General features: G+C 43.6%; 1 protein-coding gene and 1 long non-coding RNA gene across 2 annotated transcripts; one reads left to right on the forward strand and one right to left on the reverse strand.

Moving 5' to 3' along the window:
- Positions 1–26,438: 26,438 nt before the first annotated feature.
- LOC121855299 (nucleosome-remodeling factor subunit BPTF-like) lies at positions 26,439–77,407 on the reverse strand. The gene is made up of 9 exons (XM_042350178.1): positions 77,272–77,407; positions 76,030–76,991; positions 59,269–59,404; positions 58,498–58,619; positions 56,855–57,058; positions 56,017–56,189; positions 41,592–41,711; positions 29,611–29,721; positions 26,439–28,908 (listed from the first exon to the last, which is right to left on the reverse strand). Exons 1-9 carry the CDS (start codon positions 77,405–77,407, stop codon positions 28,815–28,817), a joined length of 2,058 nt encoding a protein of 685 aa, XP_042206112.1. The 3' UTR covers positions 26,439–28,814.
- On the forward strand, positions 49,908–50,281 carry LOC121855300. The gene is made up of 3 exons (XR_006086768.1): positions 49,908–50,023; positions 50,055–50,149; positions 50,181–50,281. It is a non-coding gene; the product is annotated as an uncharacterized LOC121855300 (long non-coding RNA).
- Positions 77,408–144,179: the final 66,772 nt, after the last annotated feature.

Genomic DNA, 144,179 nt, shown 5'->3' on the forward strand with positions numbered 1-144,179 from the left:
AAGTTAGGATAATATAATTGACATTGCTGGATTCCTTGTAAGACCAGGAATATTTTGAATACAAATGTCATATATTTTTCACAAAAGATAACATATTTACTCAGAATAAACTTTACATCCAAAATTTGTATGTCTACATTGTACAGTCTCACCCAAAGGTTCGTTAACTCTCCCAGCCAGATATTGCTGCACTGCCTGCTTCAGATGTATGAACTTGAGTGTTACTTCGAAGCTTTAGATTCATTCGTATCGGTTTCGTGTTCTGGTTGGTACGGTCCATACGGAGACAGTTTCAAACATCTGAAGCAGGCAGTGCAGCAATAGCTGATCAGCGTTGCCGAATCGTAGTCTTCTAGTGACCTTTAGCAAGTAACGTGGCTTTTTAGTTGCCAGTTAGTCACCACAAGGCCACGTTCTAGACACATTCTACGCCCATTCTTCATAAATTCTACAAAAATCAAAATCAGCTTTATTCTACATTGAAATTTTAATAAATATTATTGTACTATATTTATATGGCTGTTTTATTTAATACCTTACATTGTTACATATTCATACATGTGCCACGCCATCGAAGAATAAAATGTTATATATTAAATAAATGTATAATTGTCATAGCATTCACTTATGTGCATCAGAAATTCAGAATCAGTAAAATATCTACCACGACATTGCGAAGGCCTAATCAGAAAATATTTATACACACTTCTCCCATAGTGCCAAAAGGAAATATGAACTTAAACTTGCCCAAACTTTTCTGGACCTTAAGCTACACAAAATCTTACATGCTTGTGCCACTCGATGGCTGTCGTTGCACGCAGCACTTGAGCGTGTGCTTGAACAGCGGGAGGCTTTAAAATTATAAAGTAGTCCTACCGTCTCTTACGGGTGTTATTAAAAAGAAAACGTTCCCACTTCCTGTGTATCATTCTTCGTATTTGTTCCCTAAACGCTCATTAAATAGTTAGTGTGGCTTTGGCGGCATCGCTGTAGCTGACTGGGAAAGTTAACGAACCTTTGGGTGAGTCTGTACCAAGGTAAAAAGATATACCTTGGGCTTTACTACCAAGATCCAAGTAACGCTCGAGGTATCTACACTATCAAGTGCAAATACTTACTGCCTAAATTAAATTGTAAATGTCCGTAATTATTCCATTACATAATTTACTTCGGCAACAGCAGCAAGTAAGCAGTGGTGACGAAACCTTCCACGCTTCCAGACAAAACTTCTACTGAACAAAGTTTAACAAAAGAACCTGCCCGATAACCCCCAGTAACATTGACAATTATCACACTGGAAATAATATGCTTAACTAATACTTTGTGTTGTCCGCGGTAAATGTCCATTGTTAGTATGTATATATGTATTATTTCTACTCAATAAATTAATATAAAATCAAGGTTCCAGTACAGGTGGACAAGTACCCCGCTCTGCAACAACGATGTTCAGGAAACAATGAACCGTTACTAATTCTAGGATTTTATTTAATATTTATATATCCACTTTGGTTAATAGCCATCTTAATCGCAATATTATCTGTCAATGCCACGGCATCCACAACTCCTGTACACACGGCGGAGTGCTACACTACCGCCGCCACACAGTACAACAACACAATTTGTTATCACCTTACCTTCACTCAACTGCTAATAACCACAAACACGAGGTACTCCACAAACAGCGAACGTAAAACATGGAAATAGCCATCAAATACTGCATCACCACACATGTTGCTCGCACCATTACCGTGCCTTAATGATCACTGGGGTCGGCGACTCTGTTAGTACCCAGTGTTGCCAACTCGGAGTTTCACATGTCGCTAGGCTGGTACCTAAAAGTAGCTAAATGTCGCTAAATCTTCCATGGAAAGTCGCTAGCTATTATTCCCCCCTTCAGTAATTTGATGCAAATAATATTTTCATAATGCCGACTATAATGGACGGAGTATAAATAAAATGCATTATGTAAAAATAAAAATATTATTTTTTTTAAAGTTTAATGTGCACACTTACCTATTATTCAATAGTAATTGCATCCCAGTCCTCTTGGTAGTGTGAACAACTGTAGAGCTGGAAGCATGTGAAGTGCTTGGTTCAGGTTCTCTTGTAACTGTATGCCTCCACAGTCCCTATCTTTCTTAAAATATCACTAGGAAGTTCATAACTTGCACAACAGGTGTTCTGTCTTTTTAACCCATACTTTATTGTAAGAATTGCCTTTAATGTCGATAGTTTCATTTTGTTGCGCAATTTTGATTTCACAAAGTTCATATTACTAAATGTGCGCTCTACATCTGCGTTTGAATGCGGAAGAGATAAGGCAGCGAGTGCAATTTCAGCCAGATCATGGTAAGGGTTTTCACCTGTCGCATCTCTGTAATTTGCCACTTCTGACCACAATTTTAGGGTGTTAGATGCATGGACGGGCTGACATCAAGTGATCAGGAAATAGACCTGTCCCTCCTTCTGTACCACGACCCGTTCAAATGTATTAAACTTTTCTTATTATTTATTGTCCCTGTAACCCCGTTGCTATATATTATGGCTCGATATTAGGAAAACTGAGTTTTCATGGACAGTCCAAAAGTATCCAGAAAGTCGCTAGATTTTTGTGGATATCTCGCTCTAAAATGTCGCTAGAAAAAAACAAAAAGCTCTAGATCTAGCTACAAAGTCGCTAAGTTGGCAACTCTGCTAGTACCGACACTGCTGAACCCGAGGTGCTTCGATTCCACAATTTATTGGTTCGCTTTACTGATTCATGTGAAAATAACCGACTGGATGGCGGAAAGAACACCATACACGATTGGCCGTCATCTATAATCCCATTCATTTTCTTAAATCACTTCTAGCCATCATTAGCTAAAATAAAACTGATAACTATTAACGAAAATTAATCCTGAGATTCAAAGCTTCGTCAACGACCACGCTCTCACGTCACTAAACTGGTCCACATTCCACAACCAAACAAGCAGTTAATTTGACATATTCAAAATCCATAAGTGAAATATAGTTATATACGATATCTGTATTTCTTAAAACATTACAGGTACAGGGGAACAAAGATCCTAGGGCCGGATACTCAAAAGTATTTACAATATTGTATCTCAGACCAGTATTTTTTTTATTTATTGGGCACTCCCCTACAGTACATCCTTGTGTAAGGTGAAGTGCAGAAGTGTTTACAGCGCCCAACAGGGAAGCATGCTAAGTTCATGCTTGCCTTTATGTCTCATGAGTTAAGGGCGTAGAAGCCTGAAGAGTCAATGGTTTATGTCATCAAGTTATTGGAAGCTCCAACAACTTGTCCCTGAATACGAATTCGCAACTTTCGACTTACAACAGGTACCTACTTTACTGCTAGGTGAACAGGGACTAATGGGGGCTAGGAAGTGTGTCCAAACAACTTCCACCGGCCCGGGAATCGAACCCGTGACATCTCGCAGGCAAGAACGTACCGCTTCTACCACCGGTCCCCCCTCAGACCAGTTAACTCATGAGTCGATCCTCGAGGTTGCAAGTCCTCACTATGCTCTATCGAGGACTCCCTTTACCTCATATTTGACCGAATTACATTGGCTTCCATTATGGCTAGGATAGAGTTCAAACTGTCTAATGACTTTAAAGACATTAATGTTTGGTGAGCCTAAGTATTTAGCCAACCTACTAATTCCACTGACTACACATTATGAAATGATATTGTGAAGTGGTGATGATCCTACACGCCTAGGGGACCTAACCCAACCTTCCTAACCCTAACCTAACTTAACTAACCTACCTAACATAATCTAGATTAGTACAAATAGCATGGCTAAGGGTTTACATACATTGTGTAACGCTCACATGCATGACCTAATCAATTAACTGAGCTCTCATTAGTTCTCATTAAATACACACAAAATACTCTGAAGTAAAAATCGTGTTTCAAATTTCTTAGGTGTCAGCTTTCAAATGGTTTGAGAAGACATTAGACACGTCTTAGTGTCAATTGTAACATGTCAGAATATTCAATGTATTCATGACAGTCTTTGATATTCACAGGTTACCTAACTGTACACAGCAAAGGCAGGGAGGATAATGTGTGACGGACCCAAAACACTCGGGCCTCGTTTTACTAGTTGAGAAATCTGCTAACTTTACACTTTTACTTTTTACTTTTACTTTTATCCTCTTCGCCACTGATCGGCTTGTTAGCCGCTTGGGCGATCGGTCACGTCTCTTTTCCTTTATATTCTTCACCAAAAGGTCGGCTCGCTAGCCGCCCGGGCGATCGGTCACGTCTCTGTCACGCACTGTTGGCAAATACCGGGCATGCACCAGCTCCTGAATGTACCTGAACCCGCTCCAGTGTTGGTCAAGTCTTCTCTTGAAAGAGCTCACACTCGGTGCCGTCACAACACTCTCTGGTAGATTGTTCCAAGAGTTTACAACCCTCACTCCGAAAAAGTTTGCCCTCACGGTTTTCCGGATTTGCGGCTTCTTCAATCTTGAGCTGTGACCCCTTGTGGGGCGAGCGTCCGCCAGCTCCAAGTAAGGACACTCAACTGAGTAGTGCCCCCTGAGATGCTTATAAACCTCAACTAGGTCCCCCCTTGCCCGTCTGTAGTATAAGCTAGGCAAGTTCAGGCGCTCCAATCTCTCAGGGTAGCTGAGATGCCGAAGTGCAGGCACCAGTTTGGTGGCCCTCCTTTGAACATTTTCAACCAACTGACAGTCCCTAGCATATCTCGGGGACCAGATGGGGTGACAGTACTCCAGATGGGGAAGCACTTCACTCCTGAAGATCGTCACGAGGGACGGACCGTCTAGATATCTGAACGACCTTCTTATAAGACCCAATAATTTATTTGCCTGATTTACCTTCTTCTCACAATGGCCCGAGAACTTCAGCTCATTGTCAACATACACACCTAGGTCCTTCTCACACACAGTCTCAACTAGTACATTTTCTTCATCCCGTTGGGACATATGGTACGCCTCCTTACCGTTGGTACGCCCCAGGTGCATCCTCTTACACTTCGTGACATTGAATCTCAGCAGCCATTCCTTCGACCATTCCTGGAGCCCACAGAGGTCCTTCTGCAGCTCTTCACAGTCCGCTTGGTTCTTAATTTCCCGAAATAACTTGGCGTCATCGGCAAACATTTGTATGGAAGAGTGTACAACGTCAGGCATATCATTTATGAAACAAACAAACAACAGCGGGCCTAATACACTACCCTGTGGTACCCCACTTGTTACAGGTACAGATGACGATTTCGTGCCATTAATCACCACACATTGCTTGCGGTCATGTAGAAAGTCTTCTATCCACGCTAGGACATTTCCCCAAATTCCGTACCCTTCCAGTTTGATTTTCAGCCTTTCGTGGGGTACACTGTCGAAAGCCTTGGCAAAATCTAGGTAAATATTGTCGATATTACCACCCCGTTCTAGAATATGGGTCCAAATATCCAATACCTTGAGCAATTGTGTCAAGCATTCAACATATACTCTAATAGTCTTGAATACGTGAGTTATCTGCAGGCATATACATCATAATACTTTGTATGCAGGTTTTTTAATAATTCAATATGTAGCTAACCTAACCTAACTATGATGTCTTATTCGTTTTCTCTAACCTGAGTCTTGGAGAACGTGCTTACAAGACTTGCAAAAACAGGATGTTTTATGAACGATGGAGCATAATATTATATAATGTTTACATTTATCAGCTTACTTGCCATTTGGGCAGTTGATGTATCCAGGAGGAAACCGGGGACTGGAGTAATGTTAAATTTCTACCCCTGTCAAATATCTACCCCCTTTTCCCAACAATATCAGTAAAATGGAGCAAAATGAAAGTGACAGCATGCTACATGTATTTATAGTCAACCAGTAATAACTAAAATCACCTACCACCACTTGTAAGTCAATATTTTGGACAGAGTTGGGTCTTGTGTCATCTGTTTAGAACAGATGTTTTCAGGTTTTGCACATGGCCACACATGCGCAGTATAGCAGCAGCCTTGGGAGAATTTTTTGAGGTATAAATTTTACATATCACTGGGAAACCTATTGTGTTTGGTAGGGTCACACTGAATGATACCCTTCTGACGTGTGTCTAGGTCAAGATTCGACCCCTTAACATATTGATGAGAGTTACGCACATTACCTCTGTACCACCAACACCCAAAAAGAGTGTGGACATTAATAGAATATAGGTATTAATGTGACCATGACACTTACAGGGTAGTGTTGTGATTGGCTGAGCAGCCACCGCCAGTAGTTGTTAAATGTGTTGGGATTGGTCGACAGACTATGAGGTAGATCATCAACTGTAATGTCATTGACAGTGTCGTATTTTGTGGCCAAGATGTAACAACCGTATCGGTTGTGACAACCATATCATATGATAACTTTCTTTAGGTGTCTGCAGAACCATCATCGTAGGCCACAGCTTCCTTAGTCTCACATCACACTTACAACCACCCTGCAGGTCATAACTTTATACCAGCTTGCAGTATCCTGCTCTTGGGGTATTAAGGTGGATTATACTGTAATTTACTGGTTTGAATACAGATGTCTGTCTTTTTTTTGTACAATTATACTGTATGTATATCTCTGGTTTGGGCCAGGGTGACTAGGACCTGACCTAACCTTTCTTAAACATGGCCACAGCAAAACATCCGATCACCATGATCACCATCTGCACCTGTACCAGTGTTTGTCAAGGATGGCAGATTGTTCAAGAGTTCTTATGAAATTATAAATAAGCATGAACAACAGAATGTGGAAAACATATAATACACACTTACCATTAAACATCTCTGGTGGATTTATCCTCTGTGTTTGCTTTGCAAAAAAAAATTTTCATATGAAGTTATAGACAAGCATGCATAATAGCAGAATATGGGGAAAAAATCTTTACTTACCATACAGCTCGTCTGGTGAATGATTTTCTCCATAAGCAATTCCATTACCTGCATAACTACAGGCAATGAAGGTCATTTATGGTAAATGTCTCGGTGGAAAATGAGTGTCGTATTGAAGCTGACAGCAGTCACCTATATCAACGTCACTTGACGTGGGCCTCAGTTTAAGGAACACAGCGTTTTATTGTCTTCACTCACAGTGATTGTGTGTAGGTACAATGGACCTTTGTTTTTAGGTACTGTTTTATGTAAGGTTGAGTTAGGTTAGATTGGCAATCAAACTGAATTGATAACACAATACATTAATTGTGTTGAAGGGAAAACTTATGAAGATTTTATAAGTATTTTTAAACATGTTGCTGCTGAGAGATTAAGTACCATAATCATGGACGGATAATGGCAAGGTAACGTCTGGATAATGGACAGAAACATGCAAATATTACGGGAATATGACTAACATGTCCCAACGTGATGTTGAAACATCATCAACTGAAACCAAATATGAAAAACACGTGGATGTTTATGTTGATGATGGATTATTGTGAGAAGGTGAGTCTTGCAAACAAACTACAGTTGTAAGACTTGTACAAAGATCTTACACGTGCTAAGATAGTTCCTCCCTCATAAGGCCCTCTATCATTGTGTTTGGTCTACAAGATATGCTAAAGACTGCCAGTTGATTGAGAACATCCAAAGTAGGGGCACCAAACTGGTGCCTACACTTGAGGAATAATTTAATATACATTTTTAAGCTCCTCAAAGAACATTATTTAGTCAAGTGTTCATATCTGGAGGTAGTGCATGCCTATCCTCCTAGAGGTCACATAAAGTTAAAAACAAAACAAAAAATCAATACAAGTAAAGAAAACTGTCAAAGCAAACCTGGTTGGAGTGAGGGCTGGGAACTTGAAATAACTTGCCAGAGAACGTTGTAACGGCACCAAGTGGGAGTTCACTGAAGACCAACACTGGCACATGTTCAGGTACACTGAAGAGCCTATACATGCTCAGTACGGTATTTGCCAGCTATATGTAACAGAGAAATGACTGACTGCCTGACCGGCTAACAAGTTGACTGGCATGTGAGAAGGGTGTTATTCAGAGTGCTCCGGATTCCTCTTGTACCAACACTGGAAAATAAAGTTCATAACAAAGAACAGACTAACTATTCAGACAGCTTGTGAACTGATACGTGGTGAAATAATAAATTGTACTGTATTAAAAATATCAAAGTATAACTGGTACAGTCATTGCTTTGGTGTTTTGATGTTTGTTAAATAATCTAAATAATCGTGACCCTGTTGTGGGTGGCTGTTGAACTAATAGTGGCACTAACATTTACTTGGCACTGTGCCTTAGTATCAGGGTGAACTAATAGTGGCACTAACATTTACTTGGCACTGTGCCTTAACTTCAGGATGCAGTAACTCAGTTTAGTATAACTTCATTTTAAATGTGGCCTTAGGTTACTGAGAGGATGTATCCCAGTTGCCTTGGTGGTCACTGGCCAGAGTGTAATTTCATGAGTTACCAAACCATATGTTGCAGTCTTCAGGATCATTAAAGAAATCAGTGCATTACTTGAGCAATTTATTTCAGCCCAAGAGATGTTGCCATACAAGAATCTAAGTTCACTGGGAAGTGTTGAGGACAGACATACACACTGATCATAAGCATAAAGATACAAGCAAACAAGAGTAAGAGGGTAAAAAATAACTATAATGGCACAGTTAATGTTGCAAAGAAATTGTTATTAATTTTAGTAATTCTCAAATATCACATCTTTTAAGTCAAAACAAAACTACAGTAATATATATATATATATATATATATATATATATATATATATATATATATATATATATATATATATATATATATATATATATATATATATATATATATATATATATATATATATATATATACTGTACTGTATATATATGTACACAATGGACACAACCAATTACAGTCTTAATTGTTGAAAGTGTAAAATAATAAGAGTAAGCCGTAAATATGTGCATTTATCCATACTATTTATAACTATGTTAATACTGGTAAATCATCTGATATAATACTACAAATAGCAGTTCTCATATCTGTCTTACTTTCTCTTTTAACTCTCCATACAATGACAGTTTTACACAATACAGTCAATTTAGAATGAGTGTTACATGTAAGGTAATAATACGCAGCCCAGTAATAAATGAATAAGAATAACCTGATTTTAATTTCAGATACATAATGTTATTAATCACTGGTAGAGTATCAGTGAAAAGTGAATGAAATGAACTTGTTACAAAAATACTGATGAACCTAATGCCCAGAATATTTAGCACTAGTTAAAATGACTTACCGGGGTACTATGAAGACAACCCTGCAAAAGTCTTATCTCGGCAGAATTTAATTATTACAGTACTGTACTGTATGTCCATGAGTTTCTTAACACATACATTTATAAAAGAAACAAAATAATAATTGCTGTCAGACACTGCCAAGTAACTGTCAAATCTAAACTTGTTATTATGAGGGTTGCTTTCTTAAAACACTCAACAGACACACTCACATCAATCACTAATTAATCATTGTTCATAAGAGTTTAAAATTATAAAGCTATGGACCTCCTAACCAGATTTATATTATTCATATTAATTAAAAGTGCTACCTTATCTAATTTGAATCCATGATATTTCTATATACTCTACAAAAATTTCAAAGTCATCTTTTTTATGTACAACATACTACTGTATCCCCTTTTGGCACACATATGTTATACAAGAAAAACCATTACTGTATACAAGTAAAGTTAGGACTGTCACCACCAGAACGTACTGTACCACACAAGCCAACAACTCACTACTACTGTGTACTCTTAAGAGCCATTTTGATATCACTAGCCAAATACTTGATGAAAGTAAACTAAAAATAGAGGTTACTGTACTTACTCTAGCATTAGCTAAACAAGTAGTGTACCATGAAGGCCACCAATCAAATTACTATGGTAATGATTGTTATTGAGATACAGGAAGCTTTTACCTAAAGTAAGCCCTTTAAAGGTGATGAAGGTATTTAATACTACACGATACAAGTCTAAAGAACACACACATACTAATTAAAAATTATAAATTGTACAACTTTTCATGTATCCTCTTAAATATGGCTATCAATACTGTATGTATAGTACAGTAATACAGATATATTCATCTTCTGTAATAACATACATCTCTCTTAAGTCACCAAAAACTATTTAATCTGTATAGTTTCTTGTCATATTCACCAAGAATTTATTTTCAAAGATCACACTTGTGATCATACCTTATGGAATAAATGGTTTAGAAATTAATCTGAAAAATGGAGGACTGATTCTGAAATCCTCTCTAGCTAATCCCTCACCAAGCAGTAGCTGTCAATGTTGTTGACACAGCAGACTATCCTCTTCCCGGAGCTAAACTTAAGAATGCTCATCCCTTACCATCACAACTATCTCCCTTAAAGAATGTAGGTCTATATCTCCCTTAAAGAGTGTAGGTCTATATCTCCCTTAAAGAGAGTAGGTCTATAAGTCGTCTGTGTCTACTCAGTAAATACATTGTGCCACCTATGGCCATCACCTGGAGTTCAGAGTACATGTGTTATTTTGGATTAAATTTCCATACTGACTGACTAAATACTGTACAACCTCAGGTGTGTCTGAGCAGCCTGGCTACAGGTTTACCTGGAAAACAAGAGTTCCAGGATCAATCTTTCATTTCCAATATTATGCTCTACCAGGCAGCTCCTGCTAACAACAGATATTAGGAAGAGGTGGTACTAGTAATACCCCCAGGAACTAGGCAAACTTGAACCTACCGGTAATAGGAGAATTCCCAGGTGCACAAGGAAAGGTGGGGCCTGTAGTCCTTAACCTGAACTATATAGTTCTTCAGCACTATCATGGAACTTCAAAGGATATAAGAGCCATCAGTATCCAGAGCCCTAAGGATAATGAATGTGTTAATGCACCTACTCAGAATATTAACTATACAGTAAAACAAATCCCACCCAATCTATTCACTTTCAATCCACAATTTGTAAAACTACAGTCCTTTGAATGGTGGTACAAATTAATGTGCACAACCCATACCTGCCATGTTATGATGCACTGGATAATACCTAAAACTACTGTCAAGAAACAGTAGTTTAAAAAAAATTATGGGGAAATTACAACATGAATACGGTAAACAGAAACATATTCAAGCTTTAGTATACTTTTTTATGTTGTAAACAGTGAACAAACCCTGAGGCTTCCAGAATAAAAGTTTAACCAAAGTTTAAACTTCAAACCAGTGCACTCATCATTTGCCTAATCTTTCTGTAACACTGGTATTATACAACACTAATTTTCAACAAGTCTGCAATGTTTGTCACAAATATTTACAGAATTAGGAAGGACACACATTACGATGTAATTTCCAGGGTACTGTATCATTAAAACACAAGATTCCATGGGGATGAATGGCTACCAATGTTGCTAGCAATCACTCTTGGTTGGAGACAGGAAGGAACTCCTTGATCAAAATTCCCACATCTCAGGAAAATGACTCTAGTCAGCTAAATCTGACAGTTTGTAAGTTCCTGAACCAAGATGTAAATATCTCCCAAAGGACAACCTAATTAGAGGAAGATACCTGAAGTATCTTTTTCATGTCAAGAAAACATTCTATGCCTGATATTATCATGTCCAATCTCCATCTTACACCAAGGAAACAAGACATCTGAGTAAGACCTGACCTGCTTTACAGCTTTGGCACAGTGATGTATGTAACTCTATCACCATAGGGTAACTCACAGGTGCAAGATTGCCATCACAGTGGATATGCCAGGATACAAAATAGTAAGCTTTAATGAGCAAACTCATCATAATGTACATACTTAATAAATGCAGCTTTGTAACCTGCTAAATTAATGTCATCCTCCTGGATGTGAGAATGACATGGAGACCCCAGACTCATCAAAGGAGACATACTGTACAATTGAAGGAGCAACTGACTCAGAGGAAACAGTAGGAAGATCTAAAGATTACTCCTGCCAAAAGTGCACCCACAGAGCAAACCTAACCTATCTTTGCCATTAAAAAATCACAAAAAATACATTAAATGTGGCTCAAGTTGCTGACTGATTTAGACAACCCCCAGTGATGAAACCAGTCCACTTATCAACAGGCTGACCTTGTTTTGGAGGAGTTGACTGGATGTAAACAACATTACAAAACTATGTCAGCAGACTAACTACGCCCTTAAAGCATCACCAGGAAAACCACGACACTCAATTCATCATTAGTAGACAGAACTTTCAGAGAAGACCTAGAAGACCTGATCTTTTGGTGGGGGTTTAATCCAAAATCGGGGACTGACTCTGAAATTGATGGCATCTGCAGCTGACACAGAGTATGTACTGTACTGGGTAGGTAGACATGAGTGACTTAATACACCTTCCTCTTAGTTTGTAACCATCCTTTTGAGGGAGAAACTAACAACTGGGAGAGACGAGTAGTTGTAAGATCATCATCATCCAGCTGCCAAACTGGGAATAGTCTACTGTCTGACATCCCCTAAAATGCCAATAATGACTACAGCATTAACAAGAGCCATTTGGCAGCAGGGCATCAAGCTAGAGAAGTGTATCTGTATCCCAATTTTATTATTTGTATATTTCAAGTTGTAAACTATAATTGGTTAAAGATGTAGTATAACAATATCCAGCCTATAAATATTTACATCTTATACGTACAGTACTAAGACTTCAGGAGTGTTACAAGTCACACCTTTAAACTTTCCCTAGTTATATTTTCTTATCAGTTTCATAAAAAAAATACAGTACAGTACAGTACAGTAGTTAACAGAAACTTACATTATTAATACCTTAATTCCCTTATAAACATTGCTATCCCTCAAATTACAATCATATATTATTAAAATAAACAAACACATCAATTTCACAATGACATTTTAACAATACAATAAATCTGTACAACCAAGAGTACTGTTGTTAGTGACCAAACACACGAGTCATCCAGTTGTGTTCACCAGAGACGTATAAATGTTTGTCAGATATTAAAATACTTCATCACTGGTGGAAGCAATGTTGGATACCTGTTCCACAAACTGTCTAAATATCTTAAATAAAATAAAAATTTATAGGCAACAAAGCATACAATGAAAGCTACACTTAGTTAGGTCACCACAAGGCAGACTTCATAATAATTCTAATCTATAAATAAAAAAATCTGAACCTGTCTAACAATCATCTATGTAAGCTTTATAAGCTTATAAAAAATAACAAACTGTTTACCAAATGAGAGGACATGTAAATGTTAGTGGTGGTGTAAAAGACTAGCAGTGTTTACTTGTGGTTAACACACATGGTATGTAACATCTCACAGTACTGTACTTATTAAAGCAATGTGCTCTCTATCTTTAGCACAGTTTGGGCAAACTTTTGAAGAAGTGATTTTAAATCATGTGCAACCTTATCACATGGGCCACACTAATCCCCAGACCTGAAACCGGACCCTAATTTTTATACAAAAACTGCAGGTTTGGTTAGTTAAGTTAGGGTGTGTTCAGGTTAAGTGAGTCATGTCTAGGTCCAGGGATCAGTGAGTCCCATCATACAGTTCTTAAGCAAAATTAAAGCTTTTCCATTATTTTAGAAGAAATTAGCATCTACATTAATCTTGTGTGTTGGGGGAAAGATATTGGTTAGGAGTAAGTTTAGCCACACATATGGACTTGAAAGGTTTGTTTCATCAAATGTCTTACACCTACAAATTTTAACCTTGAAAATATTGCTATCCTGGAGCCACATCATGCTGGCTTACCACCTAAACCTTTATATTAATTATTGATTTATGGAAGGACATGGATGGAGCGTTAAAACTGACTACAACTGCCAATGGTGCGCCTTTTTTAAACAGGAAGGAACACAAACACGCTATTCTTTACTCATCCTCAACACACCCATTAGCATATGGCCGTGGCTGTGGCCTTGGGTTCAGTTCTCAATTTAACATTGCTAAGAGCTGGCTATGCATAACCTGTTTACAAAATTACCACTAATGACAGCAGACACAAGCCAACGTAACCTATTAAACAATCTCAAGTTAAGTTTGGCTTGTATACTCAAGTTGAACATGGCAGCACAATGTTTATTTACTACTGTATGATCAAATCAACCTTGTGTATGTTAAGGCTAATAATTTTGTACACAGACTCTGGTATATCTTCCTCTCTAGCAAGAATAAACAGAGCCACGCCTTATTCTATAACCACTCCTACACAAAATCCATTCCAAGTATTTATGGATCTTTAAAAAAGGATTCACTATAAATATGATGTATTGCAGAATCTTTCTAATAAAAATTGATGCATTAATATTGTTTCTGTGATGTATATCCAGCAGAGGGTATTCCTATGAATGTAGTTATTTACCTGATTGGAAATTGGATGTCCTGTAATTTTATCCTTCACTACTGTACTTAGTTTTTTCTTTAATGTATAAATGTATCTGTCTTTAAACAAAGTGTTAATTTATAAGTTACATTTTCTAGACAGTATCCCATACTGCACAAAAACAAAAATATTAAAACAAAATTTGTTATAAGACAAAACAAATCTAATTTGATTTTCTCACTCAGAGAGTCAACAAAATTTTCCTTATATTACTGAGAAGAATCTTTGGCAGTACAAACACAATTAGTCTTGTAACTCTTTGATGTCATGAGGTGAGAGGAACTCCAACCATTCCTATACAAACTTCAGAGCAACAACTCTTGAACTTTAGCAGATCTAGAGATTTTCCACGGGAGGGACCAACACTGCGTAGGTTTACTGACCTTAAGAATAATTTCAAAACCTATTACCTCAATCACTTCATCAGTGGTCTTATGGATTGTTATCAGTCAATTTTAAACTTAAATTGTTTTCCATCAATTAAGAGAGTTACAAGTACAACTGATGGAAGAGTTCTTGCCATTAGAGGGGGAGGGAAATCAGTTGTCCTCCTAAATGGATCTGCTAGTGTTCTATAGTTTCAACTGATACATGCAAAGGATATCAAACCTTTAGTAGAATGAAAGTAAAATACATAACTTTTCACATATAACTTCAAAATATCAATATTAAAAAATTCACATACATATTAATTTATAGAAGTGAAAGACTGGCAGGAACATATACTGTATTACCAACATAGATTGTGAAGAGGAAAATGTCAAGAAGGCTGGGGGGGGGAAGGAGAAGGCAGTACAGTACACAGAAGGACAGACATCCAGGAAGCAGCAGTGAATTTGCATGACTGGAAGGTGTTCAGTAGTTTTTAGGGTGTACTTGCTGGTGGTAAGTAAGGCTGGGGTGATACATGTAGTGGCTGGCCTCACTGTGTTGGGGTGATACATGTAGTGACTGGCCTCACTGTGGTGGGGTGATACATGTAGTGGCTGGCCTCACTATACTGGTGATGTGTGGAAGACAGGTAACACTACAGAAGAACTCAAATTAAAGTGACCATCTTGGAAATGAGAAAAATAAGAACAATGGATCTTACTGAAGGTCTGTTTATCCCACATGTTAAAGGTGAGGTGTGAATTGTTTATGTTTATTCTCTGTATTTTATGTCAATTCCACTTGAAGCACATAAAGATTATTCAAAATAAAATAAAGGAAAAACTGAAAGACTGGTATTGTACTCAATATATGTCATGTGTAATGCAGTTCACCTACATTACATTCCATATATAAAATGGGTTGGATAAAAGGTTACTGACTTATGAATGATTAATATATTTCAATATGAAAGACGACCATTTATTAATGCAAATGACTAGGATAACAACTGCAACATTAACAACTTTGTGGACAAGGTTTTGGCATGTTTGTTGGCACTTTATGCTGGTGAGCAAACAATAAAAATAATTCCAAAAAACATGACAAATGAATTTACAAATCTTCTCCGATAATTACAACACAACGGGTGATTCTAAAATATTATGTACAGGTTCAGTACATACAGTATATTAGTGGTACATCTTTAGTCAGAACCTTCTACACCTTGGCACCTTCAGTGGCTGGAATGGAGAAAACCTGACTTACTTTTTCCAAGTCATTTAAACCCCAGACATGATCAACTGGCAAATGGCCAACACCTGAACCCCTGTCAAGTTGAGATCACTTCAGTAGTGCACTGCCTCTGTCAACACCGGAGTCCTAAGGTGAAATGTGTGTTATTTATGTTGACTTTAGATCTGTTGTATGCCTAAACCCATTTATAATTATGTAATAATTCATAAAAAGATAGTTTTGGGAACATAATACAGTAACAAAAGTTGTTTAACATATAAAATACATACCCTGGCCCCTACCCTATACTATACTTGCACCATTAATAAGGATGACAATTTTGTTCCTGAGACTTTCCTTGAAACATTACATTTTAAGGTTAATGTCTTTGTTTTTTATAAAATTATTTATAATCCCCTGCGAGGAGCCACTATAAGAAGGATCAAGAAAATATAGATATTGAGAAAACAAGGTTTAAGTTCCCATAATTTTTACTTCTCAATACTATCATTTACCCCCACTTCACCTGCAAAGGTGTTTATTGTACAATATTTTAATATATATTGAAGAACAGTTTAAATTAGTACTGTAATACAGCACAGTATATACCCTGAAACAATTAATATATATTTTTTACTTTCTTGTAATTATAAAAGACAGTACTGTACTGTATCTAATAATGATGAGAGGATTCTTGATTCCATCTGAAAGATTAACACATGATTATATTGATTTTTGGCATGGGGTTGTAAGGGTAGTGCCCTTTGTACCCCAGTCTGGGTGCTGAGATAATTAGTCCTAGCAAGAGAGGTGTTACTGCCTTATGTCCCTTAAGCTTTCACTGGATGTCTGATGATGTATGTAAGATCAAGGCTGATTACCTTAAGACAAAGAGAACTATTAAGTCAATGAAGTTATGTGTATCAATAAAGAAAATTTTCAAGTAAATTTGGGTCAAGTTAGAATGTGTTAAGAGTTATTGTGCAGAAACCCAAATGTTAAATGACAGAGAGAAAGTGCAACAACAATAAAATAAGCATCACAAAGTAGACAAATAAATTCATATATTTCTTTAAGTAAACTGGCCAGAAATTATTCTCAATATCTTACACAAGTGGAATGAAAACAAATTAACAAGAATGTGAATACTGTCAAGAATGGCGATGTTTGAATGAAATTTTACTTAGTCACAGATTGTACAATTCTCTCAAGTTAATGTGTCATACAGTGGTCAATACCATCCTGTTTGGCCCCTACAACCTACCCCAAGGTTTGTGGAGGCGGTTCCGTTACAGTCAACAATATATTTACGAGGACTTTCAAGACACGCTGTATATACTGTATCATTATAAAACGCTATAAAAAATGAAAGCCATGTTTCTGTTTGAGGTAGTAATGATATGTACTTCAACTTTTTCTTATGTCTGGGTAAACTTTGGTTAAATAAATGAGGACAAATTGTGCATGAACCATCACAAAGATAAACCTATTATGATTTTCAAGCTACTGCATGTTGCTCACAAACCTTACTCTTATCTGTATACAAATCACAAATATTCACAGAATGAAATTATTACCAAGTCATATAACCACATCCAAGAGGCTATCTTATACAGTACCATTAAAATTTGGGGTTTTCTAACTTATACCTGGACATACGGGGCTTTTTTTTGCATTCATCACTCCACTTGACCTCTATTCAACACTCCTTTTGACTTCCACTCATCACACCACTTGGTCTTCATTCACCACTCCACTTGGCCTCCATTCACCACTCCACTTGAACTCCACTCATCACTCCACTTGAACTCCACTCATCACTCCACTTGGCCGTCATTCACCACTCCACTTGGCCGTCATTCACCACTCCACTTGGCCGTCATTCACCACTCCACTTGGCCGCCATTCACCACTCCACTATTGTACCACATATCTCACGCCTTGATTATTGCTTTAAAACTAACACATCTTTTCAATAGGCAAGTTTTATTATACCATCAATTTATCAACCATTTAAAATCCACTCAGCTTATTCATATATTATTGGTCAATCTAGTTACTTCACACACATGCCTAATCAGACTTTCTCAATTTATACTCCCCTTGTTCACTTTAGTTCTTTACATTTTTTTTTATTCTTGTAGGACATATTTCACTTATTTTTTTTACATAATACCTCTCACCACAGAGCTTTTATAACAATAGGGGTTATATCAGGGGTAGTGTAGTGTGTAATAACATTTTTGGAGCCCGTGTTTATGTATGTTTCTGTACAGTGTTACGAAGTGGTCTCTAATATGGATATGAGCTTATGAATCAGTGTTCATGATAACTATGAACCTTTGACCTTAAATATACTACACAAAATTTTATGTGTTGGGGAGTTTTGTATCTTCCAAAGGCTTATGAATTTTTGTACCCATGGACACTCGATAAACGATTCCTTTGAACACACACGCAGCACACACACACACACAGGTTGCAAAAGCAGCATTGTATAAACTTTCAACCTTAGATACAACCCCTTTAAAAATCTGTTTGCATGTCTTTCCACCAAACTATTGTACATTCTCAGAGATTAAAGTTCAGATTCCCTTCCTCCTTAATATTATTTACCAAGAGGCAAACTTTAAAAAATCAGATCATTGATATTAGGAGCTTCAGTGACCGTACACAAACACGTCCAGAAAGTGGTAACGAACCATAACTATCGATATAGACAAAATCTGTCTCTCCCATGCGTAGTGTATAAGGACAGTATGACACGAGACGGAGTGGCACTTTAAACCATTATCTTTCCTCCAACTTGCATAAGCTATGACCAGGGTGGCTTTATAGTTCTGATATTAGTAGAAGTCTATTGACTAAAAGTATTCCTATGAAGATACACATGATGACAAAAAGTATGCTTATATAGATACACATTTCATAACAAATATTTATCACATCATTACTTTTCACTGTACAACATTTGACAAGAATCTTTCTCATAGTTTTTATTTTTCAAAAACATGTCACCAAAATATAGCTGTTTGCTGATATTCTCCTTAACCTTTGTTAAAATATCAATCAATAAAGTTCTCTCAATATGGATTCTAATCATTACAAAATATATCACTCTACTCATATACATGAATTTATCTTATATGTATAAGTATGAACTATAACTTTGGTATAACATCCTGCCTGTTGTAATTACATTATTTCTCTTAATTAAGACTTGCAAAAGTGTGGTCAAAAATGAGGATTTTATCCTTTAAAAGTTCAGTATCCTTAACAGATCCTCCTGTAAACTTGGGTAGGAAGGCCCTGGGATACACGAAGCTAGTCATCGACCTGCCATACACTGTGATCAATGACGCTGTACACTTTTCCACCCGGGCTGATATATAACTATGACATATTCTAAATTATATACAAAAGACAAGCAAAGAGAACTAATGTACACAAGTCTGATATTAAATCTAAATTAACAGTCTTTTATAAGATAAAGTATTAACAATAACGTTTCACACAAATAGCCAAATGCTCTTTTAATGCATGAAATTATGGCTAAAACATGATCTGTAAAATTTGGTAAACACAAAGTGGGGCATAAGAAAGTCATCACAATCATGATATTTCCAGTTTATAGAACTCTCTTTATTTGATAAACCTATTTTGTGGCTATAGTGGGATGTAGATGGGGAATCTCCTTTCCACATATCCCTTGGCAAAACTGGCAGGCACTGGAGTTGTCCTTGAAAAATATCATTTTTAGTTCCTAGTAATCTTCCTGATTTTGAGTCATGCCTGTGGCAGCCATCAGCATGCAGGGAATTGAGACGCCTGTGTTGCCAACACCTAAAACTGTTGTGAGAGCTTCCTCCAGCATGGCTGTCTAGGGAGCATCTCTGAAAATGGCCATCAAAGGAACAGTCTACTATATTACCTTCTATAGAATGTCCTCTAACATTTCTTTCTAAAGAACATTTTCCACCAGCTGAAGAACTTACTCTACCATTTCTATCTATCAAATGCTCTTCAAGATCACTATCTAGGGGATATTCTACAAAATTATGAAATGTATAGTGAGACCACTTTCCAACACTACCATCTACAGAATGCCTTCTAATGCCACTAACTTGGATACATTCTCTAATTTTGTCTACAGAATGTTTTCCAACACTACTAACTGGGGAAAGTTCTCTAGCTCTACTGGTCAATGAACATTTCTTAATACTTTTACCAAGAAAATGTTCTCTAGCTTTACAAAGATGAAATTCTCTTTTTAAAAGACTGCAGCTGTGACAGGATGATGGAAGACCTTCAAACGACATTCTACATAAAGGACTCATTTTAATACTATCTTTACTGAACAAAAGATCTTCCTTAACAGGTGTACTAGGAGACTGTTCTCTCTCACTAGTCTGATCTGGTGGTAAGAAAGAACAAGAACTTGAACTGCCATCATGTCGTTCTCTTGTGAGTTTCAAGTGGTACGCTGCCCCAAACTCAGCACCATCTACACTGGATCCACAGTAACATTCATGGACGCCCCAGGCCGAGCAAGTTCTTCTTGGGGCTAGTTCCTGAACCTGTCTCATCATCACCAAAGAGCCGGCGGAAACTGCAATCAAGAGAATTTTGTATCACCATCCAATCATAATCTAAGTACGTCATTCAACTGCAAAACAGTAAACCATTATGAAGATTCTTTTTTCTTTACGAAGGTTCTTTCTTAAACCTTGTCTTGCCATCTATACTTCCAAGATGTGCCACGACCTCATGCATATTTACTGTATAATCAAGGAGTAAATATGGGGTTATATCCTGATAGCCCATTGTGTGGTGAAGACAAGAGACCAACACTTACAGCTCATCTTCCCCAAAGAGAGCTCGACTCACCACAAACATTGACATCAACCAAATGTTGTTAATTCATTTACTCTCTAGTCATTTCTGGCTTCTGAAGATAATATTACTGTAGGATATTGTCATTTTTATTTGCAAATAAGCGTGGTATGCTTTGCGAATATCGAATACGGGTCTTAAAATACAATTTGCAGATAAGCGGGGTTGTGAATTTCAGGGCTGCAAATAGCGAAGTATAGTGTTCCTGTATACACATGAATATTTATACTGAATACCTGTAGCACAGTACATGTATGTACAGAGAAAACTATAAATACCACTGTAGTGCTTTAGTGTGCTAGTTTACCAGTGCTGATCCAGACAGCTCAGCTCGAGCACACTCCTTCCTGCACAGCTATTGACTTTTGACCATAAGGATACACACTACTTCAGATGCACTTTCCTCACCCAAACATAAACTCTTCCCAGGATTCCGTGGCCATAATTCCAGCACCAGAGTTGCCGACATCCTTAAGACTCCAGTACTGGCTCCCCAACTTGCCATGATTCAAAGTGGTGCCTCGCTGACATCCCACAACTCCAGCACTCCCTCCAACACTCCACAACTACTACACTATTACTATTTGTAACTTAAAAATAAACTCTTGAATGAGTTGGTTCATTCGTTTTTACTCCTTGAGTTTCACATTTGTGTGTACCTGCTGTGCAAGTGCCTTTATCTAGACTCTAGAGAGATAGTAGACTGAAAACAGAGGATGTCAGACTTTCAGCTAAGGCAACAGCACAGCTACCCTTCCTAAGGCAAGGGGTTATGTTCCTATACACACCATAGAGTATAAATCAACTGAGCTTGTGGTCAAGATGGGTCGCATATTGTTCCCAAGAATGCTACTATAAAATTCACATATAACCCAAAATAATCATTATTTTTACTTCATCTGTTAACTAAACTTTCCTTGAAAAATGTGAGGAGCAGTGTTGAAATGTATTAAAAAAAAAGAAACAATTAAGGAATGACTTACTAACCTGTTGGAGTGTATGGAAAGTGTGTGCCACAAAATCTACATACCAAGCGTGGACTAAGCAGGAAGTTAAACACCAGGATGGCGTCCATATGAAACGAAAACTTCTTGTTATGTTCATTTTCAACACAAAAGATCTTGTTATTCTTTATATTTCAATTATAATTTCCTTGTCAAATAATGCACAGTAACAAATGAAACAAGAGTGCAGAATGTTTTAGAGAACAATAGTCTGTACACTCATCACCTTCACTATTCTAGAACTACTGTAGGTGTTTGAATGCAGTTACCCGAGTCACTCTTCACTACACAGATCTATATTAGCTCTTCATCTCATTGTAATCTTATAAATCATGCTTATCTATGAAGCCATTAAGCAATCCCACTCTCGGTCACAGGTCTCACTCACTGTACCAACCTTACTACCCGCCAACCTCCGAGAACATCCCAAGGAAGCCATTAGCTAAATCACTGCCATTTCCCAGGGGCATATTTTTTTTTATCACACTAAACACTAATATCTCTATTAGCTGGAATCCCTCTTAGCCAGAACTCTCCAGCTCAAGATTGAAGAAGCCACAAGTCCAGAAAACTGTGAGGGCAAACTTTTTCGGAGTGAGGGTTGTAAACTCTTGGAACAATCTACCAGAAAGTGTTGTGACGGCACCGAGTGTGAGCTCTTTCAAGACAAGACCTGACCAACACTGGAGCGGGTTCAGGTACATTCAGGAGCCGGTGCATGCCCAGTACTTGCCAACAGTGAGTAACAGAGACGTGACCAATCGCCCAAGCGGCTAACGAGCCGACCAGTGGTGAAAAATTATCTTAATTCCGGGTTTGAGAACGATTTTCCAAGGTTGAAAATCAGGCGCATTTTCTGGAATGTTCTGAGAAAAATTACGTTAACTCTCTCCAAAAAAATTTCCCAGGTCTAGGAACAAAATCCGAGAATGAGAAAAGGAAAATTTTCTGAAAATTTTGAGAAAAAATTCAGGAAAATCTCTCCAAAATTTTCTCCAGGCTCTGGGAACAAATTCCAAGGATGGAATAATGCATCATTCTGCAAAATTCCATTGTATATGAAATCTCAAACAAGTAGTGACACCTGGAAATGGAATGGAAGAAGGGAGGTGTACAGTACAAGCCAATGTGTAAATAAGTTTTAAAAAATTTACAAAATATTTGGTCATTCTGATATATAAATTTCAGCTTCCTAGCTAATAATATGCTTGAGGTATCACCCGAGCAAACAAACAACCAACCAGCCGTCATGACAAACAAACTGAATAACCAATGAGTACAGTACAGTACAGTACTCCTCTTGAGAATCTCACAACAGAAGAAATTAAAATGCAATTCTTGTTTAGTTCCACACTGTACCGAGCTCCCAAAGGATAACTACTTGGTAATATGGTAACTTAAAGGGAGAGACGGCTTGAGATATTTGCTGGCGAGTATACAGGAGACTGATCCATTTGTTTGTTTCTTGATGATGGCCATAATAATGTTGAGTCAGGATGAACCTCCATGATCCAGTAGACCTTAGCATCCTAGAGGGAGGAGGGAGTGATATCGAGTTACTTGATCCTGACTTATGAAATTCCCATCCATTATCACTGTTCTCATTAACACACTCACTGCTTGTTTCACTTGGTGGAGGAGCGAGAGGTGAGTAAATCATGGTGGCTTAAATGACCTTTATGTGTTGTAATTCCAGATTCAGTTCTCTTGTGTTTGACTGTCGGAGAGATTTATTGCTCTTACTTAGGTTCTCGGACCAAAGGTTTCCATATGAAAATGTATTGCCAAATAAGTAATTCCATGATTCAGTGATATGGTTGGGACTATTTCCTGCTACACCAATCATATTCTGATGATCTTGTAAAGTCAGTGAGATTTTTACTGATCACAGAAGAATGTTTAACTTCCATTAGGGGTCCAATCCAGTTTAACTGATGTTCACGCTGATGTAATTTCAGTTAGCTTTTAAGTGTCCAGAAGGAACACAACAAGGACAGGTTGATTCATTGGCTTCATCCTTCGTCAATTTATGCACAGGTTCAGGGAGATTCACTCAAAGGTTCTGTCTCTCCTCCTCACTACGTCACTGTCAAAACTTTTCTGGGGAGTTTTGTATTGTAGATGGTGAAGGCCAAATGTGGATTCTTGTCCTGGATAGATTAGGGGTGTCTAATAGTCCCTTTCTGGAAAATCACTTCACAAACAGCCTCAAGCTATATTCACTATTAAATATACCTTCCCTTAAATTTAAAAAAATTCCACAAACACTATGATCAATATGGTTGAAAAGGCAACAGCTTGAGTGCAATGGGCACTGTGTGTGATTATTAAAAGTACATTGAGAGAGTTAACCCACAACCCAACACTCTGTACACCTTAATCTGTTGCCTCTTCTGACAACATAACAGAGACAGACCTCCACACAAATCCAAATCATTTGTATAGTCAAGCAACTCAAATGAATCACTAATAAGAAAGGGAGATGCAGTGAAGCGTAGACATTAATTCAAAGTGAACAAAGTCAATGAGAATAATTAATTAATGGGGATGTCCCTTTTATTCCTCCGAGTGTATTAATTACCTCCGGGTGAGTACCTGGGGGTAATGGGACCATAGTATGGCTACGGTAACATTGAACAACTCCGCCCAAAATCCCCCAGCTGGACCCCATAAGGATTCCCTGATGTCCTGTTAATGAGCACAAAACACACAATAAACTCTTTACCTACAGTACTGTGTGTGTGTGTGTGGGTCAATTACCCCAATCTAGAAATTTAACTTAACTGCTGAACTATGCAATGTTTGTGTCACTCAGAATGCAACCAACACAAGGGACAATCCTCGAACTAAGTCATTAGTTGATGTAAACACCTCCAAAACCCCTAACAACATAATCCTTTCTAAATTAATACCCATAGACTGTGTAACTAAACCCAAAACACACTTCACTGCAGAATTATATTGGAGGCAGCACTTATCTTCCATCGAGGTGAGAAAAAGCGGCGAGTGACTGGAAACTAGTGTGGGTGATCCTGGTGTGCTGAGTTGTGGCTGATGTATGATGACCACGGAACAATCATGTCAGAGCAGCAATTAGGCTTTCCAGCTTCACGTGCTGACTGAGGCTTACGTTTACAGTATTGAAGGATTTACTAATTTGGGAAAACTTTTTGAACGAGTTACTGTAATCGTTTTAGACATCTTAATCTAGCATCAGTCACACGTAATATCGATTCTCGAGATCTGGGTTTTCCGCCGTATAGACTATAGTGAATAATTGAATAATACTAGCGGGAAGCAGCGGATAGTGAAGTTTACTATCTGGTGCATCCCTAAATACAAGTCACCCAAAATGTGCACAAGCTATAAATATTAATATAGTCAAAATTAATATTTTTGTTTAATACAACACTTCAGAGAAATGAAGGTGTCTCAACACAAACATCCTCCTACAGCACGATTATTGCCTTCTTTAAAAAGTCATGTTAAACAAAGACAAACTAAACAAAAATCAATTTAATGTAGAAATACAGTACTGTACATACGAGATGTGATCCTGACTGAAATTTTTTTTTAGACAAACTTCAGAAATTTGTTTTATGCTATAAACTAGATACTCAAACATTACAGGAACTATCTTATGGTAGTTCTTTGAAAAAATTCTTCTAGAAAAAATGCAAGAAAAATTGCTTTTAAATACAAAAATAATAATAAATGTTAGTTAACACACACCAGTGAACAATACTTTTAGTGCTACACAATATATAAACACATGGTATTTTGTAAAATAATTCAGTTGAAATACAATTAATACCCAGTCATGGTATATGCACAGAAGGATGCTACCATGAGGCAACACACACACAGCTGCTAGGAAGAATACCCTGTGCTATTTGTTATTAAACTGCACTAAATGTAAAATTGTTGTGACAACTGATGGCACTGATCAAGAATGAGTTATAATATAAAACTGACAAAAAACTATTCAAGGATCACTGTATAGTACTGTGCTGTAGTCTGTAGTGTAAGTCATTATTCTATATTTGGCATCACCGTTTGTAATCTCTGATTATTAATATCTCCTCAAGCATGATTTGTATTAAACAAAATTATTAATATATTGTACAAATTCATATCTTTGCTTAATACAAACACACAACATACACACACATGCATACAGTGTGTTTGTATATTACCTGGTAAGCAAAATTATTAATTTGTATGGCACCATTACCAGTAAGCTTTGTTTACTCTACGACGGCCTTTAGTTTCTGGCGAGTCATCACTCACACAACTTTAGTTTACCAGCCCACATTAGCAAGCCATAAGATGTAGTAACTCTAGCCTGGTAAGAGCTCTTGTTTGTATCTGATAGTAAGCCACACCTCCAAATTTGTCTTTTTTTTGTGTAAATAAGTGTGGCCTATATGCATCAACATATGGTACTGTACAATGGATGTATTATGTAGTACACTATTCACTGTGCTACAGGCAGAGTGAGGTGGAGCAAGAGGCATGCACTGATACTGAGGTGGTGTGAGCAGTGCTTTATTTAATAGCAGTGATGTAAGTACAGCTTAAGTTGCCCACAGTGGAGAAAAACTTGATTGTTCACCTATTCTGACTGTCCCATTATAGCAACATTTCAAATTTCTCCTGTAATGGGATTCTAGACTGTATTCAACTGTCACAATATTACAAAATTCTAAATTAAACAATGCAAAAAAATGATGGTTAGGATTTCAGTGTTTCGTTGTAGAACCTGTACAGTATTAGTAAAGTATTGGTATCTATTTCTCGTTAGTTTAATACCTGTTCAATGATCACAAATGCTGAAACATAAACTGTTAACTGGTGTAAAACTGCTTCAAATTCTCTTAAGATCACATCACATTATAGTTTTCTAAATCTTACTTGAGTGAAATAAATTATAAAGGATTGTATAGGTTAGTTTGTTTATAGGTGCCCAGCAGACCATACCAATAGTCACTCACTGATTTGCTAACTCACTCACTCACTGACAGACAAGAATTTACTTCAATACTGACCCAACTTTTGGGTAACTCTTACTTGATCCTCACAAAGATGCAAGAGATCAGAACATCAATTTCTTAATATGATTATACCATTACCATTAGGTTTACAAGATGATTAATCATAAACTGCCATAAATAGATGAAGTAAGCAGATGAGTCACAGGGATCTATCTTAGTCATCATAACAGAGTAGAAAATATTGTGCAAGCATCATCATTCTCATAGAACAGCATTAACGTGACACAGTGGTTAGTCCAACTGCATGGTGTCATGTCCTTAATACTGTATAGTTGAGGTTTTGAATGACATCATCAATGTTTGCTATGTCTATTTGTTGCAGGTGAAATGGGCCTCAGTCCTCATAGGCTTTAATAAATGAGCCTAACCTGAGCTCCAATCCTAATTATTGAATTAAGTTAGATTGCAACCTCTTAGGACTGGGCCCCATTAAGCAGTCATCTGCCTCTGGGATTGTTAGTAAAGTTAGTACAGTATCTACTAGGGTTAGTAAGTTGAAAACAATCAAACACAATTACATATTTTATGTTGAATGTCAAAGAGCATAGCTTGAAGTCTGTTACAGCTAATACTGACAAACATTTATAGCACAAGAACACTGTTTTAGAATTGATATACTAAATATACAGTAAACCCTCAATCTCCATAGGGGTAACATCTCCTGAACACTTATGAGGACATGAATAAGGAATCTGCTAAAATAATGGAGTATATTTTAGGCCCCAAATTTTTGCTGTCAGTCAGCTATACTGTATTCAACAACAATAAAAACTAATGACCTCGTTATACTAAGGTCATTGAACTTGTGGATTATGCCAGATGTATAAGAAGGTTGGTATAGGGGGCAAAAAACTCTTCCTCATCACTGGGTAATACAATCTGGTTCACAAACAGGAAAGGAAGCCACAATTAAGTTTAGTTTGTGCTCGTTGTCTTTACGTTGTTTTGTATACTACCGGTAAGCCTTTGTTGTACTGTCACTCGCATCTTCCTGTGTTTGTGCTGTTATATCACTGACCCTGTACTGTGGTGGATTCTACAAGAGGATATACTGTACATATGATAAAGGTACTGTAGTGTAAAGAGCCAAGTGTTGAGAAATGGGGGACAGTATCTCTCTCCTACACACAGTCAACACTCTCAGCTGAACCCTCACATCTGCTACAGTCATCTACCAACCGTCCTCTGGTCCCAGGGACAGCCTCACTGGCATGTCCTTTGTTGCTTAAGATGATTTTCATTATTTTTTCTACATATTATTCTACTTTATGTTACAGTAGACTTAATTATAAGCTTATTAATTCTATATTCATCTGTGTTTTTCTTTGTAGTACAGAAAACTTGCCCAAAGAAATTATATCATTACTTCACTTTTTTTGGTCACAGTTCTTGTATCATCTGTGGTATAGTGAAGGGTGGAGTAAACATGTTAATTACAGTTTACGTTGGTCTGTCATCGTACAGTATATTAAAAGAACAAATTTGTAATCTGTGGAAATGGAGGGTTTACTGCACTTCCCTTATGTGAGATATTAACCTTTGTTTCTTGTGTTTAAAATAATGTATATATTAAAAAATTATTATAGTTATTTGCTTTTAGTCATGACAAGAGTCACCAATAAGCACAATACCCACAACAAACATGATTCAATAACAATAATTCTGAATGATTGGATATTAAATAAAGTTATTTTTTTAAACTGGCCAATAATTCTTAAAAGAGCTCAGAAACTTCTTAGACAAAACTATAAATAATCCATCTGTATCTTAATGTCTTATATTTGACACAAATTTCTTATTTCATAGATATAAATAATTTGTTGTTAGTGCAAGAGCATGAGGCCTACCCCAGCCTCAGGAGGTACTCTGGCCCTCCTGAACACCAGCAAGCAGCTTGTCTTCTACGCCACCTATCAAGCGACTCTTTATAGTGTTCAAGTATCCAAAGCTGAAACCAATCAGGAGGTTAAGTTAATAAAGTATAATAATGATACAGTATAGCGCTGGAGACACAAAGACCATCTATTCAAGAGTAAAATCCTATTACAGAAAGCTACCAGGGAACATTAGTGAAGGTTCAAGTTCTCTCAGTATATAATTCTGAGATGCACGCAGATGTAGTGTTCTTCCCCTGGGGCTTGGAAGCTACATCACTGGAGCATTTACACCAGATGACACACATACCAACCTAACCTTTCCTAGCAATCACTTATGATCCTTAGGTAAAGTAAGGTTAAGGTTTGTTTGTGTGTCATATTTTTCAGCGGTGTTATAGTACTGGAGAGTCCCAGACCCAAGGACAGAACACTACAGAATGCATGTCTGAAAATATACAGGTAGAATATATTCTTCACCACTAGATGAAACTAAAGGCAATGAAATATATACTGAATAACCATGGTTTGATTTTCCTTCATCTAGTAATAATTTCAGCTTCTCTTCACAAAAAATAAAATAATCACAATTAAGAGTATAATCAATTTGGTATTCATATGATAAATGTTCAAATATACACCATGGTCTTTAAATCTATACATGTTCAATTGCCTGAGAAGTAAACTACCAGGGTAAATATATATATCATCTAAGTCTTAAGAGTGACAGGTAATATGAAGATAATAAATATAAAGGGAAAAAAAATGATACTCACAATTTCCTAATGCCAGACTCTCCCCTCTTCCACGGTGCATCATCAGGTTCATATGGCATGGGGCCTTGGACTGGTGGCTCCTCCTCCTCCTCCTCCTCCTCCCCAGCGTCCCTGTAACACCACACATTATTACCTTACTTGTCACAGCCTTAACTCCTTACCCCTGTAGTCCTGTACTTCATAACACACACCAGAAATTTGATGAATACACTGTACACTTTTTCCTTTTCTGCAAGTTAACTTTTACAGAATAATATTACTGTACTTGTGTTCAATTTAAGTAATAATGGTCTAAAAAGTAAGAATATTCAGTAGCCCCGAGCTATATACAGTAAGAGTAGGACTGAGAACGTGACGGATTCTTTACTATGAATGTAAACTACAACCTAAAATAAAGAATACCCAATAATTATTTTCTTTGATGTTCGCATCTTAATCACCCAAAAAAAAAATTCACTCAGTAACTTAACATAGATGTTCATATTGAAAACACTGTAGCTCACCATTTCACTCTGATATAGAGTAAGATAAATATAATAAAAAATTATCTTGGATGTCTTGGACTCTCAAGTAGCAAGGGTGTAATTGATTTAATTTAGAAGAGGTCACCGAGTGTGTGTGTGTGTACTGTACACTCCACTGACCTGCTGAGAAGTACTGGGTGATGTGGAAGATGGTGCAAGTTGCTTGTAATTGTTAACAATGATAAGACAATACTGTGTGGTGTTAACACTCAGTAATTGTGGTGGTCTTTAATCAAGAGTATTGCAAGATCTGTTGGTACAGTACTGAGTGGCATGATAGGCCCAGGTGGCTAGAATCCTGTTCACACAGCTGATTCCCAGATGTCCACATGGGGGCTCATTCTCATTGTTGATTCGCTGAGATATGCAGGGAAGCTCTTTCTTATCATTGATTGGCTGGCTTACCACTCCTGATGAGTGTGCATAAATTGTCATGTTTGGACAATGGTTTTAGAGCCAAAGAGCAGAAACATAAAACTGTACTGTACTACTGCAGAGTTTGGATAGCATGAAAGTTCAATTTTGTTTGTCAAATGGATTGTTTACATGTTAAAACATACTGGTACACCTATACTGTACAGGTTCCCATGACACACACAGGTATGCTTAATAACTCTCCTCCTCATCACCTTCCTGATCAACTCCCTCAGATACTGTCTTCAAAGCCAAAAACGATGAATATGGTTTCCTTTTTTTATGCAATGTATTTTTCTGTGAATACTATACAGTACTGTATATTCACTTTAAATACTAATTCTATACATTCGCCATCTTTTTACAACCTCCCATTTCCACATATATTTTGTAGTTTAATAATAGTTCTAAATATGAATTACCACAATGTATACAATAAACTTAACAGGTTACTCATCAACAGTTCTTGTACTCTCCCTTACTACTGTATTGTACCTTCCCTTGACGTATTATTATCACCTTTGAACACTCCCCTCATACTCTTCCTGTTATCTGAACAATGTAATGAAGCTGATTAAGACTTTTTATTTATAATCTCCCCAAATTTTAATTTTTCTCACTAAATAGCATCCATTAATTGAACTTTCCCTGATTTTAATTGGCTTACAGATGCTTTTCTCTCCTACCTTGATTATTTCTCCTGTTTTTATCTCTTTCTTGGATAAATATTGCTGTACTTAAATATTCCCCCATGCTTTCTTCATTCATTCATTCCCCTGTGTAACACCACCCCCTGTGTAGCACCACCCCCTGTGTAACACCACCCCCTGTGTAGGACCCCCCTCCCCCCCGTGTAGCACCACACCCCATGTAGCACCACCCCACGTGTAGTAACCCCCTTGTGTGTTGAAAATTTTTCACCATATGTAAGTTGTGTTCAAGATAATACAAGTCATTGTTTCTTGTTCAGCTAACCCTGTTATTGTTCCATGTTCACTATATAACTATAAACTATTGATAAACCAGAGTGTTGTGACCATCTCAACACAGTACAGTATGTCCTGTACAGGGCAGGTGCGCTAGAGCTTATATAAGGTAAACACTAATATTCCCTTTAGCACATATATATAAAAAAAAGGAGAGGTTGATTAACTGTGTTGTTTGGTGATGGCTGGACACTGGGAGGTGTTGGCCCTCAAAACCAACTTGAGATGTTTAGCAATTGTAAACAATGTTGTTTTATGGTACAAACACAATTGTCTCTACAGTAACATGTGTGTGACTGCATAACAGTAGACAAAACCTCTCACTCATGTGTTCTGGTTATGTAATTAGGGCGAGTGATTTTTTTAACTCTTAATAAAGAGAGACTGTATCTTTCAGGGATAACTGGACCTCTGATAAGAACACTGCACAACATGTTCAGAAAAGGTAATACTGAATACAGAAATACTTTTGGTGAATTTGTAAGGAGAAGTAAGTGTTTCATTCATGAAGAAAAACTCATTCCCAAACAGAAAGCTTCTGAAATTTCATTCGTAGTACAGTAAACCTACAGCTAGTAGGAATGAGGGGGAAGGCCATTCCAGAAATATAATTGTTCCCAAACTGCTGAAGGCTCTCACTGAGACTTGTTGACTGATGTAAGGCTACTCATCTCACTTATGTTCCATGCACAAGTACAGTGTAACTACCCTGTGCCCCTTTTCTCAAAGATGTAATTATTATATCAGTAAATCAAATCCATTATATTAACGTTATTTTTACCCCCCTCCCAGGCTGGAGTAAGTGGAATGGTAATCAATCATAACCCTCTCTATTATGGGGGTCAGGCTGTCATCTAAAGCTGTGTAACTATTCTTCACTGTAAATGAAAGCTTCCTCTGACATTCCTAGATGTCTGGCCAAGCATGCAGCAGTGCTTGTAAGCTTCCTGTCATGCTCAGGAATGTTTTCAGCCATTTCTTGCTAGTATCACTTTAATACCACACTCTCCAGCACAAGATATGCTTTCCTATTCATACATGCTTTCTAGAAGAGAACACCTCAGTATCCTCATGACTAATAAATTACTTCAACTTTACTTAATACTGTCAAAAGTTCTTCACCAAACCATGTTCCTGTTGGGGCATCTTTGTTTTTACTCTATGCTCGGGTGTGTCTACCATTATCGGCTATTTTAAGATGCTGAGATGCACAGAACCATAAATGAAAGCCAATGCTAAATTACTTTAAGTATTATGGGACTACAAACAAACAAATATAGAGTATACAGAGTGGCTAAGCACAGATGACACAAGGAAAAGGTGAGAACAGGAAGGATGCACATTAGGGCCTGGATGTGAGGGAAGAGGTAGGTGGCAACCCTGCATTGTGTGCTACAGTATATTAAATCACCATTTAGCCACCATGATGATATCACATACAACTTACATATTGGATATTTTACAAAATATTTCAATCAACCGTATGTCGATGTCCAGTAATATCTCTGTTAGCCGGAATCCCTCAAACCCAGAACTCTCCGATAGGCAGAATTGAAATTTTCTCGGAAAACCGTTCCCAAAGCCGTAATTTTCCGGAAAATTCCGACTTTGGGAACTATTTTCCGAGGGGCACATTTTCTGGAAAATTACAAAAAAATTTTCACAGTCCACAGAAAATTCCGGGGATGGGGGATTTTTAATCCGGGTTTGAGACGAAAATCAGGGGCATTTTCTGGAAATTCCGAGAAAATTTTTCAGGTACCTTCACAATTCTCTGGGGCACCTAAAGCTAAAAAGGCACGAAAAACAATCGCAATGGATGTGAAATTAAATGTGATCACCCGCCTTCAGAGAGGAGAGCGTGTGTCGGAGGTTGGCCGCGTGCTTGGTTTAAGTGAGAGCACTGTTCGTACCATACAAGACAATGCTGAGAAGATAAAGAACAGTGCTCTATCAGGGACATCTACAAGTGCAACAAAAACCTCTTATGCTCAGAGCTCTATAATGGAGCACATGGAAAGGATGCCGAGTACGTGGATTGAAGATCAAAATCAGCGCAACGTACCAGTCAGCATGTTCCTAGCCCAGACAAAAGCGCGTGCAATCTATGAAGAGCTACAGAAGGATGAAGAAGGCCCAGTGAAACCATTCAGTGCTAGTTCTGGTTGGTTCGCTAACTTCAGGCGAAGATACGGGTATCACAACATCAAGATGAGTGGGGAGGCTGCATCTGCCGATGCCGTGGCTGCCGAGGAATTCATCTGAACTCTGAAGGGTATTATTGTGGAGAGAAGCTACTCTGCAAAGCAGATTTTCAATCTGGATGAAACTTCTCTATTTTGGAAAAGAATGCCAGCACTAACGTATATCTCTTGCAAGGAAAAATCAGCACCAGGCTCCAAGGCCGCTGAGGATCGTTATACCGTATTGTTAGGAGGTAATGCTGAAGGTGACTGCAAATTAAAACCAGTGATGGTGTACCAACCAACGTGCTCTCAAGGGTTATTCTAAACATCTCTTACCAGTACACTACTTTTCAAATAACAAGGGGTGGATTACTGGTAGTCTTTTCTGTGACTATGTTGTGTCAAAGCTGAAAGATGAGTTACATGAATATTGTGAAAGTGAGAATCTTTCTTTTAAAATATTAATGTTAGTGGATAACGCCCCCGGACATCCACCCTCAATTTAAGATCTTTGTGAAAACATTCAAGTTGTCTATCTTCCACCGAATACGACATCCCTCATTCAGCCTATGGATCAAGGAGTGATTAGTACGTCTAAGGCTTATTATCTCAACAAAACATTTGATGCTGTAGTGAAGGCTACTGATGATGGAAAAATGACTGTTAAAGAATTCTGGAAATCTTTTAACATTAGAGACTCTATAATGTTTGTTGGTGAGGCATGGGACAAAGTTAGTTGTTCATGTATGAATGGAGTTTAGAAAAAACTGTGTCTGCATCTTGTGAATGACTTTAGAGTTTTTAGTGTTGAAAGTGATCTGTGTAAAACCAGAGAAAACATTGTGAGTTTGGTAAAGATAGTAGGTCTTGAAGAGGTGGAGTTAGAAGACATGCAGGAGTTATTAGACTCTTGTAAAGAAGAACTTTCGCCCCAAGATTTGCTTCACTTAGAAAAAGAGCGCGAAGATTAGGAAGCAGGGAAGAAAGGGGAGCCCGAGGTTGTTCGAACTCTGACAGCAAAGCGGTTGACAGAGACACTCACTTTAATTGAGCGTGGTTTGGCTATTATAGACGAAGACGATATAAATAGTGATCGTAGTTCAAAAGTGAGTAGAAATGTACTTTTGGCTATGCAGTGCTACAAAGAAATCCTGAGAGAAAAGAAAATGAAAACTACCCAAAAGACATTGTTCTCATATTTCAAGAAATCTGACAGCAACGCATCTCAGCCATCAACAGCTGACATCTCCAAACCACAGCCTGCCTCAACCACCGACTCGCCCGTACCCTCGCCTCCGCCTCAGTAGCCTCCCTTACGCCACCTTTGTCAAGCAGAAGTCGCCAGTCGTCAATGTAAGTGTTATTTAAGATGTATTTACTATTGTTTTTCCTTTATTAACTGTTTTCTTCTTTATGAATGAGTAAGGTAAAAGAATATTTATTGTGAGTTACCCTGTACGATATATGATGGTTCCCCTAACCTTTACCATTTACTTGGTGATTTTCAAGAACGTAACCACCGCGTAAAACGAGAGGTGGGTGTAATTGTTCCGGCTAACGGAGATATCACAGTATATTACCCATTACATATTCTCCCCATTATTTGACTATATTCCCCTATTGTTTATCAGTGTATAACCTGTTAAAGATTATATTCTATTACTTCTCATATTGATTAAGTAAACAAGACCCTGTAACAACTATTCTAAGAATAGAATGTAAACAACATATAACAACTAGGTGAAAAACAATAATTGCCAAAGTTATAAACACCAACTAAGAACTCTAAGCATGAAAAGTTTAATGATGAAGAATGAACAGGAGTAAACCAAGATGCATACTGACAACTTGTAAAGGAGACAACTGTGAGGACTGACTCATGTAACCTAACAAGGGATCTGCCCCAGTCACCAGTGGCTCTAATGCTTCATAAAATACCACAAGGTTGTATCTGAAGTTCGACTCTTGCTCTTAATCAAACCAATTAAACAGCATTTTCACTGTACGGTACCATATAGGTCAGTGTCCCTGCCTCTGAAGTGCAGCCCCCTGACCAAGGTACAGTAGCTCTGCAGGGGGGTTCTGTATGTGGAGATCTCACAAATCACTCATAGACCATAAAAAAAAAAAATAAGCTGGAACAGTCAAAAGAAAGAACATGTCTCTGGACCTCATAAAGATAAGAAGGAATATAATCTTTAATAGATTATGTACTAAAAATTAATATGTGAGTATAATCAAAAACAAAACAATGGGCAGAGTACAATCTGTAATGGGTAATAAATACACTAGCTGAAACATAACTTTTTTTCAACCATATTAACTAAACTTTGTCTATATTGTAAGTAAAGAAAAATATTGAAATTTCTGGAGGAGAGTAATCAAGTCATGGAAATGAGTGATGGAAAGAAAAAAAACATGAAAACATTAACAACACATCAAGCGATTTTTTCCTGCTATATTAGGGCAGCTCTATTACCACCAGGGCAGCTCTATTTAGGGCAGCTCTATTACCACCAGGGCAGCTCTATTACTAGGGCAGCTCTATTAGGGCAGCTCTATTACCACCAGGGCAGCTCTATTACCACTAGGGCAGCTCTATTACCACCAGGGCAGCTCACCACAGGGCAGCTCTATTACCAGTAGGGCAGCTCTATTACCACCAGGGCAGCTCTATTACCACCAGGGCAGCTCTATTACCACTAGGGCAGCTCTATTACCACCAGGGCAGCTCTATTACCACTAGGGCAGCTCTATTACCACTAGGGCAGCTCTATTACCACCAGGGCAGCTCTATTACCACCAGGGCAGCTCTATTACCACCAGGGCAGCTCTATTACCACCAGGGCAGCTCTATTACCACCAGAGGAGCTCTATTACCACTAATATACTTCTTAAACGTCCTTCCCAATTCACTCTTAATACAGTACATCCTTCACCCTATCCTTCCACCTGTGTCTTGGTATTCCCCTCTCCCTCCTAACACTCACCTCTACATTATAAAGTCACTTCCCATCCCTTCAATATTTCCATACCATCTTAACATACTACACTGACCAGCTCTGTCCGATGATACTGTACTTTCAATTCCACATCTAATTTATGTACAGTATTCCATTCACCTGGTAAAATTCTTAAGCATATCATTTATTTTACTTCTAGTCTGCTTCTTGCCATTATATCCAGAGTCCATGTTTACAGTAGAGTTATGTCACCTCATCCTTACCCCAATACACTCCTAACTTCACCTCCTATGACAGTTCTCCTTCTCCATACACTTCTCAATGAACCTGGTGTTTTCTTTACCTCTGTTACTTGGATTCGAATTCATCATTCATTGCTCCATTGACTGACACTATGTTCTAAATATTACTGTGAAGCCATATGGTATTAAGTACAGTACCTTGGATTATTAGCTGTGGATAATATACTTTATAACTTTATAAAATGATATAAAATGGATGAGTAATTCTAACCAGGTGGCTCTCATGAATGTGGTAACCATCTTGGGAGCCCCACACGGTAATCTGCCCCCATTCAGTAACTGGGTGTTGATCTTGGAATTGGTTTTCCCTCCTCATTACAAGTACATTATCTCATTTAATAAAGGTAAACTGGAAGCAAACATTGCACTCTAAAAGCAGGATGTCTAATTAAAGCTGTGTTTACCTAGCCAATAGACATATGTACTGTGTGCCATAACCTCACATAATGAATCCAAAGGAAGGGTTCAGCATTTAACAAAACATTCACTCTAATATTCAATGTTCCACCAATTTGTATTGTGTTTGAACGGGAGAACTTTGATGCAACTTTTAACTGTCTCTGAATATTTTCTACTCGGGATACGACCTGAAAGAAATCAGTATTTTAAGACAGGGTCCAAGGTGTTGGTGGTAATGCATCCATCTCTGCTACTCTGTCCTGGGTTTAATCCTTGGCCCTGGTCAGATGTGAGAAGGGCATTATCCAGTGCAACACTACCAAACATCATGTGATTTCTTTGGGTTCTCTGGTTTCCTCCTCTCCTAACAAAGAACAGACTAACCACCTGTATGGTTAATAAACTGATAGGTGGTGAAATGATAAATAATAATAAATAGAAGGAAACATTACAAAGAGCATAATATTCCTATCCCTGCTGTATAAAGAAGGAAAGAAGAACCAAGAGTTACTTTGGGTTAATGAAGAGACTTTGATGACTGGGAGATTACTTTCCCCCTCTGCCTCTAGAAGACGAACTTGGTCTTCAATCCATCATTTACACGGAAGATAATTGCAACAGGGAGGGATGAACAATCACATAATTGGCCAACAACTGTCAAATGGGAGGGGAGGGGTGGGGTGTGGGGGGGGGGGAAGTTACTGTCCTGTACCCCTCAGGATGGTTAGCACAATAATAGAGTTTAGCTAATCAAGGTTCCAACTGTATAACATCATCACCTCATGGAACTCACTGTATCTGTACTTTACACCAACATCTACATCAGCATTAACATTTCTCCTTAAAACTTATGAACCCAAATCTGATAAAAAGGTCTTAATGCAAAAGTACTCCATGATCTTGAAGCGCCTGCGATCATATTTACTGTACTGTTACTGACAAAGCCAATTGACATAATGGCCACCCAAACTAGAGGAGGCTATGATAAGGGAAGGAGTGAATAATATGCTATAAAAAACAAGAGAACCATCAAGATTAAATAAATAAACAGCCAACAAAGAGATGGGTGTGACACAGGATTATGTAATTTATTGATAAAAAATGAAGATGCAATACATGACACAGAAAGAAATATAAACGTTATTGTAACACGGGTGAATCGGAGACATATTTTGAGGTGTTCTGATGGACGAGGAACAACATAAAACAAGGAATTTTTTACGGCAGGTAAAAGCGAATGACGAACAACGAACAATGGCACAGTATGTCACACTAGATTTAAGACACTCTGCACCACAACCTTCATTTATCATATATGTCAAAAGAATTTGTGTATTTTTTATATTAACAAGGTAATTAGCGGTGCAAGGTAATCACAAGGTATAACATGACCACTTATGCCCATGAAAACAAGATAGGAACTCAGAGGCATTAAACAGACCCAATCAGAATAAGTCATATTTAAGGGTGCTGCAAATGGTAGGAATTCTGACAAATAACGGCATTACTGTATATTCAAGAAGGCAACATCTTGCTGCCTACTGGTACTGAGTATTCTTCCTCTCCATCCTCATAAAAATTGTAACAAGTCACAACCATGCTAATAATAATTCACATGAAATGTAGCCTTGAAGACAGAGTGAGCATCAAGTAGTTTACAGGTAATTGTCTTTCTTAGTTTTCACCACAGTAGTTGTAGTCTAGTGAATGAAATGACTTTGTTTACATATTTAAAGGCCTTAACTTGATGAAGCACAAAATGACATGTAACCAATTTCATCATTACACAGCTCACCTCAGTCTTGTGACTTGCTGGGAGGGTTTGGCGCGCGCACGCACGCACGTACGCACGCACGCACGCACACACAAAATGATTTTCAAGGATCCAAAAAGGATCCTGACTGCAATTTTTGTGTCCTGAAGATGTCCCAGCTGAAAATTTTTAGCGCCTCAAAAATAAGTACGGGAGGAAACCATATTACTGTACCTGGTGAAAACCTGCGATGTTTGGCCGGGCCACACTGGATAACACCCTTTTATAATCTATTCCAGGGCTGGGATTGAACCCAAGACACATGTGCATTACCACTGTTGAAATATCATAGGAAAAGAAAAAACCCTCATTAACTACAGCACTGTACTGAGTGAGTTAAGTGAGGCTTTCTGTCATGTGTGGAGCAAAACTTCACTTTAACCATTGAAGAAACTTAAGTCTGAGAAAAAAAAAATTCAGGTAGTCCAATACAAAACGGATGTGAACCAGGTGTTAACGTGGTGAAAAGAGATGTTGAGAAGGTACGGTATATCAAAAGACAAGTGCCACAACTCACACACACAGTTTGCCCGCAAAGGACTTGACCTTTGACCACTAAATCAATGACTTTATATGTATACCCACTGGAAAGTCTCAATAAGAATTTGTTAAAAGAATAATATGTAAAGCTAAAGTTATTGACCAGAAATCAAATGTCAGCATACAGTAGTCTGAGAGTTTACTGACAAACCAAGTGGCAGTAAAGTAGAGATACGAGACTTAAAAGTGAGCAATGTAACGAGATATACTGAAAGTATTCTGATCATTAATAAACTGAATTATTCCATGCACACCTCACTCGGAAGCTGCTTTTTACACACAATTAACCAAAGCCTCAGAGAATCATAATATAATACAGATATGGTATTTTATCACCTGCCTATAATTAGTCTTAAATATAACTTTTATCTGGTTTATTTTCTGAACAGTTTATATATTAAAGGAGGGAACATTAAGAAACATAAATAATACCAATAGGTGTGATACATACCTCATGAACAAAGCCTGAACACAGAAGCAACAAGAAGGGCCATACTCCACCATTAGTACGTAAGCTATACTGATGCCGGCAGTAATTGGGAATTATTGCATATATAAGAATTAAATAAAATAAATTCTGTAATACTAAAAATTAACATTCTAGAACACTATATCATGCAGATGTAGCAGTAGATAGATACAATGGTTATAGACCAACATGCTTCTTACCTTACAAGACTTCATCATTTCAGGCTCCTCTAGTTTGCTTGGCCCAGACATGCACATTAATCTTCAAGCTACATATGCCTATGACAATTCACTCAAAACTGCCAACAGCCGCTCAATAAGGTGCTGTGAGGATGTAGTCATGGTACAGTGCAACAAGTCTTCATTAACCCAACATAATTTAATATTTTACTAACTTCCTTTTCATAAAGTTACTATCACCAAAAAAGTATAAAAAATAATAATCAATCAACTATCACTGTCTACAATACTGGCACAATAATTTCAACTTGTGCCATGCCAGGTATTTTTCGGTCATCAAAATGCTGGTTCATTACAAGGTAACATCCACATTACTTTGTTTATGACCACATGTTATCAGTAACCCCAGGCTGAGAAACCACACACTTAATACTGTACTGACGAGTCTTGGAATTACGGTACATGTCAGAATCAGGAGAATTCAGTGGACTCATGTACAGCCCGTCCCAAAACAAACATATCTGATCCCAAATAAAATTATATAAACAAATAAATAAATTAAAACAAGAGGGCAAATTAATCCCCAGATGCAGAACTAGTACTGGAGAAAAGTGTTCACACAAAAACCATGAATTAGGTTTTGTTAGGTGAGGGGAGGTTAGGTGAGGGGGAGGTTAGGTGAGGGACAGGTTAGTTTAGGGGGAGGTTAGGTGAGGGAGAGGTTAGTTGAGGGAGAGGTTAGTTGAGGGACAGGTTAGTTGAGGGACAGGTTAGTTGAGGGACAGGTTAGGTGAGGGACAGGTTAGTTGAGGGAGAGGTTAGTTGAGGGACAGGTTAGTTGAGGGACAGGTTAGGTGAGGGACAGGTTAGTTGAGGGGGAGGTTAGGTGAGGGACAGGTTAGTTGTGGGAGAGGTTAGTTGAGGGGTGGGTTAAGTCAGGTTCCACAACTAGGTCTGAGTCCAAGCATTAGTTAGTCTCTAGGTAAGGGCAAGGTTCATCAAACTTACCGGTACCCTTTAATTTAATTTTCTATTGTTTCTATAAGCCATTATAAGCACTCCAGTGATATGTTAGTTGTAGTCAAATTAATTATAAGCTTTTAAACAATATTATTGTAATTTCAGTGTTAAAAATATATATATATATGATATAAAGTTTGTAAAGAGTGCTTGTAATGTTAAAAAGTAAGAAAATTATGTGCTTACTGTATTTCGGTGGAAAGTGAGTCGGAGAGAGAGAGGGGGGGTGTGAGGGGGTCTGTAGGAGGCTGGAGCCCCCCCTCTGCTTCCGCCATCTCTACCGGGGGGCAGATTATGTGGCTGCGCCTGACAAGACAAGCAACACACACCTCACTAGTGGCACGTCACACTCACCACACCTCCACACCACTGCTTCTAGGTACTGTATACTGTACACCACACACACTTCTCCCTACATCAAGGCTCTAAGTAACAACCTCATACAACATCGTCTACCAAGTGGATACAATGTTAACAAAGGTCACCATTTTACACAGAGTAGCAGTGTAATGATAAGAGGGTTTTATAAATAACGCTACTGTGCTCAATATCATAACAGAAATTGCCGCATAAAGCAACTACAGTAAATATTAATAACTGACCAACCTGTCCGGGCCTTACTGGACAAGGGTTTAAAAGAAAAACTCCGAATGTTCCATCTTCCACTGTAAAAAGTATATAAAAGTTCTCTCTCTCTCTCTCTCTCAAAATAAAAAAAGTGAATTGAAGAAAATCTTATCTAGACTACGACTTATCTTGTTTAAAAATATTAACACCAATATTTCTTGGCAAGCATAACACATCAAATCGCTCCCACTAATAACAAAATGCTAGCTAATATCTATAATACAGTACACATTAACCCACTGGATGTTTTATATAAATATGCTCATCATGCGGGGGATTAAACATAAATGAAACTTCTGCTTCCACTAAAAGCAAGAGTTACAATGTAGAGTCACCCACAAAAGTCCAGATGCCTCTCCTCCTGAACCACAAACCCAAGATTCAGACTTGTGAACCCCAAGCATTTATGGACAGAATAATGTATGTGTCTAATGCCTCAGGTTCACGAGTCTGACTGTCGGGGCTCAAGGTTCAGTAGGAGAGGTGACAGGACTTTTGTGGGCAACTGTACAGTGTACCTTTTCATCACAGAGCACATTACTACCCCACAGTCTGGCCTCTAAATAGAAATACAACTTTTCCACAACAAAACTCAAGAGAATAAATTATACACCATCAGCCCAAATGTGTTGTGACAGCTTCTGGCTCTTCCTCCATAACATGTTATACAGAGATAATATTGACTCACCTCCCACACAAAATCCCCTCCCAGCACTCTCTCACATCACCCTGTGTTTAGTGGCCCAGTTTTCTTGTACAGGAGGTCCCTGACTTACGAACGAACGCCGATACAAACAAGGTTAAACTCAAAATTTACAGCATTTTATTTACCTGAAGACTTATTTCATATTTTCATTTACTGTATTTTGTCCTATTTTTATTTATATTTTTTCTTAAATTAAGTGATTTTAAATGTATATCAGGACATAGGCTATGATATAGTGGGATTTTAAACAATGTTTTGCAAGTACGGTATGCATATAGCATGTGTTACGACTTACGTACAAATCTGACTTGAGAACATTCTCAGGAATGGAACCGGTTTGTTACCCGGGGACCCCCTGTACTTGCTATGATATAATTTATACTGTAAAAACTCAGTTACAGTTACAGTACTGTGCTTCATGTAATGCACTTTACTTACGCAAGCCCATTTGGATAACAACATTTTACCCACAGACAAAGTATCGGCTTTAACATCCAAAGTTGCAGCTATAAACACTGCAGAAACAGAACATAAAAGTTTCACTATGAGTAAGAATACTTCTTTGTAAATTTCCCACAATAGAACAATATTTCTTGTTTTTAGTTCCATGAAGGAGTTACAGTACAGTACTTTGATTTATTACTAAAATCACAAACAAGGACAAGTTATCATCTTCTGTAATAATAAAGAAGGAACTTGATGCACATCTGGAGAAAGTCAATAGAGGCCATCAAGTAAGATCAATGGCAGCTCACACCAGGATCACTAGATGCAGCCTTATGCAAAAATTACACATAAAAGGTGGAATAAGGTACTGAGAGAGTTGGGTCACAGATACCAGTGCTAAGGTTAGCTTCCCAGCCCTAACCTTAAAGGGGCTAGAAATATGTAAATACTGGTAACCCAACAATCATTACAAACCAGAGATAAAGGTAACTGTATATTCTTACCTTAATAACTCCAGAAACTATGACAAACTTAACTACCTCTTACAGTTTCATAAGACACTTAGCTTATCTGGAGAGATGAAAGCTGGAATGATAATACTGTACATGCTCCCCACTGAGATCAGCTAGAGACTGAGGGATTGAAAAAAAAAATCAAAATGCTGGCCCATCAGTTGCAGTGTGTTATTCTACATTGGTTGACAAAGCTTCCACAATACCTCTTTCTCCACATGGGGAACCTTTGCCTCCAATCTCCTTTAGATGGGTGATACTTACAACAGGACTGGATGCCCAACTGTAAGATCAATCCCCTGCTGTACAAGGACTTGCGTCTACTCTCCCAGACCCAAGTCTGGTCAGTGCTATTACAAGAGCCATTTAAAGGAGGTTGTCAGGTAAGAAAGAAGCTATCTTTTGTGCTGTTCCCCATAATTTGTTGGATGTCAACCCCAGGTGCAAAGAGTTAGCTCAGGGCAGGTCCCTGACACTGATCAGTACACAAGACGGCAGAATAAAAGCCTGATCAACCCCCACCTTACTACAAGGGTTGAGATCCTAATGCTTATTAGATATGAAACCCTCAACTAAATCATTCATCCTGTTACCACCAATACTCAGAAATCAAATGAAAAACATAGTAAACAATACAAGGGTTTGTCCAATATTAAAAATACTTGATGCTTAGAGTAAAGAGTACAGTACAGTACAGTACAGTACAGTACAGTACAGTACAGTACAGTACAGTACAGTACAGTGCAGTGCAGTATATGCTATCTTAGTTAATTTGTTCTACATCAAACAAGTTTCCCTGATGTGTTAAATATAAATTATCTGTCAATGTAATGGTCAACCTTGTCTTCTCTGTATCAACTTGGTAAACACAATCAACTCCTCTATGAAGCGAACTGTACACTCGTCAGGAAGCCATCACTACAGCCACACAAGTTAACTTCAGTACAAAATTAATCATACTGAAAAAGAAATTACTAATAAATATGAACTAATAAAAAATCCATCTCCTATATGTAACTGGATTTGTTTTAGGTAATAAAAATTGGCCTCATCCAGTAATGTGGAAGCCTTAGGAACATTTATAGAGGTATGGCAAAGGACAACATCCAGTGATTAACTTGAGGTCATGTAGTAAGTGAAACTATTAGATGAAAATAATGTTGAAATGACTAACCTAAGTTCAAAGATATACAGGAACATGTCATTACAAAGCACTACCAGACTGCACTCTCTACACCATGAGTATTAAAAGTAGGAAGCTAAATGTTGATTTATTTTTTTTCCCTTTGAACTACTGAGTAAATTAATTCTTAAACATGCCATTTCCTCTTTGCATATTCACATTAGCTCTAAAAATATACAAACTAAAATCATGCCATAATTTCAATACAGCTGCTAGAAATTTTGACCAACTTATATACAATTTGTTTAACAGACATCCAGAATGTTTTATTTAGTTAATCTGGATATATCTGTCATGCAAACACTCCTTGCTAGAGAGTGTAAGACTATAAAATGCAAGAAAAACACGTTGCATTTATCTGAGATCCATCCAGAAGTACAGCAACACCCTTGAACACTAATGCTGGTGAGGTACTGTAACTAGAAAGAATCAGATTTACAATAAGGAGGATCATGAAGTTGTTCTTGATCTTGGCCTTTATAATGGGGCCGCAGAAGGCTTACAAGAGTAAACAAACGCATACTGTACCGATGGATCACAGAAAATAAAACATGCATCTGAGGACAGACTCCAGCGGTCTGTTGCCTTTACATGCATATTACATGCTGAATTATTTCATGAAATTTTTGAGATGTCTCTTCTTCACTGCATCAAGGTAGTGTGTCATGAATTTGGTTTTCAAATTTAAAATATTACTAATAAAATGTATAAATATTACCTGAATAAGTAGAAACAAGTGTAGAGAGAGAGTGGCCCTAACAACACACCCACTACACATTACTACAAGCCAATAATGGTATGGTACACCTCCTCTGCTTCTTCCAGAAATACAAGCATACACTTAGGCTGAAAATATATATACAGTATACTGTATGTATGTAGTGTGTATGTATGTATGTATGTATGTATGTATGTATGTATGTATGTATGTATGTATGTATGTATGCATGTATGTATGTATGTATGTATGTATGTATGTATATATGTATGCATGCATGTATGTATGTACCTTGTACTGTATGTATGTATGCAGGCATCCTGTGGCGTAATGGTCTGCATACTCGCCTCCCAAGCGAGCAGACCCGGGTTCGATCCTCGGGCAGGGTGAAACTATGGGCAAGTTTCTTATTGCCATTTGCCTCTGTCTACCCAGCAGTAATTGGGGACCTGGATGTTAATCGATTTGCGGATCGTGTTCCGGGGTAATGGTTAGCCAGTGCAGTTGACGAGTTGTCCGGTCTTCTTGGACTATTCCTTGACACTGGGTCATGCAACTCGTCAACTCAGGGTGTGGTTGTTGTGTTGGTGACAGCTTCTACACCTTAAACAAATTCACGCCTGGGTGACCCTTGTGCCGGCCATCCTCATTACATGAGGTTCAACCATTATGTATGTATGTATGTGTATCATAAAGGACTTGGATATATTTCCGATTGGTGTCATAGTACAGTATAACAATAGTTTAAAAGGTTGCTTGCTGTAGTCGAGACTGAACACAACAGTTGATGAAAAATGCCAAGATTATGTACACAAAACATCAAACTATAAATGCAATGTAGTCCATATAATGTTAACAGAATTACCCAATACAGTACAGTACAGTACAGTACAGTACAGTACAGTACAGTACAGTATACAGTAGTACAGTATAGTATAGTTCAGTACAGTACAGTACAGTATAGTACAGTACAGTACAGTATAGTATAGTACAGTATAGTATAGTATACAGTAGTACAGTATAGTATAGTTCAGTACAGTACAGTACAGTACAGTACAGTACAGTACAGTACAGTACAGTACAGTACAGTACAGTACAGTATAGTATACAGTAGTACAGTATAGTATAGTTCAGTACAGTACAGTACAGTACAGTACAGTACAGTACAGTACAGTACAGTACAGTACAGTACAGTACAGTATAGTATAGTATAGTATAGTATAGCATAGCATAATATAGTACAGTACAGTACAGTACAGTACAGTACAGTACAGTACAGTACAGTACAGTACAGTACAGTACAGCACAGTGTAGTATAGCACAGTACAGTGCAGCACAGCACAGCACAGTACAGTACAGTACAGCACAGTACAGTGCAGTACAGCACAGTACAGTGCAGTACAGCACAGTACAGCACAGTACATTGCAGTACAGCAAAGCACTGCACAGTACAGTACAGCACAGTACAGCACAGCACAGTACAGTACAGTACAGTACAGTACAGTACAGTACAGTACAGTACAGTGCAGCACAGTACAGTGCAGTGCAGTGCAGTGCAGTGCAGTGCAGTGCAGTGCAGTACAGTACAGTACAGTACAGCACAGCACAGTACAGTACAGCACAGTACAGCACAATACATTGCAGCACAGTACAGTACAGTACAGTACAGCACAGTACAGTACAGCACAGCACAGTACAGTACAGCACAGTACAGTGCATCAACACACACCAATCAAGAACCCCATCCTAGTACTATGTTGACACGCACGCACGCACGCACGCACGCACGCACGCACGCACACACACACACACACACACACTGCACCTGGACAAGACTTGATAATTAATATACTGTACTGTACTACTCTAACCAAATTAATCAACCAAATAACTACTGTACTTATGATTATTAATTACAGGAAACTTTACCATTAATTTTCCCATTCTTGTCAATGTTTTCTTTAAGTGTTAATAGTTTTGATAAATTGATTACACCAGTTACAAGATCCACACTGACTGACACTCTTAAGGTACTGAACTGTTAATCTGATTACATGTTAACAACAAATTTGTCATTGGCCAAAGAGAGCCCGATGTCTTGGAAGTACTTGTATATAGTACTAAACTAATCCTCAAGTGAAGTAAATGAGTAAATCCTAATATTTAAGTGAAGTATATGAGTAAATCCTAATATTTAAGTGAAGTAAATCATAATATTGTTACGTGAAAGAAGTCATGATAATTATGTGAAGTAACTCCTAATAGTTAAATAAATCATGATAGCTAAGTGAAGTAAATCCTAATATAATGTACTCAAGTTAAGTAGACCCTGGATGCTGTACAACTCCAACCAAGAAAGACAATGGTTGGAGGATGACAACTTGTTTACCCTGCACACCTCAACTCACTCTTGGTAAGTACAGTATTCATCACTGCCTAAACTTAAACTACTTCCATGCAACAAATACATATACTTGTATACTGTATACATATATTTACACACACACACACACATATATATATATATATATATATATATATATATATATATATATATATATATATATATATATATATATATATATATATATATATATATATATATATATATATATATATATATATATATATAGCATAAATTAATTAGTAAATATATCAAAGCACATCAGGATACTCACCATAGGAAGATTGAAGAGGAAAAAAAACGTATTTTCTAACTAATACAAAATAACACAGAATAGTACAATTAAAGTGATCTCATTATTCCTTGTTTTCCATATTATAAACACTGCAATAATAGGTACTGTACTTTATATGGACACTATAGTGTTTCACTGTGTGGTTGTCACTGATGGTTGTGTTTACAGAACCTGCTGGGTGATACTGTGGTCTCTTGGCTGTAGGACTACGGACTTGCCTAACTCTTTCCAATGTACCGAATATTTTTTCCTGTGTTAGCTCCCTTAAAAGATGATCACCGTGGAATTAACTATTTTTACCATCCTAATCAAAGTTATCAACCCGTCGGAAAATTTTAAATCACATAAAATCAGTCGACAAGTAAGACTGAATATTGTACTTCGTGTCTCGAGTTACACTGGACTGGACTGATAAATTTACTTATGCTACAATAACAATGGAGAGAGAGATTTTCACTTGTGGGGTAAACCTAACCATGATCAATCAAAAATAGTATTAATTACAGTAAACCTTAATATCACAATTATGTACCATTTGTTATATGGACTATAACACACAGGCAAAAACTGAGAACAAATGATATGAATAATCCAGACTGTTTGTGCACTGATTTTCATGATTTTTTAATTTAGCAACAGTTCAGAATAAGAATATTAATGCATGGTGATAACCTTCGATAAAAATTCAAATACTAGGGATGGTGGTAGAGGCATAACTGGCCTTTATACAAGACATTCATTCTGTGATAATTCTTGTACTGTATCAACATTCTGAAAGTGCAGCAGCTATAAGACTAATTACATTATAAATCAAAACTTAAATGACTTCAACTAACAAATAAAAGAACTTTACCAAACTCAGACAAACATTAACAGTGTATCGTTAAAAATGACCCTCTACAGTACGGGGGAAGGGGGACGACGGGGACAGAACTACAGGAAACCTACCATACATATTTCCCCTTATCTCAAACAAGAGCTGGGACCCGGGGAGACGTGTTGTGATACTGAACCTCCTAAAGTCACTACACTACACACCTAGCTCTACACTACCTTGTGATGGTCTTATAAAACTGATTCGAGCTTTGTCTAGGTAATAGGAATGGATATTGAACCTTTTCCTATGATCTATGGTTTATATAGTTGATACATGTAAGAGTAGGTGATACATGTAAGAGTAGGTGATACATGTAAGAGTAGGTGATACATGTAAGAGTAGGTGATACGTGTAAGAGTAGGTGATACATGTAAGAGTAGGTGATACATGTAAGAGTAGGTGATACATGTATGAGTGTGATAGTAAGTGAGGTGATACATGTAAGAGTAGGTGATACATGTAAGAGTAGGTGATACATGTAAGAGTAGGTGATACATGCAAGAGTAGGTGATACATGTATGAGTGAGTGATACGTGTAAGATGAGGTGATACATGTAAGAGTAGGTGATACATGTAAGAGTAGGTGATACATGTAAGAGTAGGTGATACATGTAAGAGTAGGTGACACATGTAAGAGTAGGTGATACATGTAAGAGTAGGTGACACATGTAAGAGTAGGTGACACATGTAAGAGTAGGTGACACATGTAAGAGTAGGTGATACATGTAAGAGTAGGTGATACATGTAAGAGTAGGTGATACATGTAAGAGTAGGTGATACATGTAAGAGTAGGTGATACATGTAAGAGTAGGTGATACATGTAAGAGTAGGTGATACGTGTAAGAGTAGGTGTAAGAGTAGGTGATACATGTAAGAGTAGGTGATACATGTAAGAGTAGGTGATACATGTAAGAGTAGGTGATACATGTAAGAGTAGGTGATACATGTAAGAGTAGGTGATACATGTAAGAGTAGGTGATACGTAAGAGTAGGTGTGTAAGAGTAGGTGATACATGTAAGAGTAGGTGATACATGTAAGAGTAGGTGATACATGTAAGAGTAGGTGATACATGTAAGAGTAGGTGATACATGTAAGAGTAGGTGATACGTGTAAGAGTAGGTGATACATGTAAGAGTAGGTGATACATGTAAGAGTAGGTGATACATGTAAGAGTAGGTGATACATGTAAGAGTAGGTGATACATGTAAGAGTAGGTGATACATGTAAGAGTAGGTGATACATGTAAGAGTAGGTGACACATGTAAGAGTAGGTGACACATGTAAGAGTAGGTGATACATGTAAGAGTAGGTGATACATGTAAGAGTAGGTGATACGTGTAAGAGTAGGTGATACATGTAAGAGCAGCTGATACATGTAAGATTGGTTGATACTGTATGAGTGATTGATACATGTAAGAGCAAGTGATACATGTATGAGTGGTTGATACATGTATGGGCAGCTGATCCATGAAAGATTGACTGATACATATAAAAGCAGCTGATACATGCAAGATCAACTAATACATCTACAATCATGAAACAAATAAACTGATACATGTAAATGTTGGTCCATAACCTAACCTACTACTGTACTATAATTAAAACAAATAAATATCCTCATTAAAATCTTCATTAACTCAAGTCTTTTAAATAACTACCTGTACTGTATAATAACTACCTGTACTGTATAATAACTACCTGTACTGTATAATAACTACCTGTACTGTATAATAACTACCTGTACTGTATAATACCTGTACTGTATAATAACTACCTGTACTGTACAGTAATACCTCGGTTTACGCGTTTCCACATCTACGCGGTCCCCGCCAGAACCGGAATGCCCAATTTACGCGGTGCATCTACTCATATACGCGGGTGAAGTATAATTTTTTTATTTAGCTCATAAAATTCATACAAATTACCTGGCCAGAATATAATTTACATTGCTGGAATTCTTACAATATGATGATCATTTTAAATATAAACATCATGGATTTTGCATTAGACATACAAATTTTAGATCTAATGTAAGAATTTTGTTTACACAGAGCAAATGTGTTATCTTTTGTGCAATATATATGACGTGTATATTCAAAATATTCCTGGTCTTGCAAGGAATCCAGCAATGTCAATTATATTATCCTAACTTTAGTCGTAGGTATTAGTTATTACTATACCGTAAAATCTGGTGTTTTCACCCAAACATTTCTCAGAGAGGGAGAAGCCAGTGAGCATGGGAAGAAGGGGGGGAGTTGAGTCCATTATTTGAATGGACATTAACCTGGCGACTGTATTTCTCTTAAACATTAATTGTGTGTGCATACCATCATAAAATTAAGATGTTATTTTTACTACAACATAGGTATTGTGTCGGAAAAAGTGGAGTTGGGGGGTCGGGCCAGTCTCTATCTCAATTAATCCCATATGTTCTGTTATTCCATTTACGCGTTTCTCGTTTTACGCGGACCTCCGCATGTTCAATTGACCGCGTAAATCGGGGTATTACTGTATAATATAACTACCTGTACTGTATAATTACTTTAAACTACAGGTACAGGATATCTTACAAATACTCCAGAGTACAACACATGACCAGGTACTGTACTAATGATACATAAATACTGTACCATACTAATGATACATAAATACTGTACTGTACTAATGATACATAAATACTGTACCATACTAATGATACATAAATACTGTACTGTACTAATGATACATAAATACTGTACTGTACTAATGATACATAAATACTGTACTGTACTAATGATACATAAATACTGTACTGTACTAATGATACAAAAATACTGTACCAGAGGTTAACGTCTTTACGGGGATTCTTGCAGGATACAGGTAATCAATGCACAGTGCTAAGGAGATTGATAGCTGATACACGTATGAGTGGATGATACATGTATGAGTGGATGATACATGTATGAGTGGATGATACATGTATGAGTGGCTGATACATGTGAGTGGCTGATACATGTATGAGTGGCTGATACATGTAAGTGGATGATACATGTTATGAGTGGCTGATATATGTATGAGTGGCTGATACATGTAAGTGGCTGATACATGTTATGAGTGGCTGATACATGTTATGAGTGGCTGATACATGTTATGAGTGGCTGATACATGTAAGTGGGTGATACATGTAAGTGGGTGATACATGTAAGTGGGTGATACATACGAGGATAGGAGGGGAAACAAACTACACAACAATCCATGCTTTGTATTGTATCACACAGACAATATGGCAACTACTATCATGGTCACCAGCCCCCAGGAACACAACTTCAGGTGGCTCTCCTCCAACAATCTTAATGACTAATATTAAAATTGATAAAAAAAACTATAAAAATCTATAGTCAATTTTGTAAAGACCTTGTGTGACAATGGCAACACGTTCAGTCAACTAGTTCTTAGCTGACACAGAGAGGTATTAACACTTGGAAAATTTGAATATACCTGTATAAAAATTTATCTTAGTAACAATTTCATCAGTGGAATAGTTTATTAGTTAATTATTTTATGTGGTAATGAATTGTATAAAGTCTTTAGGGGAGGTTTTGACTTTATATTAATGTAGTTGATGATGAAATTTTTTTCTACTTATGTCAACAAGGTCTTAACTACCTCAAACAGAACTACAACAATTTAACTCCGTCCCAGCTGCCACCTAGTTCAAGCTGGATTTAGAAACCTGTTTTTTTCTCCAATAATAAGAATTGATTAATACTCAAAACACAAAATATGTAAAATTGCTATTTCAAGCTTTTGGGAATCACAGTTTCTTCAACCAAACTTGAACAACACCCAAAGTGACCTTACATGGGGGGCAGTGAGCCATCTTTTAGAACTGTCCAATTCTGAAGTTTGGAATCTGCAGTATGAATCTCTTAAAAATCTACCCAAGACAGTATTCCTTTATGATGTAAACACGATTAGTTTACTGTATGTAGCACCCACAGAATCACACCAAACATAGCGTATAGAGTTCTATAATATGGCAAGAAGCTGACAAGTATCAGCAATCCCCAATGTAATGAGTCTTAACATGTGGCAGAGTAGCACTTGGTAGGTCAGCTAAGGATGGAACAGGAATTTCACAATCAAAATTGGTATCAAGAGAAAACAGCTGGATGGTGGCGTGAGGCTGAGGGAGGTATGTAGCACACAGCTATTATTGTTAAACCTAATTTAGAGTAATTGAGCAAGAAAGCCTGAATTTCATTCTAATTATAGTCTATTTAAATGAGGTCTCTTTCTTGAGTTTGAGCTTGTCCCGGGCAGTATTTTCCTGATCAAGAGACGCCCCCCCGCCCCCCCTAGAAAGTCAACCCAGTCAATGTGTGAAAAAGTGCCAGTTTATCTGAGGAGGTGAACTGTAGACCTTCAGTCAGTGTCTCAATGGCATAAACAATTCCCTCAGCACAACCCTCGAAACTAGACCCATTAGAGAAATGGTTGATCACCCAGACCAAGACCATAGTCTATACGGTTCATCAACTGTGTATGAAGAGCTCATGTGTGAAGTTTGGTTGCAACATGTGGAGACCACTTGTCTAAAGCCAAACAGTTGGATGGACAGCAACAGTTAACTTGTCCTCCTAAACATTTTAATATGAGAGATGAAAAGCCCATTATAAATATATGTCCTGCACCTATGTATATAATTATCTATGATCCCACTTCAATATATTTTTCTTATTTTGCTACTACAGGGTACAGGAGGACATTTCTTGCAAGGTCAATTACCGGTACAGTAGTCACTTTCCAGAATTGATAATTTAGCCTACGAATAATTCCACTTGGGTGAAGATTCAGATTAATTGGCATTGTCAATCAACATGAAACAGTGCAAAATCACCCTGGAGATTAAGAACTCACTTTTTATACTATGTTTACTATTTAAAGATATGAGGAAGTATTCACAGAACATTCTTACTTGAAACTTAGGACCTTCCCTGGACCTCTCTATACCTTCTTCACTATCATATCATATTCCCCCTTCTCTGGTGTTTGTGTGTCCCACGATCCATCCCATACAAGAGGACAGGAGTAAATAGGACAGATAAATAGACTGACAAAATTAATAAAAATGCACAAAGACCTATGTTGATCAGAGGAACTGGAAAACTTTGTCAGTATAAGATGTACTGACATGCCCGAGTTATTAATTTGTATAATAGGCCAATATTAAGTTAACACTTAATGTCCTACTTTAGGAAACTGGACGATCAACTACAGTACTGCTATTACAGCATTATATCATACATATTGCACTTGGTTAACTCTAATTATTGTCATTTCCATTCTTAAACTTAGCCAGATAAATGACTAATGTAAAGCATAATAACTGATGAGCATCGACAAACTTTTAATCACTCTACTTGATGAAGCAAGCCAGACTACCAAACTATGCCACTAATGCTGGAAGTCTCATATTAAAGATAAAGGCAAGAGTCCCAGAGCTTCACACTACAGTGCAATGACGAGGAAGGTCATAAGAATCACCTGTGAGTGACCCATCTCTAACAGTACAGTACTGTTGTGTACAAACTTATCTAAGAAAGGTTGGATCCTTTATCTCGCACTGGTAAATATCCCGTGTAACACTACACTTCAAGGGCAAATATTACGACTAACTGAGCTAACAGGATTTGGAACATTTTTTACAGAGAAGCATAATACTGTATATACACTCTATATACATTACCAATAGGTAAAGCCCTTCTGCAACTACAGTATACTTTATGGACGAACTGGAGCAAAAATGTGCAACACATTTTCTTGGCCAAATATATTATACCTACATAAATTATTGCAAGACCTCTTTTGTGATATTAGCATTAAGCTTATAGGAGTTTCAAGCTTTCAAGGCAACAATTAAAATACCTGAGAGGTAAAAACATATAACAGTTGTGGCTGCAGCAATGGAAAATTTTTCCAATTTTTTATTCAACCCAAAAATGTAAATGCTACGAGACACGGCTCTTGCTTACCCCTGGTACAGTGCCTCCCCCGGCCCCACTTAGCCACACGTGACCACTAGTTTATGTGAGTAATAAAAACGGACGGGTTTTGTCAATAAGTGTTAAACTATATTGACTTAGACTAGTATTAGCATCTTGTTAATTTATATTTAAATACAATAATATATAATAGATAAAAGTCATTAAAACATAAAAATAGAGCATCCACATATTACAATAACAACAATGATTGGCACTTAATATAGGAGGTCTCCCCTTAATTGTACAGTAAGGCACTATGAAAATGAGCTGCTCGAGCTTTATCACATCCTCGGTATACAACCTACAGTAACAATGTGGCACAACGAAATGTTTATTAATATGCGTTAGCCTCGCAGCATCTAAGCCTGGTCCCCAAATTTTTTGCATCTAGCTCAGGTATATGAGACAACGCAAGATAAACCTGGACCATGGTTAAAACATCACTTTAAGATATAAAACTATAATTTTTCATGAGACTTTGTAGTACAAAAGGTTCATTGACAAAATTGGGTTTTGTTTTTAATTTTTTATCCAAGTGGTGTTTTTGTTTTTTTTCATTGGTCCTTCAGACTTACTGGTTCCCTTCAGTAGTCTTGGAAGCAGTTCTAATCTATAATTCTAAGAAATTCAGCTAATAATTTTCCCAGAAGGCAAGCGCTACTCATCCTGGTCCATCCTAAATGCACTCTTATGGCTTATGGGTCACTGCCAGGCATGCAAGGATCAGCCGGGCAACAAATAGGGTCAGCTGAATCAGAGTCACTATGGCACACACGTTGCATGCAGAATGAAAAAGACTTTCGCGCACTACGTACTGTCGCTCGTCCTTGGGCCTGTACATTTCCAGTTCATCTTCCAGATCAGACACACGGGCTTTGAGTTCGTTGCGTTCGTAGAGGATCTCTTTGAGCTCGGTCATTGTGAAGCGAGGTCGATTTGGGTCATCGCGATCAAACACCAACTTGTTTGTTAAGTCCGGACTATCACTCTGAAAAGTTATGATAAAAAAGTTTATTAACATGCAATACATGACTTCCTTATTATTGTACTTATAAGCTAACAATGAATTATATATAACACAATTTTAGAAGAATACAGTACTGTATCTTAAGTAACATCTCCAACAACATGCTCAATATATTTTGCCCTTACAAGAGAGGAGGGATTTGTAATTTGTAGAAGACAGGGTCCACTGCAAAAAAACAATAATGAAGTTATGGTCCCTTTCATTTAAACTCATATACTGTACAGTATTACCAATGGTAGATAAGAAGGTTTTTGAATAGGGGAGGGGGGGGGGGACAGTAGTGGTTCTCAACCACCTACATAAACCTCAATCTGAAATAAGGAAACAGTATTGGTATTTTCCCTTCGGCCATGAGTGGTTAAAAGAGATGGGAGCTGAAGTCCCTTCAATCCCCACTGTACAGTATATTACAATGAACATCACATTTGAAAAATATTTGAATTTAACACTGACTGAACTACCTACCTACTTTAACTTGAAAATATTACAGAGAAACTTGTTAGTATGGCATTTCACATTTAGAAAACATGAGATATCAAACAGGATCAAAAGCTTACCTTTCACATTTGAACAACATAAGACACACATACAATGCTCATCAGTATCGAGGGTGTGCCAATACTCACACTGGAACAAGCTAGATCCTCATTTTCCTTTTGTGCTAATCCCAGCCGCTGCCTCAACACAGTCACTGTTCGGGTTTCTTCCTGCAGGGCCGCCTGGAGTTCTGCCCTCTCGTCAATCAGTGATCGCATCTGTGAGGCGTTGGTCCGTTGCCTCCGACGTAACTCCCGATTGACATGGTTCACCTTTTCTAACTGAGACCTTAACTGAAAGTATATAAAAGGGAAAATATTTTTAGAGCTTCTGGTAGTTTTGTTTAGTCATGGAGGAAACAAAGAATAGGTGTAGATATGTAAAGGAAGTACATATGAACTGTATAGAGAGAGAGGAGATTAAGTAAGAATGAAGAGACAAGAAAAATGGGAAACAGGGAAAGGCAAGATGAGGAATGGAAGCTGTACTAACATGAAACTATGGTAATGCATCATGTTGGCAAAGCTTCCATCTAGTGCTGGCTGTAGGGTAGTGAACACCATGAGGTTTATGTAATGATTAATGCCAACACTTTTAATCAACCTCACTTACACATGATATTTTTAATTGAAACATTTAGCTAAAATCTGGAAGAAACATCATGAGCAAGAAATATACCATACTGTACTGTAGTGTATTACACCTGTAACTATCACCAAATCCTGACATCATACAGGCATCCATCAATTTACAAATATTCAATCAAAAATAAAAAAAATAAATAAAATAAATAAATTACCAAGATGCAACTTTTGAAATTTTATATTTACTTTACATTTTTTTCAGGAAAGGATCCCTTTTGTAAATCAAGGGATGCCTGTATTGTACTGTACAGTCAGCAAACAAACGTTCTGCACCTGTAGGTCTGGTGGCCTCTGCAACGATCACTGATTGAGGCCATATTAATTTGGTATGGTTGGTATTTCTGGTTGTGTGATGCATTGTATAACCAGTATGATGTATTTTTTATATCACATTTAGTTAATACAGAGAAATTAACAGGAATCACCCGCGTAAATGAGTGTCATATTGTATAACACCATAAAGGTGCAGAAAATTTTGTTGTTGACTGTACTATACCATACTGTACTGTACTGTACCATACTGTACTGTACCATACTGTACCATACTGTACTGTACTATACTGTACTGTACCATACTGTACTGTACTGTACCATACTGTACTGTACTGTACCATATTGTACTGTACTGTACCATACTGTACTGTACCATACTGTACTGTACTGTACCATACTGTACTGTACCATACTGTACTATACTATACTGTACTGTACCATACTGTACTGTACCATACTGTATCATACTGTACTGTACCATACTGTACTGTACTGTACCATACTGTACTGTACTATACTGTACTGTACTATACTGTACTGTACTGTACCATACTGTACTGTACTGTACCATTCTGTATCATACTGCACTGTACCATACTGTACTGTACTGTACCATACTGTACTGCACTGTACCATACTGTACTGTACTGTACCATACTGCACTGTACCATACTGCACTGCACTGTACCATACTGTACTGTACTGTACCATACTGCACTGTACCATACTGTACTGTACTGTACCATACTGTATCATACTGTACTGTACCATACTGTACTATACCATACATATAAAAGAATAAAAATATCACAAACATTTTCCAGTTCAGTTGTCTTGAGGTGACAATCTTTCTCTGTCTTGTGAAGTTGTTCTCGCTGGGCCTCGATCACTTCCTGCAGGCGCATCACCACCTTCAGGTCCACCTCTGGCGTTGCCCCTGTAAGTCATAATACACTGCCATTACCACACATGAGCTCATAGAGTACATCTAATATTCTAAATGATCTAAATACTAATACTGTCAATCCCAAATGATCTAAAGATATGAAATGATTTAATTCTGAACTCGGTATCACTTTTTAACACGAAGATACTGTATAAACTGACGCTCCTCCTACCCTTTGTCACAGCCCTCCAGCCTATCCACGCTGTCACAATGAATATATGTTTGTATTCTACCCATATCAAACTTTGGGAACTAGGGAGGAATCAGTATCTCTTTATTTCATCACCCCACCACTGATCAGCTTACTAGCCACTCAGGAGACTCAGCTTACTAGCCACTCAGGAGGCTCAGCTTACTAGCCACTCAGGAGGCTGGTCTGTTCTGTGTTACATTGTTATGACCTATATTATCCAGTGTTAGTACAAGGGGTAACTGGATAACACCCTTTCCACATCCAACCAAGACCCCATACAGTCTAAGAGGGGATAAGAGTGACTGTTTGAGTGGATGATGGTACCCTTAGTCTTGGTTAACAAAGACCTCCTCCCCTCCTCTTCTCTCCTTCCTCTTGATCCCCTCCATGCCTATTTCCTCACCCCTCCCACATAGTCTAACAGGGAATAAAGACTGTAAGACTGACCGTTAGAGTGGATGATGGTGCCCTCAGTCTTGGCCAAAGAAGAGGACAACTTGCGGTTCTCGTCCTGAAGGCGTGAGACCATCTCCACCAGCTCATGACTCTCCTCCCGTAGGCGATCCTCAATGTCCTCCAGCTCCTGAAACAACAACAAACTCGTCAATCTTTTCAAAAGCAGGTGTGGCATGTATGCATCTGACCATGTGTGTGTGTGTGTGTGTGTGTGTGTGTGTGTGTGTGTGTGTGTGTGTGTGTGTGTGTGTGTGTGTGTGTGAGAACATACAGGTGGATAGGACGGGGAGTGTAAAAAGTGTAGAGATGGATAGATATGTGGATAAATATATATAGTTGAATAGGTAACTGTGTTGATTACAAGAAACACAAAAAATCAGTTTATCCAAGTTACCCCAACACTACCAACAGTGTATACAGTCTCTATCTATCTAACTAATTATCTATCTGTATACCGTCTCTATCTATCTAACTAATTATCTATCTATCTTTATCTAAACTTCTACCCTCATCACGCTGCCTAGTTCTCCATGCTCGTGTTATGAAAACCACAACACAACACACTGATGAAGACTACGAGTAAAATCATTTGTGTCGTGACATAAGACAAGAGCCATTATAACGGGAGGTCAACACTGAGGGGTCAACAACAAGGGGTCAACACTAGGGTCAACAACAAGAGGTCAACACTGAGGTCAACAACAAGGGGTCAACAAGAGGTCAACACTGAGGGGTCAACAACAAGAGGTCAACACCGAGGAGTCAACAACAAGAGGTCAACACCGAGGAGTCAACAACAAGAGGTCAACACCGAGGAGTCAACAACAAGGAGTCAACACAGAGGGGGTCAACACCTACACCCAGCTATGACCCCCAAACATTAGGTCACAGAGTGTAAATAAAGGTCATTCTATAGGTTTTAAATGTGTTTAGTGTGAGTAAACATTGGGAGATTTTTAAATGGTGTTTTGGGTCTAGAAAACACACATAAACATTGTGGTAAACACCTTGACATTTAACACAATAAGACCGTAATACTGTGGCCACTAACAGCCTGGGTGTTGTGAGGGTACAAGGAGGTACAAGGGGAGGGTACATGGGAGGTACATGGGAGGGTATGGGAGGGGGTACATGGGAGGGTACATGGGAGGGTGCATGGAGTGCATGGGAGGGTGCATGGGAGGGTACATGGGATGGGGGCATGGGAGGTACATGGGAGGGTATGGGTACATGGGAGGGTACATGGGATGGGGTACATGGGAGGGTACATGGGGAGGGTACATGGGAATACATGGGAGGGTACAAGTGGGGGGTGCAAGGGAGGGGTACATGGGAGGGGGTGGGAGGACAAGGGGGTACAAGGGAGGGGTACATGGGAGGGTACATGGGAGGGTACATGGAGGGTACATGGGAGGGTACAAGGGTATAAGGGAGGGTACATGGGGTACATGGGGTACATGGGAGGGTGCATGGGAGGGTACATGGGGTACATGGGAGGGGTAATGGGAGGGGGTGCATGGGAGGGGGTACATGGGGAGGGTACATGGGAGGGTACAAGGGAGGGTACATGGGAAGGGGTACAAGGAGGGTACAAGGGAGGGCACATGGGAGGGTGCATGGGAGGGGTGGGGGTACATGGAGGGTACAAGGTACATGGGGAGGGTACAGGGAGGGGTGCAGGGAGGGCATGGGGTACAAGGGAGGGTGCATGGGAGGGTACAGGGAGGGTGTTGGGAGGGTACATGGGAGGGCATGGGGAGGTGCATGGGAGGTGCAAGGGGAGGGTACACATGGGGAGGGTACATGGGAGGGTGCATGGAGGTGCATGGGGTACATGGGAGGGGGGGTACAAGGAGGGTACAAGGGGAGGGTACAAGGGAGGGTACATGGGAGGGGTACATGGGAGGGTACATGGGAGGTGCATGGGAGGGTACATGGGAGGGTACAAGGGGAGGGTACATGGGAGGGGGGCAAGGGAGGGTACAAGGGTACAAGGGGTGCATGGGAGGTGCATGGAGGGGCACATGGGGGGTATGGGGAGGGTATGGGGGTACAAGGGAGGGTACATGGGAGGGGCATGGGAGGGTACAAGGAGGGTGGGGGAGGGTACATGGGGTACATGGGAGGGTACATGGGTACATGGGGAGGGTCATGGGAGGGGGGGAGGTCATGGGAGGTGCAAGGGAGGTGCAAGGAGGCATTATAGGAATGGGATGGGCGGGGTCTCTCGTTCATCAGGTAGTGTTAATGCAGGTGTGGTAGTGTGCAGCGACCACGACCACGCCGCCCGCCACACACACACACACACACACACACACCTTTACAGTCCGTGTGGCATTAAATCCTCTCAACAATAACACCACCTCCACCATTCTCTCCAACAATAACACCACCTCCACCATTCTCTCCAACAATAACACCACCATCTTCCCAACAATAACACCACCTCCACCATTCTTCTCAACAATAACACCACCACCACTCTCTCCAACATAACACACCACCACCACTCTCCCCAACAATAACACCACCTCCACCATTCTCTCCAACAATAACACCACCTCCACCATTCTCTCCAACAACCATCTAAAGTAGTAATCTCTCCTCCACCTCTCAAGTTCACAACCAATTTCAACGTTAACAGCATCATCACCCCAGCACCTGGCGTCTTCTCCCTCCTCCCCCTCCGCTCCTCTCTCCTCCCCATCCCCTCCCCCACATCCTTCTCTCCTCCCCTCCACCCTCCCCTCCCCCTCACAACAACTTCCAATATGAGATAACATGACAGAGGTCCTATAACTGTTGTATTACTGGAGATTCATGTCATCTTGTACATAGACGTGGCACTGGAAACTTTATTATGGCGCGACGGAGTAAATTCGCTATTGAGTGCCATTAAAACCCAGAATTATGGTGCCACGGACTTTTATTGGCGCAGAGGAGTGTAGCTTGTATTCAGTGCCATTAAAACGTAGAATTATGGTGCCATGGATTTTATTGTGCCGCAGAGGAGTGTAGTCTGTATTCAGTGCCATTAAAAGGGAGAATTATGGTGCCATGGCCCTGTATAATGGAGCGAGGAGGGACATGGCCCACCTTTATCCCCCCTCTTAACCTGTTGGCCTTAACTACAGGTGTGTCAGGTGAGTGTGCCATCGTTAATTAAGGGGAAGGGGAGGAGGGGGGAGGTGACAATGATGGGGGGGAGTTGTGAAGTGACTGGATAGGGAAGGGAAGAGAGGGAAGAGGAGGAAGAGATGGTGGGGGAGGGAAAGAGGTGAAGGAGGGGGATGTTTATATAATGGGGAGAACACTGACAGCGAAATGCAATGACGGAATTGTTAGGAAGGGGAGGAAGGAGGAGGAAGGAAGGAAGGAAGGAAGGAGGAAGGAAGGAAGGAAGGAAGGGGGGGGAGGAGGAAGGAAGGAAGGAAGGAGATAGGACACACACACACTAATACAACATTAACCCCGCAGATAAAAAGACACACACCATTAGCTCTCAGTGGTTCAACAAGTGAATTTGCATACAAGGAAAAAATGTCACACACACACACACAACACACACACAACAACACACACACACACACACACACACACACACACACACACACATACATACATACATACATACATACATACATAGAGAATTACCTCAATGTACCCAACCACTGCAGAGGATCAATAACTGGCTCTCAGCTCAACAAGGCAGGGAAACCAGACCAATTGTGTGTGTGTGTGTGTGAAGTGAGGCGGAGAGGGTTTGGGGAGGGGTTGGGGAGGGGTTGGGGACGGGTGGGGGGGCAACAATTCTCACAGGCCCCCAAAAAAAAATGCCCTCGAAGTTCCGTTTGTTTTGGGTCGGTTTAACTAAAAGAACAAAAACACACGTACAGTTAAACCCCAACAAATATAAACCTAAAAAACAAAAAACAAATATTCGATACGGCAGTTTGATGTTTATATAAATGTTTGGGTTTAATATTTTTTTTGTTGGTTTATTTTCTAAGGGAGGAATAAGCCGTGCGAGGTTAGTGTAGAAGAGAGTGAAGAATGTGAGAGGGTAGGAGGCATTTTGGCTTTCGATTTGTCTCGAATGGTGCAGTATACATCAGGTGGTCTCTCTCTCTCTCTTAGCTAATAATAATAATGGTTACCCCTCATGTAACGTGCATGGCCGCCCCAAGAACCACCCAGGCGTGAATTTGCTTAAGGTGTAGAAGCTGTCACCAACACAACAACCACACCCTAAGTTAACGGGCTGCATGTCCCAGTGTCAAGGAATAGTCCGAGAGAACCGGACAACTCGCTAACTGCACTGGCTAACCATTACCTCGGAACACAAATCTATTTACATCCAGGTCCCCAATTACTGGTGGGTAGACAGAGGCACCACAAGGGCATCGACCACGTAAAATGTCCTCCAGCCAAGTTTCATTACATCCAATCCCGACCAAGAGTGCACATGGCTCCTCCTGGTAATAAGCAACGTGATGGCTCGGCGGGCTTGTCCTTGGCTCAGCTGAAGAACTGTTTACTCTTCCTGTGTATCTATATTGTTTACATGTATATTGTTTGTGCACCTAGAGTCTATGTACACATTGTTTGTATCCCTGTACTGTCTACCTATATACTGAATCAATGTGAACTAATATGACAATTTTACTGAATAAATATAACTTTCAACCTACTAATAATAATAATAATACTGTGTATGTATGTATGTATGTATGTATGTATGTATGTATGTATGTATGTATGTATGTATCTCACCACTTCACATCGAAAAACAAAACAGTAAATCAGTTCATTAAATTAGAATTCTATCCGGTTCTTCTCACACCCAAAACACAGCCGGAATTAAAACTTAAAAACAAAAAACTCTCCAAACTTTTAAAAACTTCTGAAACTTTTAAAATACAACAAACTTTGGTCTCAATTACTGGTGTGTGTTGGAGAGTGTTGGCGGCAGGACAGAACTAAAGGTAATTCGGATATGTGAACGAAAGCTATTGATTTTTATAGTGAGAACAGGAGGTAGATTTCGTAATGTTTCGTCCATAAAATCATTCTTTTATGGGAGGTGTGAACGATCCAATCTGACTTAACATACATTGATTTAACATTGGGTAAGATTTAACCTAACCTAACCTAACCTAACCCAACCCAACCTAACCTAACCCAACCTAATCTAAGCTAACATAACCTAATCTAACCAAACCTGACCTAATCTGACCTGACCTGACCTTACTTAGCCTTTAAAGATTAACTTCAGGTGAAACTTTTTAATCAACAATGACAATTATCTATGACAGGTGTAGTGATAGAGTCACTCAACAGGTGTAGCAGTAGACAGTCACTCAACAGGTGTAGCAGTAGACAGTCACTCAACAGGTGTAGCAGTAGACAGTCACTCAACAGGTGTAGCGGTAGACAGTCACTCAACAGGTGTAGCGGTAGACAGTCACTCAACAGGTGTAGCGGTAGACAGTCACTCAACAGGTGTAGCAGTGGACAGTCACTCAACAGGTGTGGCGGTAGACAGTCACTCAACAGGTGTAGTAGACAGTCACTCAACAGGTGTAGCAGTAGACAGTCACTCAACAGGTGTAGCGGTAGATAGTCACTCAACAGGTGTAGCAGTAGACAGTCACTCAACAGGTGTAGCAGTAGACAGTCACTCAACAGGTGTAGCAGTAGACAGTCACTCAACAGGTGTAGCAGTAGACAGTCACTCAACAGGTGTGGTGAACAGTCACTCAACAGGTGTAGCAGTGGACAGTCACTCAACAGGTGTAGCAGTAGACAGTCACTCAACAGGTGTAGCAGTAGACAGTCACTCAACAGGTGTAGCAGTACAGTCACTCAACAGGTGTAGCAGTAGACAGTCACTCAACAGGTGTAGCAGTAGACAGTCACTCAACAGGTGTAGCGGTAGACATTCCTCAACACGTGTGGGCGTGGGCGGCAGGTGGGCGGTGATTTACATAAACAGGTTTTTAAAGGCCAGTGACGACCTCGTGGGCTGATAAGTGCTCACGCCACACACTGCTGCATACCTGAACACACACACACACACACACAACCACACACACACACACACACACACACACACACACACACACACACAATCTCACGTATACAAATCACAAATACATAGGCTCCACACACACACACACACACACACACACACACACACACACACACACACACACACACACACACACACACACACACACACACACACACACACACACACACACACACACACACACACACAATCTCACATACAAAATCACAAATACATAGGCTCACACACACACACACACACACACACACACACACACACACACACACACACACACACACACACACACACACACACACACACACACACACACACACACACACACACACACACACACACAATAAACTAGTCTTACTAAACAATACAATAAATAAAATCACTCCTGTATTAGTTCACGTCCACATAATGTATTTTGTAATTTGATTGTATTAATACACTGAATTGATATTGTATAATCCACAATCGAGAAATACAGTTTATTTTGCACCGTGAAATAATACAGCCAGTTTGCATTCTGTAATTCAGTATGTTTATGTATTTTACGTTTTCAAAATGTATACATGAAGTTTGTACGTGCGTTTGTTACAGTTGTTTGTTTGTTACAGTTTATTTTGTATCGTGAGTGTATTACAGGTTTATGAAGCACAGGAGTAATTTACACGGTTTATGGTGATTACAGGTGAGAGGGCGGGGGGTGTAGGTGAGGGGTGTGTTGGTATGGGTGTTGGGTGGGTGGAGGTGGTGTAGAGGGAGGTGAGTGTGTTGGTGTAGGTAGGTGTAGGGTGAGGTGTAGGGTGGGTGTGGGGTGGTGGGTGTAGAGGGTGAGGTGTAGGTGAGGTGTAGGTGAGGGGTGTGTTGGTGTGGGGGTGTTGGGTGGGTGTAGGGGTGGTGGGTGTAGGGGGTGAGGTGGGTGAGGGGTGTAGGTGTGGGGGTGTGTTGGTGTAGGGGTGAGGGTGTGGGGTGGGTGTAGGGGTGGGTGGGTGTGGGGTGGGGGGTGTGGGTGGGGGGTGTGGTGGGGGTGTGTTGGTGTGGGGGTGTTGGGTGGGTGTGGGGTGGGTGTGGGGTGGTGGGTGTGGGGGTGGGGGTGGTGGGTGTGGGGTGGGGTGTGGGTGGGGGTGTGTTGGGTGCAGGGGTAGGTGTGGGGGTGTTGGGTGGTGTTGGGTGGGTGTGGGGTGGGTGTGGGGTGGGTGAGGGTGGTGGATGTGAGGGTGAGGGTGTAGGTGAGGGTGTGGGTGGGGGTGTGTTGGTGTAGGGGTGTTGGATGGGTGTAGGGGGTGTTGGATGGGTGTAGAGGGTGAGGGTGTAGTTAGGGGGTGTGTTGGTGTAGGATTAGGGTGTAGGGTGTGTGGGTGTAGGATTAGGGTGTAGGGTGTGTAGGTGTAGTGTGAGGATGGACATTGGGTGTAGATACAGAGCGAGGTTGAGTATGGATAGAAGTGTTGGTTTGGGTGTTAAGGTGTGGGTGTAGGGTGGGTGTGGAATGTAGGTGTAGATGTGAGAGGCTCGGACGTGGGTGTAGGTGAAGTAAGGGTGTGAGTGAATCTGTGTCTGAGAATATTGAGGTTAAATTGAAAACGAATCTCTGTATGTGTGTGTGTGTGTGTGTGTGTGTGTGTGTGTAATCTATGTGTAGGCATGTTCCGCCCTTCTGTGTGTCTGTTAAGGGTGTGTCAAAATTGGATTCCTTTCTTTCATTTAATCTCCTTGCTTTCATTTAATCTTCCTTTCTTTCATTTAATCTCCCTTTCTTTTCATTTAATCTCCCTTTCTTTCATTTAATCTCCCTCTCTTTCATTTAATCTCCCTTTCTTTCATTTAATCTCCCTCTCTTTCATTTAATCTCCCTTTCTTTCATTTAATCTCCCTCTCTTTCATTTAATCTCCTTTCTATCATTTATTTCCCTCACCTGTTGTTAATATTAGGTCAATCTCCTGTCCCCTCACCTCACTTCCCTCATTCACTCGGCTAGAGAGAGAGAGAGAGAGAGAGAGAGAGGAGACACGATGACTTTCAACTCAACTCAACTTAACGAAGCAGATATTCTCAAACGAAACATTATAAACAAGATCTCGTTAGTTCCGTGACCGTAAAGAGACAGACAGACAGACCAGACAGACCAGACAGACAGACAGGTGAGAGTTCCATCCAGTGACTGTAAACATAGGTCATTAACGAAGAGTATTTACGTGTACAGGTATAAACAAACTGGATTCCTTCACACGGCTGCTCCAAGCTGTCACAAATCCGGATGAGACACTCGGGTGGCTACAGGGATGTGTGTCTTTGAGGATAGCTAAGGTCAATGGGTTCAGAGATTCGTTTCAGCGGTTCAGAGATTCGTTTCCAGCGGTTCAGAGATTCGTTTTATAGTTCAGAGATTCGTTTCAGCGGTTCAGAGATTCGTTTTATAGTTCAGAGATTCGTTCTATATCTCCACGCCTCTGTTTACACCACTAACACCCCGCCACGCCTCTGTTTACACCACTAACACCCCGCCACGCCTCTGTTCCACTAATTACACTAACACCCCGCCACGCCCCTGTTTACACCACCTAACACCCCGCCACGCCTCTGTTTACACCACTAACACCCCTGCCACGCCTCTGTTTACACCACTAACACCCCGCCACGCCTCTGTTTACACCACTAACACCCCGCCACGCCCCTGTTTACACCACTAATACCCCACCACGTCCTGTTTACACCACTAACACCCCGCCATCCTTGTTTACACCACTAACACCCCGCCACGCCCTTTCCAACCAACAGAAGGTGAAGTAAACAGATGTAAACAAACATTGACAAATTGTGGACGATTCGGAATACGACATTTGTTTACACCGTCGCACATCGTCTCAAGAAGGTCGTCTGACGTATTAGGATGGTCGTGTAAGTCGCTCCCTTGTAGATTACAGGAACAGACAGACACACAGGCAGATAGACAGACAGACAGACAGACAGACAGACAGACAGACAGACAGACAGACAGACAGACAGACAGACAGGATAGACAGATAGACAGACAGACAGACAGACAGACAGACAGACAGACAGACAGACAGACAGACAGACAGACAGACAGACAGACAGATAGACAGACAGATAGACAGACAGACAGACAGACAGACAGACAGACAGAGACAAACAGGCAGGCAGGCAGACAGACAGATAGACAGACAGACAGACAGACAGACAGAACTAGGGCAAGCAAGAGCTGAATAATGCTACCCAATTAAATGTTTATCTCACAGTCACGTACACGTCTGAATATAAGTCTGTCGTCCACGTGTTAACCCAGATGGTGTTGTAAAGATGCATGTCCGCCTGCTTCACCGCCTCCTTCAGGAAGTGTAGGGAGTGAGGTCCTCTTTTATTTACATACACACACTCAACTACACACTCTAGATACACTCAAATACACTCTTACTAACACACACTTACCTATATACTTATCATCCAGCCGTTCCACAGATTCTCCCTGCTGTAGGTGTGTAGTTACTCTCTCTCTCTCTCTCTACACATCAGTCTCAATTACCCAGTGTTGTTAACGGCCCTCGAGCCAATAGCAGCGACTCAGGAACCTTGTGTGTACTTTCTCTTGACGTCCAGTCCTCCCCTCTTCCTCCTCCTCCTCCTCCTCCTCCTCCTCCTCCTTCTCCTCCTCCTCCTCCTCCTCCTCCCCTCCATCAAGACAATACCGACACAACACAACAATGATTTCCCTTCTCTAACAGCCATGGTTAGGTCAGGTCAGGTCATAGTTAGGGTAGGTTAGGTTATGGCATGAGTGGGGTTAAGGTTAGGTCTTGAGAGAGTGGGGTTAGAGATGAGTGGTCTTGAGAGGGTGGGTTAGGATTAGGATTAGGTCTTGGGAGGTAGGTTGTTGAGTTAGGTCTTGGGAGGTTAGATTAGGTTAGGTTAGGTCTTGAGAGGGTAGGTTAGGTTGGAGTTAGGTCTTGGGAGGGTAGGTTAGGATTGAGGTTGGGTTAGGTTGGTATGGCAGGGATAGATTAAGTTATGGAAGGGTTGGGGTTATGTTAGGTTAGGTTAGGTTAGGTTAGGTTAGGTTCAGTACAGCAGACACTATAAATGGCTTTTCCAATATAGCCAACCTCACCAACGCCATAAACTTAGCAAGTAAATTGGAAGCACTTTAATTTTTCGGGCATGGAGTATTTAACACTGCCAACGTCCCTCCCTCCATTATCCCCTCTCCTCCATCACCTCTTCCCTCCCTCCCTCCATCATCCCTCTCTCCCCTTCCTCCATCATCCTCCCCCTTCCTCCATCATCCCCTCTCCCCTTCCTCCATCATCTCCTCTCCTCCCTCCTCCCCTCTCCGGCCGCTGGATGGTGAGAGAGAGAGAAGGGTGGAGAAGAAACTCTGTCGGAGGAAAGTGTTAAATTAATAACATTGTACCTCGTTTACGCCTCTCTCTCTCTCTCTCTCTCTCTCTCTCTCTCTCTCTGTACCTGTATCCGTGTACCTGTCTATGTAACCCCCATCTGTAACATACATAATGACATTTACTGAACATACAGTTACCAATTACTACATAACTACGTAAAAACTTCCCTACCTAACCTAACCTAACCTAACTTATGCCTTACCTAACCTAACACAACCTAACCCTAACCTAACCTAACCTACCTAACCTAACCTAACCTAACCTAAACAAAAGAAAAAAAACTCAACCTAACCTAACGTAAATGTGTACATAATACCGGACACTTATGGCACTGTCTGGCTACCTCCTACCTGAGTGGCCAAGAAGGAGAGGTGATTTTTCCTTTTTATATCTCCAATTTGTCTGATTTTTTTTTTTTTGAGTTCTTATGTTGAAAAAGCTTCGTTCGAACCAGCAACCAGTGAAAGTTTCGTTCACCAGCTAATAAACCAGTGAAAGTTTAATTACCAGCTTAAACCAGTGAAAATATCGTTCGCCAGCTTAATAAACCAGTGAAAAATATCGTTCGAACCGGCAAAACCAGTGAAATATATCGTTCGCCAGCTTAACCAATGAAAAGTATCGTTCGCCAGCTAATAAACCAGTGAAAAATATCGTTGGGCTTAATAAACCAGTGAAAATATCGTTTTGCCAGCTTAATAAACCAGTGGATTATCGTTCGCCGGCAATAAACCAGTGAAATATATCGTTCGCCAACAACAGATGAAGAAAAGTATCGTTCGCCAAAGAGATGCCAGATAGTGCCAGATGTTCAGGGTATTTTGATCACCTGTACACACTCACTCAATCACACACAAACACTCACTCACTCACACACAAACACACACTCACTCACTCACTCCTCCTCACACACACCTCACTCCTCCACTCACTCCACACACACACCACTCCTCACTCACTCCTCCTCCTCACACACAACACACACTCCACTCACTCACTCCACACCTCACAGGCGTCTATCAGGGGCAGGCGGCTCATTCTCAACCTTACCTGTAATAAGAAAGATACTGTGTTTAAAGACCACTAATTTACAGGTGTGTTGCTATATTAAAGACCACTAATTACAGGTGTGTTGCTATATAACCTAAAGACCACTAATTACAGGTGTTGCTATATAACCTTAAAGACTACTAATTACAGGTATGTTTGCTATAACCTAAAGACCACTAATTACAGGTGTTGCTATAACCTTAAAGACCACTAATTACAGGTGTGTTGCTATATAACTAAAGACCACTAATTACAGGTGTGTTTGCTATATAACCTAAAAGACCACTAATTACAGGTGTGCTGCTATATAACCTTAAAGCCACTAATTACAGGTGTGCTGCTATATAACCTAAAAGACCACTATTACAGGTGTGTTTGCTATATAACCTAAAAGACCACTAATTACAGGTGTGTTTTGCTATATAACCTTAAACACCACTAATTACAGGTGTGTTTGCTATATAACTAAGACCACTATTGAGTGTGTTTATATATAACCTGAAAGACCACTAGTACAGGTGTGTTGCTATATAACCTAAAGACCACTAATTACAGGTGTGTTGCTATATAACCTAAGACCACTAATTACAGGTGTGTTGCTATATAACCTAAAGACCACTAATTACAGGTGTGTTTGCTATATAACCTAAAAGACCACTAATTACAGGTGTGCTGCTATATAACCTAAAGACCACTAATTACAGGTGTGTTGCTATATAACCTAAAAGACCACTAATTACAGGTGTGTTTCTTATAACCTAAAAGACCACTAATTACAGGTGTGTTTGCTATATAACCTAAAAGACCACTAATTACAGGTGTGCTGCTTATATAACCTAAAAGACCACTAATTACAGGTGTGTTTGCTATATAACCTAAAGACCACTAATTACAGGTGTGTTTGCTATATAACCTAAAAGGCCACTAATTACAGGTGTGTTTGCTATATAACCTAAAGAGCCACTAATTACAGGTTTGTTTTTTTTGGTGTGTTGCTATATACTAAAAACCACTAATTACAGGTGTGCTGTATATATAAAGAGCCACTAGTGTGTATATAACTAGATTGTGTTTGCTATATAACCTAAAAGACCACTAATTACAGGTGTGTTTGCTATATAACCTAAAGCCACTAATACAGGTGTGTTGTGTGCCTAAAAGACCACTAATTACAGTGTGTTTGCTATATAACCTAAAAGACCACTAATTACAGGTGTGCTGCTATATAACCTAAAGACCACTAATTACAGGTGTGTTGCTATATAACCTTAATAAGACCACTAATTACAGGGTGTGTTTGCTATATAACCTAAAGGCCACTAATTAGAGGTGTGCTTATATAACCTTAAAGACCACTAATTACAGGTGTGCTGCTATATAACCTAAAAGACCACTAATTACAGGTGTGTTTGCTATATAACCTAAAGACCACTAATATACAGGTGTGTTTGCTATATAACCTAGACCACTAATTACAGGTGTGCTATATATACCTAACTCTTTTTAACAGTACAGGTATGTTAATATATATATGAGGTTAATTATAATACAATTTAACTAAGTACATTATTTAATTTTGTTTACATTACCTGTGGAGTTACCTGGTGGCTCCCTTATATAATTATCACAGCCTACACACACACGTTCACGTTCACTCACACTTCGTACACCTACACACGTTCACGTACACTCTCACACACACGTTCACGTACACCTACACGTTCACGTACACCTACACACGTTTACGTACACCTACACACGTTCACGTACAGCCACTCAAAAGAACTATCTGTACGGGGTGATCGAGGAGGAAGAAAAAGAGGAGAAAGAAGAGAGGGAAGAAGATAAGAAGGAGAAGAAGGAAGAAGAAAGGAAGAAGAAAGTAGAAGAGGAAGAAGGGAAGAAGAAGGAAGAAGAAGAGGAAGGGAAGAAGAAGAGGAAGAAGAGAAGGGGATATACACAACACACACAACAAATAACAAGATAATGATGTTATTGACAGTAAACAACAATAACAAAGCAACAACAACAACAAAACAACAACAATAACAAAACAACAAAAGCCAAATCATGGTGTCATTGGCAGTAAACAACAACAACAACAAGGCCTCAGTGTGGGGAGTATTATGCACTGGGAGAAAAACAGACACATTTACCAGCTGCTGTGACCACTAAAACACTGACCATGTACACGTCTTTTGAGAGGGGGGGGGGTTAGGTCTGGTAGGTTCACACACACACACACACACACACACACACACACACACCTTCAAAACACCAATTTAGACCATGGACCTGACCCTCTCTTCCCCTCCCCTCCTCCCCTAACACTCCATCCCTCTCTAGTCAAGTGTCCGTTTTACCAAGTTGGGGTGATAAGCGGGCTCATTTCCCTCACTTTACGTCGCCCAACACCCCTCTCTCCCCACACCCCCCAATTCTCCTCTCCTCCCCACCCCTCCCCTCCTCTCTCCCCCACACACCCCCTTCCCCCTCTTTCCCCCACACACCTTCCCCTCTTTCCCCCACACCCCCCTCCCCTCTCTCCCCACCCCACTTCTCCTCTCTTCCCCCCACACCCCCTCCTCTCTCCCCCACACACCCCTCCTCCTCTCTCCCCCACACCACAAGACCACAAGTCGCCTACAGCCCTCCTCACCGCCACCTACAGTATAACCCTTCAACCTTACATCCAGAGGCCTTGGATAGTGAACCTCTTGCACACACACACACACACACACACACACACACACACACACACACACACACACACACACACACCAGATGGTGAGAGTGTTCCATCACTACTATCCAAGAATACCACCACCACCACATTACCATCCCCACAGCCACCATCCCCCACTACCAACCACACCTACCATCCCTACCACCACCATCCCACATTAAGTCCCCAAGAGGTCCTGATGCTGACCTATACTGAGAGAGGGTGGTGGTAGATATCAGGTCCCACGATCCCACCACAACCACGCCCCACCACACATCCACGTCCCGCCACAACCACGTCCACCACAACCACACAATTACGTCCCACCACAACCACACCACACAATTACGTCCTGCCACAACCACGCCCCACCACACAACCACGTCCCCACAACCACGCCCCACCACACAACCACGTCCCGCCACAACCATCCCGACAACCACGCCCCACCACAACCACGTCCCACCACAACCACGTCCCCACAACCACGCCCCACCACAACCACACAATTACGTCCCACCACAACCACCCCACCACAACCACGTCCCAACAACCACACAACCACGCCCAATCAAGTCCGTAAATACAGTAATGGTCCGGAATTCTGGAGGTTGGACTTGTCTCAGATCTTGTTATGAGTTTTAACACAATATGGAAATAAAGACAGACACGAGGACGGACAGACACAAGGACGGACAGACATAAAGACGAACGCGAGGACGGACAGACACGGAACGGACAGACACAGGACGGACAGACAGACACAAGGACGGACAGACATAGCAGACAGACATAAGGACGGACAGACACAAGGACGGACAGACATAGACAGACATGAGGACGGACAGACACGAGGCCGGACAGACACAAGGACGGACAGACACAAGGACGGACAGACACGAGGAACGGACAGACACAAGGACGGACAGACACAAGGACGGACAGACACGAGGACGGACAGACACGAGGACGGACAGACACAAGGACGGACAGACACAAGGACGGACAGACACAAGACGGACAGACACAAGGACGGACAGACACAAGGACGGACAGACATAGACAGACACGAGGACGGACAGACACGAGGACGGACAGACACGAGGACGGACAGACACAAGGACGGACAGACATAGACAGACACGAGGACGGACAGACACGAGGACGGACAGACACGAGGACGGACAGACACAAGGACGGACAGACACAAGGACGGACGGACAGACGCAAGAGACGGACAGACATAGACGAACACGAGGACGGACAGACACGAGGACGGACAGACACAAGGACGGACAGACACAAGGACGGACAGACAGCACAGGGGACGGACAGACACAAGGACGGACAGACACGAGGGACGGACAGACACGAGGACGGACAGACACGAGGACGGACAGACACAAGGACGGACAGACACAAGGACGGACAGACACAAGGACGGAGACATAGACAGACACGAGGACGGACAGACACAGGACGGACAGACACGAGGACAGACAGACATAGACAGACACGAGGACGGACAGACAGACAGGGACAACTAATATAATGAAGTGATTCTCGTATATTTCGCCAGATGAATGAATGTTGACGTCAATAACCTAACTAACCTAAACTACTAACTAACAAAACCCCTAACCAAATCTAACCTAAACCTAACCAACACTAAACCTAACCAACACCTAACCTAAACCAAACACCTAACCTAACCAAACCACACCAACCAAACCTAACCTAAACCTAACCAACACCTAAACCTAACCAACACTCTAACCATACCTAACCTAAACCTAACCAAACCTAACCAAACCTAACCAAACATAACCTAAACCTAACCAACACCTAACCTAACCAAACCTCTCTTAACAACTCCAAGCAACAACCTGACACAACACGTTCTGTCATACACCAAGTTTGAAACAAATCTATCAAGTTTATTGGAAGTTATCGATAAGTGCGTGTGTGTGTGTGTGTGTGTGTGTGTGTGTGTGTGTGTGTGTGTGTGTGTGTGTGTTACCATGAGGCTGATTTAGGGTTTCTCTCTCTCTCTCCAAGACGAACATACAAAAGGTGCCACCTTAGTTAACCCAACCTGACCTCTGACCCATATAGCACACAGGTAACTAATTTATAAGTCTGCCAGAAAGGTTAGGATAGGATAGGTTGGGTTGGGTAGAGGTTAGGTTAGGTAGGAGGTTAGGGTAGGCAAAGTGTGCTGATATAAGAACACACACACACACACACAAAGAGGTGAGGGAGGGTGGTAGGTGTGAGAGTATCGACTTAACATCAACCACCACCCAGATTACTTCCTCCCCATCACCATCACCACCATCACCACCATCACCATTAACACCACCAATATAAACAACCACTGTGTATCACCGACACTTATATCACTACCACCATAACAACGATCACCACCATCACCTACTGGAGGTGTGTGTGTGTGTGTGTGTGTTACAACAACTCATACGTTCCTGTGACGTCCTGAGGAACCTGACGTTGACGTCTGGGTGCGCCCTCTGTGACGTCCTGAGGGACCTGACTGCCCTCTGTGACGTCCTGGGGGACCTGACCGCTCTTCTGACGTCCTGGGGACCTGACCGCTCTCTGTGTCGTCCTGGGGACCTGATCGCTCTCTGTGACGTCCTGGGGACCTGACCGCCCTCTGACGTCCTGGGGACCTGACCGCTCTCTGTGACGTCCTGGGGACCTGACCGCTCTTGACGTCCTGGGGGACCTGACGCCTTCTGCGACGACCTGGGGGACCTGATCGCTCTCTGTGACGTTCTGGGGACCTGACTCTCTGTGACGACCTGGGGACCTGATCGCTCTCTGTGACGTCCTGGGGACCTGACCGCTCTCTGTGACGACCTGGGGACCTGATCGCTCTCTGACGTCCTGGGGGACCTGACCGCTCTTGTGTGACGACCTGGGGACCTGACCGCTCTATGACGACCTGGGGGACCTGGACCGCTCTCTGTGACGCCCTGGGGGACCTGACCGCTCTCTGACGACCTGGGGACCTGACCGCTCTTCTGACGTCCTGGGGACCTGACCGCTCTCTCTGTGACGTCCTGGGGACCTGACCGCCTCTGTGACGACTTGGGGGACCTGACCGCCTTCTGACGACCTGGGGACCTGATCGCTCTCTGACGTCCTGGGGACCTGGACCGCTCTGTGACGACCTGGGGGACCTGATCGCTCTCTGAGACGTCCTGGGGACCACCGCTCTCTGTGACGACCTGTGGACCTGATCGCCTCTGTGACGTCCTGGGGACCTACCTGCCTCTGTGACGACCTGGGGACCTGACCGCTCTCTGTGACGACCTGGGGGACCTGATCGCTCTCTGTGACGTCCTGGGGACCTGACCGCTCTCTGTGACGACCTGGGGGACCTGACCGCCTCTGTGACGTCCTGGGGACCTGACTGCTCTGTGACGTCCGGGGACCTGACCGCTCTTCAGACGTCCTGGGGACCTGACCGCCCTCTTGTGACGTCCTGGGGACCTGACCGCTCTCTGTGACGTCCTGGGGACCTGACCGCTCTCTGTGACGTCCTGGGGACCTGACCGCTCTCTGTGACGTCCTGGGGGACCTGACTGCCTTCAGACGTCCTGGGGACCTGACTGCTTCTGACGTCCTGGGGACCTGGACCGCTCTCTGTGACGTCCTGGGGACCTGACCGCTCTCTGTGACGTCCTGGGGACCTGACCGCTCTCTCTGAGACGTCCTGGGGACCTGACCGCTCTCTCTGTGACGTCCTGGGGACCTGACCGCTCTGTGACGTCCTGGGGACCTGACTGTTTCTGACGTCCTGGGGGACGTGACCGCACCTGTCCTGGCTTCATTCCCGCCCTTCACCACCCGAGAGACCCGTAGAGAAGGAACGGGCGGCAATTCCGTTCAGTTGCTGAGGTTTACCTGTGTGTGTGTGTGTGTGTGTGTGTGTGTGTGTGGTGGTAATATTGAAGTGATAGTAGTGGTCATAGTGGTGGTCATAGTGACGACGATGGTGATGATGACAGTGAAGTAAGGGACTGTGTACACGCACGCACGCACGCACGCACGCACGCACGCACGCACGCACGCACACACACACACACACACACACACACACACACACACACACACACACACACACACACACACACACACACACACACAGCCCAATAATCATGATGGTCGATCCACGGCTGACCCACACTCACACCCCCTATAAAATTGATCCGTTTTACCCCAGTATAACCAAATTTCACTCCCAGTATGACCACGTTTCACCCCAGTATCACCCCCAGTATGACCCCAGTCCATCCCAGTTAGAACGCCAATAATTTTTCCATAGTTAAACCAATATGGCGGTAAATTACAGGTCAAAACAGAACCGAGAGAGAGAGAGAGAGAGGAGAGAGAGAGAGAGAGAGAGAGAGAGAGAGAGGAGGACCCTTGAACCACCAGACGTCACTACCTGAAGGAGCCGCTAAAATGAAGGTCTTTGTGATATATCTTCACCCCCCCCTGACGACCTATGGGGGAGGAAGAGGGGTGGAGGAAGAGGGTGGAGGAAGAGGGTGAGGAAGAGGAGGAATAGTAAGGAAGAGAAAATTCCATCACACACACGCACACACACGCACACGCACAAACACACACACACACACACACACACACACACACACACACACACACACACACACACACACACACACACACACACACACACACACCTTTGAGTGTGTTGGGTGACGTTAGGAAGCCTCTCATGATCAGGGTTGTGAGTTCCGCCACACGCTACTGTCTCCTGACTGACTGGATGACTGACTTGACTGGCTGATTAACTGAACTGACTGGATGACTGACTTGACTGAACTAACTGGCTGATTAACTGAACTGACTGGATGACTGACTTGACTGAACTAACTGGCTGATTAACTGAACTGACTGACTAATTAGTGACTTGACTGACTGACTAATTAGTGACTTGACTGACTGACTGGAGGACTGACTAAACTGACTGATCAAATGATTGGCTGACTGAGAGTGTGAACTGAATAAGTATGAGAGAGAGAGAGAGAGTGTGTGTGTGTGTGTGTGTGTGTGTTAGCGTCACTGTTTGTAACCCAGTAATAACAGTTGTGTCCACCAGGTGGCGTTCATCGATAACAAAAGTTAACACTCAGCGGCACCAAGTTAATCTCTCTGTCAGGTTAACATTTACCATTTAGTTTATGTCCGTGTTAACATTTATCATTGGGGGTTATTGGTCATTATTTCATACCTAATGATGGGGGAGGGAGGGAGGGAGGGAGGGGGGGGGGGAGGGGAGGGGGGCGGACGTCATCAAAGAGCAGCATGAGTGGTTTTCGTCACACGCCTGGCAGCAACACCCCAGGCGGAAACAAAATCCCTTACTGCTAGGTCAGGTCAGGTCAGGTCAGGTCAGAGGTCACCAGGTAATTATTGTCTTAATTCATTAATAATTACATGATTATAGATTCTATTTTTAAGGTAATTATATTGGTAGGAATATAATTCACTTGTTATATATATACGTTTAGGTTGTCACTCTGCAAATGGCTGAGTCAAGGTGCAACACCTCTCCCCTCATAGGTCTGCCACACCTTACTACCTCATTTACCACACCTTCCCCTCATCTGCCACACCTTCCCTCATCTGCCACCACCTACCTCATCTGCCACACCTACCTCATCTGCCACACCTTCCCTCATCTGCCACACCTTCCCTCATCTGCCACACCCTACCTCATCTGCCACACCTTCCCTCATCTACCACCTTCCCTCATCTGCCACACCTCCCTCATCTGCCTCACCTTCCCTCATCTGCCACACCTTCCCTCATCTGCCACACCTTCCCTCATCGCCACACCTTCCCTCATCTGCCACACCTTCCCTCATCTGCCACACCTTCCTCATCTGCTACACCTTCCCTCATCTGCCACACCTTCCCATCTGCCACACTTACCTCATCTTGCCACCTTCCCTCATCTGCCACACCTTCCCTCATCTACCACACCTTCCCCATCTGCCACACCTTCCCTCATCTGCCACACCTTCCCTCATCTGCCACACCTACCCCACACCTTCCCTCATCTGTCACACCCACTCATCTGCCACACCCTCATCTACCACACCTTCCCTCATCTACCACACCTTCCCTCATCTACCACACCTTCCCTCATCTACCACACCTTCCCTCATCTGCCACACCTTCCCTCATCTGCCACACCTCCCTCATCTGCCACACCTTCCCTCATCTGCCACACCTACCCTCATCTGCCACACCTTCCCTCATCTGCCACACCTTCCCTCATCTGCCCCACTCCACCTCATCTGCCACACCTCCCTCATCTGCCACACCTTCCCTCATCTGCCACACCTCATCTGCCACACCCCCTCATCTGCCACACCTTCCTCATCTGCCACACCTTACCCTCATCTGCCACACCTTCCTCATCTGTCACACCTACTCATCTGCCACACCTTCTCATCTACAACACCTTCCCTCATCTACTCACACCTTCCCTCATCTACCACACCTTCCCTCATCTACCACACCTTCCCTCATCTGCCACACCTTTCCTCATCTGCCACACCTTCCCCATCTGCCACACCTTCCTCATCTGCCACACCTTACCTCATCTGCCACACCTCCTCATCTGCCACACCTTCCCTCATCTGCCTCACCTTACCTCATCTGCCACACCTCCTCATCTGCCACACCTTCCCTCATCTCACACCTTCCCTCCATCTGCCACACCTTCCTCATCATGTTCACTACACTCATAACATGTAGAGTTACAAGGACAGGTAGAGCATATACCAAGTCAATCTCTCTCTCTCTCTCTCTCCATTCTCATTCTCTCCGCCCAGTCGTTCATTTCAATTATTCATTCACTTCTTTACCCCCGAGAGATGAACGCCTCACTGTCAATACCTCCCCAGGTTGGTCAGACAGGTGGAGCAGCGTCTGTCTCTGTCTGTCTGTCTGTCTCTTCTGCTTGCTTTCAGGCTTCGTGAATCACAAATGACGTACGAATTCGACGAGAGAGAGAGAAATCAGGAGTGTTCGCCAGGCGTCGCGTTTCGCCAGTGCAGACAATGATGCATCACCTGTTTACCCACTGATGAATGAGTTACCTGGCCTGGGGCACGTGTTAACTTGGACTCAAATGACCCTAGGTAGGTTGGCGTTGGTTAGTTGCGTTGGTTGGTTAGTTAGGTTAGGTTAGGTTGTTGGTTAGCGTTAGGGTGGTCAATCTTCAGGAAATAAACAGGGTGAGATTCAAGACAACAGACCTATTGTTTACCTGCATGGGCTGTCACACACACACACACACACACACACACACACACACACACACACACACACACACACACACACACACACACACACCCTGCTCACTTGGTGTTAGAGAAGGACAGTAATTAACCTGAGTGGCTCTGTACTCCACCACCTGAGGCTCCACCCAACCACCACCTGAGGCCCCACCTTCCACCACCTGGAGGCTCCATCCTTCCACCACCTGAGGCTCCACTCTTCCACCACCTGAGGCTCCACCTTCCACCACCTGCGGCTCCACCCTTTCCACCACCTGAGGCTCTACCCTTCCACCACCTGGAGGCTCCACCTTCCACCCCTGAGGCTCCACCCCTTCCACCACCTGAGGCTCCACCTTGCACCACCTGAGGCCCCACCTTTCCACCACCTGGAGGTTCCACCCTTCCACCACCTGAGGCTCCACCCTTCCACCATCTGAGGCTCCACCCTTCCACTACCTGAGGCTCCACCCTTCCACCACCTGAGGCTCCACCTTCCACCACCTGAGGCCCACTTCCACACCACCTGAGGCTCCACCCTTCCACCACCTGAGGCCCACCTTCCACCACCTGAGGCCCACCCTTCCACCACCTGAGGCTCCACCTTTCCACCTGAGGCTCCACCCTTCCACCACCTGAGGCTCCACCTTCCACCACCTGAGGCCCACCCTTTCCACCCCCTGAGGCTCCACCCTTCCACCACCTGGAGGCTCCACCCTTCCACCACCTGAGGCCCCACCTTCCACCACCTGAGGCTCAACCTTCCACCACCTGAGGCTCCACCTTCCACCACCCGAGGCTCCACCTTTCCACCACCCGAGGCTCCAATTCCTTCCTAAAACTAAGACCTATTGAACTGTTCTTCATAACCCTGGCAGCTGAACCTAAAATAACACAATAACATTCAATAACAAAATTAACAAACTATAACATATAATTTTATCAGTAATAATGAGAGAGAGAGAGAGAGAGAGAGAGAGAGAGAGAGAGAGGGAAAATCAGATCACCCTTATCAGGATCCTCGCGCGCACACACACACACACACACACACACACACACACACACACACACACACACACACACACACACACACACACACACACACACACACACACACACACACACACACACACACACACACACACACACACACACACACACACACACACACACACACACACACACACACACACACACACACACACACACACACACACACACACACACACACACACACACACACACACACACACACACACACACACACACACACACACACACACACACACACACACACACACACACACACACACACACACACACACACACACACACACACACACACACACACACACACACACACTAACCTAACCTATCCCCAACCTAACCTAACCTAACCTATATCACAATAGCATCCACGTGTCTCCTTGCTTCCCATGTCCACCCGTGTCCACATTTACTGCGTCAACAACTTCAATCTTCTGACATCTAACTTGGCATGTGGGGTGGGAGGGGGGTGGGGGTGGGGTGGGGTGAAGAGGAGACGAGGTGGGATGGGAGAGAATCTGTTTATCTTAGGTGTAGGTGTGTGTGTGTGTTTTCGTTACCCACACAGCCAAGGGAGAACTTGCCCCATAAGGTATAAAGTTACAGCTCAATACATATCATAAATAACATAAATACATAATTAACATCTAATTAATCTAGTACAGGTAGAGTCTCAGTCTCCACCTGTTAATTACTCTACCTGTGTGCTACTGTAACCACCTGGGAATGAACTGTACCTGTAATCTATACCTGAACCACCACCTGCATTTTACTGTAACCACCTGGGAATTAATTACTGTACCTGTATTTTACTGTAACCACCTGGGAACTAATTACTGTACCTGTATTTTACTGTAACCACTTGGGAACTAATTACTGTACCTGTATTTTACTGTAACCACCTAACTAATTACCGTACCTGTATTTATCAAACCACCTGGGAATTAATTACTGTACCTGTATTTTACTGTAACCACCTGGGAACTAATTACTGTACCTGTATTTTACTGTAACCACCTGGGAACTAATTACTGTACCTGTATTTTACTGTAACCACCTGGGAACTAATTACCGTACCTGTATTTTACTGTAACCACCTGGGAACTAATTACCGTACCTGTATTTTACTGTAACCACCTGGGAATAAACTGTACCTTTAGTCTATATACTGTAATGGTGTTTCAGGATACAGTCGTTGTGTACATTAGAGCCTCGTGTTGATGTTCTTACTTACCAGGAGGTGTGACGTCAACCACTTCTCCCGCTCTCCATGACTCACCCTCTCACTGACTTATTTTCCCCTCTCATTGTCTTTATTTTCCCTCTCACTGTCTTATTTTTCCTCTCACTGTCTCCTCTCACTGTCTTATTTTCCTCTCACTGTCTTTTTCTCACTGTCCTCCCACTGTCTCCCTCTCACTGTCTCCTCACACTGTCTCCCCACACTGTCTCCCCACACTGTCTCCCTCTCACTGTTTCCCCACTGACTCCCCACACTGTCTCCCTCTCACTGTCTCCTCTCACTGTCTCCCTCTCACTGTCTCCCCCTCACTGTCTCCTCTCACTGTCTCCCCCTTCACTGTCTCCCTCTCACTGTCTCCTCTCACTGACTCTCCACACTGCCCTCTCACTGTCTCCCTCTCACTGTCTCCCTCTCACTGTCTCCCTCTCACTGTCTCCCTCTCACCCCTACAGAGAAATATTGTTGTGGAGATGAAAGAACCAACGGCACCTCTCTTACTGACTCACTCTCTCACTGACGGAGTAATGTTGTCGTTGATTCACTCACTTGACTCACTCACTTTACTCACTCACTCACTCTTACTCACTCACTCTACTCACTCATTTTACTCACTCACTTTACTCACTCACTCACTCACTTTACTCACTCATTCACTCACTTTACTCACTCACTCACTTTACTCACTCATTCACTCACTTTACTCACTCACCACCACCACTTTACCACTCACTCACTCACTCACTACTCACCACTCACTCCACTCTATTTAATCACTTGGTAACTCAATTAATTACTAGAAGATCTACTAACTAACTGACTGCCTAACTGACTGACTGCCTGCCTAATTGACTGAATGACTGCCTAACTGACTGACTGACTGCCTGCTTAATTGACTGACTGACTGACTGACTGACTGACTGACTGCCTAACTGACTGACTGACTGACTGCCTAACTGACTGACTGACTGACTGCCTAACTAACTAACTGACTGACTGACTGACTGCCTGCCTAATTGATTGACCGACTGACTGACTGCCCAATCACTGACTGACTGACTGACTGACTGACTGACTGCCTAATTGACTGACTGACTGACTGCCTGCCTAACTGACTGACTGACTGACTGTCTAACTGACTGACTGACTGACTGACTGACTGACTGCCTAATTGACTGACTAACTGACTGCCTGCCTAATTGACTGACTGACTGCCTAACTGACTGACTGACTGACTAACTAACTGACTGACTGACTGACTGACTGCCTGCCTGCCTAATTGACTGACTGACTGACTGACTGACTGCCTAACTGACTGACTGACTGGTAGGATGGTAGAGGATGACCCCCCACACCGTGTGAGGGGGAAAAGGGGTGAGGTGGGAGGGAAGGGGTGGAGGGAGGGATGGGAGGGAGGGAGGTACAAGAGGGGTAGGAGGGGTGAGACAGGAGAGGGATGGAGGGGTGAGGGGTAGAGGGGTGGGTGAGGGGTAAAGGGAGGGGTGAGGGGGTGAGACAAGATAAAGAGGGGGTAGAGGGGTGGGGGTGAGGGTGAAGGAGGGGTGAGACAAGGGTAGGAGGGGTGAGACAGGAAGGAGGGATGGAGGGGTGAGAGGTAGAGGGGTGGGTGAGGGGTAAAGGGAGGGGTGAGGGTGAGACAAGATAGAAAAGAGGGGGTAGAGGGTGGGTGAGGGTGAGGGCTAACAGACACAGCTAGGCAGGACACCGGTTAAAGCTGACCTACCAGCAGCACTGCCCCAGATTAATGTTCCCTGCACACCTATACACCGAGCGTAGACCAGGTGGGTAGACCATGCGGGTACACCAAGCGGGTAGACCAGGCGGGTCACCAAGCGGGTAGACCATGTGGGTAGGTACATCCAAGGGTACACTCTCTCTGAGCTGGAAATGTGAGTACTGTACTTTTATAATTATTAGCAAACCTCTGTAATTGTGTACGTACTTGTATACAGGTATTTACAATTGTACCTGTATCTGTACTTGTATCCGTACCTGTATCTGTACCTGTATCTGTACCTGTCATTGTACCTGTACCTGTCACTGTACCTGTCATTGTACCTGTATGAACCAATCCACCAGCATTTGCATCAGTACTGTTATTTCAGATATAATGAAATAAATATATAACACTCGTACATTGTTTAGTACTCACATACACAACACTCGTCACTCCCAGGTCACTCCTCCCAGGTCACTCCTCCCAGGTCACTACTCCCAGGTCACTACTCTCAGGTCACTCCTCGACCCACACATACCTGTAAAGAAGAGTTTCACATTATAATCATTGATGATTGAGGTGGTAATAATGAGGTGAGGAGGAGGAAGAAGAGAGAGGAAGAGGAGGAGATATGAGGGAAGAGGGGAGGAAGAGGAGGAGGAGAGGAGGAAGGGAGGAGATGAGGAGAGGAGGAGGAAGAAGAGGAGGAAGAGGGAAGAAGAGGGAAGAGGAGGAGGAGGGAAGAAGGGAGGAGGATGGAGGAGGAAGAGGAGGAAGAGGAGGAGGAGGGAGGAAGAAGAGGAGGAGAGGAGAGGAGGAGGGAAGATGAGAGGAGGAGGAGGAGAGGAGGAAGAGGGAAGAAGAGAGGAAGAGGAGGAAGAGGAGGAGGAGGAAGAAGAGGAGGAGGATGGGAGGGAAGAGGAGGAAGAGGAGGAGGAGAGGAAGAAGAGGAGGAGGAGGGAAGAAGAGAGGAAGAGGGAAGAAGAGGAGGAACAGAGGAAGAGGAGGAGACGAGGTGCCATGGGCGTTAGTGATGTCATGTATGGGCGTAGCACCAACCACAGTGAAGGGCCACTCCAGTGTGGGTCAAGTTATCTACCTACACCTCACTCACCTACCCATCACCCTCACTCACCTACCTACACCTCACTCACCTACCTACACCTCACCACCTACCTACACCTCACTCACCTCTCTACACCCTCACTCACACCCTCACCCACCCCACCCACCTACACCCTCACACCACCCACCTACACCCCCACCAGCCCCACCCTGCCACCCCTCACCACCACCCACCCTCACCCCACCCACCTCACTCACCCACCCACCCCCACCCCACCTACACCCCTCAGTCACCTACCTACACCTCACTCACCACCCCACCCACCCACCTACACCCTCACTCACCTACCTACACCCCCACCCACCCACCCTCATCCCCACCTACCGCCCCTACTCACCTACCTACACCTCACCTCACCCACACCCCACCACCTACCCACACCCTCACCTCACCCACCTACACCCTCACCACCCCTACCTACACCTCACTCACCCACTCCACACCCACACCTCACCACCCACCTACACCCCTCACTCACCCACCCACACCCCCACTCACCTCACACCTCACCCACCCACCTACACCCCACACCACCTACACCCTCACCACCCACCTACACCCCTCACCTCACCCACCTACACCCACCACCCACCCACACCCCCACTCACCCACCCAATCCCCCTCACCACCCACCTACACCCCCACACACCCACCCACCCCTCACTCACCCACCCACACCCTCACACCTCACCACCCTCACCACCCACCTACACCCCACCACCCACCTACTACACCTCACCACCTACCTACACCCTCACCACCTACCTACACCTACCACCCACCTACACCCTCACTCACCCACCTACACCTCACTCACCCACCTACACCCTCACTCACCCACCTACACCTCACTCACCCACCTACACCTCCTATTCTTGCTTAATTTCACAAAGCAGCAGGTGTAAATCAGTAGTATTCATCTTGGAGCCAAAATTCCCGACAACAGCCAAGACGCACAGAATGTAAACAAACATTTTCTCGCATGAAAACTGGGGTCGTGTTTTACCTACAACCTCCAGTGACCTCCCCTGCCCCACCTCCCTTTCCTCTTCATCGTTGTCCTCCTCCTCCTCCTTCCTCATCAATATCTCCCCATCATGTCTACCACTTATTCCTCTCCATCATCTCCATCATCATGACCATCACCACCACTACCACCTCTCCATCACCACCACAACCACCTCTCCATCACCACCACCGCCTCCTCCTTCATAAACGCCATCATCTATGTCAGCCTTACCATGGACGCCATCATTCACCTCTCCCTCCTCCTTTCTGCCTCTCCTTTCTCTCTCTCCCTCTCTCTCCTCTCTCTCTCTCTCCCCTCCCCTCCCTCTCCCTCTCCACTCCCTCACTACATCGTGTGTACTGTTATCTCCTCCCTGTTATAGCGTCCTTCTCTCTAACTGCTCAAACAAGTCTCAAGTTAAGAGAGACCTTTTAACTTACGAGACTTACCTTAACTATTTCTGAGCCAATAAGGAGCCTTGTTACATGTCCAGTTAAAGGAAAATTTAACTTGGGGAAACAGTGAGAATCTTTTAATGTGTGTTGTAGGTAAAACTCCAAAACAGGTAGATTAAGGACAGGTAGACTCCCAAATAGGTAGAATTAAGGACAGGTAGACTCCCAAACAGGTAGATTAAGGACAGGTAGACTCCCAAACAGGTAGATTAAGGACAGGTAGACTCCCAAATAGATTAAACAGGTAGACTCAAAACAGGTAGATTAAGGACAGGACTCCAAAACAGGTAGATTAACGACAGGTAGACTCCCAAACAGGTAGATTAAGGACAGGTAGACTCCCAAACAGGTAGATTAAGGACAGGTAGACTCCCAAACAGGTAGATTAAGGACAGGTAGACTCCAAAACAGGTAGATTAACGACAGGTAGACTCCAAAACAGGTAGATTAAGGACAGGTAGACTCCCAAACAGGTAGATTAAGGACAGGTAGACTCCCAAACAGGTAGACTTAATCAAGCACAAAAATAATCATATTCAGGCCAGGTGTCATTGATAGTGCGAGCGAGATTCGAACCCGGGTCAACATCTGGGGGAAAGACGACCTGACAACCGCACAGACAAATAAAAAAAGAATTAAAAAAAAATAAGAAAAATAGATTGGATAAAGACAATAAACTCTCTCTCTCTCTCTCTCTCTCTCTCCAGCTTCACTCAGCCCCTTACCAGTCCTCTAAAGCTCTGCCCTTACCAGTCCCCCCTGCTCACCAGTCCCCCAAGCCTCACCAGTCCTCTCGCCCCTCACCAGTCCCCTGCCCTCACCAGTCCCCTCAAGCCCTCACCAGTCCCCTCAGCCCCTCACCAGTCCCCCAAGCCCCCACCAGTCCTCTCTAAACCTTACCAGTCCTCCCAAGCCCTCACCAGTCCCCTCAAGCCCTACCAGTCCTCTCTAAACCCTCACCAGTCCCCTCAAGCCCTCACCAGTCCTCTCAAGCCCTCACCAGTCCCCTCAAGCCCTCACCAGTCCCCTCAAGCCCTCACCAGCCCTTCAGCTCTGACACATTAAAGACTGTGTACCATTACCCAGGATCACTATTACAAGGTGTGTCACAATATCTCTGTCCACAATATCTAGGGCCACATGATCTCTGGCCACAATATCTATAGCCACAATATCTCTGACCACATGATCTATGGCCACATTACCATACTCATGGCCACAAAACAATAAAAACTACAACAGTGAAACACCATAAACACTCCCAGAAACATAATATTTACAATCAATTCTCACTAAGTCGGTTCACACAAGATGTTACGAGGAAGATAATAAAATTAATATCTGTTTATTTGTTGTTGATTGATAGTGCTGTTGTAAAGTCCACACGAGATAGAGGTTATATTTTATCACAACCTTGAAATGCGATATGGCGGAGCGTTATGTCAAGATGTAAACAAACTGTGGCGTCTAAGTGATGAATGTAGCGTTTTTAGCTGAATTTAGCGTTTTAGGCTGAATTTAGCGTTTTTGGCTGAATTTAGCGTTTTGAGCTCAATTTAGTGTTTTAGCCGAATTTAGCGTTTATGGGTGAATTTAGCATTTATGGCAGAATTTAGCATGGGTGAATTTAGCACTTATAGCTGAATTTAGCACTTAATAGCTGAATTTAGCACTTAATAGCTGAATTTAGTACTTAATAGCTGAATTTAACACTTATGGGTGAATTTAGCATTTATAGCTGAATTTAGCGAGGCTGGGAGGTTCGAGGCGGGGGGGGGGTTATAATTAACTTAACCAGGGATTTTAAAGGTTTATGGCAAGATAAGATAGTTATCTAAAGGGGTAGGAGGGTGTATGGGGTAGGGTGGTGTAAGGTAGGTGGTGGGTAAGTAGGGGTGTAGGGTGTAAGGGGCAAGGGGTAGGGGTAAGGTAAGGGGGTGTAAAGGGGTGTATGGGGGTTGTAAGGGGGTGTATGGGGGCAGGGGGTGTAAGGGGTAGGGTAAGATATGTAGTAAGGTATTGGGTTAGATAAGAGGTTTTTGTACTTAGTTAATCTACTGTAGGTTAATATGTTTTAATCTAGCTATGATATGCCCTATGCACACACACACACACACACACACACACACACACACACACACACACACACACACACACACACACACACACTGCTTCATAAGTCAAGTCATTGTTGTGAAATATTAGAGGACGTCTGCTACTGCCTGCCTGCTCCTTCCCTTCCTTCCTTCTTCCTCCTTCCTCACTTCACTCATCCTCTCCTCCTTCCTTCCTTCTCTCCTCCTGGTATCCACAAGAGCTGACTAACACACACACACGACTACAACCCATCTACAGTGACACACCCACACACCATTCCTCATAAATACGTGGGTTGTGACCCTCATAAGCGGGTTGTATCTCATCTCAAGCGTACAGACCATGCCCTCATAAGCATGGAAGGTGACCATACCTCATAAGCGTGGGTTGTGACCATGCCCTCATAAGCGTGGGCTGTGACCGTACCCCATAAACGTGGGCTGTGACCATGCCCTCATACAGACCACCCCATAAACGTGGGTTAGACCGTGACCTATGCCTCATAAGCGTGGGTTGTGACCGCACCTCATAAGCGTGGGTTGACCATGCCCTCATAAGCATGGGCAGACCCACCTGCTGCTGGCCAGACCATGCCCCTCATAAGCATGGGTTGTGACCATGCCCATACAGACCCCTCATAAGCGTGGGGTTGTGACCATGCCCTCATAAGCGTGGGCTGACCGTACCCTCATAAACGTGGGGTTGTGACCATGCCTCAGCAAGCGTGGGGCTGTGACCGTACCCCCATATAAGCAGGTTGTGACCATACCCTCATAAGCATGGGTTGTGACCATACCCTCATAAGCGTGGGTTGTGACCATACCCTCATAAGCATGGGTTCTGGCAGGAGGAGGAGCAGCAGCCCCCATCACCACCTCAAACGATACACTCTCAGAGGCCATTTACGACCCATGACCCGAGTTTATTAAGCCTTTCACTAACCCATGACCCTTATGATCAGATATACAGTAAATCGTTGAGTGAATATTTATCTTAATTAATGACGCATCACTGTACCCAATTAATAAGCTCAAATTTCAAAACAATTAGTTTTTCTCTTATATGAAATTGAAACAGTTTATTAGTCAGAAAAACACAGATACAGAGTGGATAATAATAACAATATTAACATGGCAGAGCCAGTTGAGAACCTGAGCTCTCTTTGAGACACCTGATATATACTATACATTTATCTCAAGGAAGTATTATGTAACATTTAGTATCATCTGGAATAGTACAATAGCATGGTAGTAATAAGACCATCTCATAATGTTACCACTTCAATATTTATTTATTTCAGTTTTTATATTATAAGTATATACATAATATACAGTGGAATTGAGTAACATAAATATGATAAGGGAGGGAAGCAGTACAACAGGGGGTTGTCTTAAGGTGGAACAAGAGGACAGAGCTGTCAGGAGTATGTCTGGTTGGCAAATATATTTATTGCAATAGTAATTTCTTATCTATCTACATAATGATTTCCGATAAAACGGTTTTGATGGTACAATAAAAGCAGGTACTGTAAATATAGTAGGTATTACAAGAAATATTAATACTTAGACAATAGATATTTTTTAAGAGATGATTTAAAGGAAGGGAGTGTAGTCTTTGCACGGATGGGTGGGGGTAAGTTGTTTCACACCTTCACACCATGATATTTTATGGAGGTCTGGGACTGAGAGGAGCGCATGGGGGGTGGTCTTAGTAGCTCTGGGTGCCTTAAGTTGTATCTCTGATTATTCCGGAACTGGAAATAATTATTGTCAAGCAAGTGATTGATAGATTTGTAAACAAAGAGGGCACAACAGTAGGTGTTAATATCTTTTAATTTTAATATTTTCAATTTTGCAAATTGTTCGATTGTGTGATCAGTTTTTTCAGTAGGTCATTGTCTGCAAAACTCACTTTTGTGCAGTAATCAGGGATTGTGTTTTTGAAGAGCCAGAGGCCCCCCATAGTGTGTGACAGTGTATCAGGTGTTGGTAAACAAGATCATGATAGATTTCTTTCATTGCTGTGAGAGTGAGTGACTGTCGAGTGTGATACATGATACCGCACTGTTTATTGACTTTACTCTGTATGGCTTGTATGTGGTTTCTCCAGTTAAGTTTCTCATCACAATAACTCCGAGGAATTTAGTATTTTGTTCGCGTTTGAGGACTGTATTACCAAGGTACAGGGGGTCCAAGTCTGGGGGTAAGGTTTTCCTTTTGTGAGATCGTGTAGTCTGTAGTGTATTCTGGCTATGTTTGTGTTATTCTGGTTATCGTCCATACGGGGTTAAGTCTTTGTCATCAAGGGGATAAGTCATCGTCCTCAAGGGATTAAGTCATCGTCATCAAGGGGTTAAGTCATCGTCCAAAAGGTTAAGTCATCGTCATAAAGGGGTTAAGTCATCGTCCTCAAAGGGTTAAGTCATCGTCAAAGAGGTTAAGTCATCGTCAAAGAGGTTAAGTCATCGTCAAAGAGGTTAAGCCATCGTCTTCAGGGGTTAAGTCATCGTCCTCAAGGGGTTAAGTCATCGTCCTCAAGGGGTTAAGTCATCGTCATCAAAGGGTTAAGTCATCGTCAAAGAGGTTAAGTCATCGTCCTCAAAAGGTTGTCATCGTCCTCAAGAGGTTAAGTCATCGTCATCAAAGGGTTAAGTCATCGTCATCATCATCAAAGGGTTAAGTCATCGTCTTCAGGGGTTAAGTCATCGTCCTCAAGGGGTTAAGTCATCGTCCTCAAGGGGTTAAGTCATCATCCTCAAGGGGTTAAGTCATCGTCCTCAAAAGGTTAAGTCATCGTCCTCAAGAGGTTAAGTCATCGTCATCATCATCAAAGGGTTAAGTCATCGTCAAAGAGGTTAAGTCATCGTCCTCAAAGGGTTAAGTCATCGTCAAAGAGGTTAAGTCATCGTCATCATCATCAAAGGGTTAAGTCATCGTCAAAGAGGTTAAGTCATCGTCCTCAAAGGGTTAAGTCATCGTCAAAGAGGTTAAGTCATCGTCATCATCATCAAAGGGTTAAGTCATCGTCAAAGAGGTTAAGTCATCGTCATCAAAGGGTTAAGTCATCGTCAAAGAGGTTAAGTCATCGTCCTCCAGGGGTTAAGGTATGTGTGTGTGTGTGAGTCTGGAGGCCACAGTTTACCTCGGCTATAAAACTTGTTTATGTGCTCATAATACCTGTACAATATTAAACCTGTGTTAGCGCTCACCGGTAATGACCCTACCTGTTATTATTTGTTGTAGTTATTATTATTATTATTATTATTATTATTATTATTATTATTATTATTATTATCATTATTATTATCATTATGGTTTACACTATTAATATTAATTCGAATATTATTATCATTATTTTTATTATTTTTTTTACGTTCATATTTTTATCATTATCACTACTGGTATTACGAGGTATTATTATTATTATTATTATTATTATTATTATTATTATTATTATTATTATTATTATTATTATTATTATTATTATCAGAGAATCTTAGCATTATAATCATTACCAGTATTACATATTAGCATAACATTAATATCCCAGTTTAAGTGTTGCCTGCCAGTCTCTCTCCCCCTGACAACCTGCCACCCCTCCCTCCCTTCCTACCTGCCACCACCCCTCCCTCCCCTCTCTCCCACCCTACCTTTCACCCCTCCCTCCAGGCCTACCATAATTATCACACACTTAGTAAGATAACACGTATTTCCTCTTAGCGCACTGAGTGAAGCTTTATGTTCACTAGAATATATATATACAGTATATACTTTAAATTTAATGACGGTGTATTCTCATAACATTACACAAGAGTTGACGTTTATGGCCGCGTTGAGCGTTGATGGAAACGTTTAATACTTGAACGTTTTTTGGGGGAGTTTGTTTACAACGTTGAGTGTTTGTTTATGTTTGGTTTAGTCAATGGAGTGTTTTTAGTGTTTGGTGTTTTATAGTTTGTGTATTAAATCACACACAAACATATGTTTATACGTTACATACACAAGAATAAAAGACACAAACCTAAACACACACACACAGCCTTCTGCAAGTTCTTCAATAAACCGTTAATTATTTACATGTATATACACACACACACACACACACACACACACACACACACACACACACACACACCACACACTAAACATCTAGTGACTTACGTGACTTAACTTAATCTAACTTGACCTAATCTAACTTAACGTAAGTAACTTAATTATACGAAATGGCTAAAAGTAAGTTTCATAGCTATTACGTGAAATGACTAGTTGTTGTGGGTGTGTGTGTGTGTGTGTGTGTGTGTGTGTGTGTGTGTGTGTGTGTGTGTGTGTTGGGGAACGATTACTCCACACCGTAACGCTTGAAGGAACACCACACGAGTTGTCAATACTCTAGAGTTAGCCCGACTGCATACCGAGGCAGACAGCGCCAACGCTGGAAGACGCTGCCGCCGCCCTCCTGCACTAGATGTAGCCCTCCACATGTGCAACATCTGTGATCGACCCTGCGGTCCCATATCGGCCTTTAGTCACCTCAGAGCTCACCAACGAAGGTGACATCTTAATAACTCATATCATTATCATAGCTGGATGATCTTCATACTATTCCAAGTGCGCAAAGTAGTAGTAGTAGTAGGGAAAAAAGTATGATCCTTATGCATGTAAAAAATATTCAGGTCACAACACACACACACACACTCCAGTGCAAGCCCCAACAGTCACAGTGGGTGCCCATCCTCTCCAGCTGGTGCAGTTTGCCAAACTCCTGGGTGTAACTATAGACAACAAACTGGACTGGAAGGCCCATGTAAATAACACAGTCAAGGCAGCCTCGTACCGTCTATACATGCTACAACGACTTAGTTATTGGGACACCCAACGAGCTGAGACCATTTATAACGCCTTTATTCTCCCCAAACTAACATTTGCGCCAGCCTGGTCGTTCTCTCAACTCTCTACCCAACAACGTCAGCTAGAAAGTACAGAAAGGGCCTGCAGAATCATGTTTTGGCAGACTACTCCGGCTACACCAATGCTCTACCCTGGAAATGCCATCCCTCAGTGACCTCCACCAAGCACTGGAAGGCTTGCAGCCAACTAATGCACCACCTCGTCATCGCCACCTCCTGCCACAGTGCCCCTACCAACTGCAGTCCACTACAAAAAATTCAGCCACAAGAGCCGCACTGATAGATATAAAGAACAGCACTATCCCATCTATTGTTAAAATAATAAACAACTCCTGATTTATGTACTGTACAGCCTGTAAATGTATTCAATGCATATTATATCATTATGTCTAAATCAAATGTCTTCAATATTTCTTCTTCGCCCTACCGGCCAATCCTGTTAATAAACCGTTTATTATTATTTTTATTATTATTATTATTATTATTATTATTACACACACACACACACACACACACACACACACACACACACACACACACACACACACAGTTGTAATGTTTGGTCAGGCATAATATTAACATTAGATACTAAAGGTCATAACATTGGAGATAAAAGAGTAACATGTAATACTCTGTTTAATTATGACAAGAGAATGTGTTGTTGTTGTTGTGATTTGTTATTGTTATTATTATTATTACAAATATTATCATTATCTTCCTTATAACATTTATTATTATTATTTATTATTATTATTGTCTAATGTCAAATTATTATTTCATTACCGCATCATCATCCTCATCATCATCATCCTCATCATTATTATTATTACCATTATTTCTATTACCTATTCTATTATTATTATTAAACATTATGTAACAGTCTTATTAACCTGACGGTACTATATTAACTAACCTGACGGTACTGTTAACTAACTCTGACAGCGTTAATAAACCACACCGGATAACACTAACAGATTCCGTCACAAGATATTATCACACCCTAAGGGATAAGATAACCACTAGGATACAAGTCTTCAAGATAGGTCAATTAAGGTCACTAAGATAACAAGATAACAGGGTACAAGGAGAGAAATTAAGGGGGAGCAGTAAGGTGGGTGTGTGTGTCACTGAGAAGGTGTCAGGTACGCCTGGACCATCCTTAACAGGTGATAAACACACTGACGGGACACCTGAAGAAACACACAGTCAGGTGGCAACACACCCGCGTGGCTTATACCTGTCTTTAAACACACTTGGCAGTACACCTGCAGCAACACACCTGGCTGGCAACACCTGTCTTGCAACACACTTGGCAAGCAGCACACCAGGCTGCAACACACCTGGTTAGCAACACACCTGTCATGCAACACACCTGTCTGTAACACACCCTGTCTGGCAACACACCTGGCTAGTAACATACCTGTCTCGTGCTCCAACATCACAAACACGTACCAGAAATTAATATATTAGATTCCGTCATCGACTTGTGTCAGCCGAGGTAGGTTGTTCCTGACGCTATGAGCTGACATCCACCTGACTGAATTACTCCTAGCTGACATCTCCCTGACTGACATCCCTGTCTTCCCCCTAGCTGACATCATCCCTTACTGACTTCCCCCTGAGCTGACATCATCCCTTACGCCCCCCTGACTGACAACCCCTGAGCTGACATCCGCGACCAGCCATCTGTGATACTGTTCTGAAAATTACAAAAAAGAGGGTTATACACACACACAACATCTAACAGACAGAGGACCGACACATCTAACAGACGAGACAGACACAGACACCCCGGCACGTCATCTAACAGACAGACAGACAGACAGCCTCCATGTTTCACTCTTCTCTCAAAAGTCAATAGACCATGAATGTTAGCGCCCGACACGGTCCAATAGCTGGTCCCTGACGTGCTGAAGGTGTTACTAACGGACAGTGAGGCGACAGTAGAGGGCGACAGTGAGATGATAGAACAGGGAGACAGTAGGCAGACGATAGTAATGGGCGACAGTAGCGGGCGACAGTGAGATGATGAACAGGGCGACAGTGGCGGACGATAGTAATGGGCAACAGTGGCGGGCGACGGTAGAGGATGATAGAACAGGACGACGTAGCAGACGATGGTAATGGGCGACAGTGGGATGATGAAGACAGGGCGACAGTAGCGGACGGTAATGGGCGACAGTAGCGGGCGACAGTGGGATGATAGAACAGGGCGACAGTAGCAGACGATAGTAATGGGCGACAGTGAGGGGCGACAGTAGAGGGATGATGGGAACAGGAGACGGTGGCAGACGATGGTAATGGGCGACGGCGGGCGACAGTGGGGGATGATAGAACAGGGGCAATGGCGGACGATAGTAATGGGCGACAATGGCGGGCGACAGTAGAGGATGATGGGAAAGGAGACAGTGGCAGACGATGGTAATGGGCGACGTGGCGGGCGACAGTGGGGATGATGGGAACAGGGACGTGGCAGACGATAGTGATGGGCGACAGTGGGGATGATGGAACAGGAGACAGTGGCAGACGATAGTAATGGGCGACAGTGGAGGATGATGGGAACAGGAGACAGTAGCAGACGATAGTAATGGGCGACAGTGGGGGGACAGTGGAGGATGATGGAACAGGAGACGGTAGCAGACGATAGTGTGGGCGACAGTGGCGGGCGACAGTAGAGGATGATAGAACAGGGCGACAGTAGCGGACGATAGTAATGGGCGACAGTGGGGATGATAGAACAGGGCGACAGTAGCGGACGATAGTAATGGGCGACAGTAGAGGATGATAGAACAGGAGACAGTAGCAGACGATAATGTGGGCGACAGTAGGGGATGATGGAACAGGAGACAGTAGCAGACGATAGTAATGGGCGACAGTGGCGGGCGACAGTGGGGATGATAGAACAGGAGACAGTAGCGGACGATAGTAATGGGCGACAGTAGCGGGCGACAGTGGGGATGATAGAACAGGAGACAGTGGCAGACGTGGGCGACAGTGGCGGGCGACAGTAGAGGATGATGGAACAGGAGACGTAGCAGACGATAGTAATGGGCGACGTGGGGGATGATGGGACAGGGGAGACAGTAGCAGACGATAGTAATGGGCGACAGTGGGGATGATGGAACAGGGAGACAGTGGCAGACGATAATGTGGGCGACAGTAGAGGCGACAGTGGGGATGATGGAACAGGAGACAGTGGCAGACGATAGTAATGGGCGACAGTAGGATGATAGAACAGGGGAGACAGTAGCAGACGATGGTAATGGGCGACAGTGGGGATGATGGAACAGGGCGACAGTAGCGGACGATAGTAATGGGCAACAGTGGCGGGCGACAGTGGGGATGATAGAACAGGGCGACAGTGGCGGACGATAGTAATGGGCGACAGTAGAGGATGATAGAACAGGGCGACAGTAGCGGACGATAGTAATGGGCGACAGTGAGGATGATGAAGAGGGAGACAGTAGCAGACGATGGTAATGGGCGACAGTGGGGATGATGAACAGGAGACAGTGGCAGACGATAGTAATGGGCGACAATGTGGGCAGTAGAGGATGATAGAACAGGGCGACAGTGAGGATGATGAACAGGGAGACGGTGGCAGACGATGGTAATGGGCGACAGTGAAGGATGATAGAACAGGAGACAGTGGCAGACGTGGTAATGGGCGACAGTGAGATGATGGGAACAGGAGACAGTGGCAGACGATAGTAATGGGCGACAGTAGAGGATGATAGAACAGGAGACAGTGGCAGACGATGGTAATGGGCGACAGTAGAGGATGATGGGAACAGGGAGACAGTAGCAGACGATGGTAATGGGCGACAGTGGCGGGCAATGATGAGGATGATGGGAATGGGGCGACAGTAGAGGGATGATAGAACAGGAGACGGTGGCAGACTGATAGTAATGGGCGACAGTAGAGGATGATAGAACAGGGAGACAGTAGCAGACGATAGTGTGGGCGACAGTGAGGATGATGGAACAGGAGACAGTAGCAGACGATAGTAATGGGCGACAGTAGCGGGCGACAGTAGAGGATGATAGAACAGGGAGACAGTAGCAGACGATGGTAATGGGCGATAATGGGCGACAGTAGAGGATGATAGAACAGGGCGACAGTGGCGGACGATAGTAATGGGCGATAGTAGAGGATGATAGAACAGGAGACAGTAGCAGACGATAGTAATGGGCGACAGTAGGGATGATAGAACGGGAGACGGTAGCAGACGATGGTAATGGGCGACAGTGGGGATGATAGAACAGGGCGACAGTAGCGGACGATAGTAATGGGCGACAGTAGCGGGCGACAGTAGAAGATGATAGAACAGGAGACAGTGGCAGACGATAGTAATGGGCGACAGTAGAGGATGATGTGAACAGGGCGACAGTAGCGGACGATAGTAATGGGCGATAGTAATGGGCGACAGTGGGGATGATAGAACAGGAGACAGTAGCAGACGATGGTAATGGGCGATAGTAGAGGATGATAGAACAGGAGACAGTAGCGGACGATAGTAATGGGCGACAGTAGAGGATGATAGGAACAGAACAGTAGCAGACGATAGTAATGGGCGACAGTGGCGGGCGACAGTAGAGGATGATAGAACAGAGGGCGACAATTGGCGGACGATAGTAATGGGCGATGGTAATGGGCGACAGTGGGGATGATGGGAACAAGGCGTCGTGGCGGACGATGGTAATGGGCGATAGTAGAGGATGATAGAACAGAGACAGTGGCAGACGGTAGTAATGGGCGACAGTAGGGGATGATAGAACAGGGAGACAGTGGCGATGGTAATGGGCGACAGTAGAGGATGATAGAACAGGACTGTGCTTGGACTAATGGGCGACAGTGGCGGGCGACAGTGGGGATGATAGAACAGTAGACGATGGGCGACGGTGGGGATGATGGAACAGGGCGACAGTGGCGGACGATGTGTGGGCGATGGTAATGGGCGACGTGGGGATGATGGGGAACATGGGGAGACGGTAGCAGACGATGGTAATGGGCGATAGTAGAGGATGATGGGAACAGGGGAGACGGTAGCAGACGTGGTAATGGGCGACAGTGGGGGATGATGGAACAGGAGACAGTAGCAGACGATGGTAATGGGCGACAGTGGCGGGCGACAGTAGAGGATGATGATAGAACAGGGCGACAGTATTGCGGACGATAGTAATGGGCGATAGTAATGGGCAACAGTGGGGATGATGAACAGGGCGACAGTAGCGGACGATAATGGGCGATAGTATGGGCGGAGTGGGGATGATGGAACAGGGCGACAGTGGCGGATAGTATTGGGCGTGTGTGGGCGACAGTGGGGATGATGAACAGGTCGATAGCAGTGGACGACAGTGGGCGACAGTAATGGGCGACAGTAGAGGCGATGGTGGGGGCGACAGTGGGGGCGACAGTAATGGGCGACAGTGGAAGTACAATGACCGGCATAGGAACAGCTGGGTCAAATATACATGACATGACATTATTCAGGAAGGTATGGTTAGGTCTCACTAGGCAGGTGAGAGTTGTTTATAGCCCCATCGAGACATTAAGTCGAACAATACACTTAAGACAAAGCTCCGTGTTACGTGTTTATTTCTTGCTCTAACCTGCTGACGTCCTGAAGTACACCCCCTCCCCAGCTTTTCCCATAAAGTCTGTTATTATTAATGTGTTGTGATTTAACGTCATTGTGGTCATATTTCCCGCCAAAAATATGTAAACAATAATATTCTATGGACAAGAAATAATTACATGTTTACCTGTTTCCGCAAAATATCCGTTTCCATAAATATCCGTTTCCCGTAAATATTTAATGATAAGTCTGAGGTTGGGGAGTGGGCAATAGTCGTAGCTGTTTCCCGCCAAAATACATCGATGGTAAAGGTATTTGTGTGGAGTTATGAGGTCGGTAAGAGGTTTGAGGGGAGGAGAGTGCAAAGTAGGAGGTAGGAAGGAGACGGAGGGAGGTGGTAGAGTAGGAGGTAGCAGAGGCGGTGAAGGTAGAGTGGGGGAGGAGGCGATGGAATAGGAAGAGTGAGGTGGTGAGTAAGTGGGAGGAGGAGGTCAAGTAGAGAGAGAGAGAGAGATGCTCCTAGTTCAACACTCACCTGAAAACAAGACACAAAACATTTATAAAACATTTATAAACATTTAAACATTTTCATAAACTTTAAACATTTATAAAACATCAAAATAACAAAAAAATCTAAAGCAAATAAATCCATCTTAAATAATAAAAAATTTGTGGGATGGAACATTAAAAAAATTTGTGTTTATTTGTGAATTATTTGTGAACACTGACTGACATTCTCAGGTTGTCGCCACTGAAAAACAAAAGGTCTGTGACGTCACGGATCGCTGCAATATAACCGGTCTTGATATGACCTAAAAAACATAGTTAAGTAAGAGTATATCAGATCTATAAGGTTTACCCTAGTTTATTCCGCATAATTAAGCACTTAATGATCTACAATTAATCTAACCTAACCAACAACCTAGCCTAATCTAAGCCTAAGTAAACTGACCTAGCAACCACCTAACTAACTAGGCCTGGCTGACAAAACCTAACCCAACCAGTAGTCTTAAGGTGCAATCTGTCAGGCCTGAAATAATCTGAGAGGTGGAGATCAGTGACCAAGCACCTGTGTTGAAGCACTGCCAATCATTAAATCCATCAGGTGATATGGGTCATTAACTATATGGTATTAACTTATTCTTTTTTTCTCTTCCCTTTCTCACCTCTCCTCTCTCTTCTTTCCTCCCTCTTCCTCTTTCTCCTTCCTCTCTTCTTCCTCCTTCCCCCTCTCATTAATCACGTCCTGCGACTTAATCCGATTTAATCTCTTCCTTTTTATACTCCCTTTATCATCAGCTTCCACCTCTCATTTATCAACCCTGCCTTTAATCACTCTCCAACCCTGCAAAACCTAACTGTCTGTATGGACAATTAGCTTTCGCCATTTCCAGCGCTAGCAACCATGACAGGTGTGCAAGTTGATTGGTTGTTGGGTTGCTATGGGATATACCTAAGATGATTGGTGGAATGATTCATTAGACAGTGGTAACCAATCAACAGAATGTCATGGGTGTGGAGTTTTGGTTCACACACACACACACACAATTTAACACTATTAATTTACTATTATTTGGGTCATTTAAGAAATTCTTATTTAACAGAACGTTTAATGTGTCTGTTAAATTTCCCTGTAATTGGTTGTGTTAACATATGTTCTTATTTATTATTATTGTTGTTGTTGTTGTTGTTATTTTTGTTGTTGTTATTATTGTTGTTAGTAATTATTATAGTTATTGTTATCGTTATTGGCTATCATTATTATTATTATTATTATTATTATTATTATTATTGTTATTATTATTATCATTATTATTATTATTGTTGTTGTCGTTATCATTATTATCAATATTATTAATAGTAAGTATTATCATTATTATTGTCATCGTTATTGTAGTTATCATTATTATTACCATCATCATTACTATAGTCTCCTAACAAGACGTCTCAATTGCTGGTTTATGAGACGCGTTCGGCTCCCTCAGGAGTTTCAGTTTCCTTAAAAAATAATAAAATCGAGTGTCACGCTAATAAGTTTTTCTACAAAGATGGGTAACTGTAATGGATGTAATAGTGAGTACAAGTCTTTTCTGTACTGTATATATACATTACATAAGTTAGGAAAGAGTACATATGTTTGAAAGTACACATGTTTACTGGATAAAGTGTATATAATTGCCTCATCTTAATTTTCTGTTTCGGTGTTCATTTTAACGCTTGTGTTAACAAAACCGGATATTTCAGAATAACCAAAATTCTCGAGATTATCGGAAAAATATCAATTTAGGACGATTTTATCCGGTTGAGGAACATGTACGAGTAACCAAACTTTTCTTTAACCGAATAATCCGTTTACTATTTAATCCGGTTATGTGAGACTTTATTGCATTTAAGTATACTGTCAACCGGCTCGGCCTCTCCATCCTCTGAATAGACCATCCTCACAGAATGAACCAATCACAGACGCCACGCCTAAGAATGAACCAATCACAGCCGCTCTAGAGAACCAATCACAGCCACGCCTCTGGGGAATGAACCAATCACAGCCGCCTCACAGAATGAACCAATCACAGCCACTCTAGAATCCAATCACGCCTCACAGAATGAACAATCACAGCCACGCCTCACAGAATGAACCAATCACCACGCCCTCACAAGAATGAACCAATCACAGCCACGCCTCAAGAATGAACCAATCACAGCCACGCCTCCAGAATGAACCAATCACAGCCACGCCTCACAGAATGATAGAACCAATCACAGCACTCAGAATGAACCAATACAGCCGCCTCAGTGAGCAATGCCACGCTCGAATGAACCAATCTGCAGCCACGCCTCACATAATGAACCAATCACAGCCACGCCTCACAGAATGAACCAATCACAGCCACGCCTCACAGAATGAACCAATCACAGCCGCCTCACGAATGAACCAATCACAGCCACTCACAGAATGAACCAATCACAGCCACCTCGACAGCATGACAACACCTCCTCCTCCTAACACTCGACACTAAATTCTCTCACCTTCTGTTTCAGCCGAGAGGGATTAATCCTCCTGGCAACACTTCACCTGCTTCCTCCTGAACACTCTCTCCTCCACCAACACTTCCTCACCAACCACTTCTTCCTACCAGGACTTCCTCCAGACCACTCACCACCAGACACTTCCTCCCACCAGACACTTCCTCCACCAGACACTCTCCTCCTACAGACATTCTCCACCATAAACTCCACCATAAGACACTTCTCTCCTACCAACACTTCCCTCCCACCAGACCTACCACCAACACTTCCTGAGCCACTTCCCTCCAACCAGCCACTTCCTCCTGCACACTTCCATCCGGCAACTTCCTCCTACCACTTCCTCCACCAGACACTTCCTCCACCAGCCTTACTTCACTTTCCTCCTCCATCACTTCCTCCTACCAGCCTTCCTCTCAACCATTCCTCCACTTCCTCACCAGCCACCACCACTTCCCTCCTACCAACACTTCCCTCCTGCCAGACACTTCCCTCCTACTCAACCACTTCCTCCAACCAACACTTCCCTCACAGACTTCCCTCCTACTTCCCTCCCTCACTAAATCACTGCCACCACTATTGGCCCGTGTTCCTATACCCGTGTTGTCTATCAAGCTGTGTGTCCTTCTCACAGTTATTCTGACATTAGTTGTGTATATACGGAGTTGTGTAAAAAGTGGTGTGTACAGTGACCCTTAATTGATGCTGGGGGGTGTGGGAGTGAGGGGAGGTGTGTGTGTGTGTCAGGGAGGTGTGTCTGTGTGTCAGGGGGAGGAGGGTTGTGTCAGGGGTGCAGGGGGTGTTTGTGGGGGGGGAGGGGGGGGGAGGTTTGTGTAACAGGGGGTGTGTCAGGGAGGTGTCTGTGTGTCAGGGTTGTGTGTGGGGGTGTCTGTTGTGGAGGGTGTGTGTGTGTGTCAGGGGTGTTGTGTGTGGGAGAGTGTTTGTGGGTGTCTGTGTGTGAGAGGGTGTCTGTGTGTGTGTGTGAGGGGAGGGGTGTGTGTGTGTCAGGGGGTGTGTGGAAGGGTGTCTCTGTGTGTGTCAGGGGGAGGGTGTGTAGGGGTGGCTGTGTGTGTGTCAGGGAGGGTGTGTGTGTGTGTCAGGAGGTGTCTGTGTGTGTCAGGGGGTGTCTGTGTGAGAGGGTGTCTGTGTGTGTGTGTGAGGGAGGGTGTCTGTGTGTGTGTGTGGAGGGTGTGTGTCAGGGGGAGGTGTCTGTTGTGTCAGAGGTCTGTGTGTGTGTCAGGGGGTGTCTGTGTGTCAGGGGTGTGTGTGTGTGTCAGGGGGTGTGTGTGTGTGAGGGAGGTGTGTGTGTGTGTCAGGGGGGTGTCTGTGTGTGTGTGAGGGGAGTTGTGTGTGTTCAGGGATGTCTGTGTGTGTGTGTCAGGGGTGTCTGTGTGTGTGAGGTGTCTGTGTGTGTCAGGGTGTCTGTGTGTGTGAGGGTGTTTGTGTGTGTCAGGGATGTCTGTGTGTGTCAGGGAGGTGTCTGTGTGTGTCAGGGGAGGTGTGTGTGTGTGTGTGTCAGGGGGGTGTCTGTGTGTGTGTCAGGGGTGTGTGTGTGTCTTGTGTGTGTAGAGTGTGTGTGTGTGTAGGGAGGTGTCTGTGTGTGTCAGGGGGAGTGTCTGTGTGTGTGTGAGGTGTCTGTGTGTGTGTCAGAGGGTGTGTGTGTGTGTCAGGGGGGGAGGGTGTCTGTGTGTCAGGGGAGGGGTGTCTGTGTGTGTGTGGGGGGGTGTCTGTGTGTGTCAGGGGGTGTCTGTGTGTGTCAGGGGAGGGGTTCTGTGTGTGTGTCAGGGGGGTTCGTGTGTGTGTGTGTCAGGGAGGTGTCTGTGTGTGTGCAGGGAGGGTGTCTGTGTAGGGGTGTGTGTGTGTAGGGGGTGTCTGTGTGTGTCAGGGGGGGTGTGTGTGTGTGTGTCAGGGGTGTGTCTGTGTGTCAGGGGAGGGGTGTCTGTGTGTGTCAGGGGAGGGTGTCTGTGTGTGTGAGGGGGTGTGTGTGTGTGTCAGGGGGTGTGTGTGTGTGTGTCAGGGAGGGTGTCTGTGTGTGTGTCAGGGAGGGGTCTGTGTGTGTGAGGAGGGTGTTCTGTGTGTGTCAGGGGAGGGTGTCTGTGTGTGTCAGGGAGGGGGTGTCTGTGTGTGTCAGGGGGGTGTTCTGGTGTGTCAGGGAGGGGGTGTGTGTGTGTCAGGGGGTGTGTGTGTGTTTGTGTTTGTGTGTGTGTGTGTGTGTGTGTGTGTGTGTGTGTCAGGGGAGGGTGTGTGTGTGTGTGTGTGTGTCAGGGGGTGTGTGTGTGTGTGTGTGTGTGTGTGTGTGTGTGTGTCAGGGGAGGGTGTGTGTGTGTGTGTGTGTCAGGGGGGGTGTGTGTGTGTGTGTGTGTGTGTGTGTAAAAGAGGTATAATGCCAACAGCTCCTGAGAGTCAATAAGGGTATATGGGGCGGTCTCGCGATCATGACAGGCAGAGAGACGGACAGACAAGACAGATAGAACAGACTGACAGGCATAAACAAGACAGATAGACAGACTGACTGACAGACACACACATATACAGTATACGATCTGGTAGGTGTCACAGAGAATGTTGGCTCGTGCCAAGACACTGACGACAGACAGAGCAGGCAGGCAGACAGGCAGACAGACAGACAGACAGACAGACAGACAGACAGACAGACAGACAGACAGGCAGACAGGCAGACAGACAGGCAGACAGGCAGACAGACAGACAGGCAGACAGACAGGCAGACAGACAGACGGGCAGACAGACAGACAGACAGATGAACAGGCAGACCGACAGACGGGCAGACAGACAGGCAGGCAGACAGACAGATGGACAGGCAGACTGGCAGACGCAGAAAGACAGACAGACAGACAGACACCTCATAAATATTCTTCATGAAGATAAATCCTCACGTGGATAAATCCTCACGTGGATAAATCCTCTCGTGGATAAATCCTCTCGTGAATAAATCCCTCTCGTGAATAATCCCTCTCCTACTGCCACACTGTTTCTTTTTTTTCTTTTTATTTTAACGAAAAACCTTAATTATTTATCTATAAAGGTGTTGAGTAGAATGGGTTTGGTTAGGGTTAGGTTAGGGTTTGGATAGGGTTAGGTTAGGGTTGGTTAGGGTTGGTTTAGAGTTAGGTGTTGGTTGGGTTAGTTGGGTTTGGTTAGGGTTGGTAAGGTTGGTTTGGGGTTTAGTTAGGGTTGGGGTTTAGTTAGGGTTGGGTTAGAGTTGGTGAGGTTGAGTTAGGGTTGGTTAGGTTTAGGTTAGGGTTGGTAAGGGTTTGGTTAGGGTTTGGTTGGTTTGGTTGGGGTTGGTTAGGGTTGGTTAGGGTTAGGTTAGGTTGGTTAGGTTAGGGTTGGTTAGGGTTGGTTAGGGCTAGGTTAGGGTTAGGTTAGGGTTGGTTAGGGCAGGGGTAGGCAAGAGCAAGGCGGGGTTAGGTTAGGTTATTTCCGTGGTATTCGTCAAGTAACGAGGCAGTGTGAGGAGGGGCAGGAGTGTAGCAGAAGCCTGGAAAGTGCCCATGACTCAAAATTTGCGACAGTCTGTGTGTGTTAGTATATGTGCGTTAGTGAGTGAGTGACTGAATGCGTTCGTTTGTTCGTGCGTTCATTCACTCTCGTTCTCGTTCATTTGTTCGTTCGTTCATTCATTCGTTCGTTCGTTCGTTCGTTCGTTCATTCATTCGTTCGTTCGTTCGTTCGTTCGTTCGTTCGTTCCATTCATTCGTTCGTTCGTTTGTCCATTCACTCATTCGTTCGTCCAGAAAACTTTTAAAACACCTTTGGCAAAGACAGACAACGGGAAGGTCAGCCCCTGAAGATAACTAAGTACTGGTTCCTGACCTGTGTGTGTGTGTTTTTACACTTTTCCTGCAAGATACACAGACAGACAGAGAGACGAAAGATAACTCCTCTTCCTCCTCCCCAAAAATAATATATCACGTTTACTAGAACATGATAAAGGCAGACATCATTACGTAGCTGTCTTTGTAAGGGTTAAAGCTAACTCACTTTTCACACCTGTCACCTGAGCTATATTTATTCAGGTGTATATGTGTACACTTTATCTGCCTTCAAAATTGTCGTGAGAAATTAAAACAGCTTACATTTCACAGCCGTCATCTTCCAATACGCAATATAAACTTTAATCTCCATCAAAATTGCCTTATCAGTGAAAGATAAAATTAAAACTAGCTCACATATCCAAACGATCCCTCAGAATTATTTTCCAGTGGGGGAAATTAAAGCTAGCACACCTCTCTCTCTCTCTCTCTCTCTCTCTCCCTGCATTAACAGCATCTTCCTCGCCTCGTTGAATCAATGTTTTCGCTGACTCGGTAAGAGAGAGAGAGAGCACCAGGCCAGGTAAGATATGCTGCCGCTAATTATCAAGGTATTCGCATTTTTTTTTAAACGACACCTGTTGACCTATATCCATCCTAATTAAATACCTCTTCACTTTTAACGATCTATTTCAATTATATTACCGACAGACAGACAAACGGTGATATATTTACCATTTGATCTCCAGCCATTAATTTAAATATCTGAGTTTGCTGTTAGAATATATTTCAATGGTTATTTTTTAGATCTGTTTCAATGGTATTTCAGAATCACACACCTTCCCCTGAGACACATTCTGGGGTCAAGAGGGCCGTGACCTCCTGAGACACACTCTGGGGTCAAGAGGGTCATGACCTTCTGAGACACATTCTGGGGTCAAGAGGGTCATGACCTTCCACAACATGATCTGGGGTCAAGAGGGGTCATGACCTTCCATTAAAAATGTTCGGTCAAGAGGGGCTGACCTTTACTAAACATGTTAGGTCAAGAGGGTTCTGACTCCGAGACACTTTGGGGGTCAACATGTCATGACCTCCCTGAGACACTTGGCAGGTCACGGAAAGGTCATGACCTTACCCGCTGTTACATATTCCGGGAAAGGTGTGGGGGATCTCCCTAATTTGCATAATGATGTTGGGAGGGGAAATACATGGAGAGAGAGAGAGAGAGAGAGAGAGAGAGAGAGAGAGAGGAGAGAGAGAGAGAGAGAGAGAGAGAGAGAGAGAGAGGAGAGAGAGAGCACAAGTGATGGAACGAAGACGTAGCCGGATATACTAGGGGAAGGGGAGGAGGGGGAGGGGGGGAGGGGAGGCGATGGGAGAGGGTGATGAGGAGGGTGATGGGAGGAGAGTAACGTGACGTAACCTAACTAATAATTAAGTCTATATACACCTCATATGATCTAAATCCCATCCTTTCTTAAGTTAATGTAATCCTAACTTAACCTAACTTAACCTATCTTAATGTAATCTAACCAAAACGAGCCTAAGCATTCATCTTAACATAACCCTAAACAAACCTCAACATAACCCCAACCTAACCAAACCTCAACCTAACCTAACCAACATACATCTGCTCACGTACTAGGATTAAAGAGTCAACAGGAAGCCAGCCAGGTGAGACCCCATCTGCCTCGCCTACAGGAGGGGCGTCGACTTATTGCTGTTAAGGGTGGAGTTCCCCCACTCCTCCTGACTATATATGTGGCCCTCAGGAGCACACCACCACACCCACTAACATTCTCACCCCAGCATTCCAACACTTAACCTAACCTAACCTAACTTAACTTAACCTAACCTAACCCACTAACATTCTCACCCCAAACATTCCAACACTTAACCTAACCTAACTTAACCTAACCTATTAAAGTTTTGACCCCAGACATTCCAACACCTTTTCACTCGCCTCACACACTAAGTTCAATGTCCTGGGGGAATGTGTGTGTGTGTGTGTGTGTGTGTGTGTGTGTGTGTGTGTGTGTGTGTGTGTGTCTAATTACTGTCATATGCTGAAGATGAACGCTGTTTAGTGGTTTAACCTACAAAGTTAAACCAAGGAAAACAGTTTAAACCCCTGAACTTCAACCTAACCTAACCAAACTATACAAAACCTCAATCTCGGAGTTTACATCACCAGTACCCCTAGGCCTATACCAAGCCTTATAACCGTAGGCCTAAGAGATATAACCCACCATAACACACGTCAAAATGAACACCAACGCCCCCCTCTATAGGCCTATCATTCTTAACACTCGTAGGCCTATAACAATCATTAAAAAAAACAATACACTTACAAACTTATTACAACTACTATATCCTTCTAGCCTATATGAATAATTTATCCACCTAAGCCTATCGACCACACGTGTAGGCCTATAACTCAGAATATCGACACTTGTAAGGCCTTGTTACACTGGTAGATCTTTATCATGTGAATACCGGGACTTGAGCCTATTGTCCCATCTCCCTCTTCCATTCTGTTCCATCCTTCCTATAACTCCTTCCCACCTCCCCTCCCATACTATCCCGTCCTTTCCACCTCCCTCCCATACTATCCTGCCCTTTTCCACCTCCCTCACATCCTTTCCACTTCCCTTCCATCCTGTTCTGCACATCCTTCATCCCTTATTCTATTCCATCCTTCCTTTTCCTCCATCCTCCTCTCCTCCCTTCCCTTTGTCTTATTTCAGCCCTTCGCTTTACAACACAACGTCCATGCCACCTCGCCTTGTTCCACTCTGTCTCATCCTGCCTTATTTACATCTCCTCCTCTCTTCCACCCTAGTTCGCCATTTCATAGAGCACCACACCACCACTACATCACCACCACATCACCACACCACCACCACTACCACATCACCACACTAACACATCACCACCACCACCACTACACACATCACCACCACTACACCACCACATCACCACCACCACATCACCACCACCACAACACACCACCACTACCACACCACCACCACCACCACAACCACCACCACCACCACACAACCACACACCAACCACCACCACCACCACAACACCAACCACCACCACATCAACCTCACCAACCACCACCACCACTCACCACCACCACCACCAACCACCACACCACCACCACCACCACATCAACCACCACCACCACCACCAACCACCACCACCACCACCACCACCATTCACCACCACCACACCACCACCACCACCACATCACCACCACACCATCCAACCACCACCACCACACCACCACCACCACCACCACACCACCACCACTCACCACATCACCACTACCACATCACCACTCACCACAACCACCACACCACACCACTAACCACCACCACTTTTACATCACCACCACACCATTACCACACCACACCGCCATAGTAACGCTGCCTCACTTGAAATACTTTTATGCAAACCGACATGGAGGAGAGGAGGGAGGAGGAGGAGGAGGAGGAGGAGGAGGAGGAGGAGGGAGGAAGAGGAGAGGAGAGGAGGACAAGGAGGACAAGGAGGAGGAGGAGGTGATAGAAATAAATACAAGAAACGGTAAAAGAAAATGAAAAGTGAGAGAATGAAGGAATGAAGGGTAAGGAAGGGGTGGGGTGAGGAGAGAAGAAGGAAGAAGAAAAGAAAAGAATGAAGTAATTAACCTTTCTCTCCTTCTTACATTTCTCCTCTTACCTTCCCACCCCCTCCCTCACGTCCCTCCTTCCCTCTCCTTCCCCACTCCTCCCTCTCCTCACCCTCCCTACCCTCCTCATCCTCCCCACCTTCCCCCCTCCCCTACCTCCCTACCTCCTCTCCCTTACCTTCCTCCCCTCCCCTTCCCTTACCTCCCTCACTCCCTCCTCACCTTAACCCCCTCCCCTTCCTCATCTCCCTCCCTACCTCCTCCCTTACCTTCCTCCTCCCTCCTTACCTTCCTCCTTCCATACCCTCCTTTCTCCTTACTTTCCCTCCTTCCCTTACACCTCCTTCACCATTACATTAAAAATCACCCAAACTAACTAACTACACCTATAATTCCTGCTTATTTTCTTTCCTCTCCCATTAAAATCTTCCTCTCAACTCCCCACCAATCTGTTCCACACTGTCACTCGTTGGAATATAACCGCCTTATACTCCACGAGAACTCCGCCTATTACTAACCTGATATCTCCTTATACAAACTTAACTCATTGTAACTCTTGCCTGATAGTGTCTAATATACCTCTTCAGGGATTTAACTTCTACACTATAGGAATAAATCGTAAACTTACTAAATGGAACTCTGTCTAGTGCTTAATATTTCTCCACATAATAATTTGACTTCTACATGATAGGAATAAACACTAAACAAATCCAAAAAACAAACTGTCTGGTGCTTAATATTTCTCCACATAATAATTTGACTTCTACATGATAGGAATAAACACTAAACAAATCCAAAAAACAAACTGTCTGGTGCTTAATATTTCTCCACATAATAATTTGACTTCTACATTTTAACTCTGCCTGGCGCTGTCCAATATCTCTGTCTCTCCACAATTAAACTAACGTCTATTACACGACAAGAATGACCACTTTAAGACAAAACACAGCTACATCTGACACCTCTACTGACACTCATTAAAACTTGTACATGATAACAGTAAGTATTAAAGTTGTCCAATTACAACTCTCTCTCATGCTGACCAATGGCTCTTTACCTGAGGCTATACACCTTTACCTAACCTAACCTAATTCCAACCTAACCAAATCTAACCAAACCCAACCTAATCCCAACCTAACCTAACCCAATCCTAACCAAACCAAACCTAACCTAACCTAACCTAACCTAACCTAACCAAACTTATTTTGAGTTCACATTTTTTACCTTTATGTTTTCTCCCCCAGGCTTAATGGGCAGGGTTGTGAGAGAAGTAGGAAAGAAGAAGATGAAGGAAGTGAGAAGGAGGGGAGGAGGAGGAAGACAGAGAGTAAGAGAGAGAGGAGAAGGGAAAATAAGACAATGGAAGAAAGATAATTGAAGAAGAAAAATAAAGAAATAAGATATATGAAACAAAATGAAAAAAAATTAAAATGAAAGAAATATAAAGAAAAAAGAACTAAAGAGAATTAAGATGAAGATTAAACAGACAATAACAACTATGGTAATAATATAAACAAATATAATAATAATCATACAACTAATAACAATAACTAACAGTAAATAATAAGGGGGGGTGCGAGGAGGAGGAGGAAAAGGGAGACAGGGAGAGAGGAGAGTTGTTGAAGCAGTAATCAGTTTGTCAGACCCAACCACCATAGCGTTTTCCTGCAAATTACAAGTGAGCCAATCTCCAAACTTCACCAACACCCAACCAACATTCCTCCTCTCTTTTCTCCCCCATTCTCCTTTCCCCCACTACCTGTACCTCCCCCACTACCTGTACCTCCCCACCACCTGCACCCCCCACTACCTGCACCTCTTCCACTACCTGTACCTCTTCCACCTCCACATTAACTACCTCCACCTCCCCCACCACCGACATTAACCCTCCCCATAACCTCGACATGAACCACTTCCACCCCCACATTAACAACCTCCCTCTATTAACCCCTCCTGGCCCCCATCAACAAAGGTAAATGATCAGCCAATCTAGTCTAATGATATAAATTTGCCAGTCCTCCTGGCCCAATCAGCGGGATTACCTTGCAAATACTGTGGCTAATGTATGCCTGGGTCCTTGCCACCTCTTGTCTGCCACCCTGCCACCAGTAAAGCCCCTGTCTGCCACCACTTGCCACCATCACTATTATTCACTCTTGTCTGCCACCACCACAAGCATAGGTCCCCTGTCTGCCACCACCACAAGTTCCTCCTTGCCACCCCCTTAGGCCCCCTCTGCCTGTCTCCCACCCCTTAGGGCTCTCTGCCTGTCTGCCACCACCATCTGGTTCAGTGCCTCAGCTTCTGCCTTAAGTCTGCCTCAAAGCCTTAGTTGTCGCCACCATCCTTGCCATTCTCCACCATCCTGCTGCTACCTCCACCATCCTGCCGTACTCTCCACCATCCTGCTGCTACTCTCCACCATCCTGCTGCACTTCCACCATCCTGCCGCCCCTCCACCATCCTGCTGCCACTCTCCACCATCCTGCTGCTACCTCCACCATCCTGCTACCTCCACCATCCTGCCGCTACCTCCACCATCCTGCCGCTACCTCCACCATCCTGCCCTGCCACCTCCACCATCCTGCCGCTACTTCCACCATCCTGCCGCTACTCTCCACCATCCGTGCCACTCCACCATTCTGCTGCCACCCACCATCCTGCTGCCACTTCTCCACCATCCTGCTGCTACTCTCCACCATCCTGCCGCTACTCCTCCACCATCCTGCCGCTACTCCACCATCCTGCTGCCATTCTCCACCATCCTGCTGCTACCTCCACTATCCTGCCGCTACTGCCACTGATCCTGCTGCTTACTGCCACCATCCTGCCGCTACCTTCCACCATCCTGCTGCTACTCACCATCCTGCCGCCACTTCCACCATCCTGCTGCCACTCCACCATCCTGCCGCTACTCCACCATCCTGCTGCCACCTCCACCATCCTGCCGCTACCTCCACCATCCTGCCACTTCCACCATCCTGCTTACCTCCCATCCTGCCGCTACCTCCACCATCCTGCTGCCACTTCCACCATCCTGCCACCTCCACCATCCTGCTTGCCATCTCCACCATCCTGCTGCTACCTCCACCATCCGTGCCACTTCCACCATCCTGCCGCTACCTCCACCATCCTGCTACTCCACCATCCTGCTGCCACCTCCACCATCCTGCTGCCACCTCCACCATCCTGCTGCCACTTCCACCATCCTGCTGCTACTTCCACCATCCTGCTGCCATACCCACCATCCTGCCGCTACCTCCACCATCCTGCGGCTCTCCACCATCCTGCCGCTACTCCACCACCATCCTGCCGCTCCTTCCACCATCCTGCTGCCATCTCCACCATCCTGCCCATACCGCCACCATCCTGCTGCTACTGCCACCATCCTGCCGCTACTGCCACCATCCTGCTGCATCTCCACCATCCTGCCACTTCCACCATCCTGCCGTACTGCCACCATCCTGCTGCTACCTCCACCATCATGCCACACTTCCACCATCCTGCCGCTACTCTCCACCATCCTGCTGCTACTCCTCCACCATCCTGCCGCTACTGCCACCATCCTGCTGCCACCTCCACCATCCTGCTGCCACCTCCACCATCCTGCTGCCACTTCCACCATCCTGCCGCTACCTCCACCATCCTGCCGCCACCACCTATCCTGCCATCTCTCCACCATCCTGCTGCCATTCTCCACCATCCCTGCCGCCACGCCACCATCCTGTCACATCTCCACCATCCTGCTGCTGCCACCACCTCCATCCTGCTGGCTACCTCCACCATCCTGCCACTACCACCATCCTGCTGCCACTCCACCATCCTGCTGCCACCTCCACCATCCTGCCGCTACTCTCCACCATCCTGCCGCTACTGCCACCATCCTGCCGCTACCTCCACCATCCTGCCACTCCCCACCATCCTGCCGCCATTCTCCACCATCCTGCTGCTACTGCCACCATCCTGTGCCATCCACCATCCTGGCTACCTCCACCATCCTGCCGCTACCTCCACCATCCTGCTGCCATTCACCATCCCAGCGCTACTCTCCACCATCCTGCTGCTACTTCCACCATCCTGCCGCTACCTCCACCATCCTGCCGCCTCCACCATCCTGCTGCTACCTCCACCATCCTGCCGCTATCACACATCCTGCCGCTACGCCACCATCCTGCTGCCACCTCCACCATCCTGCCGCCACGCACCCTCCTGCCCTACCTCCATCCTGCTGCTACTCTCCACCATCCTGCTGCCACTCCTCCACCATCCTGCCACTCCACCATCCTGCCGCTACTCTCCACCATCCTCCTGCTGCCATTCTCCACCATCTGCTGTGCCAACTGCACCATCCTGCTGCTACCTCCACCATCCTGCTGCCACTCTACTCCATCCTGCCGCCACTGCCACCCATCCTGCCGCCGCCACTTCCACCATCCTGCCGCTACTTCCACCATCCTGCCGCTACCTCCACCATCCTGCTGCCACGCCACCATCCTGCCGCTCTCCACCATCCTGCCGCCACCTCCACCATCCGTGCCATCTCCACCTATCCTGCCGCTACTCTCCACCATCCTGCCGCTACTCCACCATCCTGTCACACCTCCACCATCCTGCTGCCATCTCCACCATCCTGCCACGCTACCATCCCAAGCTGCTACCTCCACCATCCTGCCATCTCCACCATCCTGCTGCTACCTCCACCATCCTGCTGCCACTCCACCATCCTGCCGCTACCTCCACCATCCTGCTTCCACTCTCCACCATCCTGCTGCCACTGCCACCATCCTGTTGCCACTGCCACCATCCTGCCGCTACCTCCACCATCCTGCCGTGTTACCTGCCACCATCCTGCCGCCTCCACCATCCTGCCGCTACCTCCACCATCCCTGCCACCTCCACCATCCTGCTGCCACTCCACCATCCTGCCGCTACTCCACCATCCTGCCATTCTCCACCATCCTGCCGCACTCACCATCCTGCTGCCACTCTCCACCATCCTGCCGCCACCTCCACCATCCTGCTGCCACTCCACCATCCTGCCGCTACCTCCACCATCCTGCACCCAGACCTCCTCAGCTTCTATCCCCAAATCCTGACTCCATCCCGCCTCCAATCCCAAAGCCCCAGTTCCTGAATCCAAGCCCCCAGCCCTAGATCCAATCCCAGCCCCCAGATCCGTAATCCCAGCCCTAATCCTGAACCTAGCCCCAGATCCGTAATCCCAGCCCCTAATCCCTGAATCCTAGCCCCAGATCCGTAATCCCAGCCCCAATCCTGAATCCTAGCCCCCAGATCCGTAATCCCAGCCCCTAATCCCGGAATCCCAGCCCCAGATCCGTAATCCCAGCCCCTGGGGTGCAGACTGGCTGCAGGACCATTAACCAGGTGTATGTTGAGGGATAACATTATACTGCATCAAGATTTACCTGTTGTTGCAGATCCTCCCCCACCCCCCTCCTTCCTTCCCTCCTCCTCCTCTCCTTCTCTGTTTTCTCATTCTCTTATCCTTTCCTCCACCACCCTCTCCTTTCCTCCTCCTCCTCCCCCACTCTTCCTTTCCCTCCTCCGTTCTCCTCCTCCTCCTCCTCCTCTTTTTTCCTTCTACCTTTCTCCCACCTCCTCTCCACCACCTCCTTCTCTCTCTAACAAACTTTACACTCAGTCACATTAAAAAAAAACAATAATTATTACACATTTCCACAGATTTTTATTCCTATTAAAATCTACATAAAAATAACAAAACAAAAATATTTATTGTGTTGCGTTTCATTCTGTTGGATAAAAACACAATTTAACAGCAGTTAGAATTTTTACACGAAATTTTAACTCCAAACTTTAGGGAGATAAGAGCAGCCGATTGTATTTTAAAGCGACCTTACATGTAATACTGTACCTCCTTAAATGTAATACTGTACCTCCTTAAATGTATACCTCCTTAAATGTAATATTGTACCTTTTAAATGTAATACTGTAACCTCCCTTAAATATAATACTGTACCCTCCTTAAATGTAATACTGTACCTCTCCTTAAATGTAATACTGTACCTCCTTAAATATAACATTGTACCCTCCCTTAAATGTAATACTGTACTCTTAAATGTAATACTGTACCTCCCCTTAAATGTAATACTGTACTCCTTAAATGTATACTGTACTCCCTTAAATGTAATACTGTAAAATGTAATACTGTAACCTCCTTAAATATAATAATGTAACTCCCTTAAATGTACTGTACCTCCTTAAATGTAATACTGTACCTCCTTAAATGTAATACTGTACCTCCCTTAAATATAATACTGTACTCCTTAAATGTAATACTGTACCTCCTTAAATGTAAACTGTACTCCTCAAATGTACACTGTACCTCCTTAAATGTAATACTGTACTTCCCTTAAATGTAATACTGTACCTCCCTTAAATGTGTAAAACACAAGTAAACAGAAATAACTAGACAGGTTAAACTGACAGGCAAGAGGACTACCACAACTACTTCACCACACACACTACCACCACAACCATCCCAACACCACCACAACAACCATCCCACTACCACAACTACCCCCACACACCACCACAACAACCACATCTCACTACCACAACTACTACCCCACACACAACTACCACCACACAACACCCACACACCCACCACAACAACCATCCCACTACCACAACCACCCCCACACAACCACACCTACCACTGTTCCAGCCATATCCCCCCCCCACCCACTACCACCACGTCAAAGTTTAACGTCATTTCTTCAACTTCCTCTCCAGTTGGAACACAAACTTTATGAAACAAACTTCTGAATTCCATGAAATTTTATCGTAAAACCTAAAATTTTACCTTAAGTCCCAAAAATTTTAATCGTAAGTCCTAATATTTTGTGGTAAGTTCTAAAATTTTAATCCTAAGTCCTAAAATTTTAATCCTAAGTCCTAAAATTTTATGGTAAGTCCTAAAAAATTAGTAAGTTTTAAAATTTTATCGTAAGTCCTAAAATGTTATCGTAAGTCCTATTTCGTGTGTGTTGTGATTATGTTAGTTAGGTTAGGTTTGGATTATGTTATTAGGTTAGTTAATTTAAAATGCTGATGGTTAATCTTCGCTGATCCGACGATACTATTTCTCCTGAGAGATATATCTTTGGGGAGAGAATAATATCGGCAGAGAAATATTATCGGCCAGGAGAGAATATATTTTATCGGGGGAGAGACTAATATCGGCCAGAGAGAATAATATCGGTCGGGAAAACAATATCGGCCAGGAGAGAATAATATCGCCGGGAGAAATATTATCGGCCAGGGAGAGAATAATATCGGCCAGGAGAGACAATATCGGCCAGGGAGAGAATAATATCGGTCAGGGAGAGAATAATATCGGCCAGGGAGAGACTAATATCGGCCAGGGAGAGAATCTTATCGGCTAGGGAGAGAATCTATCGAAAACTGAGACATCTTTGAGGACTCGTCAGCCACCACACTCAAGGAGCATCATGTGAAGTGTACTTGAGAACCTACCAAGACGTACTCAGGGCTCTGATGGTGCTCTGGGAGGGGAGGGCAGGAGGAGGAGGAGGAGGAGGGGGAGGGCAGGAGGAGGGGCAGGAGGGGAGGAGGGCAGGAGGGAGGAGGAGGGCAGGAGGGGGGGGAGGAGGGAGGGCAGGAGGAGGAGGGAGGAGGAGGAGGCGCAGGAGGGCAGGAGGAGAGGGGAAGGGAGTGCAGCACTTCAGGAACTATCCAGGCACAGAGATCTTAAGGGAGACGGACGGACGGACACACACAGAACCAGATGTCAGGGGGGGGGGGGTGGAGGTAGGGGAAGGGGTGGAGTATGGGAAGGGGGGTAGGTAGGGGAGGAAGGAGGTAGGGAGGGAAGGGGTGGAGGAGGGAGATAAGGAAGGGAGGGAGGAAAGGTAGAGGTGGAGAAAAGAGGGGGTGTGGTGGGGTCACACTCAAGAAAGTCAACAAAGCAGAATCCGCTCTACCACCTGCCTGACGTGTGCCAGGACAGCAGACCTCCGGCAGCAACTTCTGCTTCGCCTTCACCATGAAAACGTCCACTAGGGAGCAGGACTTCCTCCACACACACACACACACACACACACACAGCAGCAGCAGACAAGTGCCAAAAAGAGCCAGACAAGTCCTAACTAAGTACTAGATCGATACAGTCAACAGGCAGAAGCAAACAATGATGCAGGAGGAGCAGCCAGGCACCACCTCGTCCTCCACCCCCCCCCTCGTCCTCCATCCCCCCCTCGTCCTCCATCCCCCACCTCGTCCTCCATCCCCCCTCGTCCTCCACCCCACCTCATCCTCCAGCTCACACCTCGTCCTCCATCCCCCATCTCGTCCTCCATCACACACCTGGTCCTCCATCCCCATATCGTCCTGCAGCTCCCCTCGTCCTCCACCACACACCTGGTCCTCATCCCCCACCTCGTCCTCCATCCCCCACCTCGTCCTCCACCCCCATCTCGTCCTCCAGCCTCGTCCTCCATATATATATAAATCACAAGTATATCGACTCTGACGCTCAACCAGTAACACACACACACACACACACACACACACACACACACACACACACACACACACACACACACACACACACACACACACACACACACACACACACACAGCCGAAAGAATGGAATGTTGAATTAATAAAAATAGAACAAAAGACAGGAAGAAAACTGACAAAATAAAGAAAAGAAAGAAAGAGAGAGAAGAGAGAGAGAGAGAGAGAGAGACACAATGTTTATAGCGGTCACTTTAAAGGCACCACTGTCACCTAGTCTCCCCCTTCCTCTCACCTTTCCCATCACCCCTCTCCTTTCCTCTCACCCCTCACCTTTCCTCTCACCCCTCACCTCTCCTCTCACCCGTCACCTTTCCATCACCCTCTCCTTCCCATCACCCCTCTCCTTTTCCCATCACCCCTCTCCTTTCCTCTCACCCCTCACCTTTCCTCTCACCCCTCACCTTTCCTCTCACCCCTCACCTTTCCTCTCACCCCTCACCTCACCTCTCACCCTACCTCTCCCTCACCCCTCCTCACCTCCCCCTCACCTCTCCTCTCACCTCACCTTTCCTCTCACCCCTCACCTCTCTCACCCATCCCCCTTTCCCCATCACCTCTCCCTTTCCATCACCCCTCTCCTTTCCCATCACCCTCTCCTTTCCTCTCACCCTCCCTTCCTCTCACCCCTCACCTTTCCTCTCACCCCTCTCCTTTCCTCTCACCCCTCCTCTCCTCTCCCCCTCCTCACCTCACCCCTCCCCTCACCTCTCACCCCCTCCCCCTCACCTCTCACCCCTCACCCTCTCCTCTCACCCCCTCACCTCCCCACCTCTCACCCCTCCCACCTCTCACCCCTCCCCTCACCCTCTCACCCCTCTCCTCTCACCCCTCACCCTCACCCCCTCACCTCCCCTCTCACCCCTCACCCCTCACCCTCTCACCCCTCACCTCACCTCTCACCCCTCACCTCACCCCTCACCTCACCTCTCCCCCTCTCCTCTCACCCCTCCCACCCCTCCACCCCTCACCCTCTCACCCCTCACCTCCTCCCCACCCCCACCTCCCCCTCCCCTCACCCCTCTCTCCCCTCTCCTCTCACCCCTCCACCCCTCCCCTCCACCTCACCCCTCACCTCACCTCCTCACCCCTCACCCCTCCCCACCTCTCACCCCTCCCCACCCTCTCACCCCTCCCCTCTCCTCACCCCTCTCCTCTCACCCCTCACCCCTCACCCCTCCACCTCACCTCTCACCTCGGCTCTAGCTTGTTAAAACGACAAGGACCAAACTATATATAAAAAATAATACATATAAAAATCAATATTGGAGAGAAATCATTATAGTGGAACACGAGACAACCCCTATCTCTCTCTCTCTCTCTCTCTCTCTCTCTCTCTCTCTCTCTCTCTCTCTCTCTCCTCTCTCTCTCTCTCTCTTTTCTCTCTCTCTCTCTCTTATCTCTCTCTCTCTCTCTCTCTCTCTCTCTCTCTCTCTCTCTCTCTCTCTCTCTCTCTTATCTCTCTCTGTCTCTCTCTTATCTTTTTTCTCTCTCTCTCTCTCTCTCTCTCTCTCTCTCTCTCTTATCTCTTATCTCTCTAGCAACACCATTCCTCACTTCTCAACCACAACTCTCCATCAATACCAAAACCTCCCTAACACAACCCTACAACACAACAACCTCCAACAACACAACTACTGTACAACACTCCAACAGGCTAGCCCTTCAACAACACAACCCTCCAACAACACAACCCTCCAACAACACAACCCTACTGTACAACACTCCAACACAACAGCCCTTCAACACAACAACCCTACTGTACAACACTCAACACAACAGCTTTTCAACAACACAACCCTACTTTGCTCCAACACAACAGCCCTTCAACAACACAACCCTACTGTACAACACTCAACACAACAGCCCTTCAACAACACAACCCTACTGTACAACACTCCAACACAACAGCCCCTTCAACAACACAACCCTACTGTACCACTCCAACACAACATTCAACAACACAACCCTACTGTACCTCCAACAACAGCCCTTCAACAACACAACCCTACTGTACAACCTCCAACACAACAGCCCTTCAACAACACAACCCTACTGTACAACACTCAACACAACAGCCCTTCAACAATACAACCCTACAGTTAACACTCAACACAACAGCCCTTCAACAGCACAACCTCAACAGCACAACCTACTGTACAACCCAACACAACAGCTCAAACAACACAACCCTGCTGTACAACACTCCAACACAACAGCCTTCAACAATACAACCCTACAGTACAACACTCCAACACAACAGCCCTTCAACAACACAACCCTCCAACAGCCATGCTACCAACACTCCAACACAACAGCCCTTCAACAACACAACCCTACTGTACAACACTCCAACACAACAGCCCTTCAACAATACAACCCTACTGTACAACACTCCAAAACAGCCCTTCAACAACACAACCCTCCAACAGCACAACCATACTGTGCAACACTCCAACACAACAGCCCTTCAACAATACAACCCTACTGTACAACACTCCAACACAACAGCCCTTCAACAACACAACCCTCCAACAGCACAACCCTACTGTCCGCAACACTCCAACACAACAGCCCTTCAACAATACAACCCTACTGTACAACACTCCAACACAACAGCCCTTCAACAACACAACCCTCCAACAGCACAACCCTACTGTACAACACTCCAACACAACAATCCTTCAACAACACAACCCTCCAACAGCACAACCATACTGTACAACACTCCAACACAACAACCTCAACAACACAACCCTCCAACAACACCCCAACAAAAATTCAGAGACGTAAATTGGTGGAGATTCTGAAGGTAAGACGCCATCATTCTCCACCAGTAAACAAACACATTATTGTCGTCCTCCACCAGTAAACAAACACATTATTGTCGTCCTCCACCAGTAAACAAACACATTATTGTCATCCTCCACCAGTAAACAAACACATTATTGTCATCCTCCACCAGTAAACAAACACATTATTGTCATCCTCCACCAAAACAAACACATTATTGCCATCCTCACCAGTAAACAAACACATTATTGTCATCCTCCACCAGTAAACAAACACATTATTGCCGCCTCACACAGCTCCTCCACTCGTCTCCCTCAACGCCTCCTGAGACGACTTCATAGTGTCACTTGAAGACAGACTCAGGAATATCGTGACATTGTTTGTGTGTTTTTGGAGGCACCTGAACGGTATTGACATTGTAACAGCGGGGAAAAAATACGATTGAGTCTTTATTCAGCAAAAGTCAAGTAAAAAAAAGTATCTTGAACGCTTTTATATTTGTAAACAAGGCGACAGACAGACAGAAGAGAGTAGACACAGACGAAAACAGACAGACAGAACACAGACGAGAGAGAGACAGAGAGAACACAGACGAGAGAGAGACAGAGAGAGGGGCAGACAGACGAACACGAGAGAGACAGAAGAAGGCAGATAGACAGAACACAGAAGACAGACAGACAGACAGACAGACACCTATGACAAATGGAACTTTTTCGGCAACATTAACACACAAAGCTACAGAACATTAAGTGGCTGTACGTCTCCCTCACACTCATTAGTCACAGATAAGACGTAATAATCATCTATGTCGACGATAACAAGTGAGGGTCATTCACAGTTAGGGAGGTGGTGGAGTAGAGTTAGGGAGGCGGTGGAGTAGAGTTAGGGAGGCGGTGGGAGTTAGGGAGGCGGTGGAGTACAGTTAGGGAGGCGGTGGAGTAGAGTTAGGGAGGCGGTGGAGTCAGTTTGGGAGGTTGTGGAATAGAGTTAGGGAGGCGGTGGGTAGGATTGAGGAGGCGGTGGGTGGGAGTTGGGGAGGCGGTGGGCAGTTGGGGAGGCGGTGGTGCAGTTAGGGAGGGGTGGAGTGAGTTGGGAGGCGATGGGTACAGTTAGGGAGGCGGTGGGTACAGTTAGGGGAGGGTGGAGTCAGTTAGGAGGCGGTGGGTACAGTTAGGAGGCGGTGGAGTAGAGTTAGGGAGACGGTGGAGTAGAGTTGGGAGGCGGTGGAGTAGAGTTAGAGACGGTGGAGTAGAGTTAGGGAGGTGGTGGAGTAGGAGTTGGAGGTGGTGGAGTACAGTTAGGAGGGTGGTGGAGTAGGATTAGGGAGGTGGTGGAGTAGAGTTGAGGAGGTGGTGGGTGGGAGTTGAGGAGGTGGTGGGTGGAGTTTGGGAGGTGGTGGAGTGGGGTTAGGGAGGCGGTGAGTAGAGTTAGGGAGGTGGTGGAGTAGAGTTAGGGAGGCGGTGGAGTAGAGTTGGGAGGCGGTGGAGTAGAGTTAGGAGGCGGTGGAGTAGAGTTGGGAGGCGGTGGAGTAGAGTTGAGGCGGTGGGTAGAGTTGAGGAGGCGGTGGAGTACAGTTGAGGAGGCGGTGGAGTGGAGTTAGGGAGGCGGTGGAGTAGAGTTAGGAGGCGGTGGAGTGAGGAGGCGGTGGAGTAGAGTTAGGAGGCGGTGGAGTAGAGTTAGGGAGGCGGTGGAGTAGGATTAGGAGGCGGTGGAGGAGTTAGGGAGGCGGTGGGTGGGGATTTAGGAGGCGGTGGAGTAGAGTTAGGGAGGCGGTGGGTGCAGTTGGGGAGGCGGTGGTGCAGTTAGGGAGGCGGTGGGTACAGTTAGGAGGCGGTGGAGTGGAGTTAGGGAGGTGGTGGAGTAGAGTTAGGGAGGCGGTGGAGTAGAGTTAGGGAGGCGGTGAGAGGTACAGTTAGGGAGGGGTGGAGTACAGTTAGGGAGGCGGTGGAGTACAGTTAGGGAGGCGGTGGAGTAGAGTTAGGGAGACGGTGGAGTAGAGTTAGGGAGGCGGTGGAGTAGAGGTTAGGGAGACGGTGGGAGTAGAGTTAGGGAGGTGGTGGGTAGGATTGGGGAGGTGGTGGAGTACAGTTAGGGAGGTGGTGGAGTAGGTTAGGGAGGTGGTGGAGTGGAGTTAGGGAGGTGGTGGAGTAGAGTTAGGGAGGTGGTGGAGTAGAGTTAGGAGGTGGTGGAGTAGGATTAGGAGGCGGTGGGTAGGGTTAGGGAGGTGGTGGAGTAGGGTTAGGAGGCGGTGGAGTGGAGTTAGGGAGGCGGTGGAGTAGAGTTAGGGAGGCGGTGGAGTAGAGTTAGGGAGGCGGTTGGAGTAGAGTTAGGAGGCGGTGGAGTAGAGTTAGGGAGGCGGTGGGTACAAGTTAGGGAGGCGGTGGAGTAGAGTTAGGAGGCGGTGGAGTAGGGGATTAGGGAGGCGGTGGGTACAGTTAGGGAGGCGGTGGAGTAGAGTTGAGGAGGCGGTGGAGCAGATTAGGAGGCGGTGGAGTAGAGTTAGGGAGGCGGTGGAGTGGAGTTAGGGAGGCGGTGGAGTGGAGTTAGGGAGGCGGTGGAGTAGAGTTAGGGGAGGCGGTGGAGTACAGTTGGGGGCGGTGGATTACAGTTAGGAGGCGGTGGATGCAGTTAGGGAGGCGGTGGGAGTAGAGTTAGGGAGGTGGTGGAGTAGAGTTAGGGAGGCGGTGGAGTAGAGTTAGGAGGCGGTGGAGTACAGTTGAGGTGGAGTAGAGTTAGAGGCGGTGGAGTAGAGTTAGGGAGGCGGTGGGAGAGAGTTAGGGAGGCGGTGGAGAGAGTTAGAGGCGGTGGAGTAGAGTTAGGGAGGCGGTGGAGTAGGAGTTAGGGAGGCGGTGGAGTAGAGTTAGGGGAGGCGGTGGAGAGAGTTAGGAGGTGGTGGAGTACAGTTAGGGAGGTAGTAGAGTAGAGTTAGGGAGGTGGTGGAGTAGAGTTAGGGAGGTGGTGGGAGGAGTTAGGAGGTGGTGGAGTAGAGTTAGGGAGGCGGTGGAGTAGAGTTAGGGAGGCGGTGGAGTAGAGTTAGGGAGGCGGTGAGTAGAGTTAGGAGGCGGTGGAGTAGAGTTAGGGAGGCGGTGGAGAGAGTTAGGGGAGGCGGTGGAGGAGTTGGGAGGCGGTGAGTAGAGTTAGGGAGGCGGTGAAGTAGAGTTAGGGAGGCGGTGGAGTAGAGTTAGGGAGGCGGTGGAGTAGAGTTAGGGAGGTGGTGGAGTAGAGTTAGGGAGGTGGTGGAGTACAGTGAGGAGGTGGTGAGTAGAGTTTGGGAGGTGGTGGGAGTAGAGTTAGGAGGTGGTGGAGTAGAGTTAGGGAGGTGGTGTACAGTTAGGGAGGTGGTGGAGTAGAGTTAGGGAGGCGGTGGAGGAGTTAGGGAGGTGGTGGGAGTAGAGTTAGGAGGCGGTGAGTAGAGTTAGGGAGGTGGTGGAGTACAGTTAGGGAGGCGGTGGAGTACAGTTAGGAGGCGGTGGAGTAGAGTTAGGGAGGCGGGTGGAGAGAGTTAGGAGGCAGGAGTAGAGTTAGGGAGACGGTGTAGAGTTAGGAGGCGGTGGGAGTAGAGTTAGGGAGGTGGTGGAGTAGGAGTTAGGAGGCGGTGGAGTAGAGTTAGGGAGGTGGTGGAGAGAGTTAGGAGGTGGTGGAGTAGAGTTAGGAGGCGGTGGAGTAGAGTTAGGCGGCCATATTGTGTGTGTACTGTATATATATAAAAAATAATAATTAATAAAAATTCTGGGACTAATTTGACAATGTTGAATCCCAGCATGGTAGTGTACCGAATTCTCACACACACACACACACACACACACACACACACACACACACACACACACACACACACACACACACACACACACATTCTTCTACCCTCTTGTACAGATTAACTCCACCACAATGGGTCCCGGGCACTTTAGCGGCTGATGGGGCGCTGACTGGCGACGATAACAACAATAATAAAAGACTCTTAACACTTATCCAGGACAACTTGGAGTGGCAGTTCCCCTATTGTTGGGAACTGGGGAAAGGTTTGGGCCACGACTCTAACGACGCCTTGAATGAATAGTAGGGGTGGAATGGGGTGGAATGGGGGTGGAGATGGGGAGGATGTGGTTGGGAGGGAAGGGGGATGGTGGGAATTATCATAGTAATATTAAATTCTCCGATTAGTAATGCCACGGAGGTAATTTTGTTCTTGTAGAGAGGTGTGTGTGTGTGTGTGTGTGTGTGTGTGTGTGTGTAAGAAAAATATATAATGCGTCTAAGAGCACAAACAAACGAGAGAGAGAGAGAGAGAGAGAGAGAGAGAGATACGACTCGGATAAAATAAGTACTTGCTTCCTAATAACACCAATAACAAACTAATAACAAGAACAATAACAATAACGAGAACAATAAAAACACCAAATAATAAGAAGAACAAGAATAACACGAACAACAATAATAATAACAATAATAACAACCATGTCAACCTTATCTTGTTATCTCTCAGGTGATGCGAGCGGAGGTGTGTTCGTTGGCAGTCATTGTTTAGTACTGTAAGACCTAATGAATGTACAGTAAACAAACAAGGCTGACAATTACTAGGTGAAAGTTAATGATATTATGGTCGTTTATTATTATTATTATTATTATTATTATTATTATTATTATTATTATTATTATTATCACCTCTGAAAAATAAATGACAATCGGGCAAAAGAAAAGTAAATACCTTCCTTTCACTCTCTCTTCACAACCAAATACTTTCTAGATGTTAAATACTTTCCAGGTTAATATCAAGTTAGTTAAACCTCTCTCCAGGTAGCCTCCCACATGCCGTTAACTCTGGCACATATTACCTTAACTTAAAATCAAGAAAAATTATTAACTTGTCCTAAAACTTCCTTCAAAAGTTAGACAAGTTTTGGGGAGAACGACGTCAAATTACTGCCAAAGTAGTGAACGTAAAGTAAAATAGACAAAGTATATAGTTGTGGTAAAAGGTATATATACTTTAGGGACTGTGAGGGAATTAGTACTTTAATTTAGGGAGTAATATAATTAAGTCTTTATTTTAGGGATAATAGCAAAAATAAAACTAATTTCTAAATCCCTAAAAAATCCTAAATAACCTCTTGTACCCTTTAAAACGTCCCTTAAGGAAGCCCTAAAGTTCTATCCTTACCCTAAAAGACCTGAGGGTAAATACACCTCCTTTCAATCCCTACCCTACCCTACCTACCCTACCTTACCCTACCTTACCTTACCTTACCCTACCTTACCTTACCCTACCCTACCCTAAAATTCTCCACACACACACCACATCACGCCCACACACACCACACCATCCCCACACCACACCTCCACCCCAATACATCACGCCCACACACCATCACCAATATAGACCACCCTACACCACACACCACCACACACCTACCACACCACCCCCAACCCACACAATACAACACACCATGCCACCACTACCACCACACTACCACACCACCACACGCCACATCACGCCATCACCTCAAAAAGAAGAGAATGTTTACATCTCTTGAGTGGCCAGACAATATGGCGGTTCAGAACACAATGCCAGTGACGGCCACCTTTTATCAACGCCCAAAATCTCGTGGCACAAATGGCCCTCCCTCCCCAACACCCCCCAACACCCTCCCTCCCTCCCCAGCACCTTCCCTCCCTCCCCAACACACCTTCCCCAACACCCTCCCTCCCTCCCAACACCTTCCCAACACCCTCCCTCCCTCCCCAACACCCTCCCTCCTCCCCAAAACCCTCCCTCCTCCCTCCCCAACACCCTCCCTCCTAACACCATCCCTCCTCCTCAAAACCCTCCTTCAACACCCTCCCTCCCTCCTTCCCTCTTCTTAAGCCGAGGAAATACAATGCCGCGTGATATATAAATTATATAAATCATACATATACATCAGAGGAGTTAAGTGGGGGCAGTGAGGGGTCAGTGAGGGGCAGTGAGGGGGGGCAGTGAGGGGGGTGAGGGTCGAGTTGAATACGTGAGAACATGTTTTAGTTTTTCCTCTTGTGGGTACTGGGAAAGACCGTGTATAAGGCTCTCCATGTATAAGGCTCCGTCCATGTATAAGGCTCCGTCCATGTATAAGGCTCCGTGTATAAGGCCCGTCCATGTATAAAGTTCCATCTATATACTGTATAAGGCTCCATTCATAACGCTAGCCTCCCGATACCTACCTGGTCTTCCTCCCTAAATGCCACACAACGTAAACACCTAGAAAAAGTGCAAAGAGGCATGCAAGATTATTCTCCCCTTCTACTACACACACTGACCCTCTCTGACCATCACCACGACCTCATCTGCAATTTGGTAAGAAGCTTCTACACCATCCTCGACACCGGCTCCTACTACCACCTGAGATCCCTGCCCGAGAATTGCTGTTCGACACCACAACCGCATCCAGCCCATACGAGCACGAACTGATCGCTATAAGAACAGCCCAGTCCCAACCATTGTAAAATTATCAATAACTTGTAATAAACCAGTGTGTTCACTCCCAGTAAACACTGCCCTACACTGTCACTATGTTGAAATGCACTGTAGTTTGAGCTTTTTCCCCATCTAGTTATTATATATCTTATTTGTATCACTTATGTTACTTGTATATTATTTGTAATTCGAAACCCATTCCCAAATATGTAACTGTATATTTTCAGCCTTCTGGCTGTCAAGCTCTTTCAATAAACCGTTAATTATTATTATTATTATTATTATTATTATTATTATTATTATTATTAAGTCTCCTATCCCCATATCATAAAAGTCTCCAGTCCGATATCATAAAAGTCTCCAGTCCCGATATCATAAAGTCTCCAGTCCCGATATCATAAAAGTCTCTATCCGATATCATAAAGTCTCCAGTCCCGATATCATAAGTCTCCTATCCGATATCATAAGTCTCCTATCCCGATATCATAAAGTCTCCAGTCCCGATATCATAAAAGTCTCCAGTCCGATATCATAAAAGTCTCCAGTCCCGATATCATAAAAGTCTCCAGTCCCGATACATGAAGCTATCTTGTCCCGATTTACGATGCTTAGTGTAAACAAGAGGTGACAAAAAAATAAACACTATAAACAACAAACAAACAAACAAACAACTGAATTAGGAGATATGTGTGTGTGTGTGTGTGTGTGTGGGGTGTGTGTGTGTGTGTGTGTGTGATGTGTGTGTGTGTGTGTGTGTGTATGTTTTATGTGTGTGTGTGTGGTGTGTGTGTGTGTGTGTGTTTCCCTACTCTATACCCTTCCATCTCCTTTCCTTTCACTTCTCTCTCAACCTTATCTTTCCCCTTCTCCCACACCCTGTTTGCACCAGCAGACAGGAGAGGAACCAGCAGACAGGAGAGGAACCAGCAGACAGCAGAAGAATCAATAGACAAAACCGACGACAACAGCAGGCAGCGGTATCGACAGCAGAGGCGACAGCAGAGGCACCAGCAGACAGTAGTATCAACAGAGGCACCAGCAGACAGCAGTATCGACAGCAGAGGCAGAAGCAAACAGCATTATCGACAGCAAAGGCACCAGCAGACAGCAGTATCGACAGCAGAGGCACCAGCAGACAGCATTATCGACAGCAGAGGCACCAGAAGACAGCAAAGGCACCAGCAGACAGCAGAGGCACCAGCAGACAGCAGTATCGACAGCAGAGGCACCAACAGACAACAGTATCGACAGCAGAGGCACCAGCAGACAGCAGTATCGACAGCAGAGGCACCAACAGACAACAGTATACAGCAGAGGACCAGCAGACAGCAGTATCGACAGCAGAGGCACCAGCAGACAGCAGAGACGAGGCGAGAACGACATCATAACACTTTACACTCTATTGTCACCCACGCTGAAAATGTCAAGAGCCTCCAACACCATCCATGACCTTCAACACTGCCTCCAACACCATCCATGACCTCCAACACTGCCCAACACCATCCATGACCTCCAACACTGTCTCCAACACTACCTCCAACACCACCCAGGACCTCTAACACTGTCTCCAACACTACCTCCAACACCACCCAGGACCTTAACACTGTCTCCACACCCTGCCACAACCTCCAACACAACAGCAACAATAACACCCCCCACACACACACACCTTCCTACTCCACATATCAAGAAGCGCTCAACACACTGACCCTCTCGGCTCCCACTGACCATCACCACGACCTCATCTGCAAATTTGGTGAGAAGCCGCACCATCTCGACACCGGCTCCTACTACCACCTGAGATCCTCGCCCGAATTGCTACTGATACCACAACCGCATCCAGCCCATACGAGCACGAACTGATCACTATAAGAACAGCCCAGTCCCAACCATTGTAAAATTATCAATAACTCGTAATCAATCAGTGTGTTCCTCCCAGCCAATCTCACCTTTGTGCACTGTCACTATGTTGAAATGCCCTGTAGTAGGACCTTCTCCACCTTAGTCATAACTGTATCACTTATGGTACTTGTATATTATTCGTCAATCAAGAGACTCATTCACCAATTATGTAACTGTATATTTTCAGCCTACGCTGCCATGTTCCTTCAATACTGTTAATTATTATTATTATTATTATTTACAATAACCACACACACACACACACACACACACACACACACACACACACACACACACACACACACACACACACACACACACACACACACACACACACACACACACACACACACACACACACACACACACACACACACACACACGCGCACACACACACACACACACACAGAGGATGGCGTGAGAGGACAAGCAGTGTAGTTCTTCCTTCAATATATAACTAACTACGTCCTGCCCGCCAACAACAACAGACACACCGGCCGGCACCGCTCTCCAGTACATTATATTTACATCACTGACCCCAATACTCTGGATTTTATATACTTATGTGTCTTTATCCGTGTCGTGTACAGGGCGTGTCCGTGTCGTGTACAGGGCGTGTCCGTGTCGTGTACAGGGCGTGTCCGTGTCGTGTACAGGGCGTGTCCGTGTCGTACAGGGCGTGTCCGTGTCGTGTACAGGGCGTGTCCGTGTCGTGTACAGGGCGTGTCCGTGTCGTGTACAGGGCGTGTCCGTGTCGTACAGGGCGTCCGTGTCGTGTACAGGGTGTGTCCGTGGTAATCTAAAGGGGTGGAAGGATTTTCTGGCAGCATGGCAGGGACTCAGCCCCCAGAGTTGAGACGAGTTGGTGACAGCTGTGATCCGATTATGTCACCAGGGAGTTAAAGCACACACACACACACACACACACACACACACACACACACACGGAGAAAATATAACCTAACCTAACCTAACCAAACCTAGCCCAACCTAACCTAACCTAACCTAACCCAACCTAACCTAACCTAACCCAACCTAACCTAACCCAACCTAACCTAACCTAACCTAACCTAACCTAACCCAACCCAACCTAACCTAACCTAACCCAACCTAACCTAACCCAACCTTAACCTAACCTACCCAAACAGGTTTCTACTTACTAACACAAAGTTCCTTCAATAAACAAACAACAGAAACCACCTTAAATCTCATTACTCGAAACCCACGGGTAATTAAGACCTAAAACTAGACCTAAACACACCTTTTAACACCTGTCTAAGTACTAATTAATGCCTCTTAACTTACCTGGATTTAATAATAACCTCAACAGCACAACATCATCGGTTACCTGTATTATAATGGTCGCAACTTATGCCCCTCTTACCCCCAATAGCTTAAAATTATCGATGTTGGTGAGAATGTATAAGTCTCTCTCTCTCTCTCTCTCTCTCTCTCTCTCTCTCACCTCCCTTCTCAGCCTCCACCACCCCCTACTCTTCCTACCTCCTACTCTACCCCCCTCTCTCTCTCTCTCTCTCTCTCACACCACCTTCTCAGCCTCCACCACCACCCTACTCTCTCTCTCTCTCTCTCTCTCTCTCTCTCTCTCACCTGCCTCACATGTTAGGTCATCACAATGTGTTGGTCCCAATATTGGTGAGCTATGATCCGCCTACCCTCTCCCCTTCCCTCTCCTACCCTCCCTCCTATCTCTCCTACCCTTCCTCCCTATCCCTTCTACCCTTCCCTCTACCTCTTCTACCCTCTCCTCCTATCTCTCCTACCCTTCCTCCCTATCCCTTCTACCCTTCATCCTACCCTTCCCTCCTATCCCTTCTACCTCTCCTTCCTTTCATCCTCCCAAATACATTAGGATTAGAGATGTCTGGATAAATTAGGATATTTCCGGACAAAGTGGGATATTTACTGGACAAATCAGGATATTTACTGGACATTTACTGGACAAACTATAAAAGTTCACATCCTTCCAGATAAATGAAGTTATTCCTTATTTTCTCCCAGACAAAATTTAAGAAAATCCTGGACAAAATATGAAAATCCTAGACAAAATATAAAAATCCTGGACAAAATAAGAAAATCATGGGCAAAATAAGAAAATCCTGGACAAAATATAAAAATCCTGGACAAAATAAGAAAATCATGGGCAAAATAAGAAAATCCTGAACAAAATATAAAAATCCTGGACAAAATAAGAAAATCCTGGACAAAATATAAAAATCCTGGACAAAATAAGAAAATCATGGGCAAAATAAGAAAATCCTGAACAAAATATAAAAATCCTGGACAAAATAAGAAAATCCTGGACAAAATATAAAAATCCTGGACAAAATAAGAAAATCATGGGCAAAATATGAACCTCATTAATTTTCCTAGTTAAAATTAGGACACTCTTGGACAAAATTATCTGTTTTCAATTTCGGGCAAAATCAAAAGACAGACGGAGAGACGGACGAAGAGACGGTGAGACAGACGAAGGTTAAAATGAGAACAGCTGACAGTATTAAATTAGCGAGAAAACAAAGGATTGCCTGAAGCCCCACTACACACACACACTACACACACACACACTACACACACACACACACACACTACATACACACACACACACACACACACACCTCTACACACACACACACACACACACACACACACACAGCTTAGAGGGCCAGTAATAACCTGCGCCATAATATTCCATTCTAATAAATGGTCATAGCGTATCACAAGGACCAATGCTACAGCGCCACAACACAGTCCAAGAGGGCCATGGCCATAACTCTGTATAAGGAGGCCATGGCCATAACTCTGTATAAGGAGGCCATGGCCATAACTCTGTATAAGGAGGCCATGGCCATAACTCTGTATAAGGAGGCCATGGCCATAACTCTGTATAATAATGACACAAAATACCGATTAACGAACTCCGCTTAATATATTCACTTAAAACATCTTAACGCAAACCTAACCTAACCTAAAACTAACCTAAACCTAACCTAACCTAAAACTAACCTAAACCTAACCTAACCTAAAACTAACCTAAACCTAACCTAACCTAAAACTAACCTAAACCTAACCTAACCTAAAACTAACCTAAACCTAACCTAACCTAAAACTAACCTAAACCTAACCTAACCTAAAACTAACCTAAACCTAACCTAACCTAAAACTAACCTAACCTAACCTAAAACTAACCTAAAACCTAACCTAAACTAACCTAACCTAACCTAAAACTATCCTAACCTAACCTAAAACTAACCTAACCTAAAACTAACCTAAACCTAACCTAACCTAAAACTAAGCGGTGTAATCTTAAAATGTGCCGTGGCCAAGTGATACATGACTTAACTATTGTCCTAAGGGTCGATGGTTGCACCCAGGAACACACCCCCAGATCAACGACGGATTAGCAGAAGGCGGTATTCGACAGTTTGGGGAAAAAATGAGGAAGGAAAGTAGAAGTGGGGAAAGAAAGTGGTTCTGAGGAAAGAAAGAGGCAGAAGGAGAAGGAGCAGAAAAGTGACAGGAACAGGAAAGTGGCAGGAGGAACAGGAAGTAGCAGGAAAGTGGCAGGAACAGGAAAGTGGCAGGAGCAGTAAAGTGGCAGAAGGAACAAAAAGGCAGGAGCAGTAAAGTGGCAGAAGGAACAGGAAAGTGGCAGGAACAGGAAAGTGGCAGAAGGAACAGGAAAGTGGCAAAAGGAGCGGAAAGTGGCAGAAGTAGCAAGAAAGTGCAGAAGGAGCAGAAAGTGGCAGTAAGGGTGGAACAACACAGCCTATAGTCCTATATATCCGTCCTGGGCCAAATATAACCATAGCAAACTTCAGCTCTCAATGTTCAACACTATGGTCGTGTACAGGGAGGGAGGTGAGGGGGGAGGAGGGGTGAGGGGAGGAGAGGGGGGTGAGGGGGAGGAGAGGGTGACGGGGAGGAGAGGGGTGACGGGGAGGATAGGGTGAGGGGAGGAGAGGGAAGGAGAAGGGTGAGGGGGAGGAGAGGGTGAGGGGAGGAGAGGGGTGAGGGGGAGGAGGGTGAGGGGGGAGAGAGGGGTGAGGGGGAGGAGAGGGGTGAGGGGGAGGATAGGTGGAAGAGGGTAGAAAGGAGGGGAGGGAGGGAGGGGGCAGGGAAGGACACAGGTGAGGGGAAAGGGTAGATGGGAGGGAGGAGAGAGGGAAAGAGAAGGGGTTAGGAGGTGACAGGGGAGAGGAAAGCACTTTTATGAGGAGGTCGGCTGCGCCCCTCACTCAGTTCAATTAAACGTTAGTGGGCATTTCAGGGTATATTTACATAAGAACGCCATAGCTTACGATACAGTGGCTGGGTGTAGCATGAGAGAGAGAGAGAGAGAGATGTGTTTTAATGAGGGGGTCTTGTTGGGGGGGGGAGGGGGAGGAGGTCGGGTGGGAGTAGGGGGGTAGTGGAGGAGGAGGAGGTGGGGAAGGGAGGTGGGGAAGGGAGGTGAGGGAGGTAGTGGGAGGTTGGGTGAAAGGGGGGTGTGGTGGGCGTCAATCTGGTAGCTGTCAACACGATAACCTAACCTAACCTAACGGATATTAACCAAACTTAATACACGTACACAACAAGAGGTCAATTCAGGTCACCAAACAACATCTGGGGTCAACAGAGTACAGCGTTATGACCACTTAGACTATACTGTATCGAGGAGAGTCACCTTATAGTTACAACAGCCGTGACATAACAACCCCACGTATGTCCAATAACAGGTAGTGGTAGTTACGTCACCCATCAGGTCAAACAGAGAAGCGAGTCATGTAAACAGCTGTGTGCATGACGTAAACAAAGCAAACATGCACGCGTCTACCAGGTCATGCAAGCAGACATGTCAACACTCGGTGCTCCTGATTGATGTGTGTGTAATAATAATAATAATAATAATTAACGGTTTATTGAAGAGCTTGGCAGCCAGAAGGCTGAAAATATACAGTTACATATTTGAATGGGTTACGAATTACAAATAATATACAAGGACATAAGTGACAAATAAGACATATAGTAACTTAGATGGGGATCAGCTCAAACTACAGTTCATTTCAACATAGTGACAGTGTAGGGAGTAGTGTTTACTGGGAGTGAATACACTGATTTATTACATGTTATTGATAATTTTACAATGGTTGGGACTGGCTGTTCTTATAGCGATCAGTTCGTGCACGTATGGGCTGGATGCGGTTGTGGTGTCGAACAGCAATTCTCGGACAGGATCTCAGGTGGTAGTAGGGGCCGGTGTCGGGGATGGTGTAGAAGCTTCTACCAAATTTGCAGATGAGGCCGTGGTGATGGTCAGTGAGAGTCGAAAGGGTCAGTGTGTTGAGCGCTTGATATGTGGAGTAGGAAGGGAGAGAATAATCTTGCATGCCCTCTTTTGCACTTTTTCTAGGTGTTTACGTTGTGTGGCATTTAGGAGGAAGACCAGGTGGGGGAGGCATAGGTGAGCTTGGGAAGTATGAATGTTGTGTATACACTGAGGAGCTCGTGTGCGGAACCTGAGGGACTTGAGTCGGCGGAGGAGGTGGAGACGGAAGCTGGAGGATTTGACAACTTCACTGACGTGTGGTTTCCAATTTAGTTTGTTGTCTATGGTGACGCCGAGGAGCTGTGGAATCTACAACCTGGAGTGTGTTCGGACCTAGGGTAATGGAAGGAGGTGGGACAATGTCGGAGGAGAGGTTGATGTGCATAACCATGGTCTTGGTATGGTTGATGGTGACATGGTTGTTGGTGGCCCAGTTTTGGAGACTGGTCAATAAATCCTGAAGGGCGGTATAGTTGGGAGCAATTGCTGACGCTGTGTGTGTGTGTGTGTGTGTGTGTGTGTGTACATTAAGTTTATATAAGTATTGATTATATTTCACGTGACAACTACTGTCAGGAAGGGAAAGGACCCCTCTCCTCTACCCTTCCCTCCCTCTCCCTCCCTCCCTTCAGCATCCTACCCTTCACCTCCCCCTAGCATCCACCCTCCCTTCCCATCACCTAGCTTCCCTCCACCTTCCCTCCATCCCCCAGCTCCCCCTCCACCCTTCCTCCTCCCAGCGCCCCTCCACCCTCCCTCCTACCCCCACCTTTCCTTCTTCCTTCCTTCAGCTCCTTCAGTCTTATTTACCGATACAAACACCACCATCAACTTACCTGGGTCTCATGACAGGTGTTGGGTGTCACTGAGTACGACACTCTGTACAGGTGTTCAGGTCGTGGTGACGTGTTAGTTTGCCGCGGGATGATGCGTGTGTTGGTGGACCGCAGGTGTGGTGTACAGATGTGCAGGGTGTGGTGTGAATGAGTGTGTATAGGCAGAAGGTGTGGTGTAAATGTGTGTAGGCAACAGTGTGCAGGGTGTGGCACCATCTTCACCATAACACTACACTGTACGTACCTGCAAAGAAAAAAAATTAATTACAAAACTAATCAGAGAAAATTAATAACTTGTCTGATGAATTAACTAGGCCTATGATAAGCCTTGTATTTTTATCTTATTTTACTAGGCCTATGAGAAGCCTTGTAATATTTAGCATATTTTAATAGGCCATGAGAAGCCGTATATTCTTGTACCATATCTAACTAAGCCTATATGAAGTCTTGCATTAGTGGTAATTATTTTGCTAGGCCTATAAAGAGATTCTAAGCTTATACTTTATGTAAAAACAGCTAAGCTTATACGTATACAAAGTGCTTCATACTGTAGCTGAATATTTTAAATCTGAGAACATTTATTTTTGGTTGTATATAGGTTTGGTTAGGGTTAGGTTTGGTTTGGTTAGGTTAGGTTAGTTAGGTTACGTTAGGTTACGTTAGGTAAGGTTATGTTAGGTTAGGTTAGGTTTGACAGTAAACATTTGCCTGTAAGTTAATGATTCTGTTTTTATCCACCAATTTCCTTCACCACAAAATATTTAATCGAGAACCATGACTCGTTCTATCACACACACACACACACACACACACACACACACACACACACACACACACACACACACACACACACACACACACACACACACACACAGTAGACATTGGAAGTATCTGACAGTTGAAGATCGATATTCTCACTGTGTTTACCTTGACATGGACCAATCACCCGTGAGTCATTGTTATTTTTTTATTCTCGTGGTACTAGTTCAGGTGACCTTAACCTAACCAAACTTAACTTAATGCTAACCAACCTAATGATAACTCAACCTAACCGTTCTCTGCCCGTCCCTACCTTAACCTAACCTAACCTAACTCCAACCTAACCACCATATGCCCTCGATTATCTATACACATTCTGAATCAATGTAAACTTGTCTATGGATTTTACTAAATATCTATCTATCTATCTATATATCTATCTATCTATCTATCTATCTATCTATCTATCTATCTATCTATCTATCCACCCAAGCTACATCTATCTATCTACCTATGGCACACAGTAGTAGAACAGATGGCTGGGCACAGGTAACTATGGCAACTTAAAGGAGGCGCCTACCATCTCTCTCTCCCTGCTACTCCTCAGGATACCCCCTCCCTCCCCTCAGCACTCACCTCACCAGTGCCACTCTACTCTGACTCACCTAATAATAGCTACCATTGATCCTCTCTCTCTCTCTCTCTTTTTTTTTTTTTTTTTTTGTACCTGTACGGGGAGGTACCTAAGAGTTGACCCTCCACCTTCACAATCATTAAAACGAATCTCTGACCTGACCTGACCTGATACCTGAGGCACCGACTATATACAGAGATAGTGAAGAAAATAGATTAAGCGAGATAGTAGTGACGAGTAACGACGTCAGTAAGCAAATAGACAAACTAAAGCCTACTAAGTCGCCAGGTCCCGATGAGATATTAGCAAAGTTGTTTACATGTCCTTCAAATCAGGTGTAGTACCAGAATCCTGGAGGATAGCGAATGTAATATATCAATTGTAGGCAAATTACTTGAAACAATAATTTCAAACTCTATTCGAAATACCTGGAGAAGCAAAGTTGATCACTGATTCTCAACATGGCTTCACAAGAGGGCGTTCATGTCTAACTAATCCATTAACATTCTTTTCAACTGTTTTCGAATCAATGGACGAGGGCACAATTATGATGTGGTACATCTTAACTTTTAGCAAAGCCTTTCGACAGAGTCCCCACGAAAGACTAATACGAAAAGTGAAGGCTCATGGCACTGAAGGAGATATTCTAAAATGGATTAGGCGTGGTTACAGGACAGGAAACAGCGAGTGAGCATTAACGGCACTAAATCCCATTGGAGCAACGTCACTAGTGGAGCACCCCAAGGCTCAAGTACTTGACCATTATTATTTATTATATACATAAACGACATAGATATCGGCGTAGACAGCAACATAAGTAATTTGCTGACGACACTAAAATTGGGCGTGTATTTAAATCTGACGAGACTCCGCAAAACTACAGGAAAGATCTAAAAAAATTGAATGGTCTGAAAAATGGCAGATGAAATTCAATGTGGACAAATATAAAGTACTTCGTCTAGGAGATGTAAACAGAGAAACCAGATGAACAACGATGTTATAGAGAAATCCGACTGTGAGAAAGATTTAGAGTAATGATAAGTAGGAATCTTAAGCCAAGCAAACAATGTGTATTTGCTCGTAACAAGGCTAATAAAGTACTTGGGTTCATACAAAGGAGTGTTAGTTACAAGACTAGCGAGGTCATCCTAAACTATATCTAGCGCTTGTGAGACCTCACCTGATTACGCAGTTCAATTCTGGTCACCGTACTACAGAATGGATATAGAATCCCTAGAAAAATTCAGAGGAAAATGATAGACTAACTCGGGCATTAGGAACCTTGAGTACAGAGACAGGTTAAAACATCTTAATTTGCACTGCCTCGAGACGTAGAGTGAGGGCGATATGATTGAGGTGTATAAATGGATGGTAAACAAAGGGGACATTACAAAGGTACTCAAACTATCCACCCAGGAGCGAACTCGTAACAATGGTTTTAAATTAGACAAATTTATATTTAGGCGAGAAATAGGTAAACATTTGGAAATAGAGTAGTGGATGAATGGAACAAGTTACCAAATATCATCATTAACTCGGATACGCTGGATAGCATCAAACATAGGTTGATGGGTGAGTGATAGGGGTTGTAATGGACTGCCCCTTTACCTGCCCCTTCTACGACAAGATGGCGACCAAATTACCGTAGGCATTAGAGTTGAAGGGTTGGAATAGGTTAGATTAGGTTTAAAGTTGGTTGGGTCAGGGTTAAAGTAAGTTAGGGTTAGGTTTAAAGTTGGTTAAGTTATGTTAGGTCATTAAAGTGTTAGGTTAGGTTTAAAGTTGGTTGGTTACCGTAGGCAGTAGAATGGAGGGTCGGGCCAGGTTGGTGATAATCAAAATATTGACAAGTGGAGCGTGCACACCCACTACCTGACACGTCACACCCTGGCGCCACACTCCACCACAAGCATGACTACCACACCATCACTACCACACCACCACACCACACACACAACCATCTTCACTACACACCCACACACCATCATCACCAGTCACTACTACTCGTGAGTTGAATTATTATTATTATTATTATTATTATATATTATTATAATTATATTATTACACACATTATTATGACTACATACACACATAACCACACACACAACAAATTATTATCATTATCACACATTATCACACATATATACACACACACCACACACATATCACACACATACACACACACACACACACACACACATCACCATCACACACAACATTATTGCATTACATTATTACACATATTATTATCAATATTATTGTTATTATTATTATTATTATTATTATTATTATTATCATTATTATCATTATTATTATTATTATATCATTATTATTATTATTATTATTATTATCATTATTATTATTATTATTATTATTATTATTATTATTATTATTATTATTTTATTGTTATTATTTTTATTGTTATTATTATTATTTTATTATTATTATTATTATTATTATTATATATTTATTATTTATATTATTATTATTATTATTATCATATATATATATTATTATTATTATTACATATATTATTATTTTTATTAGAGTATCCACAATGATCCAATAGAGCAAGTAAGCTGGAGGAGGAAGCCACAGACAGACAGACAGACAGACAGACAGACAGACAGACAGACAGACAGACAGACAGACAGACAGACAGACAGACAGACAGACAGACAGACAGACAGACAGACGACAGAGACAGACAGACAGACAGACAGACAGACAGACAGACAGACAGACAGACAGACAGACAGACAGACAGAGACACACACACACACACACAAAACAAGTTACCATGACCTCACAGCTTGCACTATAACCTCACATCCACCAGCATTACCTCCAGCATGATCTCATAACCTCATAACCACCAGCATGACCTCATAACCTCCAACATGACCTCATAACCTCCAGCATGACCTCCAGGCAGATAATTACCCCTGAACTCCTCCTCCATCTGATAGCTTAATTACCTGAATTTTCTTAAATACTCTTAAAGGGTTAATGAGCTCCTGAGTGTGCAGGTGTGTAGGTGTGGAGGATGGGCAGGTGTGGAGGGTATCTAAGTGTGTAGCTGTGGGAGATGTGTAGGTGTGGAGGATATGCAGATGTGTGGGTGTGGGGGATGTGTAGGTGTGGAGGATATGCAGATGTGTAGGTGTGGGGGATGTGTAGGTGTGGAGGATGTGTAGGTGTGGGGGATGTGTAGGTGTGGAGGATATGTAGGTGTGGAAGATGTGCAGGTGTGGAGTATGTGCAGGTGTGGAGTATGTGCAGGTGTGGAGGATATGCAGATGTGTAGGTGTGGGGGATGTGTAGGTGTGGAAGATGTGCAGGTGTGGAGTATGTGCAGGTGTGGAAGATATACACTCGCTCCAAAAAATCTCTTCACTATTCTGTAGGAGACAATATGACACAACGGACGAAGGCTTTTGACAACCCTACCGAGACAACAGGAGTCACAGTGTTCATTCTGTAATTCATCGATCATCTCCGTAAAACTATTTGTGGAGTGTATGTTACCCACTAACCAAGCCTAACCTAACCTGGCCCACTAACCAAGCCTAACCAAACCTGACCCACTAACCAAGCCTAACCTAACCTGACCCACTAACCAAGCCTAACCTAACCTGACCCACTAACCAAGCCTAACCTAACCGTACCTAACCTAACGTGACCCACTAACCAAACCTAACCTAACCGTACCTAACCTAACGTGACCCACTAACCAAACCTAACCTAACCTAACCCACTAACAAAGCCTAACCTAACCTAACTCACTAACAAAGCTTAACCTAACCGTACCTAACCTAACCCACTAACAAAGCCTAACCTAACCAAATTTAACCTATCCAAATCGTACCTAACCTAACCTAGCCCAACCTAACTTAACCTAGTCCAACCTAACTTAACCTAGCCCAACCTAACTTAACCTAGCCCAACCTAACCTCCATCACCCCCCATAGGCTATAGAAGGGACGAAGATGTGTCAATCTCTAATATATTATGGAACCCGGAACAAAAAATCCATTAACTTGCACCATTAGCGGGAAAAAAGGAAGGGGAAGGGGGGGGGGAGCTTAATGAGGGTAATTATCATAGGTAATGAGTGTGTGGACGGAGGAAGATCAACTGGCAAGGATAAAAGGTCAGGAAGGTTAACATTGGGTACATATGGAGTTTAGATTCATCGTTTCGAGGTTATTATTGAGGGTAATATCCTAACCTGACCTGACCTGACCTAGTATGATTTAAGATAACCTAACCTAACCCACCTGACCTGCCCTGACCTGACCTGGTATGATTTAAACTAACCTAATCTAACTGATCTGCCTTAACCTGATATTACTGAACTTAATCTAATCAAACCTTAACCTGATATGATCTAACCCAGCCTAACGAACCTGACCTGACCTGACCTGACCTAACCCACCTGACCTAACTAGGGAAACACCATCAGCAAGGAGCAGAGGAGGGACCCAGGGGATAAGGTGACTGTGGCTCCCAGAGTAAAGAATCAGGTGACATGATCTTCACCTACCCCCTCCTCCTTCCCTCCACCTCTCACCTACCCCCCCTCCCTCCTCGGCTCACCTACCCCGCCCCCCCCTCCATCCGTATCCCTCTCACCTAACCTTCGCCACCTCCCTGTCTACCCCTCCCCCTACCCTCCCCCGTTTCCCTCCACCTCTCACCTACCCTCCCCACCTCTTTCCTTACCCCCTTCACCCCTCACTTGCCCTCCCCCACACACTCCCTCTCTTCTCTCCTATTTCCTGCCTTCACTCCATCCGCACTCCCTCCTCCTCTCACTCCCTCTCCTTCCACTACTCCAGAATGAGGGGAGATAGTAGGTGAGAGGGGAGAATGGGTGAGGATGGGGTGTGTGAGAGGGGGAGACAGTGGGTGGAGGGTGGGTGAGGGGTGGGTGAGGGGAGAGGAAGTATAAGGTGACCAAGGGAGAAAACTAATACCCAGGTCATGGTAGTTGTTATATCTGATCCCTGACCTCAAGTTCCCTTACTCCGACTACCTCTACACAACTGAGAATTGCAGAGAGACCTGGCAGTTGTAGCATTAGTAAATATGACAAATTTTGTGACAAGAGGTACCGGTATGGCCAGCATAAGGGCAGAACCAGACAATGTGATGTAGTCGTGGCCAGAATTAGGCTAGGATACAGACACATCTGGCAAGTTAGTAACGCTGTACCCATACCGGAACACTCAGCATGTAAACTTTGTGATAAACCTTTAAAGCATACACTTGAACACTATATTATTGAATGTGACACTGTCAAAGACTTCAGGCCACCTGACTTACTGTATCTTGAACTATGTAATTACTTCATTGAATCAGGTGTGCTTGAGGACATTCTTGCTGTTTATCCCAAATTTGCTAGCCCACACTGATTAGTTTTCAATTAGAATATGACTCCAATGTATGTGATCCACTGACCTATATATACTGCTAATGAATATGATGCATTTCTTCTTTTAAAAGAACCCCTGTCCGGCAGTGAACAGTGATGCACAATTCCTCAGTGTGTCAAGACCTCCAACTGAATCATCATACAGGCAAACTGTACTCACAAGCTTGTCAAATTTAGCAAACTAAAACTTCTGCCCCTCCATCACTTACTCCTCCTTCTACCCTTCTTTCATACCCTCTCTACCTTTCCATCCTCCATCCTCCCCACTCCCCTCTGTCTCTACCTTCCATCCTCCATCCCTCCCTTTACCCCTCTGTCTCTACCTTCCATCCTTCCTCCCTCCCTCCATCTACCTCTCTTACTCCCCCTTCCTCCTTCTACCCATCTCACCCTCCTTCATCACCCATCCTCCCTCCTTCCACCCTCTCTCTTCATACTCCCTCTAACCTCCCTCCTCACCCCAGTTATCTATTCTTCCCTCTCACCACCCCTCCACACCCTCTCACCACCCCTCCACACCCCAGCTTTATGACTCAGGGGAAGACTATGAACTGTGGTGAGGGTTTTAAAACTTCTTACACCACACGATTCTGTGTTACCTGAGTCACCTCCCCCACGGGTGGTTGGAGGGAAGGAGGGAAGGAGGGAAGGTTGGAGGGAAGGTTGGGGTGAAAGGAGGGAAGGTTGGAGGGAAGGTTGGGATGAAAGGAGGGAAGGTTGGGATGAAAGGAGGGGAGGTTGGAGGGAAGGTTGGGATGGTTGGAGGGAAGGTTGGGATGAAAGGAGGGAAGGTAGGAGGACATGTATCTAGCCTTTTCACCCTCTGCCATGACCTTTAACTGTGACCTTCACTAAGATTTAAAATGACCTTTGACCTCAGCTTTTACC

Source organism: Homarus americanus, unplaced genomic scaffold, assembly GCF_018991925.1.
Source record: "Homarus americanus isolate GMGI-L3 unplaced genomic scaffold, GMGI_Hamer_2.0 scaffold57511, whole genome shotgun sequence".
Classification (NCBI taxonomy): domain Eukaryota; kingdom Metazoa; phylum Arthropoda; class Malacostraca; order Decapoda; family Nephropidae; genus Homarus; species Homarus americanus.

Bases quoted from the DNA above. Each gene is read 5' to 3' on its own strand.
- LOC121855299 (XM_042350178.1), bottom strand. From the start codon at position 77,407: ATGAAGCCAGGACAGGTGCGGTCACGTCCCCCAGGACGTCAGAAACAG. The intron at 57,059-58,497 runs GTTTGTGATATT...ATATACTTTCAG, and splicing joins AGACAACTGAACTGGAAAAT to TTAAGGTCTCAGTTAGAAAA. The intron at 41,712-56,016 runs GTACGTAGTGCG...TTGTCTTGTCAG, and splicing joins AGGCCCAAGGACGAGCGACA to GCGCAGCCACATAATCTGCC.